At 41.2% G+C, this 141262-nt stretch overlaps 3 protein-coding genes and 1 long non-coding RNA gene across 11 annotated transcripts; 2 read left to right on the top strand and 2 right to left on the bottom strand.

Annotated features, from left to right (window-relative positions):
- The first annotated feature begins 35608 nt into the window (after positions 1-35608).
- Positions 35609-72501, top strand: LOC122202382 (protein FRA10AC1). 3 transcript variants are annotated; one of them, XM_042908738.1, is made up of 15 exons: positions 35609-35705; positions 35893-35956; positions 37719-37795; positions 39128-39223; positions 39350-39395; positions 41742-41818; positions 43107-43190; positions 43779-43863; positions 52922-52967; positions 55459-55572; positions 57033-57075; positions 59331-59449; positions 64025-64063; positions 70054-70132; positions 72332-72501. In XM_042908738.1, the coding sequence occupies exons 3-15, from the start codon at positions 37719-37721 to the stop codon at positions 72372-72374; spliced, it is 948 nt and encodes a 315-aa protein (XP_042764672.1). In that variant the 5' UTR covers positions 35609-35705; positions 35893-35956; the 3' UTR covers positions 72375-72501. The 3 variants fall into 3 exon arrangements, with proteins under 3 accessions (XP_042764672.1, XP_042764673.1, XP_042764671.1); XM_042908737.1 differs by having other exon boundaries at positions 35614-35784; XM_042908739.1 differs by lacking the exons at positions 59331-59449; positions 64025-64063; positions 70054-70132; positions 72332-72501 and adding an exon at positions 58716-58880 and having other exon boundaries at positions 35613-35784.
- Positions 72502-75942: 3441 nt separating this feature from the next.
- On the bottom strand, positions 75943-121325 carry PDE6C (phosphodiesterase 6C). Of its 6 annotated transcripts, none has more exons than XM_042908616.1 (22): positions 120557-121324; positions 114366-114518; positions 114173-114262; positions 113101-113241; positions 111758-111832; positions 110751-110815; positions 110580-110646; positions 107560-107607; positions 104827-104976; positions 104101-104244; positions 102742-102810; positions 97641-97787; positions 97294-97401; positions 96785-96894; positions 91253-91340; positions 83382-83482; positions 81538-81660; positions 81315-81387; positions 79167-79241; positions 78968-79051; positions 78441-78597; positions 75943-76273 (listed from the first exon to the last, which is right to left on the bottom strand). In XM_042908616.1, exons 1-22 carry the CDS (start codon positions 120989-120991, stop codon positions 76212-76214), a joined length of 2565 nt encoding a protein of 854 aa, XP_042764550.1. In that variant the 5' UTR covers positions 120992-121324; the 3' UTR covers positions 75943-76211. The 6 variants fall into 6 exon arrangements, with proteins under 6 accessions (XP_042764550.1, XP_042764551.1, XP_042764552.1 ...); XM_042908617.1 differs by having other exon boundaries at positions 81324-81387; positions 120557-121323; XM_042908618.1 differs by having other exon boundaries at positions 81538-81645; positions 120557-121323.
- A 7776-nt stretch (positions 121326-129101) lies between these two features.
- On the bottom strand, positions 129102-130659 carry LOC122202032. The gene is made up of 3 exons (XR_006194433.1): positions 130370-130659; positions 129914-130080; positions 129102-129770 (listed from the first exon to the last, which is right to left on the bottom strand). It is a non-coding gene; the product is annotated as an uncharacterized LOC122202032 (long non-coding RNA).
- A 12-nt stretch (positions 130660-130671) lies between these two features.
- Positions 130672-139901, top strand: RBP4 (retinol binding protein 4). Its single transcript, XM_042908164.1, has 6 exons — positions 130672-130765; positions 130934-131062; positions 131164-131300; positions 131444-131550; positions 137393-137605; positions 139616-139901. Exons 2-6 carry the CDS (start codon positions 130952-130954, stop codon positions 139651-139653), a joined length of 606 nt encoding a protein of 201 aa, XP_042764098.1. The 5' UTR covers positions 130672-130765; positions 130934-130951; the 3' UTR covers positions 139654-139901.
- The last annotated feature ends 1361 nt before the right edge of the window (positions 139902-141262 follow it).

The following is a 141262-nucleotide window of genomic DNA, read 5'->3' as shown; positions in this document are numbered from 1 at the left end:
GAACCCAGTGCCTGGACAGCGTTGTGCACACAGTGTGCAAAAAGTAAGCCTTCTAGAGCGACAACGGAGCAGAGAAGCTATTCGTGGTCAGGACATGCTCATCCAAAGAAATGTCACATCACATCTCAGAGTTACAATAGAGGGATCTGATCTCATCAAGGGAGTCTGGGGACAGTTCCCTGAAGAAGTAATGATTAAACTGAGTTCCTAGGTAAGGGGGAATGAAAGAGAGAGTGGGAGCATTCTAGGTGGGGCAAACAGACACAAGGGCCTGGCCTCCCCCCAGGGAGCAGCGGACACCCCTCCAGTGTTTTAGGAGTGATTTAATCTGGTTTGTGCTTCAAAAGGACCAGTAGATTATTATCATTCAGCCAGTTTTTGAGGGTATATAAATATGTTGCATTTTTATAGAAAAGGAAAAAAAAAACACCTCAATCCAAGATAAGTAATGATTTTAGAATAGATTCTACTAATGTTTCACTGTCAAAGTCTCTGTAGGGAGGGAGGGAGGGAGGGAGGGAGGGAGGGAGGGAGTATATGAGAGTGTTTTTAGACTGTGACCCACGGGCAAGCCCTACTTGAAATGGTAAAAGTGTCACTTAAAAGTTGGCTGCAAGCCAGATTTTTGTAAATTGCATCCTGCTTCAAGTGCACAGTGGAAATTTGCTCCATAAAAATAATTATGTGGTAAAAATTTTATAGAGGATTGTTTTTATTCTTACCACCCATCCCCTAACTTATCTGACTTGTAAATGATGCATTTTGTAATTATAAAATAAAGACCCGGAGAACTTTCAGGAACCTTGGAGTTCTCAGATTCGATCTCCAAAATGTTATAGATGAGGAAACTGAGTTACTGAGAGGTCATTCGGACGGTTAGGAGCAGAGCCACCACTCTGTGTGGGGTGACACCATCACAGATACCTGGTTAAAGTGATCGATGCGGTTAAACAGGATCATTCGCTCCCTGTGTTTCCCCTTCAAATGTATCAAATTATCAAGATTGCTTGATCAGACCTTGGCTTTGTACTCTTTAGACATGGTCAAAGAAAGTGTGAGCAGTCTTTTATTTTTGACTTGAGTAAGCCAGAAGGGCAAATGGATGAGGGAAAGAAATCATATCCATAACTTCACTTTGCCGCTATATGTATCTGGTGGCTAAGTTTGTCAGCTCAAGTGGAAAAAGGACCATGGGGAGGGGAGTGGGGACTCTAAGGACAAATTACAATGGGCATTCTGAAAAGACAGTAACTTTTTCTTTTTCTATGGCATTTAAAGCCCAGACTTGAATTCCCTATTCAATGAAAACACCCACTAACCCACTAAGATCAGGCAAAATGTTAACCCTGTCATGTAGATTGCTAATGGCCTTTTAGGAAAGACAAAGTCCTGACTGAAGGATTGGATCTGAGGAGGGGGCTAGGGAGAGCAGTTTACCATGTTAAAGTCTTAGGGGGCCTGGCAAGGGGGCTCTTATTGCTGATGACACTTCCCCCTTCTCCAGGAAGCCCTGGTTGGGCTCAGAGAGTTGTGGGAATCGAGAGGATGGAGGCTTAGGAGTTTCCACAAACTCAGACACCTTTAGATAAGGTTTGATAAGCCACCTGTGGATTGCGGTGGGGACCCTGGGAGATTGGCCTAGAAAGGATGAAAGCAGAGCTGGAAGGAGGCCCAGGGGGTCTGGGAGGCCAGGCTGAGGAAGGCTCGATGCCAGGCCCAGGCTGGAGGAGTAGCTGAGTGGGTCCAGGGCTGGCTCTGCGTTTTGCCAGCCATGTGACTACAGGCTACAATTTAAGCTTTCTAAGCTATAGTTTTTTTCCTCTGTAAAATGAGGATAATAATAATATACATCACACAGAATTGTCGGCAGAATTAAATCCAGTAATGTATCCAAAGTGTTTAGTATGGGATACATGGGAAAGATTTGTCATCATCATCATCGTTGCTGCAACAGGACTTGAACTCTGAACATGTGACTCCTGATACCTGGGAAGCAAAGCTCTCAAATAAAAATGGGTTTACCTTAAGTCTGTATTCACTCTAGGAAGCAGGCACTTCTGGGCAGGATGACAGACTGTGGCCTTGCCAAGAGTCTATTTGCATAAAGCAACCAAGGATCCTCCTGGGAAAGAAAGAACTCACCAATTTGGGTGAGACTACAACATCGAAACTCAGTCCAAGGACAAGGTCCAGAGCTGGAGAAAAAGAAGGTGCTTCTAAACACGGGACAAAGATTGTTTTCAGCCTCCTGCCCTTGAACGTGTGTAAATTAGAAGGGGTAAGAGGAATCTGCTTGGGATCCCTGTCACAGAGGGGGTTCTCTCTAGTTTAGTGGGCATCGCGGCATTGCAGGTGGGTGCTATGAGGAACTGCACACAGCGCTGTGGCACTGGAGATACAAGACCAACAGCGTCCCCATGCAAGTGCGTAACTCAGATATCACCAAAGTCACCGGGCTTTCCACCAGGAGCAGCTCAACACTAGTGACCCAGCAGCAGTGACAGCCCCACAGAGGAGTTGGCGGATGATCCCAGCAGGAGCCAGAGCACAGGAGAAGGGAAATGAGGATCTGGTGTGTGTTTGGGAGCATGTGTGCGACGTTCCCTGGGCATCCTCAGAAACTGGACAGGGGCTTTGTGGGGGAGCTGGAGATTCTGGGAGAGCTGATGAAAGCAGAGTGAGAGAGGAACAGCCTGTGCTGGTTCTGATTCCAGCTCTCCCATCCGGCTGGTGTGGCCTAGGAAACACGCATTATGCAAGTAAACAAATCATTATTATGAGCCTTGAAAGATGCAGCTTGGCCCTGCCTCCTTTTACAAACACTCACACACGCAAATGGTGTCAGTTCGTGCGCGCGCACGGTTGTGATGTAAAATGTTTCTTACAGTCTATGACCAAAAAGAAAAAAGAAAAAGAAAGAAAATGAAAATGCTTCATTAGAGAGTGCGTAAGATCTTCACCGCCCCAGGAGTCTGTGAAATGTTGATCTCAATTTCAATCAATTCCACTTACTGATTGAGGGCAGTAAATAGACCAGTTAGAATGCCATTTCTGTTATTCACTAGCTGTGTGACCTTGGGCAAGTTGCTTAGCTTCTCTTTGCCTCACTTGCTACGTTGATAAAGTAGCAAGAATACCATCTTTGCATTGTTGATATTAAGATTAGTGACAATGCACGTGGAAGGCCTGTCACAAAGAAGGCATTCAGCTACTGACAGTTCTGCCAGAAAGTAGATGAGAAGTAGGCGAGGGCAGTAAGCAGAGGACCAGATTTTGAAGATTGCTTAGAAGGAGTGTGTCACTTAGGACTCTTTGGAGAAAGTGTCAGACATTGACTCTGCCAACCTTAGCATAAAAGGCCCTTATTGCCATGGTGATAGAGTGACTGGCAGAATCCAAGGAAGGGCTGTCCAAGCAGACTTCAGAATGGAGAAACTTGAGGGAGCTTCGGAGTCTAGGTAGAAGGAGGTAAGGGACAAGGTCCTCAGGTGCATGCACTCTAACCAGTTCTTATCCCCATGTTCCTCCCTGAAGGAGAGAGCCCAGTGGGCTGATCTGGGGTCAGGTACCTACCCACTTGCCACAGGAAAACAGGACACATTAGCAGCAGTCCCACCCCCACCAAGAGTGGACACAGTGGCAGGGGGGTGGCACCCCAAAGGAAACTTTGGTACTACTACCAGGAGCAGAGAGGATGGCTGCTGGGTAGGCAAAACCCAGGAATACTCACTACGGATGGGACGTGTGCCAGTATCTGTCTGCTAATATCATTTCCCTTGGCCCCAGCTTATCACCCCAGCCGAACTCATGATTTTTAAGAGAATGACCAGAGGACAATTCAGACAAACAGGGATAATTTCTCAAAAGACAGCTAAACTCTTGTGTCCTGACTGTGGAATTGGGGCATTTTCGATTCCTGCAGTCCATCTTTGGCCAAAAGGGGAGATGGAAGGCAAGAATAATGAGAGCTGACACTTAACAGAATGCATATTGTGTGCCATCTGCTGTTCAAAGCCCTTTATGTATATTAATTCATTTAATCCTCATAACAATCCAATGGGTTAGATCTTTATTAGTGTTGTTATTTCCTCTCTACTTACAGATAAGGAAACTTAGGGCCAGGAGGTGAAGTAGCTTGCCCCGGGTCCTGCAGCTGGTGAGGAGTGGCACTGGGATCTGACTCTGATACCCACGATGTTGCTGCGTCCCCAAAGGATCAGTGGGATGTGAGACACTGGGTGCTGCTTTGGAGGCCCATAGTGCCTCATTGGCTAGGTGCTTCTCCCGGACTACAGTTCCCAGCATGCAACCGGGCTATCACATTAACCCCTTCTTCACCAAAAGTTCCTCACTGTCTTCGGTAAAAAAAAAAAAAAAAAAAAAAAAAAAAATTAATGGCAAATGTGGCAAAATCTGGTCTCCCTAAAGGATAATTATGCAATTGAGGCATGAATGCAGATGTAAGTGGGAATGACAGAGGAGAGGGTAAAATTCTAGTTTAAAATATACTCTTCATTTTTTTTTAATGTTCAAAGGAAGACACTGAAAATTACTGTGGGAAGGATCATTTTTTAACTGAGAAATGTGTACTGTGACGATATCAATAAGGGTATTTTAAAGCACCCATTCTCAAACTTTGTTGCACTTTGCAATCACTTGGAGAATTTTTTTTAATGTTTATTTATTTTCAGAGAGAGAGAGAGAGAGTGTAAATAGGGGAGGGGCAGAGAGAGAAGGAAAGAGAATACCACGCAGACTCCACATGGTCAGTGCAGAGCCCAACACGGGGCTCGATCCCACGGATCACAAGATCATGACCTGAGCTGAAATCAAGAGTCAGATGCTCAACCAAATGAGCCACACAGGCACCTCTACTTTGAGAATTCTTTTTTTTTTTTTTTAATGTTTATTTATTTTTGAGAGAGACAGAGACAGAATGAGAGTGGGTTAGGGGCAGAGAGAGAGGGAGACACAGAATCTGAAGCAGGCTCCAGGCTCTGAGCTGTCAGCACAGAGCCCGACGCAGGGCTCAAACTCACAAACCATGAGATCATGACCTGAGCCGAAGTTGGACGCTCAACCAACTGAGCCACCCAGGTGCCCCATTCACTTTGAGAATTCTTAAAAATACTTAATGCTGGGGTCACATCCCTAGAGGTTCTTATTTAATTGGTCTGGTGTATGACCTGGACATTGAGACTTTTAAAGGTCACATGAAATTCTAAAGTGCAGCAAAATTTGAGAACCTTGGTTTTGAAGATGTGAAATATTCAGGTGGGGTCATAAAGATAAATCAACATGTGACTAGCTCAAGGAAACTTGTAAGATAAAAGAGAGGGAGACAGAATAGGCTCTCAAGCAGTGGTTTTTAATCCTGGCTGCATATTAGGATCATCTGGGAAATGTTTAAAAAAAAATACACGTGCCTGGGCCTTACCCCAGACTAACTGAATTAAAATCTCTGGGGATGTATTCTGGTTCCCGGGACTGTGGTTCTTAAAGTGTTCCCAGACCAGCAGCATTGGTATCACCTGAGAACTTATTAGAGATACAGATTCTCGGGCCCCACCCCAGACAAATGGAAACAGAAACTCTGGGGTGGGGCCCAGCAATTTGTGTTTTCACAAAGCTTCCAAGTGATTCCGATTCACTCTTAAGTTTTGATAACCACTGCCCTAGGATGCAGGCCCGTGGAGACAGGAATCTGGTCTGACGTTTTCCCAAAGATCCTAACACAATGTTAGGCACAGAGAATGTGGTTTCCATAGTCTGTTGCATTAATGGCCCTCAATGAACCAGGCCTCCCAGTATTCATGCCCTTGTGCCCTCTCCTCTGGGAGCAGGACTGTCCAACAAAATCTGCAGAAGTAACACAATCGATGCCAGTTCCTGGCCAGAGTCTTAAGAACTGGCAGCTTCTGCTTTTGCACTTTTAGGAGTGCTGAGGTGCCATGTAAGTCAGGCTCCTTGTGAAGAGGTCACGTAGAGTTAGAAACCCTGAGTCTCCATAGAGAAGGAGACCCAGCCACTCCAGCATCTAGGCTGAGTTCAGCTCCCAACGGATCTGCCAGATGAATGCAACCACAAGAGTGACTGCTGGCAAGGCCAACAGAAGAAACTCCCAGTTGAGCCTACACCAGATCAAAGAGCTGTGAGCAAATCAAATGATTTTAAGCTAGTCAGTTTTGGGTGGTTTGTTAATGCAGCAACATGAAAAATGAAACAATGCTTAAGAAATACCTGTTGAATTAACAGTGAAAGTGCTACAGGGACATGGAGCTAGGACACAGCCTCTCGCTTTTGTCAAAGGGGGAAAAACAGGAGTTAGATAGAAAGCAGGGACATAACTACCAGTTGGTGAAAAGGATGGCTAAGGAGGGAATTCTGAGCAGAAGTCATTAACACTGCATCCACAGCCCAGACAGCAAAGGCCCACAGGGCCTAGCCAAGAGCGGAAGAATCAAAGGTACTCGGGAGCCTGAGTGGCTCAGTCAGTTAAGCATCCAACTCTTGATAATGGCTCAGGTCATGATCTAATGGTGGGGAGAGAGAGTTCTGTGTCAGGCTCCTCGCTGGACACAGAGCCTGCTTGAGATTCTCTCTCTCTCCCTCTCTCTCTGTCCCTCCTCTGCTAGCATGCGCTCTCTCAAAATAAGTAAATAAAAAAGAAAAGGTGCTAACTCTTGCTACCACACTGAATACTGATTATATAGTATAATATATATATGCCACCTACTGGCTGTGGGATCATGGTTAAATCACGCAACCTCTCTCTGTCTCAGTATCTTTGTGTGAAATGAGATTAATGTTGCTTCACAGGCTTTTGCCAATGGCTGGATGAAATTGTGTCTGTGAAAGCATTTCAACTCTAGTCTTTCACAAGTGTGAGGGTCTATTATGCTGCTCTAGTCATGTTTACTAAGTTGAATTCTACCCTTCCTCCCCACCTGGCTTTTATCTATTATGGCATATAGATAAAACATCTCTCCAATATTAATGCCCAGCAACAAATATTACATATTTAAAGTTACATATAACTTATGTAATAATATTCTATATAACTGTATTATATATATTTGAATTATATATTAATTCTTCTCAACAGATTTGCATTAATACTATTATTACCCCATCTTACAGATAAGGAAATGTAAGATCAAATGGGTTAAGTCATTTGCCCAAAGTCACGCAGCTACTATTAAATGGAACTCAACCCATATTTGTCTAATTCCGAAATTCAAGTTTTTAGGCACACAGTAGGGCCAAACTATTCAGGAAAATTGAATAGTGACCCTGTGGGTACTCAAAGAAGAGTAACCATCTGCCATTGGTTGTAAATAAAATGTGCTATGTTAGCACATGAATGCATCTCCCATTTTAGGATAGAAGTCCATGGAAAAATAGATCTCATATTATAGCTAAAGTTGACAGGTTACATCTATTCGGTAAAACAAAGGAAACCAGTAGTTAATCTTAGGGCCAGCAATCTGTGATGAAGAGTAGTCAGAATTTAGGCATTTTGAGAAACTTAAACTAAACTTTTTAGTCCCGGAAGTGAGTTTCCTAAGTAGTCAGTTGCTTAAGAAAAAACAAGCCCAGATACAAGCCATGCCAGAACAGCTTCTTTGGCCTCTAAGTCTCCAAAATTATACAAAAAGAGTGGGTCGTTTTTTGTTGTTGTTGTTGTTCTTGTTTTTTGAACTACTTCTTTTAAAATTCTTCTGACAGAAGCTCCAGTGTCTTCTGTAGGAAGTATCTTAAAATCACCTTTGTCAATACCAATGCTACATTGGTGTGTCAGAACCAAGGATAAGAGAGGGAGGGTCAGTGGGTTCCTAAGGTGCTTGGAACTGTTTACTGCCCCCTTTCAATTGCTCTTCATTTATTAGTTCAATGTATACTTCTGAATATTATGCACAAGGTGTTGGGGAATGCAAAGACATACAAGTCTCTGTTCTCAGCAAATGGAATGATTACCCAGACTGTAAGATGGTAGAAAGCTCATTCTCCACTCTTATTCTCTCTGCTTCTTTGAGAGGCAGCAATAGAATTGTAGAAACTGATAGATCTGAGTTCAAATTCTGACATTGCCACCTACTGGCTGTGGGATCACTGTTAAGTCATGCAACCTCTCTCTGTCTCAGTATTTTTGTGTGAAATGAGATTAATGTTGACTTCACAGGCTTTTGCCACTGGCTGGATTAAATTGTGTCTATGACAGCATTTCATCAACTCTAGTCTTTTACAAGTGTGAGAGGTCATTATGCTGTTCTAGTCATGTTTACTACCCTTCCTCCCCAACTGGCTCTTGTCTCGGAATCTTTTTCCATTTTATTTCCCTTTATTGTAAGGGTAGCCAAGATTTGTTTGAATCAGGTCTGGTAAAACAGGCAAGCATGGAAATGACTACCATGAAGGAAAGAGTTGCTTTACTCACAGAAGTTGCTGTACCAACCTTGGAGTGTAAAGTAGGAGGTGTGGCACACTATGTAGGGAGGCTACATGGGGAAGCACTGAGGTCAGTCAGGAGGCAGAAGGAGTGAAGGAAAATGTAGACAAGAGCCTTTATTGTGCTAGTCTGAATAATCTCAGTGGGCTTTGGGACATAGGAGCTGTCCCTGATTATCTGGTACCTGTTTCTGGGATGATTAGGGCAGGTGGATAGTGGCTCAGAGTAAGAGAGCCCAATAGAGGAGATGGTTGGGGAGATGGATTCTGCATTAGTTGGTTTGCAGATGAAAGATATTCTTACAGATGTGTCGTTTACTACCTCTAGGAATTGGTTAACCTTGCAGGGGCAGTCCCTCCAGGGTCAGGAAGTCCCCAGATGTCAAACCATCAGAATATAGAAGATAAAAAGACATACTTACTGTACCCTTCCAATGGCTCCTCAATAGGAAGCAACTGACTGAACTCTAAGGGATCTGAGAACACTGTGGAAGCCTGGGGAAGCTATTCGGAGTGGTGATCTGCAAGGAAGGGAGTAGGAGGGTCAGTGAATCCAGTAGGATTTTCGCCCTGGCCCTATTCAGTTTACCAAGATTCCAAACCCGTCACAGAGTGAAGCCCGGGTGAATGGGATGAAAGGCAGCAAGTTGTACTGCTTAAAAAAATCCTCCTTGAAGGTGCGATCTGCAGTTTTATTTATCTTTCTATTCCCTTGATTGAATGATCATTACCTAGGAGAAACCGCTAAAATGGGCTTGTAAAGGAGAAAATGTAGTTTAGATGTGTGGGCTTGTACTTACTTTTTCCTCTTAAAAAATGAACTCAGTTTTGTTTAATTTTTATTACCACAGTTAAGTATGCCAAGTTTATACATTTTCATAACTGTCTTCAAAGTTGAGTAGAAACTGAATTAGGCATGGACTGGAGACCATTGCTTGCAGCCCCAAAGAAAGAGACCCCCTGACTCATGCTGGTGGCAGAAACTGGCCCTGCTTTCTTTCCTTGGTTAAATTTTCAGGGAGGAAAGTTGATGTAATTGATGAAGAAGAAGAAAATGATGGTGGTGGTGATGTAGCTGACAAATAACACTGGCACCTGTTTATAATGTGCCAGGTGCTGTTGTAGGTGCCTTGGAACTATTGCCCAATGAGGAAACTGAGGCACAGAGGCTAGGCAGCTCACCCACATACAATAAGAAATCCATCTGGCTTAAAACTGAGACATTCCACACTCTTGATCACTCCACAGCACTGTTGCTGTGAAGCTGTGAAGCACTTCTTGCTTCAGCATGGTTTCCTGGAACAAGGGTTGTCTCACTGTACTCACAAGAGCAGGCAGGGACTGTGGGAGTGCAGAACCCCTGTGAGGTGATGGGTATTCAGCCCCTGTGCTCCTCTGGGTGTGTACCCGGGGCTGATCCTGGCCAAAGATGTGGCATTTGGGAAGTTTGTCTCTAAGCCGTGGTAGAAAGAGAAGAGGCCAGGATCTGGTTCTGTCTGGGATGAGCTGTATGACCTTGTGCATAGCTCTTGACATCCCGGCTCTGGTTTTCAAAGGAAGTGCTTGGTCTGGATGATCTCTAAGGATCCCGTACATGTGAACTGCCTCTGTCAGAAACTCTCCTGGAGGGAAGATTATCAGAAAGGCAGGGAGAGCATTGAGCAGCTTCTTGCATGGACAGTAGTAAGTTACTCCTAGCTATTTGGTGCCCTGAGGAGTGAAAACATTGGCCTAGTTGCCTCTTGCTTCACCCTGGCTGCAACTGTTGGACGGGAGATGCCAACATCCTGAAACTCTTGGAACCTCCACACACAACGAAGAATTGTCCTGCCCCAAAGCTCCTAGCGTTCCCACTGAGAAGGAATAAAAGGAGTTCTCATAGTGAGAACATAAAAAACTTCTTTGTGCATTTTTCTGAACATTAATCAATAATCCATTAACTCAGGGACACTGAATGCTCTACATACAGAATCCAAAACAAACTGACAGATACCCTCCGGCAAGAACTGAGGAGAGGCTGTGTGGCCTTGGACAGGCATTTCGTTTCCTCATTTCCTCAGGCCTCAGTTTCTCCATCTTTCTAGCACTGACATTCTATAACTTCCAAATTTCTCTCCTCAGGCAGGAAAAATACCTTGTCAAAACAGGGGCTTGAAAAGACTTTGTTTTCCTCACTTCATGTCTGGCAGATGCATATCCTTCAGTTAACCAAAATGCACATGGCAAAGTTTAAATCAAAATATAAAAGCATTCTTTATGGACTATATTGACTGTAGCTAACAATGCCATATTGCATATTTGATCTTGTTCTCGTCACAAGAAACAAAAAATTTTTTTGTAGCTCTATATGGTGATGGGTGTTAACTAGATTTATTGTGGTGATCATTTTGCAAAACTACATACAAAGATCTCATCATTATGTTGAATACCAGAAGTTAATGTAATATAGGTCAACTGTACCTCAATTTAAAATAAAAGTATATGGAAGGAATATTTTTATCAAAATATTTTATCAGAATATTTTATCAAAAATATCAAGAATATTTTTGATAAACTAGGATTTTAGCTATTTAGCATTTTCTCTATAAATATATTGGAATTTTTCAGAGCCAAACACCAAAAACAGGGGAAGGGCATCATGGTAGTCTGCCCTTGCTACCAGCTAGACTTGAATAGCGAAAAAACAGAAGGTTGTTAGTGAATATAATGAGCATGATTCTAAGTCATGGGCAAGGTGAACGTAACTGAGCCAGAAATATGATTTGGGGTGGTACTAAGGGAAAACACTGCCTCTAGGGAGGACTTGTTTATTGAAATATAAAGTTGAAAACATGATTATTCTCTCTTCTTCTCCTTCTTCTTCTTCTTCTTCTTCTTCTTCTTCTTCTTCTTCTTCTTCTTCTTCTTCTTCATGCCTGAATCACTGCCACAAAAGTTATTAGACATTTTTTTCTTAAAAGAGACACTTCTCTACCTTTTCAAGGAGGCCACTAAGTGCTTTTTTGTCTGATGATTTTGGTTTAAGATTCTGAAATTAAAGGAGAAACATACAACCAGACTGCTCGGGCTTTAGAAACTTGAACTTCGTGATGTTGGATTTCAAGCTTGTTGCTTTTGCCTTATCCATTTAGAAAGGTCCTGTTTTGTTTGGCTTTGAATTCTCATTCTGGAAGAATTAAGAGCTTTCCGTTGCTGCCCGTGACTTACGGCCTGTGTTACACCCATTAAGTTTGCATAGGAATGATGATCCAAGAAGCTTGGAATTTAACCCCAGAAAATGGCAAAGGAATGGTTATGACCATAGGATTAGTGCCCCGCTGGTCTGGGGCAGGGAGGAGCATCAGCAGCAGGAAAGCATCAGGCTCCTGCACCAGCCCCTCTCCTGGCCACACGTGCGTCACTGTCTGTACTGTTCCTGAGGTGGACTGAGGAAGATGGAAGAGCCAATACTTGCTGGGCCAGCTGATCATCTTACCTGCCCTGCATACAAGGCATTGTCATCCTCACCCTGCAGAAGAGGAAGCACAGCTCACAGAGGCTAAATGACCTGCCCAGGGCCACATAGTTTGGCTTCACACTGACTTCTGTCTATTTCCAAAATGTTTATCATGTGATTCCTTATTTTTGATGTATATGAAATTATGGGCAGTTCTGGAGGCCTTGTCTATGTGAGGCAAGTGTTGTGTAAGATGTCTGTAGAATATATGGCATTCGAGGCATGGACACGACTGAGGATGATTCAGCACTGGCGCGGGAGGCTCTTTGGGGACACGTAGGGGAAGCCTTGGGTCATCCCAAACCAGTAGTGTGGTCTAGTGTGGTGGTTATGGCTTCACCCCTGGCTCTGCCATTTACCAGCTGAGTAACCTTGGGAAAATTTTGGAACTTTCTTATCTTTTTCTCACCTGTAAAATGGAGATACCAGTACTCTTGTCACAGGATTGCTATGAAGAGGAAATGAGATACTGTAAGAAGGTGCTTAGCACATAGCAAACTATTATTATTCTGATGTCTCCCGCTATCCCAGGTACCCTTATGAGAGCCTCCCTCCTGAACCTGTCAGAATGACTGAAGGGAGAAACCAGGCCTGACCCAGGGAGGAGAACAGAGTGGAAAGGCTGCCTTCCCAACCCAGACTATACCCTCAAGCCCAGACCTCTGTTACAGTGCCTTCATTCTAGTCTGAGGGTAAATCACAGAACCTTGAAGAAACACAATCCAGAGGTGGCATTTCCTTCCATCCTCAGCCTGAAGAGCAGCCAGATTTCAGAAGGGCTCTCAAATGACAGCATCAGCACCCTGAGATGATTGTTAAGGTTTTTCCAGGAAAACAACACTCACTTTCCCTTTTGTCATTTTTCGGGCCCAACACTGAAGTGAGTTGTGACGGACACAAGCCTTGCTTAAGTGGAGTGCCCATCGGCTGACATTTGACTATAATCGTGCCACTCAGATTAGATTGCTGGATTGTTTTTTGTTTTTGTTTTTTTTTTACTCTAAACAAATGAATCTTATTTCTTACTCAGCATGTTGTCTAAGTTCACTCATTCAACACATGTGTGCTAAGTGTGTTTTCCATGTGAGGCACAGCACAGCACCGGACATTCAGCACAGGGCAAGCCCCACAGAGCTGCTACCTTTGGGCATCATGTAGTCTAGAGGAGGACACGAGAATTAAACAAGAGGAAGCACAGTGTGGGAGAAGGCTGTGTCAGGGGACAATCAGGTTGGCGGAGCAGCGATAGCAGCACCGAGTCCTGACTAAAGTGTCAGGAAAATTTAAACTAAACCTGAAAGGCCCCATCTCTATTTCAGCCCACGCTGGCAGCTTCCTCAAGGTCCCCAGATTCCCTGTGGATGTCAGATGGCTCAGTAGTAGAGAGTATCTCACTGTAGTCCTTCTGCTCCCAAAGATCTGGGAAATGTCTTCTCTCCTTTGCCTCTGAATCCTCCCCCAAATGGCGAAGGCTTCTGAGAAATGGTTTCTAGGGTAAACCAGGGAACATTGAATATAATGTGAAACAAGAAAAAAAAAAGTACAAGAAGAAAAAGGTTTTATGCCTCTGTAGGGAAGGAAAAACTTTCTCCTCTACTTTCTTATGTTCTGTACCTGAGTCCTGCAAATTAAGCTGATGAAAGGCAGATTGACAAGAGATTTTTAAAAACAGGATTTAATTACACACTTGTGCACAAGAGTTCACAAACAAATGTGACTTAAGGAGGTGTAAGAATTTGGGACTTGTATGTCATCTTAACAAAGGGTGATACTGTTGGGGGAGAAAGGGGAGACAAAGGAAGAGGGGCTTGGGGCTTCTGGAATGTGGGTAAATTATGAGAAGGGTCTAGGAAATGTATGATAAATAAGACTTGGTTTAGTAAGGTTTGTTATGCAGATAAGTTTCTCTCAGGTGACAAGAATTGTCTCAGTAGTTCTTTTCCTGGTACTGGAGAGAAAGGCATGTTCACAAATGAAAATTTACATTACATTTACAAAGGGAAATGTGTGTTTTGCTTTTAGACAAGAAGTGAAAGGGCAAAGGCTAAATGCTTTCAGCTCAAAACAAACCTTATTTCAAAATGGCATTTTTTGGGTGACATACTCTGATCCCTTTCACTGGGCCCTGTGTGAGTATAGAGCATTGTGCTAAGAACTGTTTATTTATATTTTGTTATATCATTTATTTCTCATTACAACTCTCTGAGGTAGGTGTTGTTATGCCCATTTTTCAAGTAAGGAAACAGGCTAGAGAGGTGAAATAAATAGGTCGTAGAGCCAGCCAACAGCAGAGCTAGGATTTGAGTCCAGGAAAATGATAAAATTAATTGATCCTTTTTTAGTAAAGACAAATTTTTGCAGGAGTGAATGTGGGAAACACCATTGTTCCTCAAAAGGGGCATTTAAAAAGAATCAAGAAATGGATCCTTGGCAGGAATTGTAAATCCTCTAACACCTTGTGGTGCTGGCCAAGGAGGATCTCGATGAACATGAACTGAGTAAAGCAGAGGGAAGACATGGAGATGAGAGAAAGAGAACGAGGGAAGCCCCTCAATTAGTATCTCCCAACGCATCAGGACCCACCCAGGCTCTTCTCTCACCAATCCCAGTCACAGGCCAGCTGCCCACACCCTCTTCTCTTTCATTGTCCTGCTCCCAGGAATTTGGAGAGCTTGGTGGCTGGTTTCCATCACTCTCTCTGGCCCCTAAAATCCTGATTCTCAGAGCACTCGATAAATACAGTACTTTAAAGCATTAGCTTTGAACATCAGTGTTGAAGAAGCACAATAATCTACTAGCAGCAGCAGAAGTCGATTCCCTCCACAGGCAGAGTAAACCTGAAGTTGGTTTTCATCCTTTATTGGTTGCCTTCTCTCCTTCTCTCCTTGCCATACACTGACAGGTCCCTTCATCCTGGGTTTGCTGTTTTGTCTCACTGTGTCAGCCAGTAGGAAATTATCTGATGGGATACAGTGTATGAGTGACACTAAGTGGTTCCTCCAAGGCCATTTGTATCAGAATAGGGGACAGATGCTTTAACCCAGTGGCTTTTAGACTGTACTTCTTGGGCTTTGCATCTACTTCCCTGAGCTTTCCCTCTCCCTGTCTCTCGTTCTCATAAATACACTTTGACCAGAACCACTCCACTTATACACTAAGATTCGGGTGAGATTTCATTTGAATGAGAAATTCCTTAGGAGATGCACTGAACCCAAAGAAGCGAAGCTTTAATAATGTCAGAGGCAGTTGTGGTGGGGTCGAAAGAACTCTGAAGCCACTGAGCATATGACGTGTCCCCTTTCTGCCCTTTACTAGCTGTGTGATCTTGTGCAAATCTCTTGATTTTGTGGAGCCTTGGGGTCCATACTTATACCCCTAACTTGCAGGAGAATTGGGAGCATTAAAGAGATCGTGCAAAGTAACATGTTTGTGAAAGGTTGTTATGAACCACTGGTCAGGCATTGCTGACGCAATGGAGGAGATGTCTGGGGGCCACAGGAGGAACCCCTGGAGCTCCTCAAATCATGTTAAGTGGCCACCTAGTCACACAACTATTGATTTAGTACCCTGAATTCCTTGAAGTTGTCAGAATTCCTTTTGCCACCCATCTGGTTCTCCAGTTTCTAATCACAATCTGGAAGTTTGGTGAAAACTCAGCAGGAACAGTTTTTATGGACTGTTTTCTCCAGTGGACCAGATTGTGCTGCTTCTCCAGGTTAACCCTCAAACTAATTGAACTCTCAGCCTGGTAGCCTTCATATGGAAAGGCAGGGAAAGCAGAATGGAGTGGTGATGAATGGTGCCAATTGGACTGCCTCATGCCTCTGACTCATTTCAGAACCATTATCATGTCAACAGAAGCATCTCCTCTATCCTCATAGTTTTTGCAAGGAAATGCTATTAGTAAAGCGAAGTCCAGAAAGAAGTATTGCATTGACATTTTGATCAGGCTTAAAGACAGAGCAGAAATAGACATCCAGATATGCCTTGGTCACTGGCTCAAAGGGAAGAAATAGCATTAGAAAAATGGGAAGGGAAAGTTTACGTACCTAAAGTAGGGTAAATATCACATAATAACAAATAGCTATTACTTACTAAACATTTGCTATGTTCTTGACATTATGCTTGACATTATGCTTGTGAATAAGTTAACTTGTTTGATCTAGGACTGCTGTATAAGTCAGGGTAAGCTAGCCATAACAAACATTCCCTGAAGTTCAGTGACTTAACATATGCAGATTGACTGCTTATACATATCCCACCCTCCCCAGGACCTTGGACTCCTCCACTGGACTCTGCCTCCCACCAGCAGACGAAGGGAGAGGGAGAGAGTGCACATGGGGAGGTTCTCAAGCAAGGTTTCTTCAAGGCTAGGCCTGGATGTGGCATGTAGCCCTTCTGCCCACATTCCATTGGTCAGAATTCAATCGTATGTTCCTTTAGCAGAAGAAAAGGGAGATAAGATTTGGTGAATACATAATGTCTGCCAGAATAACCATTGTACCCTTTCTCAAAGATTCTTTAAGACTTCCTTGTTTAATAGCCTCTGCTGTGATATGGCTACAGGGACATCTACCATATTTTAGACTTGGAGACAGCGAATTAAACTCTACACCACTACCTCCATGTCCCACTGAACAGTGGTGGCCCCAGTATGTCACCTGATGCCTCATTTCCCTATTCGGTGTTCCAGGCATGTAGAACTGTGAATATTCCCATAAACTTACCCTGTTCTCCAGGCCTTCCCACTCGTTGCTCCGTAAGCCCAGTTGGGTCTAGAATCAGTGGTGTGGGGTCTAGACATTGGGAATTTATTTTAAAGCTCCCTAGGTAGTTCTACTTTACAGCCAGGGAAAGGACCAATGAAAGGATTGGTCTAAGCCAATCATGGCTAATCACACTCTCTTTGGTCAGATCAACAAATGAATATACTCCTTACCAATCTAGATTGGTAGGATTTTGAGGAGTCCACTCTCATGACCAGGATTATTTCTCTGATTGTCCTAGACTGACTTGGATATCTTTTCAAGGGTCTTTAACACCTTTAACCTATTTCTATCATAGAGCTAATTAGTCCATGTTATGCGATAGACCGACATGGGCAATGTTACCCCAAATGTTGGGAAGACTGTCTAATCCCAATATGCTGTTGTAGTTCTTTATGGCCTCCCTGGAACCACCACTGATTTTCAGGATGCTGAAATGATGGCGGTAGGTTCTAGTTTTTGCCCCAAGTCTAAAATGTGGTATAAATAGCACCTTTTAAGGTATCTTTGCATTCCAAGGAAAGAATGAATGCTTCTTTAAATCTTGACACTTCTCTATTCCACCCACCCTTGCAATTGAAGAGCCCCAAAATGGCTCTTCCTTTCTATGACATCTCCTACCTCCCTACCCTTGTATGAATTCTGTGTCCAGACAAATGAAGGTTCCTTGAGGCCGAGACCACCCAGCTCCTCACCAAGGAGAAGGCCCAGACTCCCCGTGGGCAGCCCCTGTGAGGTGCAGGTGCCTAGGCAGCCCCCTGCCATGGCACAATCATGTACATAGGACTCACAGATTTCAAACCTAGCTACCAAACTGGCACCCACTATGATGAACACGTAGAGGAAAGAGATGACAGTGTGAATGGAAAGTGCTACTGTGAATTCTGGCCAGGTACAGTGCCTTCATCAAGCCATCAGTTGTGACAGTGGGGGACTTCCCTGAGGAAGACTATGGGCTGGATGAGGTGTACTGCCCCAAAAAAGGCATGCCTCTGCTCCAGCCCCTAACTTGTGCACTTCTTGCCCCTCCCTGTGTGTGCCCATGGCCCTCTTCCCTGACTTCATTTTTATTTTATTCACCTTGCCCTTGCAAAATGCCATTGCATTTTGAGAGCTGTGCATTAAATTTGCTAGAAACCTGAGGGAAAACAAACAAAAAAAAAATGACTCTGTCTTTGGAGATACTGTTTGCTTTCCTAGTATGCCTTTCTCCTCTTTTCCTTTCTATCCTTGATGGTCTGCTCAGCTGTTACCTTCTTGAACTCAGACTCAGGGTTTCCAGGCTCTGCAGGGAAAGACTAGTCAAGACAGCTGGACCTGCTGATCTGGCCACCCAGGTACCATAGACATGCCTTAGGGACAAACTGGCTGTGTGTGTGTGTGTGTATGTGTGTGTGTGTATGTATGTATGTATGTATGTATGTATGTATGTATGTATGTGTAAACCAGCAAGTGATATAACACTGCAATCACTGACTTGTTTGGTGCAGATGTTCCAAGGGTGGGCATTGTTCCAGAGAGAGAGAGACACCATCTCCCCACAGTCCCTAAAAATCTCTCAGGATTGTCAATGGCTGTCTGTCTTGGTAGCGAAGACCACTATATCTTAAAAAAAAAAAAAAAAAAAAAAGACTCATTCTATACAACTTCCTTTCTTTTGCACCAATGTAAATCTGTTCCAACAGCTGATGGCAGAGCCCTTTAGTAGAATGACCAGACTTTCTGTTTTTTTCTTCAGTGAGGCAATATTAGCTAATTAACAATTAATAGGTTGACCACTTTGGACTATGTACTCCTGGAGCTCTTGCTCTTAGTGATGGGATGAGCACACCAGTAAGACTAGGATGGACCCTTGATCAAGACTAAAACTTTGGAATCATTATGTTTTTCTTTTATTAAAGTATAATTGCCATATGGCATTGTATTAGTTTCAGGTGCACAATATAATGATTCACTATTTGTGCACATTGGGAAATGAATACCATAGTCAGACTAGTTCCATCCGTCACCATGCGGAGCGACAGAATTGTTATGGTCTGAGCCCTAACACAAATGTGGCCTCATTCTGAACCAAAGGCAGAGGAAACAAGAGTACCAATACATTGCTGAAATAAAGCACCTTTAATTTGAGACCGTATTTTCCTCCTCACATCTCTGATGTGCTGAACTCATTGAATGAATGTGCCCTGAGGGATTGTTAAGCGCTGGGTACTCCTGCCACCTCTGGGTCCTCCTGGCAGGTCCCTGCCCTCAAGGAGCTGCTTGTTTGCAGCTGGAAGTTCTTGTTCCATTCTCAGAATCGCTCTTTTGAGGGTGTCTGGCTATGTTAGAGGGACTTCAAAAGCAGCTTTAACGCTTCCCCCCTGGAGAGCAGAGCACTAGTAATCAGTATGGGAAGAAAGGAATGGATACTTTGGTATCCATGAACTGAAGGGTTAATGTCTTGGTTTCTCCATGTGAAAAGTAGTCAGCTTCCTGATTCCATACTGTTGAGGGTGACCTTTTTTCTCTCTTGGAAACGATTTAATGCGGAGCATCTATTGGTGGGCTGCAAGTACGAAGAATTCTCAGGATCATGTGTTTAATTTCCCCTTGAAATCAATTCACATTTATTAAGTGTTTTTTTTATATACGAGGCACGGAGTAAGGTGCTTCATATACATTATCTCATTTAGTCTCCTGTAAGCCTCCCAATCTCCTGCGAGTGAGACATCATTAGCCAGCTTTTACAGAGAAGATAAAAGGGGAAGGAGGAAATGGTAGCTCAGGGCTCTGAAAAGTGCTAATTCACTTCCAGGGGATGAATATGCTTGCTGTCTAGTTTCTATTCGATGGATTTCAATAAGCGTGTTTAATATTAATACCTGCCTCTCATTTGCATAATCTTTTCAACTTTTCAAAGAACCGTCATCTCTTTCATATGTTGTTTGATGCTCTTGCTAGCTCTGCCCTGATAACAGTCTAGAACTACTTGATGGCGTCTCTTTTCAAGCCTGAATCTCTGCAGAGAAACTTGCTTTTGAAGCCAATAGAAAGCTTGCTCCCAGAAACCAAATCCACATCTTCATTTGCAGGGTCTCCCTGGGGTGGCATAGTGTGCTGCTTTGCACAAGCAGCATACGTGAGCACTCATACTGGAGCTGATTGCTATGGTTACATCTGCCCCCAACATTCTAAAAAACTCTAGATTTTAGAAATTTAAGTGCCTTTACTACCCTGCCTTTGTCTGGATCTTCCTGCCACTCGGTTTGCCCCAGTTAATGATAGCCAAAGCAAATAGAAAGAAAGAAAAAGAAGAGGAAAGCACATTTGTGTGCTTGTGCACTGAGGTGCATTTATTCTCAAAAAACCCAGAAACCAGCCTAAATGAAGCCGGGAGGGGATGACGGGAGATGAAACACAAAGCAGGTGCTTGCTTAATTGCTGCAGCTGGTGTCAAGCGTTTGGCATAATTTTTCTCCTCGTTTTGTTGGCACTGGTGCTCATTTAACTTTTTAGCTGAAGCATTGGAGAAGAGTCTAGGAACCCACTCTGTTCTTAGTTTTACAGAAAAGCAAGCAAAGCAGTTTTCTGAAGTAAACACAATCCTGAGGACTTTTTTTTTTTTTTTTTTTTTTGGCTTCAAAACAACTCATTGATTATAGAAAGGGAAATTGGCTTTAATGCAATTTGACATCTTATTTGATCCTGCCCAATTTGCCATGGGTCAAATTTTTCATTCGTGTCCAAAGACTTGATTCAACTGTTCGGACCCATCTGTACAATATGGATTTCAGAACTTTATGTATGAGCCCAATGCTTCCTAAGGTGTTTTCTTTGGAAAAACAAGTTGTTAAACTCTCCAGTTAATGTGGCATATTCATTTTGCTGTTTGACTTTTCTTCTTTCCATGGTGAAGGGACATGTTACAAAAATATTGGCTGCAAGTTTTTTATACACTGTTATTCCACAAATGTTTATAAAGCATGAACGCCATGCAACCCTTTGAAGAATAAACAATGTGCCAAAAACAATACAAAGAATCGTGAGGCATGCAAAGATAAGGTCTTTTCCTTTCAGCAGATTGGGTCACAGAAGGAAAGGGAAACAAGGACAAGGAATAACATAACGCAGTTCCGCAGTTCCGAGGGAAGTAACAGTCACATGCCAAAGAAAAGCACATGTAGACCAGTTCTTTTTTGTTTTTAAGTTTATTTATTTATTTATTTTGAGAGAGAGAGCATGAGGGGGAGAGAGGCAGAGAGAGAGAATCCCAAGCAGGCTCTGCACTGTCAGAGTCGAGCCCCATGCAGGGCACAAACCCACAAATTGTGAGATCATGACTTGAGCGGAAACCAAGAGTCACACCCTTATCTGACGGAGCCACCCAGGTGCCTCTGGACCGGTTACTTCCGATGGCAGGTCTAACTTAAAGGAAGAAATTCTTCATTTTTCTCTTCCTTGAAGCAATTCAACTTAAAGAATGCTATTCAATTACTGCATTTAAGGTGATATTTGGATTTCTACACATTTACCATAACTTTTTCCACCTTCTATTGATTTTAATCTGTATATATACGATGCGTATTTGTATATTTTATGTATAAATACATAATTACATTTTACATAAATGTATTTCTATTACATACCATCTGTCTATATGATTAGTACAGTTTTGAACTGAAAAAAATTTTTTTCTTTTGGAACTTTATTTCTGGTTGCATTTCAGGGATGGGGAAAGACAAGTGGTCGTTCAGAGAGGGCTTTAAGAGACCTGGGTTCAGTCTTGTTTTCTCCTTCACCACTCAAGTTCTAGGTCCCTGAGGGCTTAACCTGGAAACTTGACCTTTCAGTCCTCATGTTAGCATGATGCCTCCTGTGGTCCTGGACGAAGCCAGCGGCTGTGCATGGAGCGAAGGAAACTGGAAACTTGAGGGAGCATCAGAGGTGCCAGAAGTGGAAGTGGGATAGGAAGTGCGGGATTTGGGGGAGACGTTCCAGTGCCTCTCTGCTCTGTCAGCTTCCGCCTTAAGTACGACAGTATTTGTAGAAGGCCACGAGGTCAGGGCCACTTGCAGTTTGTGGTGTGGGTGATTCCTTGTAACTACCAGTGGGTATAGCCCTGGCTCTGGGAGGTGTGGAGCATGGCATAGCAAAAAGTCTCTGAAAGATCTACAGGGTAGCTAACGTCTGTGCTGAGTGGTGTCCACAAAGCCTTGAAGGCAAATAAAATGAGTTCTGAGGAACAGACAGAAGGAAATTGGGGAAAGTGTGGAGAGAGGAATGCCATGGCTCTCTCTGGTTCTTTCTTAATTTGACAGCCAGCGATCTGTCCAGGCTGTAACTAAACACATGCCTAGAGGTTACTGCTGGTCCCTCAGTGATCTCCTTGCTTCAGACTCTTCCTGCCCAGGTCACACGTCACTGCCTTTCCTCAGACGCTCCACTCCCCATGTGCCTTCCTAAGCCATGATTTATCATGAATCCCTGTTACCTGTCACATCTCGTCTCAACTTTTTAGCTCAGGGTTTGGTATTTTAGCTCAGGAAGCACGGTATTAAAATAGGAGCCTAGCTTTTGCCTCAGCCTTTGCAGCTCTCAAGCTCTCTGACTCTGGACATGTTGTTCAACTTCCCTTGCCTTCATTTACCTTATCTATAAAATGACTGGGGACTGAGGTCTCCAAATATAAATGATTTCCTAGAACTGCTCGTTCAACATGACCGCCCTGGTCTCACACATTTTCCAGGAGTTCCCAGATTCAGATATGCTGGCCCGCACTCCCAATAGAATCTATACTCAGCTATCCCCCATCACTTCTCAGCCTTTTGGCTAAGATCAAGTGTAAAAATGTCATCCCCCTCCTATTATTCTCTGTAACATTCCTCTACTACAGACAAGTGGGTGGCCTCAAGGACTCTGAAGCAACTTAAATGATTCCATCCTATCTGCTCTGGCTCTGAGTCACTGCTACTGAGGGAAAGCAGCTCCTGGTCCCTGCACCACCCCATGACTGTCAACTCCCAGATTAAAGCCCATCTTATCCAGAGGCCCTCTCTGACTAGTCATACCAATGGCCCAGCTTCTATGGTGGCAAGTTTAATAGCTCTATCTTTGGATCCAGTGGCCTTTGGCAATCTATTTTAAAATTCCAATCATCCCCCCCACCCCCAAAGTGCTTTTTTAAAAAACGTAATTGTCATTATATATATAAACACTGTTGTAGGCTTTTTCTCCCCCATTGTATCATAGATATTTTCTCTCATTTTCTCATAATCTGCACAAGGTGTTAATAAATGCCTTGGGGCTCTGTTAACCCTTCCCCTAATGTTGGGCAATTAAGTGTTTAGTTTTCCCATATTATAAATATGTTGCTTTTGAATATCTTGAATTATTTTTTTAGTCACCTCAGATGTGTTGTTATTGTAGGACAGAAATATTCTTACCTGCTTATAGCATCTTGTGGTTTGGAAACCCTTGCATATATCTTATCGAATCTTTAGCACCCTCCTATGATAGTTGTCCCAGCCTCCTTCCCTGCTCCTTCAGCCTCCGCTTGTGCCCTCTGCCACCTCCATACTCAGCAGATGGCTTGCACAGGGCACTACATAACTTTGTCTCTAAGATCCCTACCTCTTCAACTCTTGCCTAATCCAGTGGTTCTCAAGCTTCAGGTACATTGGAATTGCCTGGAGGGCTTGTTAAGGCAAAGATTGCCCCATCCTTCAGAATTTCTGATATAGTAGGTCTGTGATGGAGCAGGAAAACTACATTTCTAACCAGTTCCTGGTGGGACTGATGCTGCTGGACCAGGGTTCACACTTGCTAAACTCCTGTTATAATTCTTTCTTCTGATGTCAGGGGAAATGGTATAGCTTCTCTAACTAGTACCCACCCAACTACCCATCCTCTGAACCTCCTTCTAATCTTCTCTGAGACTGGGCTCTTCTTCTTGTTTTCTTCTAGTGCCTCCTATATTTGTGCCATTGAACTGTCCTTACCTCATCCTTCAAGCACCCTCCCATCACCGCTCTTCCAATAGTAACCTTTCTCTCACCAACATCACCCAGTTCTGACTACCAAGCCAACTGTCTTTCCTTCTGCTGCACATGTATCTGAACTTGAACCTGATCTTCACCTACTACTTCTACTTCTTATCCATGTATTTGCTTTCTAAGTACCAGAAATTTCCCAGGGCACCTGGGTGGCTCAGTTGGTTAAGTGTCTGACTTCGGCTTGGGTCATGATCTCGCAGCTCATGTGTTCAAGCCCTGGGGACTATGTGCTGACAGCTCAGAGCCTGGAGCCTGCTTTGGATTCTGTGTTTCCATCTCTTTCTGCCCCTCCCCCACTCACACTCTGTCTCTCTGTCTCTCTCAAAAATAAATAAATATTTAAAAAATTAAAAAAATAAAAAGTACCAGAAATTTCCCAGGCTGCTCTATTGAGACTATCTGGAAAATTGAAAATCACCCTTCTTCCCAAATATAGCGGCCTTTCTTTATTAGGTACCCATAGCAGTTGATATTCATTGAATTCCAACGGCATTCCAGGCATTGTGCTAAGCACTGAAATATGTAAGCTATATATATAAATATAATCTCATTGTGAAGATCATCCTCAGATCCACCCTATGAAGCTGGTATTATTTTACAGATTAAACATACTAGGCTCTGAGGGGTGCTCTGAGAGGTGCTCAGTTGGTAAGCATCCGACTTCAGCTTAGGTCATGATCTCACGGTTCGTGAGTTCAAGCCCCGCATCAGGCTCTGTGCTGACAGCTCAGAGCCTGGAGCCTGCTTCAGATTCTGTGTCTCCCTCTCTCTCTGCTCCTCCCCCACTCACACTCTGTCTGTCTCTCAAAAATAAATAAACATTAAAAAATTAAAAAAAAATACTAGGCTCTGAGAAGTTCAACAACTTGCCCAACAGCTTAAGGGAAGAAACCAGAATCCAACCCAGTTCTGATTCCACATCCCATGTATTACATATTACTCCAGAACATGCATCAGAATCCCCGTGCACCTGTTAAAATGCCAATTCCAGGTTCTAGTGCCAGAGGTTCCAAACAAGGTGTGGCTGAGACCTTAGGAATCTGAATTCTTAATCATGCCCCAAATGATTCTGATATGAGTGTTCCCAGAACCACATACATTTTGAGAAACAGTCCCTCTGTATTGACATAATTGGCCACTTCCTTTCTTTAAACATTTCCTTTGGTTGCTATGATACAACATTTTTTTCTGGTTCTCTGGGCTCTCTGAGTCTGTTGTTCTCCATCTCCTTCTTCCTCTCGTGCCCCGATCAGTGGCCCCAGATTCTGCCCTCCGCCTTCTCCTCCCTCTGCTGTCTGTCCCCATGAGCCCATCCACCTGCAGCACTCCAACTCAGGCAGATGGTTCCCCACCCAGCCATTCTGGTGCCAACATCCTGGTGAGAGTCATGGAGCAGCATGAAATGATTTTGGAACAGCAATGAACTATTGCCCAGGCTCTGGATAAAACTGTGAGGCAGATGATACGTCGATTTGGGTGCCCCATCACCCCACATCACCCTTGGGTCTTTCCTCTTGCCCCAAGGGCCCTGTGCTTTGCAGGTTTGTAATCCAATCAGTTCAGCAAAAAGCCGATCATGTTACACAGTCACACTAACATGTTAATTCTGCCGCCTATTTGCATTTTTAAAGTCTTTTATCTTTTTATGTGGGTTCAACCGTTGTTCACAAGTGGAAGACATTTCAGGCTTCACTTAGCAGATGGGGGTAGTTCAGAGGGAAACTGGGTCAGAGGAGGAAGGAGTGCAAGCTGGTTTGGGAGGGACTCTTCTCTTTGGCATTTTTTGAAGCTTAGACTCAAAGGCAGCCAGTAACACCATTGGCTGGGGTGGTGGTGGGGGGTGGGGTGGGGCAGGACTTGGCCTTTCTTGCCTCCTGAACACCCGGGCAGGGATAAGCAATAACTGAGCTGCTTGCAGGCCCATCCCTAGAAGCACAGAGGGTGAAGACAGACTGTAGCGTTGGCTGCTCTGCTGGCTTCCTGCCACCGTCCACACTCAGAGTAGCTGCTCCTCTTCATCTGTCAAGTCTCAGCTTAAATGTTCTCTTCAGAGCGGCCGCCCTGACCGCCCTACTTACCCAGGCCCCTCTTGGTGATTCTGTGTTGGCAGCTATTTTCCTTCATTGCATTTATCAGTTTGTAATTATTTTATTTGTTTATTTACTATTCTTCCTGTTCCCATTTGGACAGTAAGGCTCGAAAGGACTGAGATCAGTCTGCTTGATCCCCACTGTGCTCATAGCATAATGCCGGCTCAGAGTAGATATTAAGTATTTGTAGCAGGAATGGCTGGATAGCTGCACCTTCCCCACCTGGCACCCAGTGAGTAGTCCCTGAGCTCCAATAACTGTCCCCAGTAGCCGTCCCAGGGCTGAAAGACTCAAGACAAGCTGGTTCAACATACTGGTGAGATAGTGGTGGTAGGGGTGCTCTGAGAGTGGCATCAGGAAAAATTATGAAAGACTTTGAAATAGGCATTAAAAAGTTACTAGGTGCCCTGTCTAGCACCCCATTGAATCACTGGGACTTTCATCATCTTTGAACTCTTTTACAACTATTTAGGTTGTATAAAACGGATAGCAATACAAATGATTTTTGTCACTAGAGATGCGAATGAATTTTGTCTGGTGGAAGTGCAACTGATTATTGCCCTTGGATATTGACCAGTTTTGCATCTATTCATAAGTTCATTTTAGCTTTCCTGATTGCCTTTATGCATGGATTCTTTGAATTCTTCTTTGAACTGACAGTAAATTCTTGCTGGTTGCCTCATGAAATAGGTAAATAAAATCTCTGATACGTGTTTTTATATTTGTACAAGAGTCATGATTTTGGCTTTTTAGAAAATTATCTTTTTAAATTGGACTTGTCAAATCACCTTTTGTGGATTAAAGGATACCATCAAGAAAGCAAAAAGACTGTATAAAATGGGAGAAAATATGTGTGAATCACACACCTGATAAGAAATTAATAGCTGGGGGTGCCTGGGTGGCTCAGTCAGTTAAGCATCTGACTCTTGATTTCGGCTCAGGTCATGATCTCATGGTTTGTGGGGTTGAGCTCTGCATCAGACTCTGTGCTGACAGTATAGAAGCTACTTGGGATTCTTTCTCCCTCTCTCCCTGCCCCTCCCCATCTCACACATGCGTGCACACTTGTCTTTCTCTCTCTCAAAATAAATAAATAACCATTGGAAAAAAAGACATTAATATCTGGAATCTATAGAAACTAAAACTCAACAACAGAAAAAAACTAAACAGCCCAATTCAAAAGTAGGCAAAGGACTTGAATAGACAGTTCTCCAAAGAAGATATAAAAATGCCCAATACTCACATGAAAAGGTGCTAATATCATTAGTCATTAGAGAAATAAAATCAAAACTATAATGAGCTACCACTTCATGCCCACTAGGATGGCCATCATAATAATTTTCTAAAATAACATGTATTGATGAGGATGTGGAGGAGGTAGGAATGTACAATGGTTGCTGCTATGGAAAACAGTTTGGTGGTTTCTCAAAAGGTTAAACATAAAACTCCCTTATGACCCAGCAATTCTACTTCTCCAAGTGTATCAAAAGAATTGAAAGCAGGGACTTGAATAGATATTCGTACACCAATGTTCATGCCATCCTTATTCACAATAGCCAAAAGGTCTAAACAATCCAAATATTGGTCAACAGATGAATGAATGAACAAAATGTAATATATATGCAATGAGTATTATGCAGCCATTAAAAGGATATAAACTGGGGCACATCAGCAAATAGATGGACCTCTGAGCATGGCGGTGTCTGATATTGCAGGTAGTGAAGAACACCCAGCCTTAGCCCTGCAGAACACCAGGAGCCTGAGAAGGCATAGACTCTGGGGAAGAGGGAAAACAGAGTGTGGTGTTGCAGAAGCCAAGGCAGACTAGCGAACTTACCCTTGACATCTAGTAACTAACTCACTGTCCAGTGACTGGGGGCCACATTGGCCACGGTCTAATTCTTGTCATGTAAGAGGGCATCATCACCCAGTAGAGTAATACATCTGGTCATAAAGAGAACCTTGTCAGTCACACACTTTATTTTCAGAAATTGTGCTAAACAGTATAGCCTGCATAAGGTCATTGTCTAATAGAAAACAAATCAGGACGTAGTTAGGAGAGATTTTTTTTTTTATTCAAAGATTATTACAAAGGAGGAAAGAGACTATTGCAACAGAAAGAACCTGCAAGTGTCTCAGAGGTCAGGGCAAATAAATGTCTTTTTTTGAAAGGCGTGAACAAGGCTGGAAAGAACTGAGTGTGGGGAAATGGAGTGAAGGGCTGGCATGATCAGATGGTAGATCAGAGACGATTTTATGCTAAAAGGCCCATCCGTTCTCAGGAGGGGCTCAATGCTGGCTCATGCTGCAGGTGGGCCAAAGTTCAGGGACTTGGAAAAAGGAAAGAAGCTTAACCAAAGTTTGGTTAACAAGCATTGAGTTCTAATTGATCAGTGGAGTAAGCAGTTCAGCTCATCATTTCTGAGGCAAAGAATGGGAATTTGGAAGGTCTGGGTGTAACTTTGTCATGGGTTAAACAGGGGTCATCGGAGGCTTATCTAAGTCATATGGGAAAGAGTCATTCTTCGCAGTAAGCTGTTTTCCAGAACACAAAAATGAGGGGATTCCTGGGGCAGCTCAGTCCATTAAGCATCCAACTCTTGATTTGAGTTCAGGTCATGATCGCAGGTCAGGAGATAGAGCTCCACATGGGACTCCATGCTCAGCGTGGAGCCTGCTTAAGACTCTCTCTTCCTCTCCCTCCGCCCCTCCCCGACTCTCCTTCTCTCTCTCTCTCTCTCTCTCTCTCTCTCTTTCTCTCAAAACAAAACAAAACAAAACAAAACAAAAAAACCCCAAACAAAACAAAAATGAGGGGTTCCTTTAATCATCACTATTTTCTAGGAGCAAAGAGCTCAGGTAAAATTCAACATTGTCAGCATGCTCTGGGATGTGAGTTCCATCTCCCCAATCTGAGGGTCACACTGGTCCTCTCAGCCAGCATAGATATTCCTGCTCAGGAACTTAGGGACCACCCTTTGCTGTGGCCCAAGCTGGAACCCCTTCAAGCCCCCTTTCCTGAGTGTTTAGTTAAGGCTTTTGATTCCTCCCTTGAAAGAGTCCTGCTGCTTGGCATGCCAGGAACACATCCTATCCCCAAGAGTTACCTCCAAGATAGCCTCATAACCTTTTCTTCCAGACCGCTGGCTCCAAAATGCCGTTCTGAGGATAATGGACCACTCCTTGGAAATTTGCTTCCTATGGGCTGAATGCAGTTCACAGAAGTGTTTTGCTCCAAGTGATGTTTTGCTTTGATTTTCAAACTTAATTCGATGCCAATATTAAAAATCTGAATATTGAATCTAAAAATCCAGATTTCCAACTTCTCAAGAAAAATGGGGTCTAGCAATTCTGGCCTGCATCTCTATCGTATGTTTCCTACAGTATTTGACAGAATTCCTGACAATAAACTGTGCCATTGGAAAAGTTCTATTTATGGATCCAAATATTACTTTGGGTGCTGTTGCTTTTTTAAAGCCCTAGTCAGGAGAAGCATGAGCTCTCCATTTCCTGTTCACCATTGCTCCTCTGAACCTATTCAGTCATTTATATTATTGTGTATGTTTAAGTGTTTCCATTTCCTACCACCAGTGATCACTTTCAGTACCAGGACTACCAGTCAAAGAGGTTTGACTTTCAGAGAATATGTTAATTAAGGCATCGTTTTGGAAAATTTCTTACTATTTACATATAATTGCCTGCCCACATAATAATGCTGACATGTATCCTTAACCATCCAGTAGACCTACTTCACTGGACATTTCACTTGATATACTAACATGCTGTCTACACGATCAACTTGTGTCCATACACTGAAATCATACGATTTGATCAACTCGTACTTAGTTCTTGCTTACACCTTATGAAGAGAAAGAGGCTGTTGGGGGTCACTGGTGAATGTGGGAGGTCTAGGAGGACATACTTCCCTTTCTTTTGGATGCAAAGTTAGTCCGATTTGTAGATAGAGTTAAACCTGTGGTTTAAGCATTTGGAACATAAACATCAAGTCCTCCGTCTCCTAAGCATTTCCAGTCTTCCTATTCTTAGGACTAGAGGCCCCTCCCTGGCGCTTCCACAGCCTTTTGGGTCTATTCCTATCACTGCCCACAGCGCTGTACTCTAATGATCTGTTTCTGTGTCTGTGTCTCATGTAGAGCTTGAGCCTTGATGGGGGAATTATGTATTTTCCATGATTATAGGCCCCAGGCCTAGCCAGCTGTTGAGGCAGAATCCAGAGATACAACACCCATCCACCTTCATTATTATAGTGAGTCTCTCCACTTCACACGTTCCTGAGTGAGGCATGAAATCTTTATACCCATAGATATTATATGACAAAAAATAAGTGCACCAGTTTTCCGGTGACATTTAGTGTTCCTGGTGTCTGCTTCTCATCTCGTCTGATCTGGTGTCTCCCTATCTGTTGTTAATCACAAGCCTCCTTATCCACGACTGCCTCAGGGAGCGGTTTTATAGACATCCTGTCTCTGTTCTTGCCTCCTGGGAGCAGGCCTCAAAATGACAATCAATTCATTTGGTAATTGATATATTGCTCAGTCTCTCCGCTTCACTTCCATCCAACCACAGTGTTCATGCTCTGGCAGTTTCCTTCGGGCATTTACACAAGCAAGTGACCGACCTTTGACCAGCTTGCAAAAGATACCTATTGGACTGTGTCTCTGTTCATGGACTGAGCTCTACTTAGGGAGGCTGTACAGCTGCCTTCTGCCAGATCCTGACTTAGAAATGTATGGTAAATACAGGCTGACCTTGCCAAGGGATCTAGGCCTGGGTTCTTCCAGTCCTTTGGGTACTGAGTAGAGTCTTTCTCAGCACTTACAAAGCTCCCCCTCCATGATCCACCCCTCTCCCCCAGTTTCTCCCATCTCAGTGCCTAGGAAATCTGTCTTTGACTATCTAGCATTTATATGACATGATTTCTGGGACCCCAGGAAATCCCACCTATCTACTCCCCAACCTGTTCTATTGTGCCTGACATTGCTTTGATCACCAATACTTGCATTTACCCATTGGAGTCAAAGTTTTTAAAAACCTCTGGGAGTAAATTTTTTAAATGTAAACTTTTTATTGAAGTATAACATTCATACATAAAGGTACACAAACCATAGGTGTAAATGAACCACTATGGTTCAAGAATGCAAGGATCAAGAAACAGAATATTGCTGTCTCCCCAGAAGCCCTCCCCACCATGGCCTTGTGCCCCCTTCACCTCCCCTTCACCCACCAGGGAAACCATTATCCTGACTCATAAACAGATTACTTTTGCTTTTGTTCTTTATATAAAGATTGTGTTATATGTATTCTTTTTGCACAGACTGATGAGGGAAACAAAAGCGAAAGAAATGTGCCTTAAATTAAATCTCCTTATAGCTTTGTAGCCCACTGATAGACACCTGAAACATAGAAAGCATGACTTTGCTCAAGGAACTCCTGGCTGTCTTACTGCCTTAATGTTTATGTTTTGTTAAAAACTAAAAGTAACCTTACCTGAACAGCAGCTAGCCCCTCAAGGTCCTGAAAGCCTTGCTTCCAAAATTCCTTAGAAACTTACTTTATCTCTCTCTCCCCTCCCTCCACCAACTTAAATATATATAATCAGTCACTCCTCACAACCCCAGTGCAGCTCTTTCTGCCCACGTGTTCTGTCCCCATGCTCTAATAAGATCACTTTTTTGCACCAAAAAGTCTCAAGAATTCTTTCTTAGCCATTCTCTCGCAAACCCCACTTCAAATTTCATCATATACAACGTTTCTTCTGCTCAGCATTATATTTTTGAGATCCACCTAAGCTGTTGTGTATAGTTGTAGTTTATTCACTTGTATTGTTCTATAGTCTTCCATTGTGGGAATAAACTATAACTTATTGAACTGTTCCATTGCTGAGGGACATTTGGGTTGCTTCCAGTTTTTTCCTTATAAATAGCGCTGTTATTTATAACTAGTGTCTTCTAGTTCAGGTCTTTCAATGAACATATGTACACTTTTCTGTTGAAAATACGCTGAGGAATGGAATATATGAGACATAGGATATATTCATCAGCACTAGATCTGTCTTTTCTGTTTAGCCATTCTGGTGGGTGTGTAATGGTATACCTCCTGTTCTTAATTCCCATTTCTCTGATAACTGATAAAGATGAGCACTTTGTTTGGTATGCATTGGCCATTTGGGTATCCTATTTTGTTAATTGTTCAAGTCTTTTTGCTAAATTTTCTATTAGCTTTCTGGCTTTTACTTAACGATTTTTAAAGTTCTTCATATAACCTGATAATTTGTTGACTGTGCATACTGCAATATTTTTTCCCACCCCATGAATCAACTTTTCATTTTTAATCGTCTTTTAAATGCACAGAAACCTTTATTTGATTTATTATTAATTGATTGATTAATTAATTTAAAGTTTATGTATTTCGAGAGAGAGAAAGCACGTGTATGCATGCAGGGGAGGGGCAGAGAGAGGAAGAAAGAATCCCAAGCAGGCCCTGGGCTGAGTACAGAGCCCCACATGGGGTTTCAATCCCAGGACAGGGAGATCATGACCTGAGCTGATATCAAGAGTCGGACGCTTAACCAACTGAGCCAATCAGGTGCCCCTATTTATTTATTTAGTTTTAAAGATTTATTAAATAATCTCTACACTCAATGTGGAGCCCGAACCCACAACCCTGAAATTAAGAGTTGCTCACTCCACTGACTGAGCCAGCCAGGCATCCCTAAACAGAAGTCTTTAATTTATTTATTTTTTCCTTAATGGTTAGCCCCTTGTGCGCCCTGTCTAGGAAATTTTTTTTCTGCCCTAAGGAAGATATGAAATATCATGAAGATGTTTTCCTGTTTTCTCTGAAACTGATTTTTTTTTGCCATATTATTTGATTGACCCATTACTACTTATTGAAGAGTCCATACTTAAAACCATGCCATTAATCATGGGATTATATATGTGTGGGTTTGTTTCTGGGCTATCTTCAAGAAGCAGTTAAATGTTAAGCTTATTCTCAAGAAAGAATGCTTGTAATCTGATTGTTTCCCCAAGTAGCATTTATTATGTACTCATTGTGAATTAGACATGATGCTAAGCATGTAGCTGCCTCATTTCATTTTAAACCTCATTAACCCCCCAGGAGATAGCTGCTATTTTAATCTCCATTTTGTAGATGAAGAAATTAAGACTCAGAGATTAAATAATTTGCCCAAGATCTCCCAGCTAGTAAGTGGAAGAAAATCTGGCTGACTCTGAAATGTGGCTCTTTACTACGAGCAGCGTAGAGCGGGGAGGGTAGGCAATGAGAGTATGTATGTTGAGAGTGAAGGGTGATGGTAACGGGGAGGCGTGACACCAACTTCCCTCACTCCACCACATACTTATCATAGTATTTTGTTGCTTTGTTTGACTTACATGGCACTGGTGCACATTTAAATGTTCACATTCATTGAAATAACACATTTTATAGATTAGGAACCATAGGTTTATGCCATTTACTATGTACTTGGCATATGATAGAGTATATTGTTCTTTAAGGATTTTATTTGTTAAGTAATCTCTACACCCAATATGGGACTCAAACTCACAACCCTGAGATCAAGAGTTACATGCTCTACTGACTGAGCCAGCCAGGCGCCCCCATAGAATATACTGTTGTCATTACACTATGTATTCTTTCTTGATTAGTAGTCAACCTTTGAGAGGAAGGAGTGACTTTTACATATTTGTAACCCTGTAACTAGAATAGTGCTCTGCCCAGAGCAAACAGTTAATAAATATATTTGTGTTTTTAGAGTTGTTGAGCTGTGATTGCAAACTTGAGATTTTCTGTTCAGGGAGGTTTTCTATCCTGTATAAATTGTATTTAGTTCAGATCATGTGTTCTATCCCTAACATATATTTCCTATTTTTTCTCTTTCAATAGCTGTTGCCTCAAAGGGAAAAATGCAAATCTTTGACGGAATGGTCTGGAAGCAACAGATCTGAAATTCTTAAAATGTTAGAACCAGGAGCTACTTCCCACACAATGAATGAGTTAAAAAGAGAGAGAAACTGACAGAGAAAGACACAGAGACACAGAGAAAATTGAGTCTTGTAGAGAGACAAGCACTCCAAGTTCTAGACCTTCACCAGGTCTGTGGCTTTAAGTTCTGTGCTTTTATTTCTCAGGTGCAAAATGGGGCTTATTTTAAGAATAAAATGAAGCAACAGACAAAATGGACAAAAACATACCAAGAATAGTTGAAAAATGCTATTAAATGTCAAATACTGTGGGGGGGTGGGCACCTGGGTGGCTCAGTCGGCTGAGCCTCTGACTTTTGGTTTTGGCTCAGGTCATGATCTCAAGGTTCATTAGCTTGAGCCCTGCACGGGGCTCTGCACTGAGAGCACAGAGCCTGCTTGGGATCTCTCTCCCTCTCTTTTTGCCCCTCCCCTGTTTTCTTTCTCTCTTTCTCTCTCTGTCTCATAATGAACAAACATTAAAAATTAAAATAAATGTCAAATATCGGTAGAAAGTAAATTGAATATAAGGTACAGGTGTGCTTGGTTTTAATAATAAAAGAACTAAATATAGATTTTAGATATTTACTAAAAAAGGAACTGCTTGACAAAGTAACTCAATATAGTATAATGTTAAATTGTGAGGCTACCTATTGCTTTACATTTTTTGAATAAATGTTTTTATTGCAGTATAATCTGATTGTATTTTGAAATAATCGAATTTACAGTAATTTAACTTACAGATTTTTGAGATCACATTCACTGCATTGAGTAAAAAAAGATCTACAATTTACTCTCAGGAATAGAAGGGGGCCTTGAATATCATTATCTTTCGTTTAGTGCAAAAGATGTAAAAATGATATGTATGTTAAGTGCCAAGGTTTTCTCTAAAATGGGCCCGCTGTAAAAGTCAGTGGCGTGCCAGTTCGATTCAACAAATATTTAATTAGAGCTTGTGATTTCCAAGGAACTGTGTTGGGTGCTGAGAGGAAGCAAAGATGAAAAGCATCAATCAGTTAGCTGGAGGGAGACAAGACGTGAACCCAGTAACTGGTCTGCAAAGCAGAATGGGGCATCATAACGTAGGAAAGGTAAATCACAGGGAGAACCTGGTGGAGCTCAAATAATTTAAATTTTCCTGCCTACGTTTTTGTCTTTTTCTTCTTTTTAAAAGGAAATATTTTAGATTCCTTTTTCACGTGTGCCAGGTGGTTGCGGAGAATCTGCGACCCTGTGAAATCTCCCCTATTCCCTGTTCTTCCTTTGCTCCCATATTCCATGAGCTCCTCTGCCGCCAGTACTGGAATGGCATGTATTGTGTGGGTGGTGAAACGATGGAAAGTTATTTTTGTTTTAATTATGAGAACTGTTTTATGGAGGGAGGAGGAGAGGCAGATCGGAGACAGACGCTTCAGCGGGGATGCTCCGAGGAGGCGTTACTAAGGTTACTAGAAAGAGGACGGCAGGTGATATACAGGCAGGATTTTTTTCTAAAACAAAATATTTTCAAACGGGCGTGGGCGTAGTGCAAGCAGTACCACACGACATTAAAAGCTGCGCTCGTGAGGGGAAGGAGGCCGAGGGAAAAAACTAACGGTTGCGACTGTAGAAAGTAGATAGCCTTTGCCTACTCTCCCGGCCTTAGTTGCCGCTGCCTTTGTTTCCCGGGGCTGTTCTGGCTGTAGCACGAGGTCGGCGCGCCCGAGGACGGTGTCATTTAAGTGTGACACGCGGCCGAGCCGGACCGGAAGCGGCGCCCAATCGGGACCCGTAGAAAGAGGCGGGGAGCGGGCGGCGGCGGCCTTCGCTGCGGGGAGGCTGCGCGGCGGGGGCGAACCGGACTGGCCCTGCAGCGGCTCGCTCAGGCCGTGCGTAGTCGCTGCAGCCACCGGGAGAGGGGAAGCGACTCCCGCGGGCGTACTTGGCAGAGCAGAGAGGAGCGAAGGGGTGTGTGATAAGGGCCTTGAGTGTATTTGGGGCTGGCTAGAAGGACCTCCAGAATTGTTCCTCATATGCTACTCGTTGATTATCTTTTGGTTGTTTTTTTGGTTCTAGAGAACACCCGGCGTCTGCCGTCTCGAATTTCTCTCGGCCCTTGTCATTTGATTCGTTACCCGAAGTGAGTGAGAGCTTTTCAGTGCAACCACTGATTTGAGATGAGTATGGGATGGATGAAGCCGCCAGAGGGGGGAAAATGGGAGAGGGGGAGCAACGGTAGGAGGTGGTGTCGCGGGCTGTGGGGTCAAGATGACATTAATAATAGTCAACATTTACAGGATTTTACCATAGTAGAGTCTGTTCTAAAACTCTTTATATGCTGTACCACATTTAACGTACAGTCCTATGAGATAGGAGACCGGTGCTCTTATTAGCCGCGTTTCATAGAAGGGGGAAAGAGGGAACTGAGGCTCAGAGAGGTTAAGGAACATGCAGAACAAAAGACAAATGAAAAGTTCAGAGCCAGGATTTGCACTCTGGTAGGTTGATGCCAGAAATACATCTCTAAGCTCCACACAATGGTTGACCCTCATCAAGATGTTTGGAAAATGAGGACATAAAGGGTGAGAAGTTGCTGAGATGTGGTAAGACAGCTGGAGCAAGGAGTTGACATGATAAAGGGTGGGAGATCCAGGTGATGACAGATGTTAAGGGAGGATAGAGTTGGAACTGTGGCCTTCTACCCTTTACCTCCAACCTTGGCTAGCACCTTCCTCTTTAGAATTTTGTGGGACAGAGAAGAGAGGTTTTCACCCACACACCTAAGTTTGAAAATGGAATCATAAAAATTCACAAATATGTGAGATTTAAGGTTTACTTGATGTAGACACCTTATTTAGCAGATGAAGCCCAAAGAGATAAAGTAATTTATTCAAGGTAGCCAGGACTAGAAAGGTATCTTGTCTTAGGTCCAGTGCAATAAAGTTTAGGGAGTTCTTTCCTTTTTGTCCTGCTGCACTTGTAATAGTGAATATTAAAGTTTAAAAATTTCGATATGTCATCTGACCTGGACTAATTCCTTGTAGCCATATGAATTGAGTATGACCTCAAAAGTCAAATAATCCACTGATTCCCCATTAATGTGTGTTCCAAATTCAATGTAATGCTGAAACCAGAGGCTTCTTCAAGTACAATTGAGTGACAATTGAGATCTTCCTGGATTTCTAAGAACTTCAGTTAAAAAATGAATTGGAACAAAATAAAGTTTACTAGACCAAAGGGCAAGGTTGTTTACTTTGAAGAAACTAGGAAATCTCAACATATGTTGTAAAAAGGCAAGTTTTAATGAACTGATAGTGTACTCTTCACAGAGTAAGTCTAACGGAATATAATAATCAGGGTAGCATATTCCATAAAGGCAAATTGGAGTAGTTGAAATCGTGGGCTTAAGAGTCAAGTAGATCAGCTTAGCCACTTATTTGCTCTGTGACTGATTTACTTAACTTTGATTTCTTCATCTGTAAAGTGGAGATCATAGTTCCTAATTTATGGAATTAGAAGCAGTGTTTGTTAAGGACCTACCATAATGTCTGGAACAAAGTTGGTGATAAATACACTGAATCAGGTGAAGCATCCCTGAGTCTTGTGTGCGGTCACATGGCAGGTTCTATAAAAAGAACCTCGTTTTCAGTGAAGAGGTCAAAGAGTAGCTTCCCTGGTTGGCTTAATAGTAATTAAGGTGGAAAATGTTGATTGATTCATTTTCTGAAGGGTAAGTCTGTTACTTCAAAGTGAATGAAAATTTTAGTTGGCTGGTGAACAGTGATATACCCACCATGATCCTTTACAGTTACTACAGCTTTTAAAGATACCTCATTTTTGAACTGTTTCCTGAACTATGAGCAATTTAGGTTCTAGGTAACTGACTTCATACTTCTTTACAGATGCATGGTCATGGGGGCTATGACTCTGATTTTAGTGATGATGAACACTGTGGTGAATCTAACAAAAGGAAAAAAAGGTAAGTAATTTTTTATTGATCTGTGTTTCAGATCCTTTCCAGGTTGAGATGACGTATAAATAATACTGAAAGTTTCTGGATTATGTTTACATGTGAAGACAACGATGCTCTACTCAATGAATTTTTGTTCATTAAACTATAATGAATTGACTCGAGAATTTGAGAACAGTTATGTGAAAAATAAGAAAATGATGTTTATGCTGTGAAGAGATTTATGGAAGTGGAGGTGGGGGAAAAAGGAGACCAAACAAAACTTAGATTTCTCTGTTGCATCTATTTTTCATGCAACTGTTAAGGTCTTTTTACTTGTGAATGTCATAGCTAAGTACGGGCTTAGTTGGAGGTCCCTTTGCAAGTACTTGACCTCAAAATGAAGTTCATGTGGAGGGTGAGACTGTGCAGTTTTATGGTTTTGTGAATGAGCAGACTAAGTGTTTAAAGGAAGGAGCTCATGGAAGTTTTTATTGAATTGGAAGGGACAAGAACTGTCAGCAAATAAAGCCTATGCTTTATGAGGACTCTGCATCCGGTGATATTGCTGTGTTTAGGTGCATTGTTTTCAGCTTTCAGTGGTTAGAAATTGATTTCAACTGTTAACTTAGAAGTGATTGACTGATCTATATTAACCAAACTTATAAAAGTTGTTTTACTATTTCACACCGAGAGCAATATGTAAGGCATACTGAATGGAACTGAACATTTTTGTTGGGTTCAGTATTCATGGGTGACCAAAAGAATAGAAATGATTATAACAAATTATGTTGTATGGTTCTTTATGTTTTTAAGATTTTTCACTTAAAAGTATTACTTTGTAAGAATAGAACTTGAGCAAATCTAGCTGAATAGTCTGTACTCTTCAGTTATATCTATCTTTATAACTAGGGCTGATCATCTGTAGTCTATATCATTTATAATCAACCCTTATTCTTTTTATATTATTGGTTACCAAAAGCATCAGTATCTCTACAAACAGGAAAATTGTGGCGCAAAGAGATTAAGTAACTTAATCTCATTTAAGATTAAGATGATGGAAAAAAAAAAAGATAGTGAATGACAGAGCCCAAATTTGGATCCACGAATGTAGGTGGTCTAACATCAGAACCCATGCATTTGTTTGTTTCACCTTCTCCATTTTCTAAGTATTAAATAAAGTTAAGATATTAATTAAGTGATTTAAGGAGACCTAAAATGTCTCATTAAAGATCAGTGAGTCATTTTTAAGTTTAGACTTGAAATTTTAAAACATGTTCCAATTAGGAAAATAAAAAGAAACAAGAAACACCCTTTAAGAAAAATGAACTCTTTTAATAATTTTTCTTCTTCATAAACCAGGACAGTTGAAGATGATTTACTGCTCAAAAAGCCATTTCAGAAAGAAAAACATGGAAAGGTGGCCCATAAACAAGTTGCCGCAGAATTGCTGGATAGGTGTGTACTTCAGTGTAAATGTCCTTTTTTGGTTTAAGATGTTTTTGTAAACTCAGGGACTTGGGGGATTTAATTGTATTAATTAGAATATAGAAATTTGAATTTGCTTAAAATTTGTCTTAACAGGGAAGAAGCAAAAAATAGAAGGTTTCATCTGATAGCTATGGATGCTGTATCCTTTTTATACTTCTAGATTTTTATAACAAATAGAATATTTTTAAATCTACTTTTCTATTTCATAAAATCTTGTGAAGTCAAATAGACCTATATTATGTTTTTAAAGGTAAATGTTTATTGATGTGCAATCTTGTCATTTATACTTTTGAGTACAGTTCTCTTTTATTGATACATAAGAAAGATTTAGAGACAAAAAAAAAAAAACGTATTAGTAATGATCTATAAATAAGTTTATAAAATAGTCCATGAACTTGCAAATATTTTTCCAACCTGTTTTTGTCTGGCTCTCAAAATTTCTCATTTTAATACTGTTTTATCTTTAATCTCATTTTAACTCTTATTCTCTTACTACCTGGTTCTTGGCTATGGAAGTTCTTTATGTGTCTAAAGGTAGATCTGTCTGTGGACTGTCCTCAGGCCTGTAGTTGCTTCAACTCTAAGGCATGACTTGGGGCTGTCTTTAAGCTCTTTCTTGCTTCCCTATTATAGTCATGTCTCACCTCAACTTTTTGGTAAAACTGTGGCTTATTACACTAACTGCTACCACTATCCATCCATACTACTGTTTGGAATATTGGGAGAATGAAAGAGAGGTCAAGCAAGACCTGAAGTATTTCTGGATGTTTATTACTATGGGCAGGATTAAGAGGAGACCATGGCAATTAGATACATCCCCTATCTATTGACGTCTCTTTCACTTTGTTATCATTCCTAATCCTTTTCTATAAGTTATAGAAATCCTCTTATCACCGATTTATTTATTCCTCTTATCTTCTAATCCAATATCTCAGCTTTCCCATGGATTTATTCTCATCTGCCACTTGTTCCTTTAACATTTCGGCATCTATTGTGCCTTTGGTGACACCGCTCTTTTGGGGGTATTGGGGCATCTAGTTACAGCCTGGTAAGAGTGAAAGTGTAGGTCCCTTTTCTGGCATTGGTGGAGGTGGGGCCACAGTTATTTCTAGAATTTTTGGCTGGAGTAGAGTAAGCGTTGTCTAAAGTTATCTGTCTTGTTAGGCTTCCTCTCTCTTGGTTATTCAGAGAGAACAGGCTTTTGTTGGGACTTTCCTTGTCTGTGCTTGTTGACATTTCCAGGTTGCCAGCTTCTTCACTTCCAATTCTGAGTTCATGAGGCAAAAAGAAAACCTGGGGAACTTACCGCTGTGTCAAACCATGGGTCTTGAACTCCCTAGCTATTAATGGATTCTCCTCCTCACTTTTAGAGTCTTTTTATATTTGTTTTAGATATAATTTCCAAGGTTTTTAGTTGTTCTTAATGAGAAAAATAGGGAGAAGCACAACTTTGCTCCATCTTCCTGGAAGCAAAGTCCCACTCAGCACCTGTTTTTATAAATAAAGTTTTATTGGCACATACCTGTGTTCTTTCATTGAGGTGTTATCTGTGCTTATTTTCATGCTAAAATGGCAGAGCCAAACAGTTGTGACAAAGACACGTTTACAGGTGACAAAGAGACCATTTATAGAAAAAATTTGAAATAGACCAAAAGCTGAAAAACCCAAATCTCTGGATGTCTGGATTTTCTCTTTTTTCTTTTCTGGAAGGTTAACTGCTTTATTGCCAGTATCATATTCTGATTCAATATTCTATCAGAACACATTGTAATGAATAAGGTCATTATTTATCTTTGGTATAATAGGATGTAGTCAGACAGTATTATGGATGAGGTTAATTTTATTTGCATATTCGGCTCTGGAGAAAATACCTTTGAACTTTTTAAAACAGGTAAAACGGTCATATATCTTGTTGTATTGTGTTAAAAATAAACATGACTGAATTCTTTAAGTATTAAAAGAAATATAAAAAAATAACATTGTTTTTGAAAGCTTAATGTTAGGATTTAATATTACAAAAGTTGTATCTTCTATTTTAGAGGCTTTGTCATTACTGGAATAACTAGATCTTATAAGAGTTAAATTGTATTCCATATCTTTAATTTTGGACACTATAGTTTATTTTTCATAGTATTATGTTAAATATTGATGTGAGGCTGTATGTATTTCAGCAATAGGGACAAGAAGTTTTCCTTCTTCCCAGTTGGAGATAATATTTTATCACAAGAGTAGTATATGCTTGAAAAATGTTCAAAACAATATAAACAGTATTCAGTAGAAAGTGAAATCCTTCTAGGCTACAGTGTTGACTCTTAACAGTTTAATATTTACCCTTTCAGATATTTTTAATTCATAAACATAGATAGTATGTATTTACATATTTAAAAAACTAAGTAGATTCACACTGTTTGTCTCTACTTACTAGTATGTCATGGACACAGAACAACTCCTGAACAAATAAAATCCTTAATTTTTTGCATTTCAGTATCAAAGGCATACAAAGTTTGTAAATGACTATATTTTGTACTATGGTGGCAAAAAAGAAGACTTCAGGCGATTGGGGTAAGTGTCATGAAGTTTACATAGAATGGGAGGAAGATACGGATGTCTTTAAAGACCCACAGCTACTGTGTCTTCTGATTCTGTCATTCTCTCCTGCTCTCCATTCCAGTTTCCTTATCATATCCTGAAATGGAGAGGCTATCCATAACTTTTGGCTAAGTAGCTCATCATGAAGCCCATTATCTGGCAACAGGCCTCAGGTAGCCTGCGGAGCCAGATCTGCCTCAAGCAGTAACAGGATATGTGAGGAATACTCCAATGCCTGATTATGCAGTAATTTTTTTTTTTTTTGGTAAGGATTTTTGAGATCATTAACTTTTTAGACCTCAGTGTTTGGGATTGCTTTTTAAAAGGTAGCGCAAACAGGAAAAGAAACAAAAACAAAAAGCAACTCCTCCCTGTAGTTGAGGCTCTTCTGTCAGAGCCTCTTCATGGTGTGTGTTTTTTTTCTCTGACTTAATAATTTTCTGAGTTTGATAAAGCCCTAAAAAACTTTGTATTATCTCATCTACCTCAAATTTATCTCCCCTCTCACTTTAGTCTGTATTCCCCAACAATCCCTTGTTCTACCCCCAAACTGTTAACACCTTTTTTTTTAAGTTTATTTATTTATTTATTTTGAAAGAGAGAGTGGGGGAGGAGCAGAAAGAGAAAGGAGAGAAAGAAAGCCAAGCAGGCTCTGCACTGTCAGCACAGAGCCTGACACAGGGCTCAGTCTCACGAACCGTGAGATCATGATCTGAGCCAAAATCAAGAACTGAATGCTTAACTGACTGAGCCACCCAGACACCCCCAAATTGTTAGCATCTTAAAAATATTATCCCCTTTCTTCTGGTCTGCCGTTACTCACTCTTTCTAGGAAGGTGTAGTAAAATGAGGTATGGAAAACTCTTCCATTTTTTAAATTTGATCTCTGTGGCATGGTGTTACTGACGTTTTAGATTCTAAAACTTACTTTCACTCATTTTTCCTTATCCACTTAGTGTTTATTTAGATTTCTCAAACTATCTTTGGTAATTTAGCACCATTTGTATAATTGAAACCAGTACTAGAGACGGATAAATGCCTTATTCCTTTAACTTGTTTGTGTAGCAGCCCTCTTTATCAGTGTCTTTTGAAAATACTGAAATCCTTTTTATAAGTTTATGAACATATATACATATTCACACATAAAACTGTATCTTCATGTATTTATACTCAGCTGTTAAAAAATCTCACAGAACTGTTTAACCTCCTAAATTTGACAAATTTTGTGTTTATATTAAGTTGAAATAGTTTTATTTTCCAGGGAAAATGACAAGACAGACATGGATGTTATACGAGAAAATCATAGATTCCTATGGAATGAGGAGGATGAAATGGACATGAATTGGTAATTTTTGCCACCCAACACATAATACATAAACTGCTTTAGTCCTGTCTCTCCTGCTTCCTGTTTTCTTATCCTGTCACCTGTCCAGGTCATTCAGCCCCTGCATGGAGGAGTTCTGAGTGGAAGACATAAAAACATGCCTTGGAGTAGTATTAAGTTTGCTTTGGTTCTTTTGGTAATTTTTAGCCGTTTTTACTGACTTGTCATTGCTTGACTTTGTCTTGAAAATATAGTTTATTGCATTTTTAGTGTATTGTTTGTTGTTCCATAATGTGCTTCTTTTAAAATTTTTAAAATATCTTGGGAAAAAGTAATACCTGAAAGTAATACCTGAAATGCAAACATAACAAAAGACAAAAAGTGAGGAGTAAGGCTCCCCTTCTCTGACTGGCAGCCTTGCAGTTGCCCTCCCTGAGAGAGCCACTATAAATAGTTAATATTCAGGTATTCTATGCACATGTAAGGAATAGGCCTCTTTTAAAACATTAATATTTATATCATATGTGTTATTTATTGACATTGCTTCCAAGTAGTAAACTGTGGTTGAATTTCTAAATGCAAAAGATTTATATATTTTTATGGATCTAGGGAGAAGAAACTTGCAAAGAAATACTATGATAAATTATTCAAGGAATACTGCATAGCAGATCTCAGTAGATACAAAGAAAATAAGGTATGCCTCCCAAGTATTTATAGAAGGTTCTTATTTAAGTACAGTATTATTATTATTATTATTATTATTATTATTATGCCCCACATTATTCTTTTAAAGGTACTAATTCAAGTCTAGGTTGAATTAGTCCTGCATCTATGAAGAGTCATTTGGACCGTTTAACCTCTACAGCTATGAAATTTACAAAGGGTCTCTTAGTCAAGGGTCTCTTAGTCAACCTTTGTGAACTGAGGCATGAATAGTCTAAGATTAAACACAAGTGGCTACTGGATCCTGTTTCATCCTGACTCTGGCCTCGAGCCTCTACTGATTATAATGAATGATTTGACACTGCAGAATGATGTCTTGTCTCACAGATGATGTTTGAAATTGATAGACTTTTTTTTTTCAAATAAATTACCATCTGTAAAGAGGCAGATGCACATCTTCTTTTATATAAATGTCTATTCTAGTAGAATTAAATCTTACCAGTGCTAATTAGTAATGGCAGATTTCTGTTCTCACTGCATCTTACTCTAGTTGATATTAAAGTGATTTTTATTCCTATCTCAAATTTCACATTTGTAACTAGAGAAGGTGACCCAGGAACAGATGATGTCAGTTTGAAATGGGTTGGTGGGGGGTGGGGGGAAGGGAATGTTGCATAAATCTGTATGTTTTGGCTAGTGTGCATTTGTATTAAGAAAGATAATCTATTTAAAAAGTTGTTTTAGATTTATTTATTATACGAATTTCTTTTTCATTTAAATAATTAAATCTCAGAATCATGATTGGTTTAATTTTTTTTTCAGTAGTGGCTTTAATATGTGAGTTGCTTCACAGTATTCTTATAGGTAACAGTATCTGTTTTTACAAACCCTTGTTTTTTTTTTACAAACCCTGTTTACAAACCCATGCATGTCATATATCCCAAAGATTTCCCCAGTTTCTTAGGAACTAGCTCTCCTGTCTGTACTAGTTCTTGATCACATTAAATCCAAAAGGCATCACAGCAATTGGAGTTACTCAACTGCAAGTTGAGTATGAAATATAAATCTTTCTAAAAGCACATAATAAAGCAGCTTTTTCAATGCTGACTCATCTGTTGATTGTTTTTCAGTATTTAGTAAGGACTGGGCAAGGTGTTGTGGATTAAAATGTGACTGCCGTTCAAAAAAACCTATAGTAATAATTGAGGGGAGAAAGTGTATATAAATCAATGTTAAATATTTGTATTCTCCATTTAAAAAACACAGTATATTACTAGAAATCATGCTTGAAAGAGGATAATCTTGAAATAAATTATATTTTCCTATTAGAACATGATGAGTAGTTAGATATGAGGGTAAATCCAAGTAAGAAATCAGAAATAGGAAATCTGGAGGGAGACAGATGTGTTGTTTTTTTTTAAAGATTTAATTTTTTAGGGGCAGTTTTAAGTTTACAGCAAAATAAAGGGGGAAGGTACAGAGATTTCCCATATACGCCTCACCCCATACACAGGGGGATCTTTTCTAGGAGGAAAGATGACTTTTTTTGGCATACCACATTTGAGGTTCTGGAAAATGTTAAAAGAGTAGTGCCTTTGATTTCCTTACTAGGATGCATTTTCTCATAGTTTTATTTATACAAAGACAGTGTTTTATTGATTTTTAAAAAATCAGCTCCTAGCTCAGTGCCTAATATATATAATAGATGGGGCATTTTTAGTGAACTCCAGCTTTTGTCCCACACACCTATTCCCTTCCTTATTACTTCTTCCCTTTCATCATTGAGAATTTGGTTGGATCATTGCATCAGGATTAGATTCAGCTGGAAGGACTGAAGCACTCCTCCATAACACTGGCTTAAAGGAGATATAAGTTTATTTTTCTCCTACATAGGAATCCAAGTGGATGGTCACAGACTTTGTGTTTTCAGGAAGTTAGGATCTGTCTGTCTTATTACTTGCATGTGTGATCTCTTTGTGCTAGCGGGTAGAGTAAGAGGCAGTGGCTCAGCACCAAATCCTTAGTAACTAACTAGTAGGACATACTGTATTTGTTACATTTTTTATCCCCCTATAAGATTGTAACCTTCCTGATGACAGACAGTGTTTTTAAAAAAATTTTTTTTAATGTTTGTTTACTTTTGAGGCAGAGACAGAGTGTGAGTGGGGGAGGGGCAAAGAGAGAGGGAGGCAAAGAGTCCGAAGCAGGCTCCAGGCTCTGAGCCATCAGCACAGAGCCCAGTGAGGGGCTTGAACTTACAAACCGTGAGGTCATGACCTGAGCCGAAGTCGGACACTGAACTGACCGAGCCACCCAGGCACCTCTGACAGACATTTTAATAATCATTTTATATCTTCAGCAGAGTTCCAGGCCCAGTAAGTAGTTGCTTGATAATTATTGAATAGATTGGGACACCTGGGTGGCTCAGTCGGTTAAGCGTCCAACTTCAGCTCAGGTCATGATCTCACGGTTTGTGAGTTCAAGCCCCATGTCAGGCTCTATGCTGTCAGCTCAGAGCATGGAGCCTGCTTTGGATTGTGTGTCTCCTTCTCTCTCTGCCCCTCCCTCACTCGTCCTCTGTCTTTCTCTGTCTCTCAAAAATAAATAAATGTAAAAAAAAATTTTTTTTTTAAATAATTATTGAATAGATTAATGAATGGAAGAAAAAGTTGGGAAACTTATTTTCATTTGACTGTGCTTCAGTGGACATCCTAACATATATGTTTTATGACAAGCAATCCTCACATACATGTATGGACTTAAAAGTAGAATTAAACAGACTTATTTTGAATGCTTTATTTTTTTCCTAGACTGGAGAGATTTTTTTTTTTTTGGGGGGGGATTTTAATGAGAATATTTTCAAATATTTTGAGCCCTCATTTGCATTTAAAATACAAAATTGCCTGATTCAAGTAATAGGTGATTAAAAAAAATAGGCAAAGTTAAACAGGCATTGAATACTTCATCTGAATTATCTTAATATAGCAACCTATAATATTGGGGTTTTTATTCATACAAAGGAAATAAATAGACTGAGAAGTTAAGAAACTTTCCAAGGTCACAGAGCTAGTTAGTGAATGGTAGAGCTTACATTGGGTCTGTATGATTCTAGAGCTGAGCTTTTAACCATTACAGTAAACTGAATAGAAAACGAAATAATTTACTATAATTTCAGGAAATTAACATGTGAATATGAAAGATCTTAAAAAGGCAGTGGAGAAAAAACATTTTTTAGCTAAAATACAAAGGTATGTTTAGGAATCTGGAGGGAAGTTTAATACCTTTCCACTTTAGGGTCCAGAGGGTCCCATTTCTCTTTCTTGTTCATTACTTTGCCATTGCAGTGAGGAAAGAGCCATTCATGAATGAATGGTTGTGGTTGTGTTCTAATAAAACTTTATATGTAAAACAGGCAGCAGGCCTGTGAGCCATAGTTGCTAACCCCTGGGGTAGTATGTACCAGGTACTATTCTAAGTACTTTATGTGTACTATTCCTATTTAAACCTCTTAAACCAAAGAAGAAAGAACTGTGTTATCTCTGCATTACGTATGAGGAAACTGAGGCACAAGAATATTTAATACCTTGTCCAGTTATAACCTGTTAAGCGGTGGGGCTAAGACCTAAAACCTGGATAATTCAACTCTTTTGCACTATAGTATATTGCTTCTTTACTGTACTATAATCTCTTTTTTTTCTGTCAATATCATAAAATAATATATATATTTTTTATTAAAGGAGGCATCTTGTGGCCTAGCACCTGTACCTTTTAATAAGTAGTTTAAAAGTAAAGATTGTTCAAGGGGCACCTGGATGGCTTAGTTGGTTAAGCATCCGACTTCGGCTCGGGTCATGATCTTGCAGTCTGAGTTCGAGCCCCGCATCGGGCTCTGTGCTGACAGCTTAGAGCCTGGAGCCTGCTTCGAATTCTGTGTCTCCCTGTCTCTCTGCTCCTCCCCAGCTCATGCTCTCTCTCCTTCAAAAACAAATAAAAACGTTAAAAAAGAATTTTTTTAAAGTAAAGATTGTTCCTTAACATTGTTCAAATATATCTTTAAATAACTGGAATCCTGTATGGAGAAAAAAAAGCTATCATGTTTAAAATTAAGTTTGCTTTTTTTTAACTCTTTATTTTAATCACTTGTTGCTCATCACAGGTTTACTCCCCATCATATGTTTCATCTACCCACCCCCACCTCCCTGCTGGTAACCATCAGTTCTCTGTAGTTAAGAGTCTCTTGGTTTCTCTCTCTTTCTCACTTTCTCTCACTCTTTCTCTCTTCCCTTTATCTATTTTGTTTCTTAAATTCCACATGAGTGAAATCATATGGTATTTGTCTTTCTCTGACTGACTTATTTCACTTAGCATAGTAGTCTCTAGCTCCATCCATGTCATTGCAAATGGCAAGACTCCATTCTTTTTTATGGATGAATAATATTCGAGTGTGTGTGTGTGTGTGTGTGTGTGTGTGTATTTTTATATAACACATCTTCTTTATCCATTCGTCAATCTATGGACACTTGAGCTGCTTCCATATTTTGGCTGTTGTAAATAGTGCTGCATAGGGGTGCATGTATCCCTTTGAATTAGTGTTTTTGTATCTTTGGGTAAATACCGAGTAGTGTTATTGCTGGATCTTAAGGCTGTTCTATCTTTAACTTTCTGAGGAACCTCCATACTGTTTTTCAGAGTGGCTGCACCAGTTTGCATTCCCACCAACAGCGCAGGAGGGTTCCTTTTTCTCTACATCCTTGCCAACCCTTGTTGTTTCTTATGTTTTTTTATTTTAGCTATATTGATAAGTGCGAGGTAATATCTCATTGTAGTTTTGATTTGCATTTCCCTGATGATAAGTGATGATGAGCATCTTTTCATATGTCTGTTGGCCATCTGTATGTCTTCTTTGGAAAAATATCTGTTCATGTCTTTTGCCCATTTTTAATTGAATTACTTGTTTTTGGGGTGTGGAGTTGTATAAGTTGTTTGTTTTTTGGACCAACCCTTTATTAGATCTGTCATTTGCAGATATCTTCCCCATTCCATAGATTGCCTTTTAGTTTTGTTGATTGTTTCCTTCACTGTGGAGAAACTTTTTATTCTGATGTACTTCCAATAGTTTTTTGCTTTTGTTTCCTTTGCCTCAAGGGACCTATCAAGAAAAAGTTGTTATAGCCAATGCCAGAGAAATTATTCCCATTGCTGTTTTCTAGGATTTGTATGGTTTCAGGTCTCACATTTAGGTCTTTAATCCATTTTGAATTTATTCTTGTGTATGGTGTAGGAAGTAGTCCAGTTTAATTCTTTTGCTTGTTGCTGTCCAGTTTTCCCAATACCATTCATTTGTTGAAGAGATTGACTTTTGCCCATTGGGTATTCTTTCCCACTTTGTCAGAGATTAATTGACCTTACAATTGTGGGGTTATTTCTGGATTTTCTATTCTGTTCCATTGATCTATGTGTCTGTTTTTGTGCCAGTACCATAATGTTTTGACTACTACAGCTTTGTAATGTAACTTGAAGTCCAGAGTTGTGATGCCTCCAGGTTTGCTTTTCTTTTTCAAGATTGCTTTGGCTACTCATGGTCTTTGTGGTTCCATACAAATTTTAGTGTTATTTGTTCTAGTTCTGTGAAAAATGTTGTTGGTATTTTGATAGAGATTGCATTCAATGTGTAGATTGCTTTGGGTAGTACAGACATTTTGACAATATTTGTTCTTCCGGTCCGTGAGTGTGGGATGTCTTTCCACTTCTTTGTGTCCTCTTCAGTTTCTTTCATCAGTGTTTTATGATTTATGGAGTACAGGTCTTTCACCTGTGTCTATTTGGTTAGGTTTGTTCCTAGGTATCTTATTATTTTTGGTGCAGTTGTAAATAAGATAGTTTCTTAATTTCTCTTTCTACTGCTTCATTATTGGTGTACAGAAATACAACAGATTTCTGTATGTTGATTTTGTACTCTGCAACTTTACTGAATTTATCAGTTCTGGCAGTTCTTTGGTGGAGTCTTTCAGTTTTCTATATGTAGTATCGTGTCATCTGTAAATAGTGAAAGTTTTAATTTTTTTCTTACTGATTTGGGTGCCTTTTATTTCTTTTTGTTGTCTGCAGTACTATGTTGAATAAAAGTAGTGAGAGTGAACACTCTTGTCTTATTCCTGACCTTAGTTAGGGGAAAGGCTCTCAGTTTTTCCCCACTGAGAATGATGTTAGCTTTGGGTTTTTCATATATGGCCCTTATTGTGTTGAGATAGGTTCCCTCTAAACCTACTATTTTTGAGGGTTTTTTATCATGAATGGATGTTGTACTTTGTCAAATGCTTTTTCTGCATCTATTGAAATCATATAGTTCTTATCCTTTCTCTTATTGATGCGATACATCATGTTGTTTGATTTGCAAATATTGAACCACTATTGACACCCAGGAATAAATCCCACTTGATTGTAGTGAATGATTTTTTAAAACATATTGTTGGATTTGTTTTGGTAGTATTTTTGTTGAGTATTTTTGCATCAATGTTCATGAGAGATGTTGGCCTGTAGTTTTCTTTTTTTGGTGGTGTCTTTATCTGGTTTTGGTATCAGGGTAATGCTGACCTTATAGGGTGAATTTGAAAGTTTTCCTTTTTGTATTCTATGCAATAGTTTGAGAAGAGTAGGTATTAACTCTTCTTTAAATGTTTGGTAAAATTCACCTGTGAAGCCATCTGGTCCTGGACTTCTGTTTGTTTGGAGTCTTTTTGATTACTGAATCAATTTCTTTGCTGGTTATCAGTCTGTTCAAATTTTCTATTTCCTTCAGCTTCAGTTTTGGTAGTTTTTATGTTTCTGGGAATTTATTCATTTTTTCTAGGTTGCCTAGTTTGTTGGCATATAGTTTTTCATCATTATTTGTATTTCTGTGGTGTTGGTTGTTATTTCTCTTCTCTCATTTGTGATTTTATTGATTTGGGTCCTTTCTCTCAGTTTGGCTGGAGATTTATTAATTTTATTGATTTTTTTTCCAAGAACCTGCTCCTGGTTTCATTGATCTGTTCTATTATTTTTTTAGTTTCTATATCATTTCTGCTCTAATCCTATTATTTCCTTCTTCTGCTAGTTTTATGTTTTATTTGTTATTTTTCTAGCTCCTTTAGGTACAAGGTTAGGTTATTTATTTGAGATTTTTCTTGCTTCTTGAAGTAGGCCTGTATTGCTATAATCTTCCCCCTTCGAACCGCTTTTGCTGCATCACAAGGTTTTATTTATTTTATTTTTAAATGTTTATTTATTTATTTTGAGAAAGAGCAAGCAAGCAAGGGAGGTGCAGAGAGAGGGGGAGAGAGAGAATCCCAAGCAGGCTCGAACCCACCAACAGTGAGATCATGATCTGAGCTGAAACCAAGAGTAGGACAGTTAGCTGACTGAGCCACCCAGGTGCCCCATTTTGTTTTTTTATAAAGGTTTTTAAACTGTTGTGTTTTTATTTCATTTGTTTCCATATACTTTTTTCAGTACTTCTTTTATTTCCTGGTTGGCTCATTCATTGTTTAGTAGCATGTTATTTAACCTCCATGTATTTGTGGTCTTTCCAGAATTTTTCTGATGGTTGACATCTAGTTTCATAGCATTATGGTCAGAAAAGATACATGGTATATGACTTTGATCTTCATGAATTTATTGAAGCTTGTTTTGTGGCGTAATACATGATCTATCCTGGAGAACGTTCCACATGCACTTGAAAAGAATATGTTCTGCTATTTTAGGATGCAGTGTTCTGAATATATCTGAATATATATCTGTTAAATCCATCTGTTCCAATGTGTCATTTGAAGCCATTGTTTCCTTACTGATTTTCTGTTTAGATGATCTGTCCATTGATGTAAGTGGGGTATTAAAGTCCCCTACTGTTACTTACTACTGTATTATTATTGATTAGTTCCTTTATGTTTGTTATTAACTGTTTTATGTATTTGAGTGCTTTCATGTTGGGTGCATAAATATTTACAATTGTCATATCTTCTTCTTGGATTGTCCTCTTTATTAATATATAGTGTCCTTCTTTGTCTATTGTTACAGTCTTTGTGTAAAATTTTTTTTTTTTAATGTTTAGTTTTGAGAGAGACAGAGACAGAATGAGAGTGGGTTAGGGGCAGAGAGAGAGGAAGACACAGAATCCAAAGCAGGCTCCAGGCTCCGAGCTGTCAGCATAGAGCCTGATGTGGGGCTCGAACTGAGGAGCTGTGAGATCATGACCTGAGCTGAAGTCGGACACTCAACTGACTGAGCCACCCAGGCGCCCCAACAGTCTTTGTTTTAAAGTCTGTTTTTTCTGATATAAGTATTGCTACTCCGGCTTTCTTTTGACATCATTTGCATGATAAATGTTTCTCCATCCTCTCACCTCTCACATCCTCTCACATCCTCTCACATCCTCAAAGCATGTGTCTTTAGGTCTAAAATAGTCTCTTGTAGGCAACATATAGATGGGTTTTGATTTTCTATTCATTCTGTCACCCTATGTCTTTTGATTGGAGTATTTAGTTCATTTACATTCAGTGTAATTATTGATAGATATGTATTTATTGCTATTTTATTACTCATTTTGTGGTTGTTTCTTTTGTCTGATCCTTTCTCATCTTTCTCTCATAAATGGTTTGCTGGTTTTCTTTAGTGGGATAGTTGGATTTCTTTCTCTTTATTCTTTGCATATTTAATGGTAGTTTCATTTGTGGTTACCATTAGCTTTATGTATAACATCTTTTATATATTGCGGTCTCTAGTAAGTTCATGGTTTACGTTTGAATCCATTTTTCACTCCTCTTCTCCCTATGTTTTAGGTATATAGTGTCATATTTTACATAGTTCTTTAAGTCTTCAGGTTGATTTCTGGGGTATTTAGGATAATTGATAGTTATCTAGTAGTATTCATTGGACAAGGTGAGCCTAAGGTCCTCCTATTCCCCTGCCATCTTCCCCTCCTGGTGAATTAGATTTGCTTTTTATGTTGGTAAATATCATTATTTCAGTTATTGGCTCTGTGTTTAGATGTACATACAATTTAAGTAATGTTTAAATTTATCCTAACATAAATGTAATTTTTTTCTCATTAGTTTGGATTTAGGTGGCGAGTAGAAAAAGAAGTAATTTCAGGGAAAGGTAATTCCTTTTTGAAATTTTACTTTTTAATAGGATGAGGTTATTTTGTTATACTATTGAATTGAAGTCATTTGGTAAGATTGTTCCTGATTTATACAATAAATGCTTATCTATAAAAGTAAAATTACAGACAATGTATTTGTGATACATTAGCAAATGTCAAAATATAATGCTTTAAAGATTTTTACCTCTAGAATTTTTGCTTTTAGAACATTTGATAAGAGTATAAGTAGAAAATGTTTATTTTTTACAAAACTTTTAAAGTTTATTTATTTTGAGAGATAGAATGCTTGAGCAGGAAAGAGGCAGAGAGAGCGGGGAGAGAGGGACAGAGAGAGAGAGAGAGAGAGAGAGAGAGAGAGAGAGAGAATGCCAAGCAGACTCCACACTGTTAGTGCTGTGTCCAATGTGGGGCTCGAACCCATGAACCGTGAGATCCTGACCTGAATTAAAATCAAGAGTTGGACACTTAACTGACTGAGCCACCGAGGCACCCCAAAAATGTTTAAAGAGTTAAAGGAAACTAGTAAAGGATGAATACTTGAGTTTTTCTTTTTATTAACTTTTGGAAGAATGATTTGGTATTATTGTATTTCAGTCTAATCACATTTTGAAAGTAGAGATTAACTATCACTTTCAACCAAATGGAATTTTTGGATAGGCTAGTTCTTATTTTGGGATATCATTGAGACTGAGACCAAATATTTAGTCTTACAGCAAAAGATCAAACATTTGGGAGGCAGTTATTAAATGCTTTTTTAATGCATTGTTGTAATCTCCTCATAAGTCTCTGAAAAATTAATATCTTTATCCTATTTCATGCTGTAAAGTTACCTCTTTTTTGATAATTGCATTTCAAACTGTTAATGCTTCTGAAAACTGCATAGGAGCATTTAGGAAATCATTTTAAACCAATAACTTAAAAACTTTAAAAATAAAGGTTGCATTTTAGAATGATTAAACTTTGACACCACCCTGTGGATCATTTCCATCTTCCATAAATTCGATGTCTGTGTGAAGTGTAAAACTGGATATGCAATAAAACAAAATTAAAGAGTAGGACTTTTTTGTTCTTTAGATAAAGGATCAGCCCTGAAGATACTCTAAAGGAGAAGGAAAAAGAATAAATTTAAAGCTATTTTTAACTTTTCTTAGTATTACATTTTAGTTTATGTTTTTACCTAAACAATGAGAAATTTTGAAATGTTTCACAGTTTTAAAATTTTGTACTTTTATTAAGTGGAATTTTCAGGTGATGGTAAGTAATGCTGCTTTAAAAAATTAAAGGGCTGGGGCGCCTGGGTGGCGCAGTCGGTTAAGCGTCCGACTTCAGCCAGGTCACGATCTCGCGGTCCGTGAGTTCGAGCCCCGCGTCGGGCTCTGGGCTGATGGCTCGGAGCCTGGAGCCTGTTTCCGATTCTGTGTCTCCCTCTCTCTCTGCCCCTCCCCCGTTCATGCTCTGTCTCTCTCTGTCCCAAAAATAAAAAAAATAAATAAATAAAATAAAAAACAAATTAAAGGGCATTCTCTAAACTAATATAAGTGAAAAAAGGATTGATTGGTGAGCGAAAGCTATTGCTATGATTTAGAATTATAATTTGGTTGCCATTTTAACAATAGAGCCATTACTAAACATGCATACATTTCATAATGTATTCACTTGGAATGAGTGAAAAATGCCAATTTAGAAAAGTTACAGGTTCTTTGGACTGATAATTTTCAAAATCCATTTTGATAATTTCCTTTTAATGAAAAGTTTAGATTTGTTCCTGTTGGTGCAATTACTTTTTTACTGTACAAATAAAAGGTTCATTCTGTGAAAGGAAATAGTAGTTGGGTAGTTCCTTTCATTTTTTCCTCTTGGATTGTCAGGATCAGTCCTTTTATGCAGAATGTTTTCATACACAGCAGATATGTTGTGTTGATTTTAGAGTCAAGTAACTCTAAAACATAGAACATTATTATTCTACTTAGTCATTTCATCTCAGAGTGCTACCATCTAAAACGTGCTTTAAATGCCATTTTATGCTGGTATTTAAAATAGATGGCATAATGTTAGAATTTTAATCAATTTAAAAATTATTATTAAATATTAAAAGGGATTCGCCAACATATAAATACATGTATTATGGAAAATATATTTATTCTTTTAGGGTATTATTGAGTATACTCTTTTAGTACTTCCATTTTCCAAAGTAGAAGATTCCCTAACAGGGAGTTAGTAAAACTCTGATCTAAACAGTTTATCTGTTGAGCAAGAATTCTGTGACTGATTTTTTTTTAAATACTTTCTTTAGCTCTTTGATTTAATACTTATTTACACATTTGTTGAGCATACTGTAGTTATTACACTCAGTTATTTTTTAATGCTGACTTGCTAGAACTAGAATATATGTATGTTAAATTTCAGGAGTAATTCCAAATTGATATTAATATTCCAGATTAAAATTGTTTCCAACTATCGTAGCTAATATTCCTTTCTTTTTCACAGGCCAGTTTTTCTGTGGAAATAAATGTTGTGAAGAAAAAGAAGATTTGAAGAGTTGGGAAGTTAATTTTGGTTACATTGAACATGGTGAAAAGAGAAATGCACTTGTTAAATTAAGTAAGTTGATTTTAGGTGTTATATAATTGCTTTCTTCAAAGTTTATCTAATTGCTTAGATTTAAAAATATATAGGCTAATTTAAGGTTTAATTAAAAAATTTTAATGTGTCTTTCTGGAAGTGCTCTTTTTTCTGAGAGCTTCCCAAAGTGATAGATAACTTTTGAGGCTAAAATTTTTATGCGGTCACTATTATGGTGACATTTGGGTGAAACAGTTCTTTTTTTTTTTTTAATTTTTTTTTTTTAAACGTTTATTTATTTTTGAGACAGAGAGAGACAGAGCGTGAATAGGGGAGAGGCAGAGAGAGAGGGAGACACAGAATCTGAAACAGGCTCCAGGCTCTGAGCTGTCAGCACAGAGCCCGACTCAGGGCTCAAACTCACGGACCGCGAGATCATGACCTGAGCCGAAGTCAGACGCTTAACCGACTGAGCCACCCAGGTGCCCCTGGGTGAAACAGTTCTAATGACAGATGTAAACCGATAATTTGTAAAGTTAAGACCTCTTCCCATTAACATGAGTATGTCACCAGTGCACAATGAGATGCAGAGTATCAGAAAAGTCAGCATAAAATCTGTTACCTAGTAGCCATATTGTTACGGTGTGGACAATAAATGCACTCTCTTTGTGTCAATAAGGAAAAAGATTTAGGTGGGCATAACTGTTTGTGACATCAGTCTTAAAATCTTAAGGTTATACCCCAGAATACAGCAACCTCTTGTAATATGCATGTTTTAGAATCTTTCATTCTTTCTCTTTCTCTCTTTCTCTTTCTTTCTTTCTTTCTTTCTTTCTTTCTTTCTTTCTTTCTTTCTTTCTTTCTTTCTTTCTTTCTTTCTTCTAAGCTACTCTTCTGTGTCAGCTTCTTCTCCTGTCATGTTAATTACCTTACCTAAGTAAACTCCTGGCAATTTTCTGCCCACTCCATATAGAAGTCAAGAATTTCCTCATGTGCTACTTAATGCTCACCAGTGCAGAAGTCCCTCCTGGAAGTACTCATGGGGACAAGTCAGCTGGTATGAACTGAAATTAAGTATAAGGCAAAAGAAGAGCCCACAACTGGAACTTTTTGAAATGCTCTTTTCTATTTGAAAACTCTTAGAGTACTTCAGACCAAGTGACTATACCCAGACTATTGTTATTAGATACTTTTGATGTGAGACACACATTAATGCTGTGTATGAAACAGAGTTTGCTTTTAGAATAAATTGACAGCACTTTTTTTAAAGCAATGTTAGAATATTTAAAATTTCTCAAGCATTCTAATACCATTTTTACTGTGCATAGGCATTTTTTGAAGTGGAGAGAATCAGATTTTTTTTTCAGAGTTTTGTCTCCCCTCTTATAGTAAAGGGATATAAGGAAGAATGAGAATGTATGATATTAAAAGTACAGTAGCAGTACAGTTATTCAAATTCAGCCTTTCAGTGGTGTCACTTTTTTATTTTTATTTTTTAGGATTATGCCAAGAATGTTCCTTTAAATTAAATTTTCATCACAGGTAATATTATCTTTTGAAATGCTGTTGTTATTGTTTAGTAGTCTTGTATAGTCACTTACCTGCACTCAGTGTCAAAATGTAGATTTAAGTGGTTGATGGTTTAATTAATTGATTGTGTAGAATGTCTGGGATAGACTGTATACATATACCAGGGAACTGGAAGTTTGCCATGCCTTACTCTAGCCAAGCAGTTTTAAATAGGAAGGCCTGTGCAGGGTGATAGATATTAGAATTTTTAGTTTGGAGTCAGTGTTTAGATGCCATAATATTCTTGGAACTGTATTATAAAGCAGGTCTTCATAAAGTGATTTCATATGTCTCATTTAAACAGTGTTTTATTTGGAGTTTGTCATTCTTACAAGGGATTATATTCCTCTGTTCTCATTTCAAATGTCAAAATCAGGCTCCTGTTGAGTGAGCTAGAATGTGCCTGTCATATTCAGTGGGGGGGGGAGTATCCATGTTCTGCAATATGCAGTGTATATATAAGTAAGATCATGGGCTTGGAAATCAGACTCCTGTGTATTTCTCTCAGCTTCTCCACTTACTAGTTGTCTGTTTTAGGCACGGTACTTAAGCTCTGGGGGGCACCTGGGTGGCTCAGTTAAGCATTAAGCCTCTGGAATTGATTTTGGCTCATGTCATGATCTTATGGTTTATGAGATTGCACCAACAGTGCAGAGCCTGCTTGGGATTCTCTCTCTCTCTCTTGCTGCCCCTTCCTCTCCTCCTCCCCTCTTTCAAAATAAATAAATATGCATTAGAAAAAAAGGTACTTAACCTCTGTAAGACTCAATTTTATCAACTCTAAAAATGAGGATGCTAAGGATACACTAGTGAAAGTGCATGTAAAGTGCTTGACATGGTGCCTGGCATATGGTAGGTCAAGCATAGAGGGGTCCCTGGTATTGAGGATGTTCAGACAAAATTGGTGACCTGCCGTTATTGTGACGATCACATTTCAGGGCCTGAATAAGGCCCTGAATAAGTTAAAAGTTTAACAATGAGATTCTGCAACTTTATAAAATATATATGTCAGTATATTAAAAAAATTTTTTGACGTTTATTTATTTTTGAGAGACAGAGCACGAGCAGGGGAGGGTCAGAGAGAGAGGGAGACACAGAATCCAAAGCAGGCTCCAGGCTCTGAGCTGTCAGCACAGAGCCCAATGCGGGGCTCAAACCCACGAACCATGAGATCACGACCTGGGCTAAAGTTGGACGCTTAACCGAATGATCCATCCAGGTGCCCCAGTAGATTAATTTTTAAATCAGCTATGCTATGAATGTGCTGTATCTAGTATTTTAGTTGTTAAAAATAAATATTAAATAATTAATAATTTTTAAATTATTGAAATTAGTAGAATTTCTTAGATTACTTGAATAGCCTAACCTTTATTTCCCCTCTCCATCAGTGATACCAGAGGGTTTTTTTTACCTTGACTTTCGAGCTTCATTTCAAAATTGAAATGATTCTTATGAAAGGCAGAAAGTGATGATTGCCTTAAAAAGTATAGCATTTGGTATAAGTACCTTAATTTGGAAGGTCTGATGAGTAAATTTCTTGAAACTAATTCCCTGTTGTCTCTTCATTTTCCTTCTCGGTCCTAATTTCAGCATTATCACCTTTTCCTATCTAGTGTTTCCTTTCTTAACCAGTTAAAATCAATTGCTTGCCAGCCATGGTACCAACAGCCTTGTAAACATGGCCTAGAAGAGATAAAGCTACAGCAGTAAAAGGACAAATGGTCTAAAGTAGACATTTGAGTTAAAGTAAGCCCCTCCATCCTCATTCCTTTATGCCTTTACTGTATTCCTTTTCTCTTAGCAGAAGAATTTTCTATTTACAGATGATTTGGAACTGTTAGAGTGTTTCTTCTTGTTTTGTGTGTTTTTTCAAAGTATAGGTAGATAGGAATTATGTGGAGGGAAATGACATTTGTTTTTGTAATTTAAAAAATGGCTAAATGATAGAAAACAAGTAGGAAATGAGGAAACTATGATTTATATTTACTAAGGTTTGTATACAGAACTTACAAAAAATAATTTGTCTTAGAGTTTTAGGCTTCCTTCAAAATTGTCTCAATTAATATACTAGCCTGAAATATTTACAGACTCATTTAAGGGTTCCTTATGTAAAGTCCATTGTAAAAATATGTACTTTAACTAATTTGACTGTTTTGCTCATTGGTTCTTATTTTTCATAAAGGTCAGTTGAAAAAGTTAACTTTAGTTTTATATTGTTCAACATAAAGGAGAAAAGAAGTCAAGTCAAAAAAAAGAAAGGATAAATCCAAAAAAGATCATGAAGAGTCATCACATAAAAAATCCAGATCATCTTCTGTAGAAGAGACGTCTCAGAAAAAAGCAAAAGGTAAAAGGGAATTCAAATATAATACCTACTCACATTTTTAAACATGAAATGTAATCTGCTATATGTATCAAATGTAGAATTTAATTGGTGAATGTATTTAGATTTCTGTTTTATAGTAGTTGAAAGGAAACTGGTTGGGGAATTTAGATAGGAATTTATAGTAATTTACAGGAGTTTCAAAAACAAGTATGGTTTTAATTCATTTTGGGCAGACAGTAATAATGTTGCAAATAGCATTCTCCTTCCTGACTTTGTCTCTTAGACACCTGTTACCTTGGGCAAGTCCCTGAGCTTTTTGAGTTTTACTTTCCTCATGTAAGTAGGGACGATGTGAATAATGGGCTTCTGTGCTGTTTGAGCTTATTGTGGAGAATCAAATAAGAATGTGAGAGGCACTTTGAACATTGTGAAACAGTACATAATCTATAAGTCAGTATAAAATTATAACACTGTGATTTCAATTACCTTGGCCTGTGTGATTTTCTTACTAGCTTATGAGCTTCTTGAAATCATAGAGCTTGATATATATGTGTCCTCAGAACCTAGCATGGTGCTGTTCACATACACTTAGTAAATAATTGTTAAATTCAAATCCATCAATCACTTACTTCTTCCTCAGTAGTCCTTAGGCTCTCTAAGCCTTAATTTCTTCATGTGTAAAATTGTCATGATGGTAGTACCTAGATTATAGGATTGTTCAGAAGTTCAAATGAGATAATGCATATAAGCTGTTAGCACAGTGCTTGGTGCATAGTTAGCTATTATGAAGGTTACTGCTAGTTTATTTTTCAGTCCATAATAGAGTAAATTGGCTATAACTTAGAGTGAATTGAACTTAAATTACGTGGTTAATGGAAGATTACATTAGATTCAGCCAAATGTTAACATAATACTTGGACAGGAGAGGGCTCCCTTGCTCCAGCTATGAAGATTATTAATAGGTTTCCTTCTTACATGTATTTTTTTTCTTGTGAATCATAACATATTCAAGCGTATAGTACCACCAACTTACAGAGTTGGTGAGATTGATAGATGGTGAGAAGAAAATACTGTTCTGGGGTTTATTGAGAAATGGTATTTGAAGCAGAATTCCTTTTTGTGTCTGTCTCAGTCATTTCCAAACTCTAAAATAAATGTTAATAAATGTGAAAATCCTGTTTGTGTTTAAAAAATTGTTTTAAAAATATTTAATGTATCATACTTGAGAGTTTTGTTAAATTCATTATTATAGTATATAATATTGTATTCACATCATAGTATGATACCATGTTAATCACTATGTATTCCAAATTAAAGAAGAACTAATCCCTACCTTGTAAAAACTTGTTTAGTACATTCAAAGCAGACAGTCAGATAGCTGGATACTCAGGATCAGGTATGGGGTTGGAACGCTCGGATTACACAAGGATATGCGTGTGATCTTCCTTACAGATGTTTTTCCTGTAGTGTTCCGTGTTTTAGTAGATGACATCTCTGTCAGCCTAAAAACTAGTATCATATCTGGAACTTATCCTTGATGCCTTCTTTCTTCTCATTATTTATGTTTAATTTGTTACCAGATCCTGTCAGTTTTACCCCAACAGTGTGTATTTCTCAAGTTCTCTCTACTCTAGTTCAAACCACCATGTTTTCTCATCTAGACCACTGCTGTATTATCCTCACTAGCTCTGCCACTATCTTGCCATCCCTCCTGCCCTCCCCTTAATCCATTCTCCATAAAGCAATGATTTCCTATTTTTCTTAGGATATAATCAAAACCTGCATAAAACCCAGAGGCTTTATATGATCCAGCATACAAAACTTGTGGTTCTCACCATGCTTCACCTCACTTTCATACTCCACTTTCACAGCCTTTCAGTTTCTAGACAATGCCAAACTTCTTTCCATTTAGAGGCTACACAGATGCTGCTTCCTCTCTTTCTAACCCCTCCCCCCACCACCAGATGCCATCCTAACTCATCCTCTGGGTCTAAGCTTAAATGTCACTTCCTTAGGGATCCTTTCCTGATTCCATCCCTGACCATGAATTTAAATTAATACTTCTAATTATAATACCATCAACATTATAGACCTGGAACTTTTCTCATTACATATATGACAGTTATATAAAAGCCCCAGGAAGGCAAGGGTTCTGTCTGCTGTGTTCATTGCTGTATCCCAGCACCCCACTAGCACATGTAAGGTGTAAGAAAGAAAGATTGAGAAAATGAAAGACTTTGAAGATTGTTTCGGGACAACTTCAGGGACAGAGAACCAAGGCAGAGTAGAATTGAGAGATGTGTTTCGTATTTAGTCTTTATTCAGAGCCCCTGATGGCATAAAATATAGTTACTTTTTTTCAACTTCTGTGGCATAGAGCAGAAAATGACAGCATTTTAGCAAACTTAGGAAAACCATGTGGAACTCTGTAATATCTTTGTATCTGGGATCATCTGGAACTAGCTTGATTTTTATGTGATACTTTATAGCCAGACCACCTTAATTTGGCCCAAAATTGCATAATAATAAATGCTTAATATCTCAGCCTCATTTTGAACTGTTGACAAAACTTCTTCAAAACAATCTACTTTCTTGATTTTCTTCCTGTCTTTCTGGCCTTTCCTCCACCTCTTGATTATAGGTCCTCCTCAGTCATACCCTTAGGTGTTGGGGTTGCCTAGGGCTGTTAACATGATTTCTCTTCTTTCTCTATGTTCTCCCTTTGTGGTCCCATTGATTCCCGTAGTGTCAGATTACTATCATACAAAATGTTAAGTAAGTGGATAGATGGATGGATAATTGGATAGCTAGATGGTTGAGTGAATGGATAGAGAAAAAAATCTAAAAGAGATCCATAGCTTGACTTTGAGGACCAGTCTGCTTTGGCAGGTCTGAGCAGAACACGGTACTTAGGTAGAGTGTCTTGGCAGAAAGTTGAAGATATTACCCCTCCCCCACTACCAGTCAATCCCCAAGCTCACTTTCTTGGGAAGGCCTTTCCTGGCACCCTTCACCCCACTCCTCCAAGCAAGGTTAGGTCCCTATTAAACATTTCAGTAGCACCATGCACTTCTCCTTTGGACATACATATCACCCTTGGAATAATTTGTTTTCTGTTAAGGAAGGGGCCATGTAACTTATTTAATTCTTTATCCAATTTCTAAGCACAGTGCTTTCTCCATATAATAGGTGTTCAATAAATGTTAGGTGAGTGAGTGAATCGGCGAAACAGTTCTCAACATTGAAGGGAACATCAGAGATCCCAGCCCTGGGATCATGAGCAAAAAGATACTCTGTGGTTTTCTTTTCAAAGTATGGTCCTTTGGTATTGTCATCTCTTGGGAGCATGTTAGAAATGCACAGTCTCGGACCCTTCCTGATCTCCTGAATTACAAGTACACTTTAAGTTCCAGGATGATTCATAGGCACCATAAGTTTGAGATGTACTCTCTATATCAGGTACTTGTTCTGCTTTCACTCTGACACCTTCAGGGAAGAACGTAGTACTGCCCAAAATATTCTTTTACATTTCAGTTAGTTGTAATTGTTAGCAGATTTCTCCTTAACTAATTTAGCCCAAACCTACAATTTCTTACCTTTGGTTCCAGTTATATCCTTAGGCCTCCAAAGTAAGCTAACCTCTTTTTGTACCTGTAGACATTTGGAACCTGGTACTGTGTTCCTCATAGGACAGAGAAGAATCATTTCATTTGTCACCAGCTTAGCTATGTTTTTATTTGCTTTCTGATAAGTAGGAAATAGGAGTGAAGAAACAATAACCTAAAAAAGAAAAGAAAAGAAACAATAACCTAAAGTGGTTGCCACAGTCCAGGCCTTGGCTTCCTGTGGAGTCTTTACCCTGTGGTTGTGCCACCCTCTTCATTGGGCCTGAAAGGGGCTATTTATGCATCAGCTTTGGTTTACGGGATCTTTGATCCAAGGAGGTTTAGAGGGCTTGTTGCTCTCCATCTGTTATCTGTCATTTTCTGATTTATCAGGCTTCAGAATTATTTCCCCTCTGGTCTTACTGCAAAAGATTCTATAGAGTTATGATTTTTAAAAATTGTGCTAGTACATTTTTAGTACTTTTTGCTTTCTGTTTCCCTCACTGGATGACTATTGTAGAAATGAAAATGTTTGTTTTATGTAGTAATATTTTGTGTGAATTTTAGTTACTAAGAATTCTCATCTGTATATGAAAAAGTATTGTGAAAAATGAGTATTTGTAAACTGCTTTCAAATGTTGAACATCTCTATTGATAAAATATGATTATGTTGCAGCTAATCTGCAGGGTTTTTTTTTTTTTTTTTGCAACATGAATTCATGGTTTTTTTTTTTTGTTTTTTTTTAAGGTGTTTATTGTTTGTTTAAGCTTTGTGCTGTATATTTCAGGCATAAAATACCTCTACCTAAAAGACTCTAACATTTTAATTAGAGAGATAAGTCTGAGAAACATGAAAGATTAGAAGACAGTAAGGTGCTTTTCTGTAAGAGTTTAAAGTAAACCAGGCTCTTGGGAAGAATTCTGGTCACAGGTATAACTGTTACACTGTTGCAGAATGATTTTTAACAAAGCAATGCTGTTTTCTTTTCAGGGCATTCATCCTCAAAGAAATCAGAAAATTCTGTGAACAGTAAGTATTTAGCATTTCTTTATTTAACACAAATATATAGATTCAAGTTATTTCCAGTTTGGGTTTCCCATCAGTTGTGACTTGCTCATATGTATATTATTTTTTGGTTTTGTACTATGTGAGAAAAATCATAGAAAAAGTGCTAGAAGTGTATGATTTTTCCCCCAGTTTTAAACATTTTAAAGTTTCTTATTTTAAAATGGAAGAGCATAAAATTTTTTTCAGTAAATATAATGGATACACACTTTGATTTCACATCATGGAATATGAAGGAAGAAAAACAGATGAGGTTGGAATGGAAAAAGAATTGGGAAAGTAGATTAAGACTTAAGAAATGTCACTTACAGGGGCACCTGGGTGGCTCAGTCAGTTAAGCGTTCCACTTCAGCTCAGGTCATGATCTCACGGTTTGTGAATTCAAGCCCTGCGCCAGGCTCTGTGCTGACAGCTCAGAGCCTGGAGCCTGTTTCAGATTCTGTGTCTCCCTCTCTCTCTGCCCCTACCCCATCCCCCTTGCACTCTGTCTCTCTCTCTCTCTCAAAAATAAATAAACATTAAAAAAAAATGTCACTTATATTGTACGAGACTGAATTATCTCCGTTGTCTTGTGGTTTTGACTGATCAAGTGAAATGTGTGGTTTGTGTATGGAAAGTAGAATTTGGCAGCTGGTTACTACTGATTCGTTTTTTAATAAGTACAGTGGTTTTCACCAAATTGTATCAAACCAGATTGGATTTCATTGAATATTTGCCACAAATTTTATTGTTCTTTCCCTGCAACATTCCAAAAAACATTCAAATGACTTACACATATACATACAATAAAATAAGATTTTTAAAAGTGAAATCAGAATAATGGAAAAATAAGATAGAATAGCAAAATAAAGCTAGACAAACATTTACCAAAAAGCCCTGCATAATTGCAAAGGTAGATCACACATTTGTCACTCTTCTTCCATACAACCAAACCACATAAGGAAGCCACCAGTAGAATGATTAATTGTACCCATATAATCACACACAGTGTGTTCATCTTTTTCTAGGCTGAGTTCTGAGAGTGAGTCGACTCTCCTGTAGATTCATAAAAGGGGCGTCCATCTGTGATGTAACAAACAGTAGCCTTGCATCTCAGTAGTAATACAGTGTCAAATTTCTTCAAAGACATTGCAGTAGGGTTAGTGTAGTTCAATAGCATATCTAATTCATTTAGGCCTATTTTATAGAAATTCAGAAATTTGAGACTTGTAGGCTTAGAAATTTATAACCTTAAGAGTTAAGTTTTTTCTGATTTAAAGTAATATATATTACTGTGACAAAATCAGTAAAAGTAATTACTCCAAATCCCGCCTTTCAAATAGAAATATTACTAGTATTTTAATTCTTTTTTTTTTAAAGTTTATTTATTTATTTTTGAGAGAGAGAGAGTGAGCAGCAGAGGGGCAGAGAGGGAGAGAGAGAATTCCAGGTGGGGCTCCACGCTCTCAATGCAGAACCTGACACAGGGCTCGAACTCACAAACTGTGAGATGATGACCTGAGCAGAAATCAAGAGTCAGATGCTTAACTGGCTGAGCCACCCAGGCACCCCTTAATATAATTCTGAAGGAGAATTTTTAAGTGGTCAGTAATCAGAAATTTTGCACTGGGAAAAATAGAGGAGTTTTAAGATATTTACTGTTTAAAGATTTAATGGAGAGGGAAGTGTCAGTGGAGGCATTCCTCTAGTTTAGGAATACAACATACATCTTATAAATTATTTTGCTGATACCTGTTTTGTTTTCAGCATATTTGAAGTGTCCTAAAGCACTGATATTTGTTTCTCCCCACATAAATCCTCGTTGATGTGTAGCCCCTTTTCCTAAATTAGGTAAAGTATAGTAACAGTTTCTAGAACGTAGCCAGGCTTGATACTGAAAGACTTCTGCTATCTGGGGCGGAAGTAGTGTGTATATATCTATATCTATATATCTATATATCTATATATAAACATATATGTGTATATGTCTATATAGAGAGATATATAGATATATGGGACATATATCTATATATCTCTCTATATAGATATATATAGATTTATACGTACACACACACACACACACACACACACACATATATATATACACACACACACTATCTTTCATTTTCACTTGGATGATGTTTAGTTACTTTTACTGCTATTTAATATATGGATTATTAAAACCAAATCCATGAAGAAAAACCCAATTTCTGTGGGGAAAAAGAATTTTAACTTGCATTTGTTGATTATTTACTCTGTCAGCCACAATGGCAAGTGGTTTAGTTGTGTTACCTCATTTAATCTTAATAATGGGCATATAATAGCCCATTTTGCAGACAGAAGAACCAAGACCCAGAGATTTTACATAAATTGCCTAAGATCTAGTTGTTGTTTAATAGCAGATCTGGGATTAAACCCAGATTTATAACTCTACAAAGTCTACGCCCTTTTACCTGTATCATCAATAACTATTCATCAGTGAATCAAATGTAAGTCCACTCTTTATACCCCAATTTTGGCAGATACATTCGACAAATCTATATTAAATAATTTGATCTGTGTCTCAGTTCTATCTGTAAAATGGATATAAAGAAACTTAACTTTGTTTTTTTATTATCAGAGCCAAATGAGACAATATACATGTAAAGCATGTGTCCCACACAAAGTTAACTTCTTGATAACCTATAGCTATTATTGTTGTTTAGGAAAAGAAAGAAAACCAGACATTAAACAGATTCTGTGTTTTGTTCTCTAGAATTGATCAAATCAAAAGTTAAGTCTATAAAAGTTTGACCTATCCATTATGTTATCATAAGTGGAGACTTGCCACTTCTTCAGTAAGCCCAAGTTATTTAGTTATCATAATATCTAGAAGAACCAAGATGACAGATCTGTTTTCATTATTCAGACATATAGGGAAAATTGTATGCAGTTTGTACCACATTCTAAAAGGAACATTGAAAACCAAGAGATTTTCGCATTGAGAGAACTTGAAATTGTCATAGGAAGAAGGTTGAAGGAACTATACATGTTTAGTTTGGAGAAAAGTGAAGGGTTGGGAGAGAAGGGATAAGGAGTTAGACATGGAAACTGTAGATGTTTGTAAAACTGCTTTTGTGTAGACTTATTTTTGGTGAGTATTTGGCAGAACTAGAGTCTATGGATAAAAATTGCCCAGAGACAGATTTTTGCCTTAATTTAAGGAAAAACTTCTCAATTAGAAATATCTGAAGAAAGCAATGGGGGAATGGGCTGCTTCAGGAAGTAGTGAGGTGTTTAAGCATAGATTGGACAGCCACTTGTTGGGGGAGATACTGCAGTAAGAGATTGGATCATTGGATAACACCTAGATTAAAGACCTCTAAGATACCATACAGAGAGTCAGTGATTTATATTTTGATCCTCACTTGCTAATAACGGCTGCGTAGATTTGACACTGATACAAGAGTACCATTTTGTATTGCCTGTTCTCTTGTTATTTCCTTAGCAGTGCCCCTCCCACCTCGGGCAGGCTGTATCAATTACCATAGGAATGGTTTCTAGTTACTGCCACTCTCAGGGAACTAGAATATTATAGATTCACAGGGTTGCACTTAAAGGTCATATAGTCCAGTCTTCTGGATTTGATTCTCTAATAATATTTGGTCACTTTTTTAGCTTGTGATCTTTCAAAGAAAGTTATTTTATAATACTCTAAACTGATTTGCTCTTTTACCAAAAAACTGGATTGTCTGGTATCATAAAACTGGTATAGGAAAGCTGGCCTATGGGAAGTACTCTTGACAGGGAAATTAGCTGCGCATTTTCAAAGTCCTTGTAGGTTTTGTTCTCTGACAACATTAACAGGGTAACACTGTAGTGTTAACTGTTAGGCCTGACTGGTTTTTCTGTGCTTTCTTTATCTCATGTTAGTGAGTTTTCATAAAAATAAAAAATAAGAGTAGAAGACTTTTACTCTCTTTTCTCTCATATTTGGTTTGGGACACTGGCAGTTTCAGTGCTGGTTGTAATTGAGTGGGAATCTTGTTCCCAAGGCTTTATAATTTTGTCATCTTTTATTGTCTTTGTATGTAGATCATTAAAAGTACAACCCCTTCCCCCCCCCTTTTTTTTTTTTACCATTTTTGTCAGAATTTGTGCCAGAATAGATTTCATTTAGAACCAAAGTTCAGATATACATATTGATTCATGGATCAAAGTCCAGCAGGTAAAAGGCTATAAAACCACTGTGGCAGATCAATGCTGTTTTATTTTTGTGTGTGTTTAACTAAGGGACATTCTGTATTGACAGGCCAAATTTGTGTCAGTTCATTTTAAGACCAACTTATTGGAGAGGAACTATCTGCTATTAAAATTACTTTACGACATATACTTTTATTGTATTTTTCAGTATTTGATAATTTTTAGTTCACCAATATAGGGGGATTTACAAGAAACATGTCTATTTTGTTATATTTTAAAAATAGAGTATGGGGTGCCTGGGTGGCTCAGTCGGTTGAGCGGCCGGCTTCGGCTCAGGTCACGATCTCACAGTCCGTGAGTTCGAGCCCCACGTCGGGCTCTGTGCTGACCGCTCAGAGCCTGGAGCCTGTTTCAGATTCTGTGTCTCCCTCTCTCTGACCCTCCCCCGTTCATGCTCTGTCTCTCTCTGTCTCAAAAATAAATAAACGTTAAAAAAAAAAATTAAAGAAAAAATAGAGTATATTCATTGTTTTGATTGATTTTTAAGGCAATACATGATCACTGTTTAAAATATAAAATATTTGGGGAGCACCTGGGTGGCTCAGTCGGTTAAGCGTCCGACTCCAGCTCAGGTCTTGATCTCATAGCTCGTGGGTTCAAGCCCTGCGTCGGGCTCTGTGCTGACAGCTCGGAGCCTGGAGCCTGCTTCCGATTCTGTGTCTCCCTCTCTCTCTGCCCCTGCCCTGTTCATGCTCGACATTCTGTTTCCCTCAAAAATAAACATTTAAAAAAAATTTTTTTAAATATAAAATATTTGGAAATGCTTGAAGTAGAAAGTATCCCAGGCCCACAGGTAATGTAATGACTGTTAAGTTTGGTTGGACCTTACAAACTTACAGTATATGTAACTACAAATTGGATTATACCATACATGCTTTCTGTAACTTTTAAGAAACTTGATATAGCACAGATGTTTTTCCATGGTCATACATATAGATATGCTAAGGTTTTTTTTTAAAAGTTGTATAGTATTAATTTAACCAATCCTTAATCCCTAACTGGTGAGGATATAGGTTGTTTTCTTTTGTTGTTGTTATAATATAATGAACATCTTTGTACATGTATCTCAGGTGCTTATTTATTCTAAGTAAATAGCTAAATTCTTAAAAGCAGCATTGCTGGTCAAAGTGTATGTACATTTTAAACTGATCTATATTGCTAGATTTTCCTCAAGAAAAAGGTTTATAGAAATTTTACTCCAGCAATGTATTAGTATGCTTGTTTCTTTGAAACAGCTTCTTCTAATTAATTTAATCAGCATTAATTTTTAAAAGTGTCTGACAATATTTTTTCATAATTTAACTAACTTGTCCTACACACTAGTTCAATTCTTCAGGTCATGATCCTAATGTAAATAAACTCTACAAAATTCTTAACCTGTGTGTCCTTTGTATGCTGATAGAAAGAAGAAACTAAAGTGAAGACAATTACATTTCAAGAGATCATTCCTTTGTAAGAGTTAATATTGGAATCACTACTTTAACTCAGTGTAACTTAGGGAAATTTCCCTTGAGACTTTCCTTGGTCTTTTTGCTGAGACTCTGGTATATCTCAGCTTATTTATTTATTTTTAAAAAGAATGTTATTGGTCTGGAAGAGTGAATTACATATTCAGAGCCACAAATGTTGAAGCTAAATTGCAGTTAACTCTGAAGTTAATTAATTGCATTGGTGGGTAGTTCAAAACATGTTTTAAATATAACACATTTTAAAAATCTCTTTTAAATCAACAGGAAATTCTGATGAAGATGAAGGTACTTCAGAATCTGAACTTTGGAAGGGCCCCCTACCAGAGACAGATGAAAAATCACAGTGAGTCCTGATATTAACAGATAATGCATACCCTTTACATCAGTTAGGAAGCTGCAGCCACAGCCGTTCTTGATAACAATTAATGAAAAAGCTCAGCATCATGAATGTCTGTTTAATTCCAAGGACTCTCTAGTCTGGTAAGATCAGAGTTTAATTCTAGTCATTGCTTATGGCCATAGACAGCTAACTCGTCCAGCTTCCTCTCTGTCAGTAAATTTTTCTTCAGCTCACCTTGACAGATGGCCCTCTGGTCTTTGCTTAGAATCCATCAGAGAAGGGCTGTTTACTAGTTCCAGAGCAGCCTATTCATGATATTCTGATTATCATAAACCTGTACAGGGGAGCTCCTTGAAGATACGGATGGGTAAATTTCCAACAGCCACCTTAGCGCCCAAAGACAGATAATTCAGTGTGTACGTTGTTATCTGCTTTGGGTTGGAAGAGCTATCTGGGTATGGGCTGGGATGTTATCAGCTCTTGTCATATACTGGGAAGTTCAGCACTAGAGCTTTCTCTCCTAAAAGAGGGTAAAATAATACCTACTGCATAGAATTTATTATGAAGATTTAATGAAATAAAGAATGTAAAGCACTTTGTGCCATACCTACAAATCTAAGTGCTCAATAAATTTTAATCCCATTTTGTTAGTCTTTAGGCATGTTGGTTCATAATGGAAAAACAATGAACCAATCATTATTCACTAATTTAAGCTGATTACAAAACATCTTGCCAATTATGATATGTTCCCAGTGTAATAGAATTCAAGTGTATTGGAAAGAGTTTTTGTTAAATAAGATTACTTTTATTCTGTGACCTTAACTTTTTTTTCCAGCCAAATAAACAATTCCTACATGTAAAAGTTATTGCTATAAATAAAATATTGCTATCCTAGTCAAACTATTGACTAAACTTTCAACCGTGTAACTTCTCTTTGAAGAGCTTTATAGCTGAAAGTGATTAGACTAGGTCTTAGGATCAGCTCACCTTTTTAGGCAATGAAGATACTTGAGTAAATCCTAAGAAGGCTTTCATAATCCAGAACTCTTTGTGACCTCATAAATACTTGACGTTGATCAAGTACTCAACATCTAAGTCTAACAGAGATTCAGCTAATTTCCCATATTTAAGTTTTGACTACAATTTGTAAATTTTTACTGCATTTTGCTGTCATGCTGGGGAAAAAGGGACAACAGCAATGGGGAGTGCCAAATTGCAGATAATTCTTAAATCAACTTTAGCTGATTCTGTTTTTTTTTTTTTTTTTTTTATTAATTTGAACATGGTGTAATAGCTTTTTGCATTCACAAGTATTTAAAATCAAATGATGAAGGCCCATTGTGAATCCCTGATCTAGAAGAATTTTTCTGAAGAGACTGGTAGACTGGTGACTTTCCAGTTTGATTGCCTGTCTCAGAAAGAAAAAAGCAGATGTATATACATTTAATTCTCATAGCATCTCTGTGAGGAAATATAATATCCTTTATTGCACAGATAAGGAGACTGAGCCCAGAGAAGTTAAGTAACCTGCTGTTACTAGCTAGTAAGTGACCGAACTGGAACTTAAATACCATCTGACTTGAAAACCTGTACATTTTCCTTCATCACAATGGTTCTAAACATTAATTTTGTACTTGACAGTTTTCATAGTATTTTAACAATTTAATATCTCCTTTCAGACTTCAATTCTTTGTGTTAGACATGATTTTTACAGCTACAAATATATATTGACTATTCTCAGAGCAATAAAAACCTATAGCCTAAGCAGATTTTTCCCATTCCTAGGAGCAAGACGTGTATTTTGCTGAAAATAGTTTTCTTTTTCATTCATTTCTTGATCAGACTATGATTTGAAATGAGAATGAACAGAGAAACTATAAAGTCAACCAAAAAAAATAAAGAGAAGCAATAACATTTTATAAAGTATGCACTTTAAAGTAAAATCTTAGGTAATAAATACATTTAGGGGGAGGTGGCAACATATGAAACACTTTATATTTAATCAGTCTGGGTATAATTATGATTATTCAAAAAGTTAAGAATTATTTGATGGCTGAATCATGAAATACATTGATATATAGAAGAATCAGCAAATTACATTGAGTGAAAATATTTTATTTTCACTAATCTCCTATTACGTGTCACCTAGTAATTTCTTTTCTGTTGGTTTTAATCAATATGTATACTTTTTCTTTTAAATAGAGAAGAGGAATTTGATGACTATTTTCAAGATTTATTTCTGTGAGATGGAAGAGAGAAGCCTACGTTCCTTAATGTGAAAGTGCACTTTGAAACTCTCCACAACAATGTCATCTACAGGTTGCAGCTTGAGTGGTTTATCTTTGGAAATAAAAATCCAACTACTGTCAGGATGTCAGCTGCTTTGAAAGTTTTTCAGTTCCATTGGAGACATGTTTCCCTTTCCCTTCTGTGTCTTTTCAATTGCTTATATACAGCCGCTCCGCCCACAGCTCCTCAAGGGTGAAGCTAGTACACTGTACAGAGAGTCTGTTGTTCCTGTAATTTGTAGTTTTTGTTGTTTTACTCATTCATATTTATCTTCCCTTGCCTCAGTTAGTTTAAATTATTAGAATTATTGGTATCTCACAAAAAATTATAAAATAGAGTAAGTATGTCTCTCCAGCTTCTATTTATTTACTTTCCTTTCATCCACTGGCACCCTCTTTTTAAGCACCTGCTTTCCCATCACCACCTGTTTCTAGCTGCCTTTTTTTTTTTTTTTTTTGCTTACCTTTCTCTTGCTTTCTTCTCCCCTATACTACTTAAGGGAGTTTGTTATAATCAAAGTTGACTTCCCAGTGTGTGAGCAGTTTATTATAAAGTAAGTTAATTACTATTGGGGGAGGGGGGCAAATGAGGTCCCAGAAGTCAAACCAGTAGATTAGGTTAAAAGTTGACTCTCCAACAGAGCAATTCTCCAGTAAGATAATTGAGCTGAGTAATAGTAGGTGCTAGAACTTGTCCCAGATATAGTCATGCAAATATGGGTGTACTTCCATGCCAAGATATATTATAAAATGTAAATCTTAATTTGAGGATCATACCCCTCACAGTCACTGGATGTGCTTTAGGAGATCTAAGCACTCCTAGAATCTGTGTAAACTTCTGTGATTGTGTGTATTTTGGGGGGAAAAGGGTCTATAGTTTTCATCAAATTTTCACATGGATGTGTTGATATTTTTAAAAAAAGGTTTTAACCCATTTTTATAGAGCAAGAGCCAAAAGATAGAGGAGAAGATGCATGATTTGGTGAAGAGAGAGGACCTGTAGAAAGTGATCTAATAGCATGTCGATTATTTTGTTGAAGATACACTTTTTTTTTTTAAGTTTATTTATTTAGAGAGAGAGAGTGTGAACCGGGGAGGGATAGGGAGAGAGGAAGAACAGGAATCCCAAGCAGGCTCTGCGCAATCAGCACAGCCTGACATGGGGCTTGGGGCTCAATCCCATGAACCTTGAGATCATGACCTGAGCGAGATCAAGAGTCAGATGCTTAATTAGAGCCACCCAGGTGCCCTGAAGATATACTATTTTAAATGACATTTAAACATGGAATGATTGGTATTCAATTGCAGAATAAGTAGTTTAGTATCTTTTTTTTTTTTTTTTAACATTTTTGAGAGGGCTTGAGTGGGGGGGGGGGGGGGGGGCACAGAATCTGAAGCAGGCTCCAGGCTCTGAGCTGTCAGCACAGAGCCCAACATGGGGCTCGAACCCACGAACCATGAGATCATGACCTGAGCCAAAGTTGGACGCTGAACAGTCTGAGCAGCCCAGGCGTCCCTAGTGCCTTATTTTTATATGGTTATCATCAGAGATTTTCCTTTTATTAAACAGTTCTTATTCATTGTATTTGTCAGACTTCTATATGTGAGGCATTATGCTGGATATTGCTACAAAGGAACTATCTACGAAATAATTATGCAGTCATTTCTAAACTATCAAAAAACGGTAAATCAGTATTGGTTTATTAATATTGAACATTGTTTTCATACACCCTCTTAAAGAAACTGTGTTTTTTTAATATCTCACTACTTATAGTGAATAAAAAGGAACCTTGATTCCTGAGGAAAAAGTGTTGAAATGTTCAGCAGCAAACTGAAATTAGGAAATATGTAGCTAAAACATTTTTATGATAAAAATATATTCATAGTTTGGCGATCATCAGAAAATAAAATTCCTGTGAAATTAAATGATGACTAGAAAAACCAAAGACTTTTTAAAAATAGATCCACATATTTGGTATTGCAGGTGTGGTTTATGGACATGAGGTTCATTTATAAATTCAGATCATTACATATAATCACAATACTTAATCTGTTCATACATAATGGAAGTCCTATTTTTAAGGTGTCTTTGAAAAGGCCTCAAGATGATGAGTTTAAAGATTAATTCTCCAGCAGACCTGTCTCACATTTGGCTACAGTGCAGTCAGTTTTCAGTGGACCACTGGTTTGGGATATGAAGTTATGTTTTCTTCTACTAGCTCTTAAGCAAAGTTCCTATTTTTGCAGACCTTCAATGGTGGCACATCTTTGCTCCTCAGTTTGCTTTCTAGTGAATAAGGAGGGGAAGTTGTTTGAGCTGATATTTTGTTGTCAAAAATTACATAAAGGAAGAGTTTCTTAGGCAGTTTCTAAAATAATCATAAAAGTGGAGTTTCAAAATTATTGTAAGTAATGGAAATCAGGTATACATGTATTACCTACTCAAGGTGATGAGTTTAATAGACAACACTCATTTGGGTGTATATATTCAATGAGTTTTTTATCCTCTAAATATATTTTTTTAACTTTTGGGCACTCCTCATTTATACCTGTTTGTTATGACATTTATTCAAAATATTATTCATTCATATTTACTGAGCACCTACCTTGTACCAGGCACTACTCTAGGTACCAGGATAGACTTAGGAACCAAACAGACAAAAATAGACAAAAATCTTTTCCTCTCACAGACCTCACATTTTAGTGTGAGAGTAGCAATCCTAGGATTCTAAATCTTAAAATTTTTTAAATTGTCCTTAGTTTCTCTTGAGAAACCAATATTTAGAATGCCTAGTACATAGCTATAGTAATCATTTTTTAAAAATAATCTCTGTTGAAGATTGTCACAGACTGTTATAACTGTCTCTGTTACAGATTGCCAAAAGTGGGTGTGATGTTCACCTTTCCATTGTCAAGGATAAAAAGTGGAAATAGATGATAAGCATTTCAGATAGAATAACATTTGATGTCCTTTTATTTTCTAAATAGTATTTACAGGCATTATAAATTCTATACTCTATTTACTCTTACCTTAAGACACGTTGATGAGAGATTTTTAGTTTAGGAAGGAATTTGAGGTATGAATTACAATTAATGTTATGGGCTGAATTATGTCCCCTCCCCCCCTCCCCCAATTATGTTGAAATTCAAAACCCCAGTACCTCAGAATGTGATTATATTTGGAGACAGGGTATTTAAAGAGGTAATTAAGGTAAATGGAGATCATATGAATGGGCCCTAATCCAATACGACTGTGTCCTTATAAAAAGGAGATTAGGACGCAGACACGCAAGATGGAAGACTTTGTGAGGATACAGGGAGAAGATGACCATCTACAAGCCAAGTGGGGAGAGGCCTCACAAGAAACCGATCCTGCCAACACCTTGGTTTTGGACTTGGAGCCTCCAGAACTGTGAGAAATTTCTGTTCGAGCCACTCAGTCTGGTATTTTGTTACGGTAGCCCTAGCAAATGAATACTATTAATAAGAACCTTTAAAAAAAGAGTTGGTGACTGGTTTCAGGATTGTATATTTTTAATTTAAAGCAAATTGGCACCAAAAATGCACTTGTTTTCGTCTTGTATTTTCCACTTCTGTTGAACTTTATTTTACCCTCGGGGTTTCATGCTAGCAATAGGTTTTCTTTTGGTGGTCACAAGGGTAGTTTATCTGAAGATCTTTTACTCTCTTAGTTCGTGGTTTGCTGAATGAAATTCGCTGAAGTTCTTTTGCATGTTTTCTGTTTTTCTTTAGAAGTAGAAACAATATTTGAAATTTAGACCAGTTGGATTATATTACAACATTAGACATGTTTTGGACTTTTTGTCATCACTGCCACCTCCTGAATCTTCTGTGGCTAGCAAAAAGAAAAACAGTAGTATTGGAAATCAGTGGACCCAGAGTATTTTTCTTCTAACCTTCTCATGACCAACTTAATAGCCTAATTAATAGTTTTAACTTTCAACAAGTACCAGTGGTTTGATCATTTAAAAACTTGAGATCACGTTCAGGGTTGGTCCTTTTGAAAAAGAGAATCTAATAAATGATTAACCAATTAACATCTGGTTCTCAAGGAAACCACTGATCTGCACAATCTGGGAGTCTAAGTTGTTACTTTGTGCCAGGTACTAATGTTGCCTGAGAGTACAAAATTATGTTCTTGGGTCACAGAGACTTCTCAGGGTAGCAGGAAAAAAAATTCAAAAGGAATTTTTATGCAAATAAAGTATAATAGATCCATATCCAATATACTGAATACTAAAAGAAAATGTCGGGAGACACTTAACCTGATACCCTGTTCGTCGTAAAATTGAGATAAGGATTAAATTTACTTGTACTAGGAAATACCTTTGCTTTTCACTTAGATAGTAAAATTTACCACTTCTGTTATCTTTTTGAAGTGCAAATCAAATCTTATTGTTTTCCCATTTAATCCTTTTAATGATTCCCCCTTGCTCCTGTAGAGGACAAATCCTCAAGCAAGGCCTTTAAGGCCACACTTTCCTGCAGAACTGTCTTACCAGTTCCCCAGACTCCAGTTATACCCGTTTTAAGTTCTACAATTGCATCAGGCTTATTTCCACCTCAAGGCCTCTGTTCGTCACTTCCTCCCCAACCCCACCTCCTTTCTTTGCTTAGCCAAAGCCTGCTGTCTTCAGAATTTACCTTAAGCATCGTTCTTCTGGAAAGACTTCCCCTGTGGTAGTTATAGATAGATAATCAATTGTTCACTTATTGGTTTAATGTCTAGCTCCCCTACCAGGTGGTAAGCTCTGTGAGATAAGGACCCCAACTTTTCCCAGGCCCTGCCTAACACGGGGCCTTATACAGAGCAGATCCCCAATAAATACATTGCTGAATGGATATCCAGAAGTCATAAACTCCTACTTTTATTGTGTTGAAGGACCTCCTTAACCTTTTAAGCAAAATATTTTCTCCCTCTATGAATTTTTAAAAATACCACTAAACACAGTAGAATCATCTAAAAGGTATGTTGTATCTTTTGTTTTACAAGGCTCTTCCAGACACAGATGATTTCTTTGCTAAACAGAATTTCTTACAAAATCTTTTGAGTGCTGTCAAGACGGAATACAAAATCATGATGTTAGCATTCCAATTTCAAGATGACATTTGAGTCATGTGATAAACTCATAGTTGATCCCAAGCATCTTAACAGTGGTTTCCTGAAGATAATGTTAAACCGAACAGAGTGACTTTAGGAGTAGAAACTTCATTGGGAAAAACAGCACAATATGGGAACATTCGAGGCATAGTCTCAAGTCACCCCATTCAGCTGTCCAGCTTTACTTCCATGTAGGGCTTCCTTAAGTCTGGAAGGGAGGCTGGAGATAAATCTTCTCATTACATACACAAGAATTTTGAGCTCAGAGAGGTGAAGCAAATTGCCCAAAGCCTTATAGCTAATGCATAACGTTAGGACTAAAGTTGTTTTTCTCACCTAACCCTGATCCCACTGGTTCCATGACTCTTGTATTTCTAAAAACTCAGTATTCTGTGGATGTACCCAGGAGCCACCTACTAGAGTGGATAAAGAAGCCTAGCCCCAATCCCTACTTCAACTGGACCAGTCAATTCCTCCTGGAATTATTCATAAGATCTTGTTTGGGGGGAGGAAAAATCTCTCAAAAGCACTAATCAATTTATTATAATTACTGGGAAAGCAAGTCTCCTGTTTGCATTTACTTTTTATGGTTTTGTCAGTTGAAATTAAGCTCAGCCTGACTTCTGGCTACTTTACAACGAGCAAAAACAGATACCATCTAGGGGTGCCTGGGTGGCTCAGTTGGTTGAGAGTCCGACTTCAGCTCAGGTCATGATCTCACAGTTTGTGGGTTCGAGCCCTGCGTCGGGCTCTGTGCTAACAAACAGCTCAGAGCCTGAAGCCTGCTTTGGATTCTGTGTCTCCCTCTCTCTGCCCCTCCCCTGCTTGCGCTCTGTCTCTCTCTCTCTCTCTCTCAAAACAAACATTAAAAAAAAAAAAACAAAAACAGATTCCATCTAACCTTTTGCAGCCATGTTTCCTTCTTCCTGCTTTTTTGTCTCCTCTTCAATTACCTTCATCTTTGCATCGTATTCATCAGCTAGGGATTTCCATTCTACTCTGTTGTTCTGAAGACCAGTCAGCATTGGTGTGATTTCTTTGTGAAACCGTGAGAACTCCTAGCAAGAATTTTAGGTCAGAAACATAGTCATAGTTGATTTTCAGTACTTTTCATATGCAGAAAAGGAACTGTAAGGAATTATTACAGTGCTCAGAGCTGCTAGATTGGGCCTAACTCAGGGCCTTGGGAACAGGAAAGACAGGTGCTGTTTTCTAAGTACGTCTGGGTCTGTTCAGTGTGCTCACTTCTAAATTCTCTTAGTTTTTATTCCACCCCTGAATGAGAGATTAGGATAATTCCTCAAGCTACTTTGGAGAAACAAGGACACCCCTAATGGCTTTCCATGTGGGAGACTCAATTTTGGTAACAGTTTGAAAGAAAAACCCTAGTCCAGCTGATTATACATTTTACTCAATTCGTTTACTTACCTTGTATACAAAAGTACAAACAAAATCAATAAATCCAACTTGAAGTTTGGGTAGTTCATCTTTTTTGTTTCTGTCCATCATAGGCTAGAAAGAGAAGTACATTCTTTAAGGATAGTTTTCTAAGACTCAGGGAACAAAAGAGACTGATTTGTATCAATAATTTGTAATAAGTAGTGTGTTTCTATGTCAAAGTCTTTACAATAGGCTGTTGCTGCAGCACAGTCCTCTCCAGATCTCCTTGTTCCCAAAATTCATTTGCAACCAGAAGTGCCACCTGCAAGGAAGAGTAAGACTCGGTTCATGAAAGTGACTTATTAGTAGAGAATTTGCATTTTATCAGTGTGAGTGACATTTCAGGATAGCGTTTATATTAATGCTCGAGGTGTTGTCACACCATATGCTCTTTGGTATTAAAAAGATGTCATCTACAGATTATATTGAAATGGCAAAGAGGAATTCCTCTTCGTGTGTCAGTGTTCTAGGCCCATTCTTGGAGTACCTGTCTCCTATTTGCTATTGCCACCACTTCTCAACAATAGAAAGGGGAGATGGGAGAATGTTTAATTCCATTATATTTTGCTTCAAGCTCTAAAGCTTCCCACACCCTCCTTTTGTCCTGCTTCTCTCTTAGCATCTAGCATGTGTGTGCACATACACGCACACACGCGCACACAGATTAGAACACAGCTTTACTTGACTATAGTGTGAGGACATTTAAGGGAAATTTTATATAGCTTTAAAAAACCCAGTATCTACCAAGTTCGATGATTATCCACTAGCTGCCTTACGTTGACATGAACCCAGCTTGCCAGGAAGAATAAGATGTGACCACCTTCTTTAAGATGCTCACAGTCTAGTAGAAACAGTTCTGTGAACTATGTGGGGAAGTGCTGTGGATCAAGAAGGGAGTAAAGAGGAAGGGAAGACGATCTGCTGAGAGAAAATTGAACATGCAGAGCTTAGAGTGTGAGGCAGTGAAGGGGAGAGAATGACAGGAAATAATGTGGTGACCGTGAGTTAAGGACAGGTGGTGACAGGCCATGTAAGCTTTGCTAGAAAGTTTGATTCTCTAGACCAGTGATGCTTATTCCTGGAGGGGTAGGGTTCCTCCAGAATGCACTAGTGGCCCAGGCAGGTGGGGGCCAAGAGAGATTTAAGCGAAAGTAACTTTGTTTTTTCTTTTATATAAAGCGCTCTTTGTACAACTTTTGGCGGGAGGTGGGGGTGGGGGGTGGACTGAAAACTTGAAAATCTCTGGCAAGGGGGAATTTAGAAGGCTTTGAAGCATGGGAGTGGCTGAGCAGAACTCTGTAAATAATCCCAGCAGCCACTCAGAGGAAGGCTGGGCGTTTCAGGATGAGGAAGGATCACTCAGGAGGATCCCTGCCACCACAGAGCTGATGGAAGAGGGTGGAAGTCTGACCTGAGGCTGTGGCAAGGGTGACAGGCAGGAATGGGGGAGATGAACTTCAAGCAAGGCCCCAGGTTTCTGGCCGGGGTGACTGTGCAGATAAAGAATAAAGGAGAAAGAGCAGGCATGTCAGGATGGAGGAGCACCAGTGTATGGTTCGGGATTTGATGGTTCCAATGATTCTGTCTTTACTAATACAACCCACATTTATAATTGGACCCAGTGAATTCTGGCCTTTCTTCTGCTTAGGGTTTTCCCTAGACGTCACTGAGGGAAAAAGAAGCTTCTTTCATCCAGTTAGTAAGAAATAAGTAGTAAACTAGTGGCTCCTGACTCCCACTCCCCAAGGTTGGCAAAGAACTTCCAGGGAGGGCACCCTTAAACGTGAACTTATTACAGATGGTGCCTTGTGATAATTGACAGCACAGTGAAGAAGAGGTTGTGGGAGCAAACCACCCCTGCTAGGGGAAACCACTGATGATTCATCTTTGCCCTGTGCTGATTGATTCTACTAAAAACTCAGACATTCCCTGAATAATTTTATATAGTTCTTGCAGCTTGTTCAGTGATATGGAATTCTTTGCAGAAAGTAGTTCTTTCTAAGGTCCCTTCTCTTTGCCTTGTTCTGGGCAAAGAGACCAAATGACCTATCGTGTTATTGACATCTGTGAGCGCTTGAAAGCTATTTGCCTTTCTTCATTAACAGAAATCCAACAGGGAACATTTTATTTTTGTCTTAACTTCTCAAGTTTCTTTTTTCTTTTCAAATTATAAACTGATGGTTTGTTCCAGGGTAATGAAATATAGTTGTGTACAAAATATATAGTCATATAATTGCTAGCTATAATAAAATTCCGAGATTGCCAGAATCTTCACATTCACCCTTACATGGGACCTAGACTGCATCTGAGAATGTGACAGAAAAGGAAACGTAACTGTACTCGCCTGACTTTGTACCTCCCAGGGTTTGGTTATAGCTGACAGATCACATGCAGTCATCATCATTGCCCTTAGAAGAAAACAAAAGTTGTTAAAATAGAAAGACATAAAAAATAAAGTGGGGTTTTTTTTTGTTTTTTTTGTTTTTGTTTTGTTTTGTGTGTGTGTGTGTTTGTTTTTTGTTTTTTGCCAAAAGAGGAATAAAATTCTGACTACTCACATTATAACCTCTTTTTTGGTTGGATCAATGGTTACATATTTGACGGCCTCTTCCTCGGTTTCCATTTTTTCACAGGCATCAACAATTTTTTGAAACATGGTTCTCTTCCTAAAAAAGATACAGCTGTGCAACAATTATAGCATATAAGACCAGAGATTTAAAAAAGTATCTTTAATATGCGCTTCTCAGAGTTAAAGTTTCCACTTTGCATCAGATGTTTACATAGTGGATCTAAAGGGTCAGGGAATAAGAGACTAAATGGCTGCTAACCGTTGGCACAGAAAGGGTTTAAGACAGGAAAACCACCAGCCACAGAAAGGGAAAAAATTGGTAAGTTTGAATACATTAAAGCTAAAAGATACATGTGACAAAAGAGATCATAACATAAACATAAAGGCCACAGGCTGTGATGAGACGTAATGCATAAAAGCAACAAAAAAATCAGAACCTAAAATACATGAAAAGATACTCAACCTCACTGGTAAACAAGAAAATACAAATTTGAACATCAATAAGAAGCCATCTCACTGTCAAATTAACAAGATAAATAAGTGTGTGCAGATCAAAAGTAGTCCAGAGAAGAGGTAGCAGGAACTCTTGCACACCGCTGGTGGGAGTTTAAACTACTCAGGAGTGCAGTTTTGCAATGCAGTATAAAACTTAAGATTTGCAACTCTTGTCGCAATCCCACTTCTAGGTACGCACTTCAGAGAAACTCTCACGTGTACAAGGACATACGATGTGGTATTGTCAACAATAACGAAAAGTAGGAAATGATCTAAATGTCCATGAATAGAAGAACGGCTAAATTAATTATGGCATGTTCATAAAGCTGAATATACAGTTCAAATGAATGAACTGGATCTTCATTTACCACCAGGGTAAATCTTTAAAACATATTTCATGAAAAAGCAAGTTGCGGAAAAGTATGTACAAGATGAAACCATTTATGGAAAATTTTAAAACGCACGTAACAATACCATATGAAAATGTGGACGGAAAGGACAGATACACAGCATCAGGATGATGATGACTGTGAAGGGAAAGGGAGTGGTTTTTCATGGTAGAGTGGGTTCGGATGCCTCAATTGCATTTTTTTTTCCTTAAAAAAAAAAAAAAGACCTCAGGTGTGGCAAAATCTTAGCATTTGTTGAATCTGGGTCATGGATATTTGGATATCAATTATATTCTTTCAAGTATCTGTCTTCATCTTTGAACTATTAAATAATTTTTAATTAAGAAGGATCAGAGAGGCACAATTTGATACTACCCATCTAAGTCATTAAATAGTTGGATATTATAACTAGTTCACCTTGTCCTAATCCATTTTGCCAAGCAACTCTATAGTTCACTGACAAAATGGGCAGAAGCTGGGAGTATCCGGTCTCCTTGGTCATTTCTGTAGTGCTCTGCTGTACATAACTCAGAATTATGTGAGTTGGGTTAACGTGCATCCGTATGATCAAGGTTTTTTAGCTCCGAGTCTCCAGCAGAATCAAATGTCTGAGCCTGCAACTCTAAATACCAGACTCTGGACCATGATGACTCCACCAGACCAAAATGCTCCTCAAAGGCTTTGCGGCATCACCCTTCTGGCAGGTACACCAACTTCACCGTGCATTCCTCAAACTTCTTCAATAACAAACTAATCAACAGCAGGGATTAGTTTTTTTAAATGTATTTTCAGATGTCTAGTAAATTCACTGTCAGTACCTTGAAGGTATTCTACTGATGTTCCAAAAGGAAAATGAATAACTGTGTGTGTGAATAAATGCCTTTTGACTTGAATGCAGTGGATCATTTATGTGAGGCAGAAACATAGTGTAGGGGAGTTCTGTACTTACTTGAAGTATAAAGCCAGGTCAGTTGCTATTATTGCAACTTCAAACAAATGAATAACTGTTTCAAACTGGCGTTTATTTAGGTTCTGGAAGATGTTTAAACTCTGTAAGATAAAAATTCACAATAAAGTGCAATCATTAATTTGTCTTGGTTCAACAAATAAGCCAAACTATGTTTAACAAAATAAAGATTATTGGCACAGAGAGACGAAAAACTAGGTCTTTCTCTCACGTTTTTTGTTTTCAGCTTTCTCTTGGATTAAATTACCACTCTACTTTGAGTAATTTAAACTATAAAAGTAGATACTATTAGCAAATATTCATATAAGCAGTGTATAAGTTTGGGGAGTAAATAAAAGTGTTTTCTCCCAGGATCACTTAAAAATATAACAGTAGACTTAAATTTTGCTTGTATTAACTGAGGAGATTTAATAAAGAATATCTGGTACATCCAGTTGTTAGACATGCTGAATTATCCACTGGATAATTTTTTTTTTTTTTTTTTTAACATTTATTTATTTTTGAGACAGAGAGAGACAGAACATGAACGGGGGAGGGGCAGAGAGAGAGGGAGACACAGAATCAGAAGCAGGCTCCAGGCTCTGAGCCATCAGCCCAGAGCCTGACGCGGGGCTCGAACTCACGGACCGTGAGATCGTGACCTGAGCTGAAGTCGGACGCTTAACCGACTGAGCCACCCAGGCGCCCCTCCACTGGATAATTTTTGAGTAATCACAGAAGTTGCTGGATGACTTCAGAAACTATAAATTATACTAGTACTCATGTATATATGGGAAAAGATAATGAAATCTCTCAAGTTGTTCTTAAAATGTTTTCTTGCAATTTTACAAACTACTAGACCTTTCTTCAGAGAGATTCCCAGTAATAATCTCTTCACATATGGATCAGCTTAATAGTGTGATAGAAAATGAGAGTAAATTTGGCAGTGTGTGCGTGTGTATATATATATGTGTATATATGTATATATATGTGTGTGTGTGTATATATATATATAATGTTTTTTATTTATTTTTGAGAGACAGAGCAAGAGTGGGGGGAGGGACAGAAAGAGAGAGAGACACACAGAATCTGAAGCAGGCTCCAGGCTCTGAGCTGTCAGCCCAGAGCCTGACATGGGGCTCAAACCCACAAACCGTGAGATCATGACCTGAGCCAAAGTCGAACACTTAACTGAGTCACCCAGGGCACCCCTTGGCAGTGGTTTTTAAAAGGTTTCATATTCCAATATGTATCCTTTTGATGATTACATTATTTTAAGCAACAAACTACACCGGATAACCACTGAAAATATGGAAGCCTAGTTAATAGCAGTGTAATAATATGTATTATTTGAAAAAGGTCTCATATTCCAAATAAATCACTTTAGGCATACAGGCCAAAGGACAGATGTATCGTAGTTTTGCTACATGAAGTTGATGGTCATGAAATACATACATATACCCGAACTGCATTCTTGTCTTTTTTTCCTCACTCATTTTGATGTTCATCTAAAAACATGGACAAGTCTCCAAATTGAAAAACCTGTCTTAATTCTATACTTTTTTTATTTTCTCTTTTTTCTTTCATATCTAAGGATCATAAAAGAAGAGCTTCTACGTGTTTTTTTTTTTTTTTCTTTTTTAAGTTCATTTATTTATTTTGAGAGAGCGCGAGCGCACAAGCATGGGAGGGGCAGAGAGAGCTGGAGAGAGAGAGAATCCCAAGCAGGCTCCTCACGGTCAGCACAGAGCCTGACACGGGGTGGGGGGCTTGATCCCATGAACCGTGAGATCATGACCTAAGCCAAAATCAAGACCTGGACACTTAAGCAACCGAGCTACCCAGAGGCCCCTAAGTGGTTTCTTTTTAACCTATAGATACAGATTCATATTAAAAATCCTGCTCTGATTTATATTAGTTGGTAGAAAGCTCTTGACCAAATTTGTGGCCCATCTCTTGTCCCTTTCACTGTACACATTTTGGCCTTTACTATGGCTTCGTCTTAGTTTTATTTTTCCAGTAACCCTATTTTATTTTTTTTTAACCTGATATGTATTTTTGAAAGCTCAAATAAAACCTTTTGGGAACAAATTGAGTAACATACACACATATACACATGCCTTTTTTTTTTTTTTTTTTTTTTTTTTTAAGTAAGCTAAGGCAGAGCCAGTGATCAGAGCAGGAAAGATGATCAACACCAAGACATCAGATGACGTTACTAAAATATGAAGAATTAAGTATCAGATGAGAATCTATGCAGAAAAAACAAGTCACATGTAAGGCAAAAAGACTGGCCATATATACCTCTTCAGGGCAACACTTCAATGCCAAAAGACAGTGAAGCAACGTCCTCCAATTTCTGAGAATAAGTGTGACACAAGACTATATGTCCAGTCAAACTGATCTTCAAAAACAAATGTAACAAACAGTATTCTTTTTTAAGCATGTACTTAGATTAGCCTCTCTTAGAAAAACTACCATTTGACAAAAGTCTAGCCCATCAAGAGGTGAGTGAAAATAAGATACACAGGAATGGAGAAACCATAATAAAAGGATTGATTGTAAGTATTGGGCCCATTTAAATATAGAATTACGAATAAACAATTGTGTTAGAGCTAGAGAATATTATGCTAAGCGAAATAAGTCAGTCAGAGAAAGACAAATACCATATGATCTCATTCATATGCGGAATTTAAGAAACAAAACAAATGAGCAAAGGGGAAAGAGAGAGGGAGAAAGAGACAAACCAAGAAACAGACTCTTAACTACAGAGAACAAACTGATGGTTAACAGAAGGGATGTGGGCTGGGGGACGGATTAAATATGTGATGGGGATTAAGGAGTGCACATGTGATGAGCACTTGGTGATGTATGGAAGTGATGAATCACTGTATTGTAAACCTGAAACATATAACACTGTGAACTAACTGGAATTTAAATAAAAACTAAAAAAAAAAAAAAAAGTTAGGGGTGCCTAGGTGGCTTAGTCAGTTAAGTGTCTGACTTCAGCTCAAGTCATGATCTCACAGTTCATGGGTTTGAGCCCCACCTTAGGCTCTGTGCTGACAGCTCAGAGCCTGGAGCCTGCTTTGGATTCTGCGTCTCCCTCTCTTTCTGCCCCTCCCCCCGCTCACAACGTGTCTCTCTCTCTCTCTCTCTCTCTCTCTCAGAAAATAAACATTAAAAAATTTTTTTTAAAGGATAAAAAACTCTGGAAATTATTGAGCAACATATGAATTTATAAATATATAATGGTAAAAAAATACTAATGATAATAAGTACCTTACAAAATGGAGGTGAAGATGGAAGCAGTATTTTAATTGTTTCATGTTTCATAGCAGTGAGTTAGTAGAAAATATAAAGTTAATACATATAGTCTAAAAATATCAAACATCTAAATGCTGAGCTATGGTTTTTCACAATTTCTCATAGTCCTCTGTTCATTTTAGAGGGTTCGTTAAGAACTAATATCTCGTGGGGCACCTGGGTGGCTCAGTCAGTTGAGCATCTGACTTTGGCTCAGGTCATGATCTCATGGTTCGTGAGTTTGGCCCCTGCGTTGGGCTCTGTGCTGACAGCTCAGATCCTGGAGCCTGCTTCAGATTCTGTGGTCTCCTCTCTTTCCTCCCCTCCCCAACTCAGGCTCTGTCTCTCTCTCTCAAAAATGAATAAACATTTTTTTTAAATCTTTAAAAAAAAACCCACTATTTCTTTTGATAAAGACACAGTATCTAAAGTTCTGCAATTACATTTCTAAAATATTTCTTCCATTAAATTTAAATAGAATTACACAAAAATAAATGGAAAACTACTCAACAATGAAAAGGATTCAATCGCTGGTGTATACAATACTAATCTCAGAATTATTACTTTGCATGAAAGAAGACAGCACAAAAGAGTACCTGTATAATTGCGTCTATATAAAATCTACAAAATCTAAACTATAGTGACTAAAAGCATTTCAATGGTTGCCTACGGCTGGGAGCAGAGAGAGGCCTGCACTGCAAATGGGCATGAGGAGTGGTTTGGGGTCATAGGAATATTTTATGTCTTGATTGTGGTAGTGGTGTCCTAGGTATATAAAATTGTATAAACTCATATAATTGTACACTGAAAGGATGCAGTTTATTGTACATATATTATACTTCAATAAAGCTGATTTTAAAAACATAACTCTGGGGGTGCCTGCGTGGCTCAGTCAGTTGAGTGCCTGACTTCGGTTCAGGTCATGATCTCACCATTGGACCCCCAAGTCGGGCTCTGTGCTGATAGCTCAGAGCCTAGAGCTGCTTCAGATTCTGTGTCTCCCTCTTTCTCTGCCCCTCCCCTGCTCTCTCTCTCTCTCTCTAAAATAAAGAAACATTTAAAAAAATAACTCTCTGGGGCACCTGGGTGGCTCAGTCAGTTAAGCGTCCAACTTTGGCTTGGGTCATGATCTCATAGTTTGTGAGTTCAAGTCCTGCATCAGGCTCTGTGCTGACAGCCAGAGGCTGGAGCCTGCTTTGAGTTCTGTTTCTCTCTCTCTCTCTGTCCCTCCCTTGCTCATTCTCTGTCTCCCTGTCTCTCTCTCAAATATAAACATGAAAAAATTAAAAAAAATAAAAACCATAACTCTGACTTTAAAAAAAAGCTTGAATACTATGATCCCATCTTTCTAAAATTGTTTCTCTCCATCCTGCCTGCATACCTTCACAGGGTGGCTGATTACAGTTCATTAGGTGTTAATGAAATAGCTATTTTTGAGTCATCGAATTTGAAATGAATTTTTTATATTTATTTTTAAATTTTTCCCTGTCATTGAGTTTTCATAGTGAGCAAGTGTAATTTTTACAACCAGTATTAAGTTATTAATTTTGAAAACATAGAAACGTATAACATTCTATTTGTTTTCCTGAGGATTGTGCTGAAAACCTGAGGTAGGGACAGGTGCACCACCACAAGAGAGGGGACCATGTCCCAGCTCATTCTGGCGGGGCCCCCACTTGCTCAGCTGGTTTCACTAGCTCACAGAGAGTCTATGTTCTCTCCTACTATTACAACAGCAGTAAACATATAAATTCCCAGTAGTGCATCCAAATAGGTAGGAATGACTCCAATTCATCCTGATTAGAGCTTCCTGGTGAGGTGAGGCAGGAGAACATATAGGCTATTCTAGTCTTCGGTGTGGTACCTGTGACACCCGTGGAGGAGACTGCTAACGTGTTCATGACTCACTGTGACCATACATTGGATATTTCATTGCTTCTTCACTCCTTTTATAAGATGGGGTTGGTATGGAAAAGCATAAAGAGGATTATCACAAACTCTGTCAAGAAGTGTTTGGAATAATAACAGGGGTCTGTTATTTATGCTGAGCCATTTGTGTTGTCATTTCTACAATACATTGTAGCATTAAGATGTATGCTCTTTCTAATCTGACTAGCGAGCTTTCCATCTATTCCCTCAGGTGAAAGGGTTGACTGCTGTCTGCTTTGGAATGCAGGTGGTTCTTAACCCTCAGAACAGTGAATCCCAATCTACTGGGATATAATGACATTTTAAGGCAAAGCTTCATAATATACAAAACAAAATACCAAAATTGTTATCTAAATCATGAGGATTTCCCTTATTTAAATGCTTTTAATGCAAATATTTTCTTTATACAAAAAAAGTAAATAAAAGAGCAACATTGTTTCCCAAAGTGTAAAAAAAACATTTGATGGCTAAAAATTTTTTTTTTTTTTTTTTTTTTTTTTTTAGCGTTCCATTTGCCTGCTCATAAAAATCTCTGTGATTGCATTGCCTGGCGACTCTATTTACAGGCCTTATAAGTCTGCAATTAGCAGGTTGGATAGCATTGTAGACAAGTCCTTGCCAAGGTGGTATGGATTACCGAGATGCAGTATGCCTTTTGAGAAAGAATAATAAGCCTTTATACAGCCATCAAAACCAGTTCAGACTCCAGAGTAAATAACATTTAAAAAATTAGGATGGAAAGCCACAAGTCCATTATAAACCCTTAAATCCCAGAAAGGAAAAACATGAGTACGAGTACCACCCAAACATTTGTTTGAACTCATGACACTGAGGTCAAGACCTGAGCTGAGATCAAGAGTCAGACACTTAACAGACTGAGCCCCCCAGGCGCTCCTTGGCTGAAGTTTTTAAATATATTTTGCTTTAGTAGGTAAATGTAAAATTAAATAATAAATTATATTTGACAGTACCTGTTTACGATGTCACATAATCAGTGACACCACTGATTATGGAAGGTGGAGAAAATTCTTACTCAAAAATGTAAGGTTGTTCCAACCAGTAAGAAAAAGACTCATAAAAAATTAAATAATAGCAATTTACTCTTATCTTCCCAAACTACTTTCAATTCCACTCCTTTTAATTTTCATAGAACAGATATTACCATCATTTTTATGTTATAAACCCTACTGCAGGGAGAGGCTCTGGCTATCCACCAGAATTATTAGCAGTCTTATTAAAATGCAGATTCCCAGGCCAGAATCCCTGAGAACCCCATCAGTAAGTGTGAAATGAAGCCCAGGGTCTGTTTTTAACAGCCTGAGTACACTTGCCTGGTGAATTCTGATGCACTTGTCCGGGTCCCTCTCTCTGGGCGTGGCATCAATCACAGGTGATAACAACACTCAAGTATTGGGGCGCCTGGGTGGTGCAGTCGGTTAAGTGTCCAACTCTAGATTTCAGCTCAAGTCATGATCTCACAGTTTGTGAGATCCAGCCCCATGTCGGGCTCTGCCCTGTCAGCTCAGAGCCTGCTTGGGATTCTCTCTCTCTCTCTCTCTCTCTGCCCCTCCCTCGCTCTCGCGCGGGCTCTCTCTCTCTCAAAAATAAATAAATAAACTTTAAAAACAAACAAAACACAGTCAAATACGTTTTTTTCTTTTTCCAACTTTTGGCCTGATCTCTCTGCCGTACAAGTTTCCCCACTTGGCTTCTCATTACTTGGGAAAATGTAGTGTTATCTCTAAATTTGGACATATTTCTGTATGTTCCTTCCCTGAGACTTTAATAAAATATTATCACAGAAACAGAAAAGCTCCACTCCCAGAGGGCTTATTTCTCCTGAGCATGTGTGATTCTAAACAAGGTCTCTGCTATGACAAAATTGTTCCCCTCCATCTAATAAAGACTCATTTAATTAGTTTTGGTTTGGAACTTTCTCAAGAGATTTTTTTTTTTTTTAAGTCTAACTAGATTATATCCACAACTTTTCCACAAGCCTATATACCCCTTAAGTAAAAGTGTTAAAAGGAAGAATGATTGCTGCCTATGGAATGTTCGTAGTACCTGACGTGTGCAAATCCAAGTGAATTCAAGACCACGCCCCAGCCACTTCCAGCCCAAAGCTGTCGTTGACCCCGCCCCTCTGCTCTCCTATGCCACGCCCGCTCCTGAATGTGGCCTCTCCCTGTCTCTCTGATGCCAGCTGTCTGTCCCTGTCTTGTATCCTGATTTCATGCTTGCCTCCACTACCAAAGCTTGCCTTCCTCAAAGATATGGACAATTCCTCACAGTGCGTGCCCCATGAATAAGAAAATCACTGGCTACCTAGCCTCGTTTCCCCTTTCCATGGATATACACGTTAGGGTGCACAGAGCCCTCTCACGTCCACCGTAAGCTTTTGCTTCTCTCTCCACAGACCCGCTGAGATTTTGCCACTTTCTATGCCTCTTTTCTATCTCAGCTCCTTCTAACTTGGTTGCTCAAAAACTGTTGCAAAATAGCTATTTCTAGCAATTGACCTCAAAGAGAGTATAGACTGCCAACTGCCACAACTCAAGGCCATCCTCTTTCTAAGCATTTTCTGTGGGTTGGTGCTTTGATCCAGAGCTTCTGGCTGCCCCTGGGAAAGCCTCACATACCTCATCCTGCAGTAGAGTCTTACTGTACTCCAGGTGGTGCCTCTCCAGAATGGAAGATCCATGAAGCTTTGCTAATGGAGATGTGGATCTAGGAGGAAGAGGATATACCATAATTTTAAAGACTACACATATGCCCATAGAGAATATAGTCTTTACTCTCTGAGGATGTTTTCCATTTCTCCTTTCTCCCTGTCCTCTAATGGCTGTGAAATGGTCGAAAGTAACATATTGGAATAGATTTTTTAGGCTTAGAACATGAGAATACACTCTTAAAAAATTCTTTAAAAAACCTAATTTGTTGAATGCATAAAATGACTGAATTATTTAAATTAGGAAGTTTGGTTCATCCACTGCATCTTTCAGTTTAAAATCTTTAGGTTCCCTGGAGCTTATGGTAGTGGCCTATGACTTCCAGAACATGTAACAAGTCTGTTGAAGCCCCATCGACAATTTGCATGGAAAATGTTTATTAAGAATTTCCAGGAACCAAAATAAAAATGATTGTAAAGCAATCATTTCTTTCCTCCTCAAAGACAGGGACACAGAGTTTAAGTTAAAGTTCCCATTTGTTTTTTATTTTGTTTTTGAGACAGAGAGAGAGAAAGAGGGAGAGCTGAGGAGGGGCCGAGAGAGGGGGACAGAGGATCCCAAGCTGGCTCCTCACAGACTGCAGTGGGTCCAATGCAGGGCTCGAACTCACAAACCATGAGATCGTGACCCCAGCCAAAGTCTGATGCTCAACTGACTGAGCCACCCAAGTGCCCCTTGAAGTTCCCACTTGTTAATGATTAGGTCACAGCTTTATATAAGTGGGGACCTCAGTCTTTGGTGCCTTGTCTTTCTTCAAGTCTTCCTGTTTAAGGAATGGGAAGCATCTGAAGATAAAAAGGTAGAAAGAGGAAGTGATGGAGAGAGGCTAAGGTCAAAGGCCTACACAGATAACGTGAAGACTTTGCTATAGAAATACAGAGCGAATAAATAATTTGAAGGGAGGAAGAAATCAGAAATACGGGTGGGAGCCTTAGTAGAGAAGTTTCATCTTATTTCAGCAAGAACAGAACTTTAGGGAGTAGGGGAGACAGTAACAGGTCACGAACAAGTCTGGTAAACCAAATGCTCCAGTTAGGGAACAATCAGACTATGCCTGAGCAATATTATAATTGATCATAATTTTAGCACATATTTACATACATACTCTGTGTCAGCACTGGAGATTAAAAAAAAAAAAAAAATCAAAGCTTGATTCCAGTCAGAAAAGAGTAGTATCTTTAATTCCTTTAGTTTTAAAAATATCAGTCAAAAAAGGTTTCTGGGAGTTAGAGATACATCCAGTCTCAAAATAACACCTCACAGATTACTTAATACAAAGGAGAAAATGTACCTTTACATAAAGAGATCTCCTGGATATCACCCATAAATAATTTAACTAAACCTCATAAATAATGGGACAAATTGCTCTCATGGGCCTCCTGAAGAGCTGAGAAGGGCACAACATCATCAATGTAGAGTTCCTGCCAAAAATGTTTACTCTGGGCGTAAACTGAGTCTGGGTGGCTCAGTTGGTTAAGTGTGTGACACTCGATTTTGGCTCAGGTCATGATCTCGCGGTCCGTGAGTTCGAGCCCCACGTCGGGCTCTGTGCTGACAGCTTGGAGTCTGGAGCCTGCTTTGGATTCTGTCTCCCTATCTCTCTGCGCCTCCCCTGTTCACGCTCTGTCTCTCCCTCTCTCTCAAAAATAAATAAACATTTAAAAATTTTTTAAAAATAAAGCAAATTTCAGAGAAGTTATTAAAAGTTTCAATGGGATATTGAGGGGAAAAATGTTTAAATCACACCATCCGTCAATAATTCTCTGTATTTTGGATGTCTGCAACAGTAAGCTTCAAGTATGGAAAATAGCCAGTGTAGACTGTGATACTATCCAGGCACTCAGGGAGAAAATAACCAAAGGAGAGAAACTCAAGCAATAGAGATTATGGTATGGCTTGACTATTGAACCTATCAGTTTCCCTGGAACATTCCCCCAGAATGATTTTTGAAAATTAGAACTCCAGCAAGGGGCAGTGTTGGTAAAGAAGCACTAAGGGGTTCTTTTACGGTAGACTAGTAACATCCCAATTTCCTGAAGAAATTTGAGGATTGTAGTACGGGGGAACACCACTGTCAGTATCCCCTGGAGAATTCTGAGGTAGCGGAGGAGACGATTAAAGACTGGATCCAAGTAAATTTTACCCTAAAATGTAAGAAGTAGAAAATGGCACAATCTGTAGATGACAGAACAGGAAGATTGACCTTTATCTCTGAAACAGTTTAAACTGTTTTGGAGTTTGTGAACGCTTACAGAATAATCACAAGGAGATTCCAGAGAAGGTTTACAAGGAGAATATGATGCCAAGTTGATGTTATGGCACCTTCTGTGACAGGGCTGGTGGGAGCGGAAGGCCAGGACCTCATGTGTCTGGATTTCAGCCAGGTAATTGACAGGACACCTCAAGATATCTTCAGTACAAGCCAGAACAGCAGAGCTCAATGAGTGTACTTAATTGGCTGTCTTCAACCCTGGGGGTACGTTTCCAGCCCTGGGCCCCGAAACAAGACCCTTGCTCTTGTCCTGATGCATAACTTTATCAGAGACTTGAATGAATATTGATGGAAATCATGAGTAACTTTCCAATGACAGAAAACTGGAAAAAAACAGATAATCCACTGGCTGACAGAGCGTGACAAATGAAGACTTCAAATAAGAGTGGAATAAAGAATCAAATTAAGAAGATGAAATTTAATGAAGATTAACTATAAACCACTTCAGGTCCTATCTGGATTACTGTGTTAAATTCCAAGACCCGCTTTTAAAGAATGACATAAAAACACCAGACAGGATTCACAGAAGAATAACAAATAAAATTACATGTGTGGAAACTGTTATATACGAAATGATTTAAGTAACCTGCTGTGTTCAACCAGGAAAGGCTGGGGGAAGTGATAATTCTCCTTAATATCTCCTTAATATGAAGGAATGGCCTGTGGTTGAGAAATTACATATATTCTAGCAGCTCCAGAGACCTGAACCAGGACAAACAGATGTTCTCGGGAGACCGATTTCAGTTCAGTATCGTGAAAAACGTCCAACCGTTAGAATCATCTACAAATAGAACTGTCTGCCCCATGGGCCATTATGGAAAAAAAAAATCATATGTGGACTCAAGGAAATGGGGAAGGAGGCAGCAGAGAGGAGAGGTCTGCGTTGAATGGGGGATGAGATAAATTCTAAAATTCTTTGTATTTTTGTCCCAATAACATCCTGTATTTCTTCAGGAACAGGATGGGGGAGAGTAAAAAGGCAGAAAGACAAGAGGGGTGAGAAACTAAACAAGGAAAGGGGGCAAAATGAAGAAAGAAATCAGTAAGCTTAGAAATGAGGGAAGCAGAAAACAAACTGGCTAGCAAAGTGAAGTGAACACAGGAGCACAAGAGAACCGGAGGGAATAATAGAAGTGTGAAAATGGCCAGGTTTTTAGGGCATTGTCAGAGGGTAGGCTAGGGCTGGGGGATAAGGATGGAAACCAGAACCAAGAGGGCCAGACATGTTGGAGACAAGAAATCAGACCAAGGGCACGAGGAAGTGGACTCCAGCCGGGAAGTGGAGTCATGTCTGTCCCTGCTGCTTCAAGTCACCCTAGGCAGTGACCTGATTTGTAGCCATCAATGTGAGAATAATAATACTGTTTCATTCAACCTTGTAGTGAACTGCTTTTGCCAATGTAATGTCTCCATGTCTTTGTGGGCTCCTGAGCGATTCCTCCAGAACAATAAGGATGTGAAGAGACTCATCGAGCGTCACTACTGAAGGACAGTGAGCAGAAAGACCGTGTTTGATCACAACGGTGTAGTGGAGCTACCAGAACCAGGAGCACATCTGTGCTCAGGTGCCTGCCGTGGGGAAACCCGTGCACGGGTCCCAGGCCTTCCGCGGCCACCTATTCCTGCTGTCCGGTCTACGGAGAGAAATGTTGGAAGAAGTTCAACGTGCCCCCCCACCCCCAGCTGACAGCCAGGGGGACCCGCACAGACTCTGAATGCTGGACCAGAGCAGAGACCTCAAATGTGGCTGCATCCTTCCTGCAAACTGGAGGCCAGACACCACATCCAATGTGGCTGCTTCCTTTCACGTAAGGCAAATTGGACTTCACCTTTTGGAGCTTGTTTCTTCATCAGTAAAAGGTGGAGTGCAGCAAAGATTAAATGAGACGATGAGTGTCAAGTTCTTAGCCTGGGTCAGCTCACGATAGGAGCTATAAATGTGAGCTCCTTTGGAGCTGAATTGGCTAATGCACCAGTGATCCGAGGAGAGGAAGGGGACCCGGTGACTGTCAGGAGACTTGTGTGCGAGGTGCGGAATAGCCAACGTGGGCCCGAGTCTCTCGGGAGGAAGACATCCCTTGCCCGAAACCAGAGTGCCATTCCTCTTTTCAAGGCAAAGCCCCATAGGTGAGAAGTCACTGCTCACGATGTGCTTTTCACTCAGTGAACACATTTTTCTTAAGCACCTACTATGTAGTTTCGTCCACATGTAATTTCATTTGATTCCCACAAGTCTTTGCGGGTAGATATTGTGCCCATTCTACCGCTAAGAAATTGAGTCTCAAATAGACGAAGGGATGTGCCCCAAGCTGCCTCAACCAGGAAGTGGTTGGACCCCACAAGCCCAGACTCCAAAGCTTGTTGTCTCTAGAATACCTAGTGCCTCCGGTAGCTAGTGTGTCAGAGGTGAGGATACAGTATCTAAGGCACACAGGGCATCCTCAAAGCCATTATCAAGGAGCAAGGCTGGCCATGGGCATTGCTGATGAATTTTGAAGGGTGTCAGTGACATAATAATAATACTTACTACTCATTTACTGCCAAGAGGCTACCATGATATTCATTTGTTCATTTCATCTTTACAACGACCTTACCTATTAGGTACCATTATTATAACTCTTATTTTCCAGGCGAGGAAGTCGAGGCTTACAAAGTTTAAATGACTTGTGAACCCAAATCTGTCTGAGCTGAGAACCTGCACCCTTACTGTTTGCACGTTGTCAGGGCAGGAGAATAAGGTGCAAACCAGCTGAAGGAGAGCTGGGGAGCAGCAGAGGAGCCAGGGGAAGGGAGGGGAGTGAGCCCAGGAAGAAACGCCCCCTGGCTTAAGCTGGGGGCTACACAGGTGTATACAAGTGTAAGCCCAAGGCCTGTGCACTTTCATATACGAATCTGATACTCTGGCTAATCAGGTTGAAGAAAGGAGGAGTGAAGGCATTTACAGGTAGGGCAGGGCACGCCTGGAAGTGGAAACCCAAGGGCAAGGGGGCTGCAGGGCTGCAAGCTTCCGGGGAGAAAGCAGACATTATCATGAGGCTGAAGCTCAGAAGGAACAGAACATGGCCCTGAGAGTCCTAAATGTGATGAAGAGTTGCTGACAGGGCCAAGGGACAGAGACAAGTTCTCTTCTCCCCCGAGGTGCCTTCAAACATCATCAGTATATCACTTACTTCATCTGATACAAATTATTGGTGCCTCTGTGGTCAATGTCATGGCAGAAAGCAGCAGCGAGCATGGCAAAGGCTTCAAGATCCGTATAGTATTTCTTTAGTCTCCCTGTCTAAAAGAATATATGTATATACATTTACTTAGATAAATACACCTCCGAACAAGTGCAGTGAAGACTGCCTGCAAAGGAGAAGACGGCCTGCCATGTTTTTAGACCAAGTTGGCTTAATTTCTTGCATATTACAGCTCCTTCTGGGCAATTACAAAACCCAGCAGGTAACCGAATTTTCCTTTAAAGAGGTAAGTATGTGAATGTCAAGGTGATAATCCAGCCCCATGCCCAGGGATACCCATTTTCCCTGGCATCATCCACAGGGAAGTTTGGGATTTACAGGATTGTGTCCACGAATTCCAAAATTACTGACCTAAAATGGTGGACCGTATCCATTTCTCATCATGCCTAAGAGGGAAATATGTGGGTTGACAATTATTTACAGCTCTCTGCACCTACCATCAGCAAGGTAAACATGGTCTGCCCCACGTTGAACCCGTGCCTCCAGTTGTGGTAAGTGATGGACCGGTACCCTTTTCTCACGGTGTACATCCACCTGGTAAGAACCTGTCACCCAAAGAAGACAACACCGTTCAGACTTTGGAATAGAATTCTAAAGGTTACAAGGTCTGTGACAATCTTATCTAAAAAGATAGGTTGGTCTTGTTGACAGGGTTTAAGCTGATATATTTACAAAGTTAATAATAATTGAAAATCCTAACTGAAGTTAATCTTTTGAACCACGGGACACATTAGCGAGTACAGCAACAGAATCACACAGTATTTTAAATTAAATGCGATCTGACCTCTACGGGTACTTTGAATTTCTCCACCACGTTTATTTCAAAGAAGAGTCGCAGCCCACACCTAATCAATTCGTGCTCTGTGATGGGGAAGTCACTGAAGCGGAATTCGTACAGGTCCACCGTCTTTGGGTCTGGCAAGTCCTCTTTCTGTTGGGACAAGGACAGATGGTTTCAGGTTACATGCATCTTCTTTCCCTTTGGTCTCACACATTCAGCCCTGGGCGTAAAACAAAATTACCATGAAAGGATACCGCATGCAACCCCACTGAGCCTCAGTGGGACCGGCTCTGGGGGATGCGGGTTACGTGTGTTATTATCCTCACAACAAACCTGCACAATTATCCCCATTTCCAGATGGTGACACTGAGACTCAGCTATATTAAGAAACTTTCTGAGTGCTGGAATTCAATTCCAAATCCATCTCCAATGGCTGTTTTCTTTCTTTGCTGCTAAATGAAATGTTTAGTTGCAGCAGCCTTACCTGTTTTCAGTACTCGACTTTATTTTCCTATTCAAGAAATGTTTAGTAAATAGTATGTGATCACTTAATTCATTTCTATTGTATTCTTTTTTTTTTTTAGTTTTTATTTTACATATATTTATTTTTGAGAGGCAGAGTGTGAGCAGGGGAGGGGCAGAGAGAGAGGGAGACACAGAATCAGAAGCAGGCTCCAGACATCTAGCTGTCAGCACAGAGCCTGATGCGGGGCTTGAACCCACGAACCGTGAGATCGTGACCTGAGCCGAAGTCGGACGCTTAACCGACTGAGCCACTCAGGCGCCCCTTTTTCTATCGTACTCTTTATATGCTCAGTAGACTGTGGGCGCCACAGTGTGGGAGCACGCGTGTCTTATTTGCTGCGGTAGCCCAGAGTTGGCAGGGCCTGTCCCAGACAGGTGCTTGGGACATGTCTGTGGACTGAATGAACAAATGCTCTGCGGTGCATTGCTACACCTGCAGACACCTCACTTACCCCCACACCTTGTTAGGATTTAGGACTGTAGATAGGTTAGAGAGTGAACTCAGCACATGAGTATTGACATGGCTGAGGAAACAAAATTATGGATCTTGCCCTTAAAGAACGCGGTCTATTGAAATGGTTATACAGTATAGATCATTGAAAGGTGAGAGCTTAGAATACTCACAGAGCATAACATCCAGGGCCCAGGGCTGGGGGAGAAATTGAAGGCAGGTTGGAAGTGGGATTGAAGAAGGAGAGATTCAGGAAGGATGTGAGTTCACCTGATTTGTTGGAAGGCAGGGAGGAGGAAATCCCAGGGGAGGAGTGAAAGCGCCAGGAGGGAGAAGTTAGCAAGAGCTATGTGGGTCCACGTACAGGAGCAATTCAGTGCATTGGGTATTTACTGAGCCCGTGCTGAGTCCTGTGCACTGTGCTAAGGCCATGTCCCTCAGCAAGTTTAAGGTCCCCCAGGGGATAGTTCACGCTCTACTTTATACAGACTTCAATACCAAATGGTATATGGTTGTTTTAAGTAAAATTATGGGTTTTCATCCACTAACCCCTGAGTCGGAGTTGACTTCTCACACCCTTGTCCTTCTCTCTGTTCCCCAGGTCTCCCAGTGACCTCCTCTGATCCCTTCTCATCAGTCTACTCTTGGACTGGTCACTTTAGGCAGAGATTTTTTTTTTTTCTTTTTCCCTGAAAAGCAATGGTTTGGAGCCAGGAGACTAGTGTTCAGTTCTGGGTTCAGATTAGCTACATCTCCCAGACTGAACTAGCCTGTGAAATGGGAACAATAACAGTAACATTGTTGTCTTCATTGTCTAGCAATGGCAATTTCATCTGCAAGTGCCACACAGAATTAACAGGGATTCAATTCACAAAACTTTTCTTTATTTCTCACAGGACCCTCCTATGTCCTTGGCTACTCCTTCTTGTCATTTTCTTTCTCTCTCCAAACCTTCCCGGCTTCCTTGCCCATGTGAGTTCTTCTGTTTCTTTCATTCATTTATTGTTTATTCATTCAACAAACACTTATTGGTTCCTATGTGTGTTGTAGGCATTATGGATGAATAAAGTAGACATTATCACTGCTCCTGAAACATGCATTCTCACGGAGAGGCAGACAATAAGCACATCTTTTAAAAATCAGAGTAAGAGAAGGTTCATCAGCTGGGGTGGGGAAAACTCCATGCCACACAGACTCCCCACTAGAGGCTGTCTCAGTCCTACAATTTGCAGAGTGAAGATAAAATGTGAAAGTGCTTTTTAATGCTTTCAGGCTCAGTCACACTAAAGTGTAAATGTGCATTTTAGCAGGAAACGAAGGAAGAAGTTCGCAGAAGAATGACTCCCAGATCCCATTTGCAGTAACAGGCAATCCAATAAGATAGCAGTTTAGTACAAAGATGATAGGTTTTGAAGAACAGCCATTTAAAACTCTGTGACACAGAGGGTTTGTAAGAACAAAGGCTTTTGTTAGTCTGCTAAGTGGGAATTCTGGGCACCCCAAGGCCAGTTTTCACCTCTCTGAGGAATCACACAGTTAAGCTGCTACCCCAACTCGGCCATGAAATGGCTCTGATGGCCACCTGTGTCGAGGCTGGTTTGCTCCGTCTGTTCCCAGAAGGGTCCCCCTGGGCCCCTGAGCGGGCCACTTCATGGGGTACCAGGCGGTCATGCTGCCCTGCCTTCCCGCTGGGCCTCAGGGCTCCTGCCCTGTGCTCCCTGGGGCTCTGCTACACCAGCTGGCCTGGGGTTCTCTAAGACAATGTGCTCGCTTGTGTCTCCAGGCCCCGTTCTGTACCGTCTTGCTTCCCCTTCTCACCTCCAGCCATCCCCAAAACCCTTATCTGCAACTCCTGCTTTCCCATTAAGCCTCATTGCCACGGCTATTGTCTCATATTCGACCACCCACCGTCTGTGAGTAGAATCAGGCCCTTGGCCTCCCCGGGGCCGTTGGTGTCCACAGTCTATGAACTCGTCCATCTGGGGCAGTGTCACTGTTTGCATTTTATCTCCCCAGTAAATGGGGCTTCTTGAACCAGATAAGACCAGACCACACTACCTTTTGTCCTCAGGATGCAGCGCAGCTCCTTGAATTATAGTACCTCTCGATAACTACTGCATGAATGAGAAAAAACTGAATTAAGGATGAGTGACGAAGGTACTTCTTTGGGAAATCCTCTCCAGATCTACGGTGTGGCGATCGCGAGCTGCAGGGCCTCCTGATTTGTCTTGGAAAGGAGGGAAGGTAGGGGGATTTCTTTCCTCATCAGCGCACCCCTACCTCAGTCCTCCTCATAAAACAAAACTGCAGTTGGCATCCTGACACTGTAGAAATTCTCTAGTTCTCCACCTAAAGGACGAAGGCCCTTACATTGAAGAAGCAACAAAATGGGCAAAGAACCAGTAGCTTTACAAGGAAATAGACTGTTTTGAATGTAAAATCTGCTCCAGGCTTGTCCCAAATCATTACTGCATAAAACTGAGGAACTCAAAACACAATCAAATATTGCCAAGTTCTCCAAAAGTCATGCATCTCCCCTTGCCATGATTGCATCTTCACTGCAAACATTCTTGCTGTGTAACTAATTAATCAGCTATAAGGTAATTTTTGCCATAAAAATAAAATCACAAAAAAAATGAGAGGGACATTCAATAAAAAGGATGTAACATAAAACATGTAACATTATGTAACATCTTTATGTAACATAAAAAAATGAATAACACAATAAAAGAGACCTTACTGTAAAATTTTTTTTAAAATGTGAATATATTTAGAATGTATAGCGTAGATTCATGGCAGTACTGTGCCAATAACTGATTTCATTCTGTGGATTGAACCTCAGCGCTTGTCTTCAAAGTCTTTCATTTAGAGTATTACACTCTTTTTTTTTTTTTTTTTTTTTTGCTTGTTGATTTGTCTCCTCCTTTGGCATCACACTTTCTTTCTTTCACTAAAATTTCTTCCTTTGTTAAGAGAGGCATCAGTTTCCAAATACTAGGAGGCATATTCGCAACAGAGCTCTGTATTGTGCTGTGAAAGCCTTCTACACCATTGTTTGTTCCTGGCAGATTGTCCCGCGTCTGCTGATAGACGTTCCTAAGTTCTATGGGGAATGTGGAGGAAATGCTAAGGTTGTAATGCGTTTGTAACTGAGCTTTGGCCATTATGACTGGCATGTTACCGTTGTCTAGTACAGCCTGGTGCGCAGTCTGGCTTCACATTCTACTCCACACTTCCAGTGAGGTTTATCACCGTATTTTCTATCAAGTCCGTATACGGAGTTGTCATCATCCCTACTTTAAGACCACCCCGTGTACTTGTCACAGCATAGACCACTATGAGGGCTAGCTGAGGTCCATACAGACCATTATGAGGGCTAGCTAAGGTTTATATAGACAATTGTGAGGGTTAGCTGAGGTTTACATAATATAAAGACGAGAGTTTTACTGATAACTAGCTTCAGTAGATTAACTCTGCTGAAGGCAGTCAATTCCTCAATGAAGAAAGGAAACCAAACTGTCAAAAGAGTTTTCTCTTTTACAGAAAAACTGCCTTACAGATCACTTAGTTATGTGGCAAAAATATTTGCCACGAAATGGTTGTGGCAAAGATGTCTACAGCAAAGAAGTTTCAGGCAAAACTACCTAGAACCAAATATAGGATTAATAACAGGAAGAGAAGTTATTTCAACCATTTCAACTGGTGGCAACAAGAGGAAAGAACCACATTCCTCCAAGTTCCAGAAAACAGAAGCGACTGCTGGCAGAGGACAATTGTGCCTTGAAGGGTCTTTGTTCTACTGTAATTCTGTCATGTCTTCCGAGGTGACCACAGTGTCATCCAAAACTATCAAAATCAACGAGGCCATGACATACCTAGAATCTGTGCCTGCGTTCCTTTACGCAGAAGCCTAGTTTTTGATTCTCTGTTATCTTTATGGATTGGACTGTAGGGGGCACAAGGAGGAAAAAAATGCAGAGAACTAAAAGGTCACTCTTTATAAGAAATCTCTTTTCTTTTTAGCCTTTAAAGGTGACAGAGAAGAGGGAACTCTTACATGAGAAATGAGAACATGTATCCTAATATATTTTATTTAAGCGGCGTTAAGGATAGAAGTAAAACACTTACCAAAATTGTGACAAGTTGTTTTTCTTCACAGTCTTCAATTACATCTATATTTAACTTCTCTTTAATTTTCTAAAATGTAAAAGCAATTGAAGTGTGAAATTCCCATAAAGTAAATTTCTATCTGACTCCTCTACTCTTAAAATCAGTTTAAATGTATTTAAAATATGCTGTAATGAGTTCTTTGCAAAGATGTATTCTAGATACAAAAAAGACCTATAGCATTGATTATGAAGAATTTTCTCCAAAAAAAATAATGTAATGATTTTTTTTTATTTCCTGAAAATGTAACAGTGGCTGTCAGAGAGAGAGAAGGGGAGACAGAGAGAGAGAGAGAGAGAGAGAGAGAGAGAGAGAAATGTGGGTTATTTATATGTAGGCAAGAAAGAGAAAAATGAGTGGCTTATATTTGTTTTTCTATTAGTTTATGGAAATTTCTCTTCATCCTCCTCAGGTTTTCTCATTTTTAACATCTCAAACTGTCAAATAAAATTTCTCTTAATCCCCAAGCAACTCAGCAAAACCAAGACCAGAAAAAACAAAACCCACCCCAAGAAAACTACACCTACACACACACTCTGAAAACCAGGGAAATAAAAGGAATAGAGATAGGGGATGTGTGGTATTTTCCCTTCATTTGGTGGTGATTAGAACACTGTTAATAAATATCTGTCTACTTGCTTCCCCATCGTCCATGATATTGGTCTTGGCCACATTTGGCCAATGAGAATTTTAGTGAATGTGCCATGAGGGAAGACTTGAAATGAGCTTGCACAGTTTGGCTTGCTCTCTTGCACCTTTGACCTCACCATAAGAAGGGCATTTATCAAGTGGCTTCTGGGCAAGAAGGATGAGGTATGCATAGAGCAAACCAAACTCACAGCTTAGAGCCAAGCCCAACCAGAAATCAGTTGAAGACTAGTCAACCCACCAATGCATGAGTGAAAAAATAGATGTTTAATGTTGTATACCACTGAGATGTTATGGTTGTTATACATGGCAATGTATATGGCAATAACTGACTGATACACTTCCCTTCCTGGAAATATTTTTTCCTTGCTAACATACTTGAATCTAGATGTCACTCCTCCAGCTCCTACAGACCCGGGAGTTGTGTTGTTGTTGTTGTTTAAGCAAAGTGCTATTCCAACCAAGCAGCCAAGAAGTCCAATAAGGCTCTGTGTCCACTGGGCCACCCAGGTCCGCAGCTCCCACCCCACCCCCCACCAATCTCCTTGTCTCCTCCTCCTTAGCCTAGGACTAAACCTATTCTCATCTGTCAGACCTCTAAGTAATTAGGCGAATTCCAGGAGCTGTGCTTAGATGCCACCTAATGTCCACAGGACTGAATTCCCCACTTACCAGAATAGACTTGACTTCATCAGGAGTAGCTTTGGTCTGGCTCATGAGCATTTCCTGAGCTATATCCTTTCTGTTTTCTAGCTTATTCATTTTATCATAGGTGTCAGTATTTAAAAGAGACCATCCAAGAAATTGTGTGAGAGTCTGAAATGGATAAAATGTGATTCAATTCTCTAAAACTGAAAAACTGATTTGGAGGCAACCATCTACATTCTTTCCTCTCAATCAATCTCCCTTCTACCATCAACAATTCAGCTTCGTATTTCAATCTAAGAACAAAAATGTACCAATAATCAGCCCCAGACAATGAAATCGGCTAATCCCTTGCTTTTCAAAGTGCACCAGGCACCATGAATATTTTATTAGAGCAAAAGAATTATAATATCCAGTAGAATAAAGCACAGCCTGAAACTCAGAGGATTGAGGGTGACAGCAAGAAACATAAGGAATAGAAGGAGTGGGGAAAGGAGATAGAAAATTTCTGTCCAGTTGCCTAATATTGTAAAGAATTTTGATTAAGCCAAAGTTCAATCTTTGGAAGAAAATGTTGCAGTTTACAGAAGCCAGGGAACAGAAATGACACAATAACCACATATTGACCGCAAACATATGTCACTCATGCCTTAATGGCCCTTCAAAAATACCACTCCAGAATAACAAATAATTGCACCACCTCTATTGTTTCATGAATTTCATTTGTCTCCATTAGTTTATGATTGCACTTACCTCAGTAATGTGTTCATCATATTCATCAAAAGGTTTTCCATCTTTCCTGTTGTAAAATGTAGCTACTCCCACAATATCTTCTTTCTTGTTGACAATAGGCAGGGATAAGACATTTTTAATGACCCAGCCAGTTTCATCTATAGGTCCTTTCTACAAACAGGAAGGACATTTAGATTATTTTCTTAACTTTTAATTTTGAAATACCTATAGATTCACAGGATGTTGCAAAAGAAATATATAGGGAAGCAGTAGGTACCCTTCACCCAGTTTCCCCAGAGGTAACAGCTTGTGTAACTGTAGTGCACCATCAAATCCAGGAAATAGATACTGATACAATCCATGGATCTCAGTCAGATTTCACTAGGTTTATGTGTACTTATTGTGTGTGTGTGCATGCGTGTGTGCATTTCTATGCAAGCTCATCACATGTGTACATACGTGCTCCTACCACTAGGATCAAGACAGAGGACTAATGGAGCATCACAGGCTTCCCTGAACTACTACCCTGTCGTAGCTACCTTCCCCCAACTCTGGTTATCTTTAAGGAAGAATAATCTAATCTCTATGTGAGCTGCACAATTCCTACACTGGGTCAGAAATTAGCTGGGACTATAGAGCCATAAAAGTGTTCTAGGCCATTTGATGCAGTGTACTGGAACCAAGTGTCTACACTGTAACAACCCTAACGGCTTCTCTTTTGCCCACCGCTATAAGGATCGGAAGCCTCAGTGTTCCCCATTCACTTTTTTCTGTCCCCCAACACCTGCTTAACTAATTCCTTATATTAAATTCTCTCTGTTGAAATACCTAGTGTGGTTTCTGTGTTCCTGACGGATCCATCAAAACCGTCTTTTGTGTTCCCCTGTGATGTGCCAGGACCTGGGCTAGTTGCTGGGGCTACTAACCACAGGGCCCTAATCTCAGGTTGATAACATTCTAGTGGGGGGATACAGACACAGAAGTTTAGGAGCATTTCTCAAAGTGTGGCGTGAGGTCAATGTGCAAGACCTTTTTTCTTTTTTTTCAAGCTTGTGTCATAATTTGAGGATGTGCATCTTAAATAAGCTCCCCGGGTAGCTCTGATGTCCTCTGACACCTGTGATCCAGGGTGCGGCACCTGCACAGTATGAGCAAGGTAGCCAAGCACTCAACACACTACCCTATTCCGTCTTCTGCTTCCTTCAGCACAGTGAGCCGTCCCCAGAGGCCCAGGCTGGTCTGCCTCTCCTGTGACGCCTTCTCTCACCTTTTCCACCCATACGGAACTTTTCTTTTTCAGAATTCTAACAGCACTTTTAGCCTGGAGCACACAAGGTAGCAGTTTAGATGATTTCCAAATGCTTCGGAGTTGTTGATTTTTGTCTGTGAGGCTATTTCCTAATCCTGCGGAAGAGCATTTCCTACACTGTTGGCTTCCATGTAAGTGAGGGGCCGGTGCTGGGCATATGACCGGTGCTCAATAAACAACTGCTTATTAGTTGGCGAGCTTGTCTTTATACTTGGAATGAAAAGCAGAGAAACCAAGCCTCAACTTATTGTGTCCTGACATTCAAAGCTTTGGGGAAAAAAATTTGGTTCTCAAAATCTTTATCCTCAGAGCCATGCGTGGCTGCCCCCAAATATCAGAGCAGAGTCCGGGCTCTCCCGGGCCAGCTCCCCTCCTTCCCTGTTCCGACAAGGACTGCTTAGGGTCAGACACTTTAGAAAGTGCTTGCCCCCTTGCTCCTTCCTGTGTACTCTTCCCCGGCACCCGACTGCCATAAATGTAGGGGTCAGGGCCAGCACAGCATGGTCACAGTGAGGCTTTGGCTGCAAGGAGGGAGGAACAGGAGCAAACGCGCCATATGGTGTTTGTGTGTTTTCCACATCAGTGAGCAGAGGGACGAACAAGGAGATCCGAGGGAAACCTTCCAGGAAACAAAGCAGGCGCCCGTAGGTTTCCCCAGGCCCGGCTTGCGTCTGTTGCTGCTCCCACACCCCTCTCACCGGAGGAGGCAGCCTGTCCAGCAGGCATAGCTGGGGCTCTGTGTGTGTGTGTCTGTGTGACAGACAGGAAGACACTGGTGGCTCTCTATTCCTGACCGGAACTAGGGCTCTAAGTGGATGTTTGTGAAAATAGGGACACAGAACACGGACCAGAAGGCAGAAAGGGAGGGGCCGCAGAGATAGATGCGAGTTTCTCCCCAGCAGTCACGTGGGGAGGGGGTGGCAGAGGGGACAGGTAGGGAGGGGGATCCCAGGATGCTGCAGGAGGAAAGATAAAACCAAGAGTCTGACAGCAGTAGAGGCCCCCGAGGACCCGATAAATAGTTTTTCTTTTCTAATAAGCTGCAGGGAAGGGCCTGGGAAAACCAACAAAGGGCTGAATCCAGGTGTAGACCTTGTGCAGCTGATCACTCCTGCGAAGAACACTTAGTGAGCACCTATGATGTGCCAGGCGCTGTTTGAAGCACTGAGTGACCAGGAGTGGGAGGGCATGGAGAAGGGGCAGGGTCCCCCCGCTTCCCTGCCCAGTGCTGGGGTGATAAACACCCTGTCTCCTCTCATCCCCTCCACCTCCCACCTCTTCTCCCTTCCCTGAAGAATCTGCTACTTGGCTGGTGACCCTGGTCCCTCCAGGGTGAATGGGACATAAGCCTTGTGCGTGCCTCCTGGCCACCTGAGCACAAGGCAGACCCTGAGGATGGGGGAGGGGGCAGCAGTGATAGGAGGCCTGGCAGAGGGCAGAGTTACCTGAAAGGTGAAGTACTCATCTGCGGGGGCGTTCAGCATGTTACATATCTGTAAAGCAAGAGGACATGAAAGTCCTGAAACATTGTGCGGAGGGGGGACCACCGACCCACAGAGCAGTGTAAGAAAGGATGCATTTGAGGCGAGGGTTTCTTCTGTGGCTCTCCATGGTTTGCACGCAAATTATTCACACTGAGCCACGGCTGGGCCAAATTTGCTAACAACACATTGAGGTTCTCTTCTGCTAATTAAGTCATTGTGTGACATTTAGCACAATCTCTGCTTCTGCCTACTCTTCCCAGCCTCTAAGGATTCTTCTTCCAAATTCAAAACTTTTAGCTGTTCAGACCAAGGAGTGGAGGAAGCTGAGGAGAAGGTCATTCTGCTGGGGCAGGGATGACAGAGATTCTGGGAAGGTTCTATTTCCTTCCTTCCTCCCTCCTTCCCTCCCTCTCTCCCTCCCTGGCCCAAGGTCAAGGATTTGCCAAGGGATTTGCCCAGGGCAGGACCGAGTCAAGGCACCCAGGGCTCTTGAGTCATAGAGTGCACCACCATATTACAGCAGCCCCCACCCCGCCCCGCCCAGGAATGCATTGTTCTGGCTGGGTCTGCTGAAATGTTTGAAATCATCCTCTAGGCTAGTGGTTCCCAGCCAGGGTGGTGTAGAGCATCTGATGGGTAGAGGGCAGTGATGCTGCCGAACATCGTACAGTGCACGGGATAGTTCCCCACAACTGTTCTAGATAGTTCCCCAGAATTGTCTGGCCCCAAATGTCAATAATGTCAAGTTGGAGAAAATCCCGTGCTAGACACAAAATATGTTTTCAGTAAGTCCTGCCTCTTGTAAGTGCATATGATAGGGTGATACCTTTGGGAGTGAAAGGGAGGACTATTGATAACTCAAGCACAACAGGTGTGCGTGGAAGCTGGCCCAGGCAAACTGGATGTATGTTCACCCTAATCATGATTAGAGTCCCAGGAAATGGCTCAAGCTCAATTCTCTGGAAATCACTTTGGGAATGCCAATTTGCCTAATGAGCAATTTTGTGAGAAATACCTTAAACTAGATTTACAACAGTTTGCGCCAATCTTGGGCTCTCAGAGAGCAGGGATGGGGCCCAGGGAAGGAGCTCCGATGTGGAAGGCAGCAGTGAAGCATGTGCAGTGGGTCTGTGATAGAACCACAACCTGGCGGAAAATCCTCCCCTGCTTTGGGAATCAATCCCCTGGCACGTTGGTAATATGGCAAGTTGATGACTTGGCAAATTAACCATTCAATGAACTGGCTTTTGACACAATCGTTTTCTCCAAACTGATTTTTGGGGAAACGCTGTTTCCCTAGAAAACTGCCTAGGTGGCCTGCAAGGAAACAAAGGATGGGGGTCAATGGTCGAGCAATCTGGTTATGTACAGACGCTGAAAAGTTGTGGTATCTGTGGACTCAGGAATGAATTGGAATGTTTTCGTCATTACTACTAAGTCAGGAGTAACATTTAAAAAACACTCCAATTATTTTGGAGTGATTTTGAAAACATGATATTTGTTAGTGTAAAGTGCTGTTTATTCCTAAAAGAAATAAAATTGTTTTTTCTCTTTGTTTTCTTTTCTTCCCCTTTGGCATGTCTCTACCTAGAAAAAGGGATCGTGTCACCTGTTTGAGGCCACCTGGTCCTGTACCCAGTGACCCCAGGGTTTAGGCCTCCTGGAAACCCCAAAGCAAAGCACCCTAACATAAGAACATCCTGCAGTCACATCTGGAATTTTCCTTACTCTGCTACTGTTCCAAACCCAGCAACTTTCACACTAAGCAGAGGCAAATTTGGGACAGTGAAAGAAAACAGGAGCTAACCTAGGTTTTATTTCTCCTTCCCTCTGACCCTCGAGTGACTCTATTAGTCACTATAATTCACATGCCCATTTCCTAAATAATGAAGATGAATGAACACTGCTCAAAACACAAGGACAACGCTAAAGCGAAATCAAATATGCAAATATGCAAATAAGTGCTATAAATACATTACAGAAACTTGGATTCATAACGGGGAAGATAGGAAAATGCCAACACTAAGAAATGTTGGAAGCATTGAACTCTCGCAGGGAGGAATCTTGGTGCCAAAAGACGACACAGATGGTGGAGAAGCCCAACAAGGGAGAGAAATCAGCCACGAGAAGGAAGGAAAGCATGGCTGAGGCAGAGTGGGAAAAATATGGTGACTCTGGTCCTCTGGCCTGGAGACCTGTGGGACCTACCAGACACCTCTTGCTTGTTGTCTGCCTATATCTTGACCTCTCTTAGCCAGACCTGGCCTGCTATCTGTCCATCCCATCCCACCCCACGTGATAGACTGGGGCAAAGATCTTCACTTACTTTATCAACCCACTACATTTTGCATTGCAATCAGTGGTAAAGTTCCCCATTTATTCATTTTTCTCTCTTGTCAGTAATTTCCCATGCTTCAAAAGTCTTGACCAAGGTAACTGTACTTGAGATCAAATTAAACCTAACATGAATCATGGTCACAGACTTCTAAAGGATGTCTGAAATTTGCATGGCTAACAGAATAAGAAGTTGGGGGAATGGATGAATCTTTCTCACAACGACTAAATATTTTTTTTTTTTTTTAATGTTTATTTATTTTTGAGACAGAGAGAGACAGAGCATGAACGGGGGAGGGGCAGAGAGAGAGGGAGACACAGAATCGGAAGCAGGCTCCAGGCTCTGAGCCAACAGCCCAGGGCCCGACGCGGGGCTCGAACTCACGGACCGTGAGATCGTGACCTGAGCTGAAGTCGGCCGCTTAACCGACTGAGCCACCCAGGCGCCCCTCACAACGACTAAATATTTTTGTGTAATCTGGAAGTCTCCAGTCAACCTACTTTCAACTGCCAAGATGCCCCTCCCCCATGTCCTGTGTGAGCATCTCACATGTGTGTGCATTTTACTTTCACAACTGCTCCCACCCCTTAGTTGATAAGGGCTTCATCCAATATTATTCAAGGTTTAAATGTGTTCAATAACTTACAAATCCATTTTCAGCAACATAGGTCGGCAACCCGCTAACGAGAGTCCAGTGGTCTGCAGGAGGTGTCCTTGAGGAAGATTAGAAGAAAGAAAATCATTGTCATACAGAGAAGAAATGCACTGTGCACGAAAACAAAATGGCAACTTCCTGGCTGCTGAGGACAGTACTCACGGGATCACTTTGATCTCTTCTTTTCCATGTAAAATGTAATCGATGATTTTATAAAAGATGACTTCCTAAGAGGAAAGAGATTATGAGAGCGATCTCATTTCCCAAAGAAAACACTTCTTATAGGCGAGCTTATACTTTAAAACTCATTTAAATGGTACCTTACATTCTAACCACATTGCTCTGCATAACTACCACCAAATTACTCATGTCCTGATTACAAGCTTGCAACACAACTAGAAAATACTATTGGCTATTTATCTACATGAACAAGCCTGTTAAGCTAAATTTTAAAAGTTGAGTTTATCCAAACAGCTTTCACGGGAATCTTGTTTTACTTTTAGCTGATCCCTTTCTATTGTCCAGAAATACCTGACTACTAACTTCAGCATAACAAACCATGTAATTTCTCATCCTCAGTCAATGTTTTCTCTTCCCCACTGTATAATGAACATTTCCCACCTTCCAAGCTGGAAGGGACTTGAGAACTAATCTCTCTACTTCTTTGGGCAGATGAAAACCCCAAGGCCTGGACACATTCTATCCCAGTACCTTCACTTTCCTGTGTGTTTGGGAACATGGTGGTGAGACATCGTTCCTGCCCTCTGAAGCTTGTGTCAAGGGGGACACAACTATCCAACTCTTGCCTGGAGTCTCGAGTCCAGCAGGTGTGAAGGAGGGCCTGGGCATAGTGCACTTAAAAAGCTGGGCAGGTGGCTCTGATGTCCCTCCCTATTGAGATCTATTGATTCACTAAGCCCGGCTTTACAGAAAAGGAAATTGAGAGGTTAAACAATGAGTTAGGCAAGGAGCACCTAGCTGGCTAGGGAAGACCTGGGACTTGAACCTCAAACTCCTTGTCCAGTGTTCTTTCTACTACTCTGAGGTCCCCCAGAAACTTACAGGACTAGAATCCAGGGCTTCTCAGGCCAGCACTCTTCTTTCCTCCCTACTGGTTTTGGCAACCTGTACCATGCACACATATCACTGAGGAAGACATTTGCACTTACTCTGCCATCTGGTGTCTTTGGACCTTTATAAGGCTCAACTTCTCCAAGTTTGATTGGCCACTCATCATAGAATTCCTGGAAGCAATTATATGTAAACATATTAAACAAACTGTTCCATGACCTACTATATCTTCTATGAGTTTCATGGCTTTGCATATTTTATTTACTTATTTATTTTATAAATCCAGAATTTTAGAGCTGGAAAAGATCTACGATTTCCAGTAATATCGCTTACAAACTTGTGAATGTGAACAAGTCACTCAAGCGTTTTCATCTGTAAAACAGTGATGATAATAGAGTTTATGCTATAGGGTTGTGGTGAGCATTAATGAACAATATGTACAGAGCACTTGCCCTGACACATAGTCAAAGGGACTCAATAGCTAGTGGCTCTTTTATAGATAAATAAACTAAATCTAAATAGGTTAAGAAGCTTGGCCAAGGTCATGCAGCACGACCAACAGTGTGGCCACCTTACCCAACATCTGTTCTCTCCCTCTTCCTCTCTAACAGACCCTGATTTTATTTAGGTGCCAGGTGGTCATTTTTCTCAGGGAATATGGGCTTGTACAGCCCCTGGGTGGCCCCTATGAGATGCCTGGGATTAGTCTGAGGGCAGGCAAATGGCCCAGTTGTGGACAGTGAAGAAGGGGGAGAAATCTGCCAAGGCGCTTCTGGGGAAGGGTGCTCCTCACATCACATGAAAGGTGATGATGGTAACATTTACAGGAAAAGCCTCCCAGTTTGGTCCTGTCCATGTGCCATGCCTTGAGCTATAACAGCCATCTTGCCACCCCAAGAGGAGACCTTGCCACCATGCTGAAGGCGGCAGAGACCCTGCCGTGGGAAAACAGGAAGCCCCTGGGGCCTTGATGACCGTGCTGCGTTCTCAATGAACCAGACCTAGAACTGCCCTTCTTCTGCCCTTCTTCTTCCAGGAAGAACTCGGGACTTCTTGTTAAATGAGATAATAACTGTCTTATTGTTAAAGATGCTTTTAGCTGGGTCTGATGTTACTTGTAGCCAAAAGCACCCTAACCCAAATACACTCAACTACAAAGTCCCAGAGCCAGGATCAGAACCCACCTCTCCTGACACTTGGTCCTGTGTTTATCCACTTAGAACAATTACTCTGAAAAAATAACTTCAATTCACAAGGAGAATAAGAAATAGAAACAAGACAGTGTTCATTACTTATGCTGAGCTAGGAGAGCTCCAACCAAATGAATGAAACAAGATGAGAAATGATTATACATTGTATGTGAATATTATCCATTTTTTAATGGATCACTGTCTTGTATAGACGATTTGAGGTGAGACAAAATGTATGGAAGAATGAGGACCTTCTCCTTGGTCATGTCCAGCAGTCCGATGGAGTACCGTTCACAGTTCAGATATGTTCTAATTGTGTAGAGTGCTTTGTGAAATTGCCGCTCAACATCTGTGAGCTCTTCAAATACTTTATTGGCAGACCACATAAGGATCTGAAAGGATGAATTAAAGAGAAAACAGAACAAAATACAGTGAAGACATGGAACATTAGCCAAAAGAAAGGAGAAGGTGTCTCAGACAAAAAGAACACATATCAGTAAACAATGCAATTTCATTTTTGAACGTGTACCTGTCTGACAAACTACTCAGATGCAAGGGTGTGGGTTTATGAAAGTGGTAACTCATGATTGGTCCCCGTGCCCGAATGTTTTGGCTTCAAAGGGCAAGTGACCTAAAATTGCAGAGGCAGAGGCAGTTTTGGGGGAGAGGGTCCAGTATTGGGGGCCCTCTGGCTCGTGCTGGCAGTTAAGGGGAGAAAGCCATAGGCCTTGCTCCATGCATCTTGAGCTACCCAGAGGTAACCTAACCTGGACAGTTGGAGGGGAAGGGATGTGGAAGCCCTCCATCCCCACCACTCTCCCCCACATTGTACTGATGAAGAAACTGAGGTTCAGAGAGCAGCCTGGACTCAGGTACCCTGGTTACCAATGTTGTTCTTTATGCTTCTGGCTCAAGGAGGCAACAGACTTCAGAAGAGTGATCTGCTCCTCAAATTAAGGGCTTCAATATGTAGCAGGCACCGCTAAGAGCTTTATGTTACAAACTCATATAATGATCATTTGATAGTTACAACAAGCATGTAGGGTAGGTTACTCTAATTATAGCCAACCCACAGAAGAAACCATGGCTACCCGGGATAAAGACTGAAGAAAGGCAAGCCAGTGGTACCTACAGACGGAGAGGCAGGGAAGGGGGGCGGGAGGCAGGAGCAGACCACGAGAAGACAACTGGGACTAAAGTTTGGGAATCTGCTCCATGTGGCTTAAACCCCCATGAGTGATAGGAGGGGTCTGAGCTTGTTGCCTCTGGGTCCCTTTGTCAGAACAGGTCGGCATGGAGTGATTAATGTCACCTTCCTGTTACCTGGCTTCTCCGGGATTCAACACTGTACAGGTACTGGGTGTGATGAAGTTTTAGGATGACAGAAACAAAGCTGAGGTATTTGGAAAAGACCTATGGAAGGCAGAGAAAACCAAATCAGGTATGATATCTTTCTCTCGTTAAACAACAAATCAATTTCCCAAGCCTCTGACTCGATGCCCAGGGTTAGCGTTACCTCCTCGTCCTCTTTGGAAAATTCAGATGCATTTACTTTGTTAACTGCCATAACCACAGCAAGAACCTCCTTGCCTGTCATGATTGGTGTTGCCAGCAGGTTCTTTGTGACATAGCCGGTTTGTTTGTCCATGAAGTCAGAAAAATGGCTGTTCTGAAAGACACATTCACATGTTTGCCACAGCAGCACAGAACCACGCAGTGTAGATCCGGGAATGGCAGCAGACCACTCTCTCTAGTCCAAACCGTACAGACAACCGGGGCCCCGGCACAGTGGTCCCACACACACCCCCATCCCATGATTGCACAGAATGAACTCACCGGTCTCAGGACGAGCATCTCCCACCTGAGCTATGGCCTCTCTAGGCGAGACTGAGGTTGGGCCAGGAGAAAAGAGGTGATGTCACGGCAAAGTGGAAAGTGAAGTGCTATGAGGAAGCAAGGTTACAACGGACAGAAAGTGTGCTGGGAACGAGCGCACAGCTGGGATTACAGGTATAGGCCACCGAGCTCTTCTTTCTAATTATGACAATAAAATGTGCACTTGGACTCAGGCAACCAGTACATCATAACAAAGAAAAAGATTAATCCTCTCCACCTGATTCTAATCTCACCAACTTGAGAGAACCAGTGTTAACTGCTTAGTATGTTTCCTTGCGTACCTTTCCCTAATGTTTGGACAAAAGATTTTCTTTTTCCCTTTTCATAAAGCTTTCTTTTCGAATTTACACATGACATTCATCACATAACAATATTTTGTGGACTTCCCTCCGGACCAGTGCATATGGATGTGAATTTACCCTCTAGATTCTTGTACAATAGCGCAGTGTGGGAGCCCCGTGGTCCACTCGACCATTCTCTACTGACTTAGACTGTTTATAGTTTTCCCCACTACAAACAACGTTGTGCTAATCATGCTTGCTTTCGTTTTTATGTGATGGATTCCCCAAAGTGGAAATCCCTTTTGCTGGATCCACAGGTGTATGTGGTTTTTATTTACACAGATTACTTTCATAACAAGTTGGAAATCTTACTTCCACTGGTCATGTGTGAGAGGACCACTCTCTTGCCAGCACGAGATGCTTACTAGTTTTTAATGTTCTACCAACCTAATATCTTTCATGCATTTTTTTTTTTTAATTTCTCTCTTTGGGAGAGACGAAGAGGATCTTCCCAGATACAAGCCTCATGCAGTAGATGCGAGAGATGATTCTAATACCCTCATCATGGAAAGGGCACAGTGATGAGTATGAAGAGGCCCATAAATGGAAGAGCATCAGAGGATCAAGGATAGTCATTCTTATCAGCTGTAAGTTAGAGGATCACGCACTCTAGATGGGTGTAGACTCAGCCTTTCGTGGCTCATACTATCTCTCCTTTGAACCTTCAATTGAACCTTCAACTGAACCTTCAATTGAACCGAACTTTCAGGCTGACTCCAAGACTCACAGGCCAAAATTAATGTGGTTTTCCTTTCATAGGTTGTATTATTTTCATTTCCCTGTGTTGATGGTGCTTCTAAGAACAGCACAAACCCCTAGAGGCTGGACTCTGTTCAGTTTCCCAAATTAAAAAGGTGGGAGTCCTCTGGTGTGAGACTTCTGGGCCGGAATCTACCAGGGAACAGGGCCACTTGGTCAACAGAAGTCACAGCTCAGCTCAGAGCAGTAGACCTGGGCTGTGCCTCACAACCACCTGCAGATAAATGCGGATCTTCAGACCCACCGGGTCCTAACCTCCTAAAACAGAATCAATCTCCCCCAGGAATCTGTACTTTCAGTGGGTGATTCATTCCTGTGGAGGATCCCTTAGAAGCAGTGAGATGCTAAAGGAGTCAAATGCAGCCCCTTATCCCAGATCTCTTTTCTACCTTTCCTACCGTGGACCCACACAAACCAGCCATTTACTTAGGCTCTGGAGTCAGAGTACCCTGGCTGAAACCAGGCCTCAGTTTACCAGCTGTGTGATCCTGGGAAGGCTACTTAGCCTTTGTGAAAACAGGAACACTGATACTGTGAACTGTCCAAAGTTCCTGACACATAGAACAACGCAGGATGGGTAGAGCACTTAGAAAAGTCTCTGACACATAATCGTTGGTCAAAAATTACTGGGAAGAGACACCTGGGACTTCATTGGGCCTCCCTGGATGAGAAGTAGTTCTCTCTTGTGATTACCGTTCTGCCTCATTTACACACCGATCTCGGCCACTAAATGAATAATCAAAATACCAGATACACGCACCAGGGGATGATGGAGTCAGGCAGTGTTTCTTTGCAAACACACTTCACTCTGCAGGTTCAAACCTTGATGCTATTTTATCCTAGATTCTAAACACAAGGAAATATTCTTAAGTTTCATCGGCTGTTTTGAGAAAATGACTTACAAGTATCAAAATGTAATTCTTGCTTATTATTGTATCTGAAAGCCCTAGATAAAACCAGCCGTCAGATTACACGGTAGGCGAGGTGAGGCTTTCCGGTTCACCAGCTCAAACAGGCCCCAGTGAGGTATGCTTGAGTAATTCCTGTATTTCTTGGATTCACAAACTCCCCTTGATGGCCCTTCAAAGAAGCCACTGAAGGCAACTGGAGAAATTATGTAGAGCAGCAGACTTACTGTGTCCCTCATCCAATCTTCCCGTTGTTAGATTCTGATGAAACACCATTATCCCTTGAGACCAGGAGCCAGAAAGAGAGACGAGAAGGAATACAGAGGAGAGAAGTACGGCAGCTAGAGGCAACCTGTTAATTATTGAAAACTTAGGACTTCTCCGTGGCTTTCTTTTAAACCACATTCAGAATGAAAGCCACCCATAGAATTGATCAGCAGTTTGCCCAACAGAGAAAGAAATCATTAACCTGAGGAGGATATCTCTCAGTTCCCTATTATTAAAAGTTTTCCTGTCTTTAACCTGTTTTAAAAACAGACAATAATCATTGACCCTTTTTTAGCCACCTAAACACAGACCCCAAAAGCCCCTTGGCATAAATATAGTATTATCGTAGTTGTAGTTTATTGAGTACCTATAGGAACCAGGCACTTTACGTACGTTGAATCTGTATATTTATTTGCCTCTATGTCTCAGGTGCAGAAAAGCAATCTATCACACAATTACCTGGTCTCAGGCCTGCACCTGCACTGGGGTCGGGCTCTTACCCTACACCACGTGGCTTCCCTGCTATCACTTTCATGGATTCCCCAAGGTCAGAGAATCTGGCTTTACCTCTTTTTCTAGGTGTGACACGTCCTTCCCTCACGTGTGCCAACACTGTCAACCAGAGAGAAGCCATGTGTGGTCAGTGGTATGGTAAAAGAGGGAGACCTCAGAAGACCCAAGTTATGGTCCCAGACCCGTCACATGCTGCCTAATTGCCATTGAGAAGATTCTTACATGTACGGGATGGAAATAAAAACATGGTCCCTCCTTCCTTGCAGGGTCTTTGCCAGAATCAAATAGATTACAAATGTGAAAATGCCTAGAAATTGTCAGATACAAAGAAACAGTAAAGAATTAGTAGAAATTTCATTAAAACATTGGTTTCCATCTTTCCCTTTGCAGATTTTACCACAGTTGATTAAAGTCTGGCAAAATTGCAGGGATGTGTGGTAGGGGGAGGGTAGAAAGATCATTGGACACAGACTGGGGACACCTCATCTAGTCCAGCCCTTCTCACTCACTGACCATACCATGGACTGTAGGAAAGATGCAGCCTCAGCTTCCTCTTCCCAAGGAAGAAGTCAGCTCCAGACTGCTGGAGCCCCTTCCATCTGGTATCCCATGCTTGCCTTGGAATCCACTTTTCCCTCCTGCATCTGCTCACCCAACACACCAGTGGTTTTCAATACTGACTGCATTTTAGAATTGCCTGGGGAGCTTTTAAAAATACTATCGCCTGCATCCCAACCCCTGAGAGTCTGGTGTATTGGTCTATTAAGTCTTGCATGGTTATTTTTTTTAAAGCTCCCAATTCGATTTCAATGTGCATTCAGAGTTGAAAAGCACTATTCTACCAACCATGAGAAAAAATGCTTAGAAGCAGTAGAAATGGAAAGCAAACGAGCTGAGCAGGATGTCTGTCTTCAACACATACTTCTCTGTTCTACCCATAACAACCAGGAGTCCTTAGGTAAAAAAAAAAAAAAAAAAAAGGAAAAACACGACTCCTGCCCACCTCCACCTCCATTACTGTCCTGTTCATGCAGCGTTGCTCACCATGGACAACAACAGACCAAGGCTGCCTGATCTGTTAAGTAGCTCTCTGCTATTATTCTCTTCTCAGCATGTGGAACTAGGCTCATTAATAAAGCATTACAACAGAAATCATTTTACCTGTCTCTTTAAGCAAGTTTTTTTCCAGAAAAAAAAAAAAACAAAAACAAACTTGCATGTCACTTTAAGTTTGAAGTCCTAGTAATTTTGGAGATGGTGGAGACTGGCAAGAAGCATATTCCCGTGAGAAAGCCTCAGGGTGAGTGGGCATAGCCTCCTAATTGGTGTCAAGAGAATTTTGCTGAAAGGGTGCAAATTGCTTTAGTCACTGAAGCGGGGGCAGTCAGCCCCAGAAGCTTAGACCAGCTTGAACTCACGGAAGGGAGGGATCAGAAAGGACTGAGGGACTCTGTGCTATCTGATGGCAACCCTTGCACCTAAGGGCTGTGGTGTGGTTGTTTGCAGAGTGCTGCTAATGTTTGACGACTTGTGTGTTTTCTGGATCCATGCGGCTGTGCCCCTGTAATCAGCTTCAGGAGGCATGAAGGGGATTATCCTCCTGTGACCAGCTGCCCCCATTCACGACCCAACAAACCTTGGCACAGAAAGCAGAGAGATTTTAGGGACCACTTCCCCATCAATTCCCTTCCATCATAAGCTACTGCTTCCCTTTGGTTACCAGCAAATCATACTAATGGGGCGTGCATATAGAAAAAAAGTCAGCAGGAGAAAGTACAGGCTGGTACCTGTGGTTATTGATGAGCAGAACAATTATGAGTGATTTATATTTCCTCCCTTTTGTTTATTTGTATTTTATAATCTTTTTAAAATGAATAAGCACTGGTGGCAAGAAGAGTGATTTTTTTTGTTTGTGTGTTTGTTTATTTTTTTCTTAATGTTTATTTATTTTTGGGACAGAGACAGAGCGTGAGCAAGGGAGGGGCGGAGAGAGAGGGAGACACAGAATCTGAAACAGGCTCCGGGCTCTGAACCATCAGCACAGAGCCCGACGTGGGGCTCGAACTCACGGACCGCGAGATCATGACCTGAGCTGAAGTCGGTCGCTTAACGGACTCAGCCACCCAGGCGCCCCTGTGTGTTTGTTTTTAAAAGCATGTAACAATGCCTTGTGTTTGTGCGGGACGCTGTGGGTCTTCAGGGGCAAACTACATGACTGGAGTGGATTGTTGTTTTTTTTTTTTTTTTTGAAGTTTAAGTAATCTCTACACCCAACATGGAGCCCAAACTCACCACCCGGAGATCAAGAGTCACACACTCCCCGGACTGAGCCAGCCAGGCGCCCCTGGAGTTGATTCTGAGTAGAGCTGAGTTATAGGGGGTTGGGATGGTCAACTGCACTTATCACCCAAATTTACACTTTTCACAATCCAAATGTGAACATCTGAACTTTCAAATGGTATTATTTTTTCTTTCTGCACATCTGGTCTGTAGGTGAAAGTGTTCACTTGTGAGCCAGTCCATCTCAGAGCACAGAGTGACCTGAAAAGGTTGTGAGTGAGAGGTGTGTATGCGTGCGTGTGTGTGTGGGGCGGGGCGGGGGGGGGGGGGTGCAGTTCACAAGTCTCAGCATCGAGGAGCTTCCTAATCTCCCAATAGCACCGCTGTGCCTCGCTGTTCAGAAGGAAAGTTCCCAGAGCAGGGAGGAGATGCAAGGAGCACCCGTGGAATGCACCAGGCCCAGGTGAGTTTGCCCGACAAAATGCAAAACATTACAAGGGACACACACTAAAAACTTACTCATTGTTTATCTGAAACTCAACCTGAACTGGGCATCTTGTATTTTTATTTGCTAAATCTGGCAACCCTTGGCCTGGCAGATCCTCTCCCCACCGTTCCTACTCAGGTTATAGCCAAACCCACGCTACAAGGGTGGCCCTCGGCGCCCGGCTCTCTCTCCATTGCTTCCTCCCCTCAGCCCGGCCAAGACGTCCGGTGGGCCCCACCGTCATAAAGCCACCTACCTTGTGCACGTCTGGGACATTAACGGCTTTCTTCGTGTGAGCAACCCAACCCACTATCCCAATTTCCAACGGGAACACGACTTCTCTGTCGGGGCCCACCAGGTTGTCCTCAAACCTGGAGGTGGGGGTGACGTCGAACAGCCGGGAGGCCACCTCAGGCGTGCCGTTGCGAGCCCGGCAGGCGAACAGGCTGCAGCGGTCGGCCTGCAGCAGCTGCGCCAGCTTCTGCAGGGCCCCGTGCACCGCGGGCTCGGCGCCGCGGGCCTCCTCCTGCACCGCCCTCAGCAGCTCGGCGCACAGGGCCCACTCATCCGCCGGCGACAGCGCCCCGCTCGGGCCGGGGGCTTCCGGCAGCCTCTTGGCGAAGTACTCCTTGGCAAACTGAGGGTTGTCCTCCAGGTATTTCTCCACGGCCTCTTGGCTGATCTCGCCCATGGTGTGGTTCGCTTTGCTTCGCTGCTCTTCCAGGAAGGAACACCCTCAGAGCACCGCCTGGGACCCAGTGCCAGCGAGGAGATACATCCTGGTAATGGCACCTCACAAGATCCCCCAAAGATGGAACAGAACGGTTGCTCGCTTGGAAGAGCTTTCAAAAACTGCCGGTAACTCTTGGGCTGTGACAGAAGGTCTGGCTTAGAGTAGGATTCGGAAGCACAGGATTAAAGAGTTCTTCGGGACACGAAATCCCTAAGCATTATTAGCTCATAAGTCCTCGGAGAATCCTCAGAACATCTTAGATCAGCCAGGCAAGTGGCAAGTCGAAGTGATTCTTCCAGAAAAATAACGGAACACGAGCCGCCATCCGCAGCAAGAAGAATCATCGATAATATATCCATTAATGATATTACATTAGCATCGATTGACAATTTGACTCATTTTTTCCATGACAGCTATATGAAGTGAGACTATTAGACCTTGGAAGTGTCTCCTTATTTGTACAGCAACTTTAATGAGCACGTAGGGGAGATAGAAGCATTTAGCATCCATGCAACATAAAATGGAATATTAATCTTTCCTTCTCTTAAAAGTCCTATGATCAAACAAGTTGCCTGGCCTACTTTGTCTAAAACCTTCACCTCTCAATTCCCCTCATTTAAAAGCTTGACCTCGGTAGTGTTGTAAGGAAACAAACCTTAATCTTATTCTAGAAAGGTGAACACGGCAAAACATTTGCCTGGGATCCAAGCCTAATCAAGCCACAACTTAAGCAATAATCCTTGTCAACAGACATGATTGTAAAAAGCAGCCCATGCAGCTGCTAACTGGGTTTTCCTGCCATGCATATTAGTGTGGATTTTGTTTTGAATAGTAATAGCCAGACTTGTGCATTTTTGCTCTGAGACACAGTCTGTTAAATCTAGTGGATAAAACCTGTCTTGTCCGTTGCTTGGATCTCCAGCATCTCGGGGGAGGGGGTGGGGTGTGGGGGGTGGGGTTGTGCGTGGACAAACACGTAGTACTACTTAGTTTGGCTTAATGTTCAGTTTATTAAACTTTTACATCCATTAAGCACACTTTCCCAAATATTTAAACACTGTTATACAACTAATAAGTCAAACAACATATTTCATGAACTGATTTCCTTGAATTTTCTTTTTTTCTTTTTAGAGAGAGAGAAAGAGAGAGAACTCATCACGAGGAGGGGAGGGGGCAGAGGGAGAGAGAGAATCTTAAGAAGCCTCCACACCCAGGTTGGAGCCTGACTCGGGACTTAATCTCACAACCCTGGGATCATGACCTGAGCTGAAACCAAGAGTTGGATTCTCGACTGAGCCACCCAGCCGCCCCCAATTTCCTTGAATACTTAAATGCTGATTTCAAAGGTAGCCAAGGTCTTTTAAGCATTTAAAAAAAACTATAAACTTTGTAACAGATTCTCTTGAGTGAGCCCCCATGTTACAGTGGCTCTAGAAGTTACCGTTAGACCCACATTTAAGTCTACTTCAAAGATAGCAACGCTGTGCATTTCATTTACTGTGCTAAACTTAAAGCTTACCTTGATAGAGTGATAACAGTCTTACCGAAAAAAAGACATCCACTGAGGTCACAGGTTCTATGTCAGTTAATGAGAGGGTCCTGGTTGGAACATGGTTTTCCCAGAAGAACCCAACTCAGACTGGCACTTGAGCTATTGGCTTCTCATGGAGTTCACTTGCTACCTCGAGGGGCCCTGCAGAGCACACACCTTCTGTCCTCCTCTGCCTAGTCTCAGGAGAGTCCTCCTCAGAGTGCTGTTTACTTCAACATCCTATTAGCATCTCATTATAATCAGAGTAATGCAGGGGTTTACCTCTGAAGAGAAAGGAGCTGAGTCAGCCCACCCCTCTCATGGGACCCTCACCTTCTCACAGTTTGGACACTTCCTACTGAAAGAGCAGACCTAGGCCGGCCGACTAGTAACTATGTCCTGGACATGGCCTCAGAAAGAAGTTCCCGCTCAAACCTCAGGCCACGCCTCCTCCCCTTGAGTAACATGTTTTCTAAGAAAGCAGGCTATCAATTGATGCATTCTTCCGAAGTCTAAGGTGGGAGGAAGGGGAGTGTGAGAGGCATGGAAAGTGTGAGTAGAAGAGGGAGGGCTTCTCTCAGGTAGGGGCCAGAGGCAGGAGCCCTCAGCCCTGTCCAGGCTTAGAATGACCTGGGAGCATTTTTACCCCTCTCCAAACCAATTAAATCAGAGTCTCTGGGGATGGTGTTTGGTGCTAGGTATTTATATAGCACAGCAAGGCTGACAGCCAATGGTTAATAGGTGACCAGTGAGAAACGTTCTGTATACACTGAGGCCAAACATGTTAGAGACCCTCAGACACAGTGGTTCTTAAACTTCAGGTGCATCAGAATCTCCTGGAAGACTTGTTCAAACACAGATTGCTGAGCCCCACCCCCAGAGTTTCTGATTCAGTGGGTCTGTGACCACCAGACCCAACATTTGCATTTTTAACTAGTTCCAGGTGACGCTGATAATTGCTGATCTGGGACCACACCTTGGCAGCCATTGTTCTATCCTCCCCCAGCCAATCGGCTGAGGCCAAGACCCTTCCCCAGCCAATCGGCTGAGGCCATGATCCCTATAAAACCTTTGTGCTCTTGGCACCCGCTCGGTATCTCACCGCTGTGTCGGTGCAGGTAGGGGATTGAGCTCGAGCTAGCTCGAATAAAGGCTCTTTGCTTTTGCATCAGACTCGTCTCCCTGGTGGTCTTTGGGAATCACAGATTCTGGGCATAACACTACCTAGTTCTTTTGTGTGCCTATGGCACAGCTCCAACTTCTACCAAAAGTATGTTGTGTACTCACAGTTCCCTAGTTCCATCCTTCCCTCATAAGCAGAGAAGAAAGAACACATATCTATATTCCATATGCAGATACATACTTAATAGGAAAAACAAAATACCCACAGATGTTAACATTCCTCTACTTATAAAAATAAAAATTAATTTAAAAATGAAACACATTCTATTATTGCCACCATTCTTTATTTTTGCTTTTATAATTACTCCTGATTTGTGATTTGCTCATTCTTTCAACATGTCTATTGATTGTCCATCACAAGCCACCATATTAGCCTCCGTGGTAGAGACTTCATGTTCCCCCTCTTCTTATTCTCTCCTCCTCCTCATTATATGAGGTTATTCTTTCCTGCCCTCCTCCCCTATAGGGCCACGTGATCAACTTTGCCTATGGGTTGTGGGCAGAAATGTCTCTTTCAGGTAAGAACGATTAATTGCCAGCTTAAGACCCTCTACTCTCCATTTTCCTGCTGCCACATCAGTTCCAGATGGAGGGGCCTCCTGATTCCAAGTGAGGATGTCCTGGAACAGAGCCTCCTGCTGACCTGAGATGGGACGTGTAGCATGAGTGAGAAATAAACCTTTCTTGTTTTTAGCTCTGAGAGATGAGGGTTATTTGTTACTGCAGCACATCCAAATCAATCCTGACTGCTACACTTCTCAGGGGGGATGCAGGCAACAAGTAAGTCTTGATCCCAATTTCACACACACTTGTGGTATAATACGGGAGTTAAAAGTAATACATAAAGAGTTGTAAGACATGGAACAGAGCATGATAAATGCCAGAAATGAGGTACATACGTATGGCTATGAGAGTTCAGAAAAGGGATTAATGGGTGGAGATGGGGAGGAAATCGAGTGTGTTCCAGATGGTAGTCACAACAGGAGCAATAGCATGGGGTGTAGAGTAACAGGGAAGAGTGAGAGCTGAATATGAAAAGGTAGGTTGGGCTCAGATTACAGGAGTCTCAGAGACGAGGCTGAGGATTTTGAACCCTGGTAAGTTTGGGGGGCAGGAAAAAACATTATGAGGGTACTTTTCCACAAATCTAATCTAGTAGTGCTTAGAAAGATGAGGTGCAGGAAAGAAATACTGTACATAGGGATACAGATTAAGCAGCTTTATTGCATTTTGTTCATTATCAAATACTCTAAAAATGTGTATAGGCTTTGACCCTGCAATTCTGCTTTTATGAATTTATCTTGCAAAAATAATTAAGATTGTATGTGATTAATGTTGTTACAAGGGTGTTCATGAAAAGTACAAATATAAAAGTAAAAGATCAAAAATAGATATTCAACAATAGGAGTTTGAGTAAGTAAATGGCATTGTATCCACAGAATAGAAACTACATTTATTAATAACCCTACTGTAAAGGCCTGTTTATGAAGGCCTGATATGAAGAAGTATCTACGATATGTAGTAAACTGCAAGATAGTTTTGCCATACAATTCCACTTATATACACATACATGGAGGTGTGTATACCAGCATGGTAACAGTGATTATTTCAAAGTGATGGGATTTATCACATTAAACTTCTTTTTTTTGCCTATATGATTTTTCTCAAGTGTCTATAATGAACATATATAATTTGTGTAATAAATTCATGCATTCATAAAGTTAAAAAAATTTTTTTTAATGTTTACTTGGTTTTGAGAGAAAGCAAGAGTGTGAGCAGGGAGGGACAGAGAGAGACACACACAGAATCCAAAACAGGCTCCAGGCTCTGAGCGGTCAGCATAGATCCCAATATGGGACCGAAACTCACAAACCACGAGATCATGACCTAGGCCAAAGTCTGAGGCTTAGCCAACTGAGCCACCCAGGCACCCCAATAGACAAAATTTTTAAGGTTATTTTCATAGGCTATGGGTGAGGTTGCTTGGGAATGAAAACTGTGAGACCCAATTCTAGGCATCAATTGACAGGAGCAGGCAATTGTTTAAGTTAGAAAAAGCAAGTGAGGGGCACCTGAAGGGCTGTCAGTTAAATGTCCGACTCTTGATTTCAGCTCAGGTCATGATCTCACAGTTCGTGAGATCGAGCCCCGTGTTGGGCTCTGTGCTGACAATGCAGAGCCTGCTTGGGTTTCTCTCTCTCCCACTCTCTCTGCCCTTCCCTTCCCCGCAACTCAAAATAAATAAACTTGAGAAAAAAGCAAGCAAGGAAAGAGGGGTCACTGGGGACTACTTTGAGTACTGCATGGCATTTTATACAAAGATTTTTTTTAAGGGAAATTCTGAAAGCCTGCCTATCTCTCTCCTCCTGTCTTTGACCAAGTCCTATTGTCTCCACTGCCCTTCTTGCTCAGGGTGGTTCCTGCAGAGTCCCTGGCCAGTGCTGACAAGAACTTTGTGTTACTTATTGGCTGCTCAGTACAAGGCACTGAAAAAAACAAATGTAAGAAAATAACATTATTTTTTTAAATCACCAAACATACTACTTAGAATGAATTAAAAATTTTTTTAAATGCTTATTTTATTTTTGAGGCGGGGGGAGGGGCAGAGAGAGAGCAAATCCCAAGCAGGCTCTACACTGTCAGCACAAAGCCTGTGGGGCTCGAACTCACAAGTGGTGAGATCATGACATGAGCCGAAATCAAGAGTCAGACACTTAACTGACTGAGCCACCCAGGCACCCCTGAGTTTTTAATACTACACAATACTTGTTGACTTTGTTGAACTTCATTGTTTAATTTTTATGTCAACATTTCTAAGATATTACAGACATTAATTATCATTTATTTAGATAAAACATCTCTGAAACAACAACTAGGTCAATGTGAAAGCAACATTCCACTTACTCAGAATAATTTTAGAAATATAAGCCGCAAGGTATTGATAATAAAAAGTGATCATAAGAATAGCTAACATTATAATATATAATCGGTGCCAGGTACTCTAAGACCCTTACATATATTAACTCATTTAATTCTTACAAGAACTTAAGGAGGTAGGTACTGTGATTGTCTGTATTTTACAGGCGAGAAATTGAAGCACAGAGAAATTAAGTTAACTAGCTCAAGGTCACACAGCTAGTAAGGATAGTGACCTACCCCCAAACTGCCAGTTTAAATAGGATTAAATGAAAAAGTGTACCCACTGGTACACAAGACATCATACTAGCTGCTGTAGGGGAATATACAAAGACACTTCCTGTAAGGAATTATACACACACACATACACACACACACACATATATATGAAAATGTTATTAAACACCAATTTAAAAAAAGTTAAATAAAAATTCCAGGAACTCTTTTAAAAGCCTACAGATGTACAAAAGAATGGTTTCACTTCCTTAAACTTTCTGCTTAACAAGTTTGCGTTTCTCAGTAGTATACTATACTAATAAACAGATGTAATACTTCTATTGTTGCTAACATTTTCTACTGCAGTTGACTTATTTCTACAGGAAGCAGTGCTTATATAATAGCCAAATCATATGCACATGAGATTGAAGCACCCACACAAAACTAGCAACAATACCCTGGATTAACCAAGTACGTTTCAGATCATTATACTGAATACACTCTTCAGTTCCACCTCAGCCAGGTTCTCTGTTCCCACTATTGGTCATCACCAAAAGGCACCCCCCCAAAGGCAGGGATTTCAGTTACATCCTGGCAGCCAAGTGCAAAGGGCTCCTTTCACCTTACACATCTGCTCACAGGAATCTCTGTACACACCGAATTGATGGGTGGGACCAGGTGTCTCAGGAATAATTCACTTGGTGGGATCCATGTTATTTTCACCTAAATTGAGGACACTGCCTGATGACTTTGTAACCACTGAAAAGAAACCTGTTGAAAAAATCAGTTTGACCCTTTGCACCTGAAAAAGTTGGCCGAATAAGTAATCTTTTCATTTTCCCACCAATTATTTTGGCATCTTTTAAATGTAGTCAGAAGATAAATGCTACCCAATTTCCTTGTTTTTCATTTTCCTTGGCCTTTCTGTCAGGACGTGGATGTAAATGTCAGTTTGCATGAAATGGAGTTGGTTTGAAATGCTTAATTGTTACGAGGGTAAGGACATAAAGTTCTTTGCCTTAGCTTTTCTTTCAATTATGGTAAAACATCTTTCCATATTTCCTAGGAGCTAGTGACTTGCTTGTTGCTGTATTCATTAAGGTTACACTATTCTGTTACAGGTAAACCCCCCCAAATCTCAGCAGCTTAACCCAACAGAAGTTTATTTTTCATTCACAAAAAGTTAGTCACTGGTGGGGTCCCAGATTGTGGCGTCTCTGCCGGCTGGCAGATGAGGGAAGAGAGACGGCACGGATGATTGGACAGGCAGCTTTTACAAGCCCTGTCTGGGACTGACACACAGCACTTTTGTCCACATTCCATCCACCAGACTTAGGCATGTGGCTTTATGGAGCTACAGGAAGTGGGGAGGTGCCTTCTGGCAAAAAAGTCTCTTCTCCACAACTCTCCACCATGGAAGAGGAATGCACATTTTTTGCTGGAAGACTAGCTCCCACCTCTGCGATAAGCGCTGAATCCTGAGAAATTATATTGTAGAAAGAATGACCTCTGGCCAAGTCTTTTTAAATAAATATTTTATGAAGCTTACCTAAAGTGATTCATTTCAATAAAACAAATGAAGTCAATGTCTGTTAGGTGAGTGCCTACTAAGTGCAAGTCTCTTAATAAATCTCATGGAAAAGTTGGGGGAGGGGCATATACCAAGATGAAAGACTCATGGTCTGCCTTTTCCATGAAGTATGGCAGCAAATGAACTTTTGTGTATATCATCTATGATCCATAATTTAAAACATAACTTTACTTCCGGGGGGAGGGAGAAAAATGTTTGTAATGAGAATATTTGTTTTGTTTTCTGATTAAACATTTTCACTGTAGGAAACTTTGGAAAGTACAAAAAGGTACAAATCAAAAAACAAAAACAAAAACAACCTTCAAATGTCCTTAATCCTATCACACAGAGGTAATCACCATGAATATCTTTTCCTGTTTTTATTATATAGATACACGCATATTTGAAAAAAATTACTTTATGAGGACAAATTTGAAAGCACCGATGTTAAAAACATCAGTTGACCTGTATTCACCTATTTGCAGTCAGGAAGAAATTTGAGAGAGAATGCCAAAATAAACTGTTTTTCTTTGCTGGTATCTGGGACACCAAGGTTCACGACAGATCAATAAAAGAGAGAGAGGAGAAGGAACAGTTACAGCACCTCTTACACATCTAACACATGAAAAAACATGTTGCAGAAACAATCGCCATACAGTGCGCTGAAATTCCCTGCATTTATTCAGCACGTAGCGTGTGCAAGGACCACCAGCACATGTTCTAGGGGAAACAGATGAAAGGGATGCAGTTCCCAGGAGAACTTTTCTGGTAGTAATAACCATCCAAGGGCAGTTACACTCGGCCAAGAGCTCTCCCTCCATCACTGGACCTGTTGGAGAAGAAGCTGGAAGGGCTTGACTCTGGAATGTTGAGGAGGGGGTCCAAGCACTGATTGGACAGGAGAAAGATGCTCGAAAGTCATTTCCCACCCAGGGTGCACATATACTGCCATGTGTACCTCCCCCCACACGGGACCTGCAGGGGCAGCTCTTATTTGAGCTATTTGGGATGATTCGTCCTGTGATAAAACTGGCCTAACCAGAACATCTCCTAAGTAGCCGGTTGGCCAGAACAGGGCTTTCCTCCCTCTGGGGCAGTAAGGAGTTAAATGCATCATCATTGGCACTCCAAAGACACCCTAAAGAGTCAAGTTGGGGGAGGAGGCAGGGATGGAGGGCAAGGTGGCAAGTGGAAGCAGAGAACCAGGCAGGTGGATGTCCAGAGAGTTATAGGAAGGCGCTTGCTTCTTCGACACACCACTAACTCTCATTCAATCAAATGCTGCATCCTCTGACTTCTTTGACCCATGCGAGGAACACTAACTTTGAAAGATACGACAAAAACATGGTCAGTAAATGGTACCAACAGGTAGGCAAAATAGCATAACGAGTCACAGCATTTTACCTCAATTGACCATAAAATTTTGTTCGCCTCCCAGCTCCTGTCCACTCTTCAGCGAACTCACCTTAGGTATTTTGAAGACAAAACAAAATTCCACTATGGCTTTGAAATAAAATTGCATCATAAACAATTGGTAGACGTGTTTCAAAGCGGTTTGAGCGAAGTGCCACAGAGTAAGTAGGCGACCACCGAGGTTGCTCAAGTATTTCCTGCTCTGACCAGGGTTCGTTTCTGGAGAATATTTAACAGGGAGGATTTTAATGCTTCTAAAGATGTTGAAACTAAAGAACAAATATTGACCCAGAAAGTACCACAACTCTCCCGAAAGAGAGTAAAATACGTCCTTTATAAAATGAAAAACTCCTTGGCCGAAATATCCCCAACCCCCTGCACAACTGGCCGTCGGAGGTTAGAGAGGCCAATCTGGCACGGGCCCGGGGCGCGGGCGCTGAGGCACCGGCCAGCATCCCGGGGTCCCCCCTCTCCCTGGGAGAGGCCACGGTCTTCCCGCCAGGCCGACCTGCGCCTGCAGCCAGAGCCACCGGGCCCCGAGGCCACCCCAGGCCGCAGCTGGCGGTCGCTGGCACGAGTGCCGGGTGACCAGGCCAGGGCTTGTATCCGCGGCTCGGCCGAGGCCACCCCGCGCGGCAGCTCCACCGCCCGCGGCGGCCCCGGAGGTGAGGCTCCCGCCCAAAGGGACCCTCCCTGCCCCGGGCGGCGGTGAGTCAGGTCGCGTTATGCAAGTGCTGGCCGGCCGGCCCGGCGCCTCCCCTCGGTCTTTCACCCCCGGCCGTTACGAAAGCGCGACCCCCCTCCCGCCGGGGCTATAAAGCGCCCGGGCGGCCCCTGCGGCGCGCTCGTCTCCCTGGCTCCACGCGCACCACGCCGCCACCAGGCTTGCGCGCAGCTCCGGGCGGTGAGCGGCGGCGGGGCGGGGGCCGGGGCCGGGGCCGGGGGCCGCGAGCCGGCCGGGGGTCGCGGGCTGGCGGGCGGACAGGGCCGGGGGTCGCGGGCGGGGCGGGCGGGGCGGGCGGGCAGGGCCCGGGGGTCGCGGGCGGGCGCTCACGGCGCGCGGTACCCGCAGGACTGACTTCTGGGCACGATGGCGTGGGTGTGGGCGCTGGTGCTTCTGGCCGCGCTGGGCAGCGCCCGGGCGGAACGCGACTGCCGGGTGAGCAGCTTCCGAGTGAAGGAGAACTTCGACAAGGCTCGGGTAGGTATCTGCCGGGCGGTCCCCGGTGCCCCGCGTTCTCCCTTCCCGGAGGCCGGCCCTGCACGCCGAGCCTCCAAACCCCGCGCTCGCCTCTTTCGCAGTTCTCCGGGACCTGGTACGCCATGGCCAAGAAGGACCCCGAGGGCCTCTTTCTGCAGGACAACATCGTCGCCGAGTTCTCTGTGGATGAGAATGGCCAGATGAGCGCCACGGCCAAGGGCCGAGTCCGTCTTTTGAAGTCAGAGCCTCCCTCAGCCCCCCATCTCCAGCTGAGCACCCAACCCTGACTGGGGAGGGCGGGGTGGGGGGGGCAGCCTCCGGGTGGGATGGTGGGAGGAAGCCCTTTGTCGGCCTGGCTCAGGATCTCTTTGGCTTTTGCAGTAATTGGGACGTGTGCGCAGACATGGTGGGCACCTTCACAGACACTGAGGACTCTGCTAAGTTCAAGATGAAGTATTGGGGCGTAGCGTCCTTTCTCCAGAAAGGAAGTGAGTAGTCAGTTCAGTAGGACCATCTCAGGGGATGGGGGGTCATACCTGGCCAGATTGCCGAGTTTCTTCTTCAGCGGCACTCTTGGAAAGAATGGTCTGTAAGTGGCAGGAACCCTGAGCAGGGCCTGAGGTTGGGGAGGTGAGATTGGGACTGACCAGGCCCCCTCCCTGCCCACTTTCCCTACCTCCAGCTCAGAAAACCTGGCCCAAGCTCAAAAGGACTTTGGGCTTGTTAGGTGACCTCCTTCTGCCATTTTCCTATCCAGCCACTGTGCCAAGGTGTGTAGCCTTCTCTATGCTCAGACTTCCCACCTCCCCAAGACCCATCCCACCTCACCATTCACCCTGGTTTTGTATTTCCTCCATTTCATTGGGCTGAATCCCTGAGACAGCTTGATTACTTGGGGCCCCAGCAGAGGCTGGGAGACCTTTATCCAAGGATGTGAGGAGCACTGTGCATAGGGTTGGCTGACTCCGGGGTGCCCTGCCTGCAGATGCTGAGATTCTGAGCCAGGCACAGTGTTCTGGGTGGCACTGATCTCTCTGCTTTCTCCCAAGCACCAAAACTCAGATGGGGGACAGACAGGGTATTGAAGACTCAGAAAAACATCCTAAAATCTAGGTTGATCATAAGAACACAACATTTACCTGCCTTTTTGACTTTCTTTCCATTTCTCTTAAGTTTCAAATCTGGAATCCATTTGGTACCCAGGAAATAATGCAGGCCAAGGGGGACATATCATGGGATCTTAGGGAATTACCCCTACAAAGGGGGTTCAATATACAGATGAATAAACTGAGACCAAGAGAAAGTATTGATTTGCCCACGGTCATACAAGTTTGTGGGAGCCAGTGTCAAAAGCCAGGGATTCCAACTCCCAGGTAAGTAGTAAAAAAGTATTTTAAATAATGCAGCAAAACTTTCTAGAGTGATTCATTTAGTGTGAAAGATAGGCGTTTCTGGTAATGAATTACAAAAATCAATACTGGGGGTACAAGATTACTAATTTTTAGTAAACGTAAACACATAATGCTCTGTTGCATTTTGAGATCCACTCTGGAAAGAGCTAGTATTCTGCTGGTAGTGCATTTGGGAAGAGTGGGAGAGAACCCGATGAGGAGGTGGGGTTTGCTTCTTGTGTCCTACCCCCTCCTTTGCTACCAAACCAGATTAGTCTTGCTTTTACCTCTGGTAGGTTGAGATTCTACCTAGGATTTCATCTGGAGGCAAAAAAACAAAAACAAAAAAAACTTAAAATCTTTAAAGCAATGGCTATAGATATTCCGTGAGATGACTACAATATGGAAGGCTCAGAATTCAGTTCCTTGTGAGATTCCCTTTCAGGAAAGAAGCAGTGCTGGATAGTGGTCAAGCATGCAGGGTTTAAATTTTTTTTTTTTTTAACGTGTTAGTTATTTTTGAGACAGAGAGACAGAGCATGAACAGGGGAGGGGCAGAGAGAGAGGGAGACACAGAAGAGCGAGGGAAGCAGGCTCCAGGCTCTGAGCCATCAGCCCAGAGCCCGACGTGGGGCTCGAACTCATGGACCGTGAGATCATGACCTGAGCTGAAGTCGGACGCTTAACCGACTGAGCCACCCAGGCACCCCGATCCTGCTGGGTTTAAAAGTTAGACTGCCTGAGTTCAAATCCTAACTCGACCCACTACCTGTGGGAACTCAGGTGTGTTCCTTATCCTGTCAGTGCCTCAGTTTCCTCCTCTACAAAAGGAGGTGATCATAGCCCTTGCCTCATGGAGTTGTCTTCTGTGGATGCAGTGAGTTGACCTGCAGAAAGTTAGAAAAATGCCTGAGATGTGTGTTCTCCGCAAGTGTAGATTATTAGTGCTTCGTTTTCTCCCCAGGCATGAGTTACATTTCATCTTCTGGGCACGGGATGGGAGGTCCCACAGAGACCATCAGTTCAAGCCTCTCATTTTACAAGTGAAGAAACTGAGGTATCTTTTAGAGAAGTGACTAGCCCAGGGCCACGTGGCTACTTAGTGGCACTTAGTGATACCTCTTTGCCCAGGGCATGAGCTGCCCCCGTGTTTTCTAAGTGTCCCACAGACCGTATGATTTGTTGTTTCTACCTTCCTGTATCTTACATGCTTTGGGGCCTGGGGAGGTGGGGGGCTTTTACAAACTCTACCATCTCTCCTTGTGCCAATTTCTTTCTTCCTTGATCTTGGTCTGGCATTAAACCCCGACTTGGTCAAGAGGGTCTGAAGCCTCAGAGAATGACCTGCGTTCTTAGTCTCTCCCCCTCTTCACATGCTGCATTTCACCAAACAGATGTGTTTAAAACGAGGTACACTTATGCAGAGAAAATAGCTCAGGAACAAAGGCTCGCTAAATTTGTTGTCATGTTATTTTAAAAATAAATGCAGTAAATCTCTCAAGTTGAATATTAAGTGTCAGTGTCAGCAGACTCCAACATGGCTTGCTGCCCCAGCCTTGGGTGTGCTCTATCCTGGCCTCCTTCTGCCCCAGCTCTGCCAGCAGCAAACAGGACGTCTCAGGGGTTAAGGAATGCCATCATCAACCGATCTCGGTGGAATGTAGGCTTTACCATTGACTGGCCTCTCTGAACTTTGATTTCCTTAACAGAAATGTGGATAATGAATAGTTCCTATTTCATAAGATTGTTGGAAGGACAAATTAAGGTAATGCATGAAAAATGCTTAACCTGATGCATAATGAGTGCTCAGAAAATATCAGCTTTGGTCATTATTGTTTCGGACCATTCCTGAAAGACCTGGACAAAGACTCTCCTTTGTCTGTCTTCCAGATAAAGTCTATCACTCTGCAGGTAAAGGAGCCTGTGCAGGCTACATAACAATGTTATGTACATCAGTTCTTGAAACCTGGGTCCCCAGACCACCTACGTCTGGATCAGCAGGGTGCTTGTTAAAAGTGCAGACTTGTGAGCTCAAACCCAGACTTTCTGAATCAGAAACTCTTGGGGTCGGGCCCCAGAGTTGGCAGTTTTGGTATGGTCCTTAGGTATGCTCCTTCTGCACAGTGAAGCTTGAGAAACTGCTCTAGATAATTCAATCCAAAGATTATCTTTGCTTACTCAGGTTTCAAGGTCTCAGACTCCATTCACTTTGTCAGGGCCTGCTGGACTTTGGTGGGGGTTGGGGGGGGGACAATTAGAAATAGCATCACACCCACCATCCGGCTCTACTGGACTATTAGACCGAGAACTGGAGGGAGGTTTTCACCTGTTTGTTCACTTTTGATGATGGGAGGACACAGGTGTAGGATGCTGAAGGGACCTGATCCTGGCCCACTGCACTGAGCAACAGATCTGCAAGGGAACCAGGTCACCGAGACAGCTCCATCTACTAAGTGTTTTCTTTGTTTTTTGGACTGGCATTTAGTTAAAACCTCTAAACCCGTCCATGTGGGTACAGTATAGAGGCAGCTGCGGGGGCTCCTGGCCATATGGCCGCTGCCTTGATCACTCTCCCTCCCCAGCTCTGTTGCATGCAGACAGCTACTATCCAGAAATGTCTGGGGGATTCTGGCTCTACAGGGTGACCCACCCCCAGCTGCTGGGAGGGAGGAGGCTGGAGGACCAAGTTTATTCTTTCAAGTGGCGCTCAGGCAGTTCATCTCTTGCCTTAGGAGGGAGAATCTGGCAAGGATTGTTAGGATTTAAATTCTTCTTCTTTGAACTATTTAGCCAAAAAGAACCTGGAGATAAACCAAACCAACTTAGGCCTTTTTTTAAAAAAAAAAAAGTCAAGAACAGTAGTCAATTTTCTTAAAACCAAGCATTGAAAACTATTTAGTTCTTAAGTCAGAATTCACATTCTGGCAACAATCTTGGAAAAACAAAATTAAGCTGCAGATTTGCTGAGCTGACAGCTGCCTCGATCTCGAATTGGGGTAGCATTTCAAAGGAGAGCACATTCGTGTCTGAGGGGTTGGCTGCTGGGGCACCTCTGACAGACACACTGAGCCCCATCACCAGGGAAGAAATGACTTCATTTGCAGAGGAAGAAGACTTTGCCCAGAGGCTGGGGAGCCAGTGAGGGAAGGCCCTGGTCAGGGTGAGGCCCAGCAGGCGGCCCCATGCCTTTTGTTCCTGGCCCAGCTCCTGTGTCTGGGCACCCTCAGCTGTGGCCTCGGACCCTGTCCCGTGGGAAAGCCTGGAGGTACAGCGGGGGCTCACTCTTCCTCCTGGAGAGCCTGGAGTGAGCTGAACCGTGGGCTCAGCTGTCCTGCGGGTCTGGATTCACACTGAAGCCCTCCTCAGCTGGCGCTCTCAGGGTTCTCCGAGCTGAGAAGCACACCCTAAGGTGGCTTAGGTGGGTAGTAGAGGTCCCCCTATGCTTTCTGAGGCCGGGGGACCCGGGTTCCTCTGCATTCCTCTCGTATGGAACCAACATAGAACAGGGACCATCACCTGCTTCACAGCTTGGACAGGAAGGAGATGGAGACACAGAGGCTTTTCGTTTCTTGTTTCTTGTCCCCTCTTTCCCCAAGTTACGTACTGCCTGGAATTAATGTGGTGTAGATGTTAGGCCTGTGGGCTCCACCTCTGTCCTGCTCTTTGTGATCTTGGGTAAGTTATTTAGTTTCTCTGTACCTCAGTTTCCTCATCTGTAAAATAGGAATAACAGTGTGGACTTTTGGGTAGACGGGAGGAATAATTGTTTACACAGTGACCGATGCATAATTAATTGCTCAGAAAGTCCTAGCCATGGTTACATGTTAATGAGAATGTTAAATTAGTAGAGATGTGGCACTTTTTAAAAAAGTTTTATTTTTAAAATTTTGTTCCTTTTTTAAAGTTTATTTATGTATCTTGAGAGAGAGAGAGCATGCCCGTGCACACAGGAGAGGCAGAGAGAGGGAAAGAGAGAATCCCAATCAGGCTCTGAGCTGTCAGCATGGAGCCCAGCACAGGGCTTGATCCCATGAACTGTGAGATCATGATCTGAACTGAAATCAAGAGTTGGATGCTTAACCAACTGAGACACCCAGGCACCCTGGAGATGTGGCACTTTTTACCAAATATAAGGTATTCAGGTAAACTTGAGCATTCATTGTTGTTTCCCCAGTCCAAATCTCTCAAACATACATTCTTATTAATGTTATTTCTCATCCTGCCTTTGTTGACATTTATACCACTTTGTGTACACTTCTTCATGGCTTATTACCTCCCAGCCTTAGGGCTAAACAAAATCTAAATTCTTCAAGGGCTCAGCTCTGCCTCTGTCAGGGGAGATCTGAAAAATACAAGCTTCTAAGAATGAATATGTGATGTCAGAGGGTGGGCACCTTGTGTCCTCAACACAAAAACTACTCTCTTTTGCCAGCATGAAGAAGCATGTCAGGTTTCTAAGCCAGAATTAGGGTGAAGCAGAAAAGCCGTGAAGGGGATCATCAGAATGGCATCCTCCAGTGGATCGGGGGGCAGCAGGGCAGTGAGAAGACATCAGCCACAAAGGCACAGACATTGTTAGAAAATGGATGGAGAAGACAACAGTAGAAAGGTCTATTTTGTGGTTTTCGATGGGCCCACATTCTCTGTGGTTCTTTGGATAGATACAATCACATTTATTGTCAGGGTGGGAGATAATCGTTGAAGTGAACGCGGCCCCCCACGCCCTCAACTCCAGGGTTCTTTTCTGCAAAGGAGAACAAAGGCTTTCTCATTTTCCCAGCTTTGTAAAAGCCATCAGAATTCTCTGTAGTCTCCTGTTTCCTAATGAAATAAAACCAGTTTCAGGAAGTCACCAGTTTCTTGAGCCTGCTTGTCAGTTTCCCTGGCACCTGCGTTGGCTGAGGGAGCGACACTGGCAGTGTGGCTTTCTGGCTTGCAGATGATGACCACTGGATCATCGACACTGACTATGACACCTACGCGGTGCAGTACTCCTGCCGTCTCCTGAACCTTGACGGCACCTGCGCTGACAGCTACTCCTTCGTGTTTGCCCGCGACCCCAACGGCCTTCCCCCGGACGTGCAGAAAATCGTGCGGCAGAGACAGGATGAGCTGTGCCTGGCCAGGCAGTACAGGCTGATCGTTCACAACGGTGAGTGGGTGAGGGTCAGGGCACCGCACACTCTCCTGAGGGGTCACTGGGCAGTGAGTTTGGGCCACAGGCCAGTGAAATACGGTGCTTCTGCCAGAGAGAGAAAACAGGGAGTCTCAGGAGCCCTGTTGGGCCCAGTTTGGTCCTTCTTGACCAGATCTTTCACTGGCCTTATCATGGGGCTGTTTCAGGAGGGATGGGCAAAAGCCCTTTTCCAAAACCCTGGCACTTTTAATTAAATCAAACTGCAGAGGACAGGCTCTTCCTTTATATCTGCTACCCCAGGCCCAGTCTGTGTGGCTACACTGCCCAAAAAACCATTTGGACAAAATTAACATTGTTTAGGGAGTCAGTAGCCCCAGTGAAGACCTGGGCAGCAAATAATGGCCATTGCTGCCAAAGTTAAAGAGAGGGGTGCCTGGATTGCTCCGTTGGCTAAGCATCCGACTTCAGCTTAGGTTGTGATCTCAAGGCTCTTGAGTTTGAGCCCTGCGTCGGGGTCCGTGCTGACAGCTCAGAGCCTGGAGCCTGCTTCGGATTCTGTGTCTCCCTCTTTCTCTGCACCTTCCCCACTCACACTCTGCCTCTCTCTCTCTCTCTCTCTCTCTCAAAAATAAATAAAAACAATTTTTTTATAAGTTAAAGAGAGACCTCACCATAGCAAGTTTGAAACAGAACCATTTCAACAAATGCTCTTTTTCTCATATGGAACTAGAGTGCCATGAAATTAACTAGCTGGTTTTCCTCACTTATGTTTTTTGAGATTCCCCAGAACAATCGTTGAATCTTTTTATAGATGTTACTCTTATCTGATCTTTTTTTTTTTAGCATATGTGCTGCCTAAGCGAGCACTACCCCTGTCTGATCTTGCTTTAAAAACCAGTAACATTTTGGAGGAAAGTGTGCAGTCTATTTTGAAATGACACTCACTCCCACGGGAAACTGAGTTTCAAAATCCAAATAGGGTAATGTTAGCATGTAGAAAAAGAGAACAGAACTGAACTCCTCCATCAGTCATCTAACTAGCTGGCCCATGCCACACCAAACAGATATGAACCTAAACCAAACACATTAAAAAATAAGATTTTGATGCTCTACCCTGGGGGCAGCCTAAATGGAGGGTCCGCAAAGGATCTCACCACAGCCAGGCTGCACGCCAAGCCCTTTCCCTGAATTATGTCACTTAATCCTCAGAGACACTTCATGAAGTAGATACTCTCATGATCCACATTCTACAGATGAGAAAACTCAGGCTATGAAAGATTACACAGGTTGCCCCAAACCTCCCACAGGCAATTGAGTTGGATGCAAACCATGGTTGTTTTGTGACCCCGACCCTCCTTGTAGAACCGCCTGCTGACACATGACCGAGGACATGGTGGACATTCTATAGAACCACCCACAGAGTGACTGAGGCCAGGCTGATTTGGCCTCCACTTCCTGAGATAGGAGGATATGCTCCCAATCCTTTGAAATGCAGTGAGGCGGGGCACCTGGGTGGCTCAGTCAGTTAAGCCTTCAACTTTGGTTCAGGTCATGATCTCATGGTTGTTGAGTTTGAGCCCCATGTTGAGCCCTGTGCTGACAGCTGGGAGGCTGGAGCTTCTTCAGATTCTGTGTCTCCCTCTCTCTCTCTGCCCCTCCCTAACTTGCACTCTGTCTGTCTCTCTCTCTCTCTCTCTCAAAAAAAAAAAAAAAAAAAAAAAAAACAAACCACTAAAATTTTTTTTAAAGAAAAGATTCAGTGAGGCAATTTAAGGCACGTAAAAGGAAAACTTTAAAACAGCAGCTCCTATGCTGTCCCCTCTCTCTTGCCCCCGGAGAAATTCAAAGGATTTCAGAAAGCCTTAAGGATGCCGATGAATTACAGATGAATTACTGCCACATCTAGCTGTAACCCTACAAGAAACATTTGAATAAAGCTGAGCCCTAAGGCCATCCTGATATACCCCATGTACCTTTAACATTGGGTCCAACTTTCTGTCATTGACTTTGTTTTCTGTATTTCAGGTTACTGTGATGGCAGATCAGAACAAAACATTTTGTAGCAATGTGGAGTTTCATTGGAAAAGTTCCCATTAACTCACTCAGCCTTCAACTCTGTCTTACCTTAGGAGTTTAGTTTCCCTGCTCTGCTCCCCTCCCCTCAGCCAACATGGAACCTTAGTACACATAAAAATATATGAGGTGATAAGTGAATCTGCACTCGAATGAATGTCTGCCTTCCTGGAGTGTCCTAAAGAATCGTTTGAGGCTTAGGATTCCAGACTTTGATTTATTAAAATATAGTCACCGGTTTGCTGTGATCTGGGTTTTTATTTGTGTTGTGTCTGTGTCAAAGTGAGAAGTCCTGCAGATGGTTGGGTACGGTGTGCTTTAATATACCAGGAGGGGCTCTTGTCTCCCAGCCTCTTCATGACTTTTGGCCTGTTCTAGTGCCCAATCTCCATTATTAATGACTGTGGCTTCTCTTGACTTCCTGAAAAAACAGGTTTCCCCATTAAGTGAGAAAGGCCTTAACTACTAGCCTGGCCAAGGTACTGAGGCCAAAAGAGGTGAGTGTTGGTAGGCCAGGCCAGCGAGCCCAAGGCCTCAATGTACCCAAGGTTCATGAGGTAGGTAGGATGGGGGGCTCACCACCAACCCTTCATTATTTCTAGCACTTAATTTACTTCTTTTTATTTTTTTTTTAAATGTTTGTTTATTATTGAGAGAGAGAAAGAGCACGAGCAGGGAAGGGGCAGAGAGAGGAGGAGACACAGAATCCAAAGCAGGCTCCAGGCTCAGAGCTGTCAGCACAGAGCCTGATGCAGGGCTCACACCCACAAACTGCGAGATCGTGACCTGAAGCGAAGTCAGATGCTTAACCGACTGAGTCACCCAGGTGCTGCTCAATTCAGTTCTTATTTCAGGCATGGCCAAAATATTGAGGGACAGGTTGCTGTGGGCTTCCCTGGGGGAGTTAGGAGAGGGGGCCCTGGAAAAGAGATCTGTGGGAAGATCATGGCGCCCCCTACTGGAGTGCCGGAAAGGGGCTAGCTGGGATAGAAGTAGTGGGGCTGGAATGGAACACCAGTGTCCCACACGGTTAGTAGCACTTGTGAACACAATGCCTAACCTCATTCAGAGCCATTTGCCTTCATTTCCCAGGAGCTCCCAGGAACTTCAGTTTCTTATTTGGAAAAGGCATCAAGGCTTTGGTACCAGAGTCTTGGTTTTAAGTCAAAATCCAGCTTAGATATGTATTAGCTGTGTGATGTGGAGCTGGTTATGTGATTTTTCTGAGCCTCACTCTTCTCTTGTGAAATATGGGGAAATAGTATCTGCTTGATAGGGTGCAGTGAGGGTTCAGTTAGACCACTCAGGAGTTGTGCAAGCCCCGGAGATGATGCCAGACTGATGTTCATGAACTGGGTCTGGAGGTGGGGAAGGGCACATACGTGTAGAGATCTCTGCTTGGGGGCTGGCATATCACAGAGCCAAAAGGGGCTTCCGGGTCCACCACTTCACTGTGTGTTCTCCCATCAAAGAGGCAGATGACAGGTAACCCCGTAGGGGTAGTCCCTGCCTGTCGTTCACACGGAACAACAGGTGTCAGAACTGGGCTCTTCATCTTCAGTCTGATGATTCCAGACACCCATAACGTAGCCACACATC

This window comes from Panthera leo, chromosome D2 (genome assembly GCF_018350215.1).
Source record: "Panthera leo isolate Ple1 chromosome D2, P.leo_Ple1_pat1.1, whole genome shotgun sequence".
In the NCBI taxonomy this organism is placed as follows: Eukaryota; Metazoa; Chordata; class Mammalia; order Carnivora; family Felidae; genus Panthera; species Panthera leo.
This window is presented reverse-complemented; position numbering and strand designations above follow the sequence as displayed.

Excerpts from the sequence above, each read along its gene's own strand:
- LOC122202382 (XM_042908738.1), top strand. The coding sequence starts at position 37,719 with ATGCATGGTCATGGGGGCTATGACTCTGATTTTAGTGATGATGAACAC. Across the intron at positions 37,796-39,127 it reads TCTAACAAAAGGAAAAAAAG|GACAGTTGAAGATGATTTAC; the intron begins GTAAGTAATTTT and ends TTCATAAACCAG. Across the intron at positions 39,224-39,349 it reads GCCGCAGAATTGCTGGATAG|GGAAGAAGCAAAAAATAGAA; the intron begins GTGTGTACTTCA and ends TTGTCTTAACAG.
- PDE6C (XM_042908616.1), bottom strand. The coding sequence starts at position 120,991 with ATGGGCGAGATCAGCCAAGAGGCCGTGGAGAAATACCTGGAGGACAAC. Across the intron at positions 97,788-102,741 it reads AACAACTTGTCACAATTTTG|AAAGAGGACTTGCCAGACCC; the intron begins GTAAGTGTTTTA and ends TTGTCCCAACAG. Across the intron at positions 91,341-96,784 it reads AATAATTTGTATCAGATGAA|ATCCACATCTCCATTAGCAA; the intron begins GTAAGTGATATA and ends TCTTCCTCCTAG.
- RBP4 (XM_042908164.1), top strand. The coding sequence starts at position 130,952 with ATGGCGTGGGTGTGGGCGCTGGTGCTTCTGGCCGCGCTGGGCAGCGCC. Across the intron at positions 131,301-131,443 it reads GGCCGAGTCCGTCTTTTGAA|TAATTGGGACGTGTGCGCAG; the intron begins GTCAGAGCCTCC and ends TGGCTTTTGCAG. Across the intron at positions 137,606-139,615 it reads CAGGCTGATCGTTCACAACG|GTTACTGTGATGGCAGATCA; the intron begins GTGAGTGGGTGA and ends TCTGTATTTCAG.